At 37.9% G+C, this 121,959-nt stretch overlaps 1 long non-coding RNA gene across 2 annotated transcripts; it reads right to left on the bottom strand.

The window, feature by feature from the left end:
• Positions 1–7,763: 7,763 nt before the first annotated feature.
• Positions 7,764–121,095, bottom strand: LOC102153697. Of its 2 annotated transcripts, none has more exons than XR_005363138.1 (5): positions 119,898–121,095; positions 48,595–48,751; positions 35,907–35,943; positions 16,616–16,700; positions 7,764–7,936 (listed from the first exon to the last, which is right to left on the bottom strand). It is a non-coding gene; the product is annotated as an uncharacterized LOC102153697 (long non-coding RNA). The 2 variants fall into 2 exon arrangements; XR_005363139.1 differs by lacking the exon at positions 119,898–121,095 and adding an exon at positions 70,133–70,300.
• Positions 121,096–121,959: the final 864 nt, after the last annotated feature.

Here is a 121,959-nt window from a genome sequence, read left to right as displayed (position 1 = left end):
TATGTCTAATTCTGTTTCTGTCCCCTACCTCCTTTTCTGCTCTCCTTCTTCCTGTGTGCCTCTTTCCCTCTGTCTCTCTCTTTGTTCTTTTTCTCTTATACCTAATCATCTTTGTGTCTGCTTTATTTTCTCTCTCTGATTTCTCTGAAGGCCTTCTCATTACTGTTTCTCCATATGGGGTAACATGTTAACCCTGTCTCCATAGCTTTGGCATTCATGCCTTTGAGTTGCCATGGTACATACTCTGAACCCAACTCTATAGAACCTCACAACTCCACTGACTGCTACTTACCTCTTGGAATCTTTTAGTTCTGCTCCTGAGACTGAATCTCACTCAGTGTGATCAGTGGTCTTTGAGTTGTGGCCAGGACCTGCTCATAGAAATATGCAGTATGAACACAACCATTTGCGGAATCCTTGAAAGTGGAGCTACCTGGTAAAAAATGGAGCTTTGGAATCATTCCCAAGAAGAGGATGTGAACTACTAGGTTGATTCCACTAATATCTTACCACTCTTATTTCTTCTCTGCAAAGTGACCCCTCCTTCAAGATAGTTTTGCCTAACTGTGATCCAGTATTACAGGTACAGCTACAAATGACTGCTCCTCGGTCTCCATCTGGTTATTGTAATCACCACCCTGCCAGAATGACCTCTGGGTTTACTGGTACATTTTACTACCATCATGCCAAAAATACAATAGGAAAAACATTAATAAAAATGATCAATTAGAAAAAGAGGTTGACTTAGAGGTAGGGAAGAAACCTAGAAAACAATCATATACTGGTCACTAGTCTGCCCCTAAATAAATGTCCTGAGTCTGTTTCTTGACCCTCTTAGCAATAGAATAAGTTCTAAATCATGCCTGACAGTCCCAGAATCTGTTCATTAGAAGGATTTACTTTCCCCATTGTCCTTCAGGCCTTCTGAAGGACACTGGAGTCCATCATCTCTCCACTTTAGTAAGTATTGTCTGGGGCCAGCATCCTTTCTACTTGAGTCAGAACCTCCAGAAGAGACTAGGACTCAACACCATGTTGATATGAGTTGGTACAGGTACTTGTTCAAGACTAAGGTTCTGATGATAACTACCCCAGAATTTTAGTGAGCTTTCAATCATTGTCTTTCTGAAGTACATACTTGACTAAAAGGCAATGCCAGGAATTCCTGTAGGGGTTAGCTTCCTTAATTACCAGGCTACCTAATGACCATTCCCTCAGGATTTTTGTTAATTCAGCTCTTAGACCCATTGTTCTTAATGGCCCTGTCCTCAAGAGAACAAAGGAGGAAAAGTGGAAAAAGGTTTGTAGAACAGGAAGCATTTTTTCCACAGTCTACCCGTAAAAATCCCTTCCCTCCACAGATTACATTCCACTCTAAGAAGTGATTTACTAGGGGCTGGGAGTTAGTGTGGGTGATAGTAATTAACATGATAAAGTTTATCCTTCCGGAAAGGGCTAGTTTCCCAAACGATATCTAGTTACTGCTAGATATCTTCAATTTCTAGACTCCTGAGCCCTGAACTTTTCCAGATTCATAAATAGTATCTGCACTTCATTTTCAACAATCTCAGTAGAAAACACTTTCCTTTGTAAAATAGATACATAATTCCTACTATTCCCTGTTTTTAGCCAGACAACTTGGTATAGAAAACTTCACTTGGGCACTTGGGTGGCTCACTCATGTTTGCCCCGTCTCTGATATAAATAAATTTAAAAAAAAAAACTTTTCGCCATTGCATTTTAATTATGTCCACAGGAAATTAACACACTCCTACATTTTGACATTTGACTTTTTTTCTTTTTTTAAGATTTTATTTACTTGAGAGTGCGAGAGCATGAGCAGGGGAAGAGGGAGAAGCAGATTTCCTATAGAGCAGGGAGTCCGACATGGGATTCCATCCCAAGACTCTGAGATCATGACCTGACCCAAAGGCAGATGCTTAACTAAGTGAACTACCCAGGCTCCCTGACATTTGACAACTTTTAAATCTGAAGCTTTGCCTTTAGTGACATGTGATTTGGGTCCCAAGAGATTTTAGACAAGGGTTTAGCTATCTTGCTCTTACCTCCATACTACCGGTTTTCTAGGGAATCCTTTTTGTCACTCCTGCCTTTACCCCATCCCTCTGCCTTGACTCCATAGCTAGTTCTTCATTTTCTCTCAGAGTCTGTTACTTGCAATCCCATTGTTGCCACTAATTTCTGTTTCAGGGATTTGTGTTCAAGAAACAGAAACCCAACTCTAACTTCTGTAAAGGGGTGTTATAAAGAATTTAATTCAAATTGCGGTAAGTTCAGCCAGGTTTTGTCACTGTCTCCCCCTCAGTGGGTCATGTTGTCTGGATTCTAAATATCCACTTCATTCTGCTTATAGCTTGACTTCTCTGAAAATGTCTTCTTTTCTTCAATTTAGTCTTGCTTAAGACTTGGTGTCTATGGTATTGCTAGCTCTGACCCTAACTCTTTTGGCTCCAGTGCCCCATGTTTATTACGATTTAAAATCAGAAAAAAGAGAAATTTGTATTAAAAACTATCTGCCCCTAGACCAATTACCTGTGGCCGAGTGTCGGGATATTTGAGAATAAAAAGAGCCAGCTGCATGCACCCAATCCTTTGAGGAGTGAGGGACATTTCCAACAAAGAAAGCATGGGCCGAAACTCTGCCCCTGTGATCTACACTGATGAAAAGGCCTGTGGGATCTAGACCTTTATACAGTTTTTAGTTCTCTAAGAAATACTTTTTTTTCTATGACTATCCGAGATAATACATGGGTCCATTGAACAAAATTTTAGCTGTGTGTTTCATTTTTGAGTAGTTCTAACTTTATAAAGATTGATATTTCATGACTTTTAGTCTTAATATTCTCCAAGGGATAAAGAGAAAATGTGCTTTTTAAAAATAGAATAAAACTTTTATCTTTCAATTCCCATGCAGGCCCACTGGACCCTTTCATAATTCTAAGATACATTATGGGATCTCTATGATTTAATTCTTCCTACATCTTTTGAAATATTTCATCTCAGGAATTATTTAATTACTAATCAATTATTTCCAACTATACTTTAAAAAACTAAGTAGTAAGGAAATGGAACAATGATGGAATCACTGAGAAGAATGTTAATAGTATGTAATAGTAAAATAAATGATCATCCTTCAGTTTTCATATAGCATTGCCCAAAGTACCACATTATCTTTCGAGAAGATATAAAAGTTTGGAGGGACACCATCTTTAGAGTTTTTTTTTTTAAGGCTTTTGATGATTATAGTTGATAGTTCAGAATTCTTTGTTTTGACTACAATGGCAAGTGGAAGGAAATCAACAGAGGAAATTCCATAATTATTAAAGGAATCAGAAAGTAAATGCAAAGAGACAGAGGGCAGTACTCTGGACCCTAATGATATTGATGAGACTGAACGTATAAGCCAAATCTCGGACCACGAGTCTTCAGACTATATATTCTAAATCAGTTTTCTCAAACTTAAAAGTAGATGAGTGAACCATATGTCTTTTTTTTTTTTTTTTTTTTTAGATTTTATTTATTGGTGAGAGAGAACACACACAGAGGGAGAGGGAGAAAGATAGCAGACTCCCCACTGAGCAGGGAGTCCAGTGCAGGGCTCAATCCTAGAACCCTGGGATTATGACCTGAGCCAAAGGCAGAGGCTTAACTGACTAAGCCACCCACAAGCCATCCTGAACCATATATTTATTTATTTATTTATTTATTTTTTTTTTTTAAGATTTATTTATTCATTCATTCAGAGAGAGTGAGAGAGAGGCAGAGACACAGGCAGAGGGAGAAGCAGGCTCCATGCAGGAAGCCCGATGTGGGACTCGATCCTGGGTCTCCAGGATCACACCCCGGGCTGCAGGCAGCGCTAAACCGCTGCGCCACCAGGGCTACCCATATATTTATTTTTTAAGTTGGGTTTTTTTGTTTGTTTGTTTTTGTTTTTTATGAGAGACAGAGAGAGAGAGAGAGGCAGAGACACAGGCAGAGACAGAAGAAGGCTCCATGCAGGGAGCCCGACGTGGGACTTGACCTGGGTCTCCAGGATCACACCCTGGGCTGAGGGCAGGTGCCAAACCACTGAGCCACCCGCTGAGCTGCCCTGAACCATGTATTTCTAAGGACAATGAGAAAATCTGGTATTCTCATCTACTTATTCAACAGGATGGGCTTCATTGTGCAAATTTTACAAGGACCTAGACCATCTAATTTTGCTATATGGATGGTGTGGCTATAATTGTTTGACTTTTTATGATGTTTATGTACCAGAATTTACTTGATATAGTTCCTAAGTTGAAAAATGCTAAAGATGGCTATGTATACAAAGGTGACTGAAAGGAAATAAGTGATGAGGAAATGAAAATATTATTAGAGTGGTCATTGTAATTGCTTATAAATCTAAAAATTAAAATGTTTTCCAATAATTGCCATCCTTCTTCAAAATATCATGCCATTGGTTTTGCATTTTCACAATGCAAGTGTAAGAAGAACCAGAAGTAACAATAAGCTTGAACCTAATAGAAATGTATATGAAATGTGGAGTTACTATTTACATGATGAGCAGTTGGTCACATTCAACTGACATTGCCGATTTTATACACACACACACACACACATATATATATTTACACATACCACACACATATATGTATCTTTAAAGCCAATATATAAGAAATAAAGATTGAAAAAAAAAAAGAAATAAAGATTGTGTTTACAAAGCTTAAATTCTTTTTTTTTTTTTTTTTTTTTTAAGATTTTATTTATTTATTCATGAGAGACCCAGAGAGGCAGGCAGAGGGAGAAGCAGGCTCCATGCAGGGAGTCTGACACGGGACTTGATCCTGGGTCTCCAGGATCATGCCCTGGGCTGAAGGTGGTGCTAAACCGCTGGGCCACCGGGGCTGCCCACAAAGCTTAAATTCTTATTAAAGTTTCTAACTGAACAACAGCTTTATAGTTGGTAAATTATTCATGAAATGAAATTATTCATGAATGAATATATATATATATTCATATATATATGAATATATATATAATTATATATATATATATATATAATTTTAATTTTAAGATTCACTGGACCCAGATGGTAAATGGCAATGACTGTTTTTTCTGGTATATTTAAAGTTAAAGATGCATTTTTTAAATCTGAAGATCTTTGTAAAATTCATATATGCCTAACATTATTTATAATAGTACTAAAGTAAAAAAAAATCATATACATAGGCAGGCTAAAAGTACTTTCAAAGATTTAATTTTAAAAAATGGTTCCAAGAAATTTAAGACCTGTGAGATCACTTCCCCACGACTTCTAGGAAACTAGTCAAAAGGAATGAATAAAACTGTGAGAAAGTCCCTGGGTTGCAAAATGTTTGCATGCCTCTGCTTTTTAAAAAAGTATTAAGTAGCTGGCAAACTGCTTTCTCTCTGTAAAAAGTTGGGATCATTTCCAAAGCAACCCATCTTTATAGGACAAAATGCTTCCAATGTTCTTACTTACCTCATAACTTGCAGCTCTTGGTAAGCACAGAACCGTCAGAGGAATTTATTACTGAGTACTATTATCTTTAAATGGCCTTTCTAGGATTACCTTTACACTGCTATAAATCAATTTTTTCCAAGTTATCTTAAGAGCATGAATATTGATAAAAGTTTAGATATCAAACAGAAGGGGTTATAGATTTTTCCACTCTAGAATTGTGGAATTAGATTTTTTTTAAAAAGTATGAACTATTTCAAGCATACAGAAGAGTATAGATAATAATAAGTATCAGATAACCACCCAGTTTTAACAGATATTAACACTTGCCATATATATTTCAGGTTTCTATTTTTAAAGGAACAGACCAAGTAATTCTAGCAAAACCCAATTGTCCACCCCACCCCCGTGCCTCCTCCCTCTCCTCCCCCCCCTTCCCCCATCTCTTTTTATCAGAGGGAACCATAATCCTGAAGTTTGTACTCATCATTCATATGCATTTTTTTTTTACTATTCTGTTTTTAAAAGGTTACATTAATTGTGTCATGCTTGGTTCATCCTCCTTTTCACTGAACATTAGAGTTTTAACCACATTGATCCACATTGATTTTTGTAGCTATACTTTGCCTATTTTAACTACTATTTAACATTTCAAATGTATAAATAAATTGTGTCCTTCATTTGGGGGACCTCATGAGGGGACACCTAAATTGTGTCTTCTCTTTATTTCTTTGATGGCACCCTGAACTTTGTGAGGCAGCCTCTGAAGTAGCTTTTCATGCACATAGCTTCCAACCTTGGAAAACAAGCTACTCCAGAGATTTACTAGAATGTTATTTTTAAAAAGGGATGAAAGTTATTTATAAATAAAAATATTACAGATAGAACTAGACATATCTAGTGGTAGACAGGAAAGTATAACCAAGCATAAAATGTATATTCGTTTTTTAACAGTGACAATTCTGTTTTTTTCCTGTACCATCTCAGTTGATTTTAACATTTAGGGCTTAATAGCATGGGAAGTATGCTTTGAAATTCACTGTTGCTAAAGAACTTTAGCCTTCACGTGGCAGCCTATTAAACAGCTGCTATTCACTGCCTTTTTTTTTCCCTTGCTCTTGGAATCCTGATCTCAATAGAAAGACAAGCGTAGATGAACTCTCATGCCAATTAACAAATCTGGAGAAAAAAATATGACTGATACTTGAAAAGTCTTGGCCTCTGACCTTCATTTGCCTTTATAAGGTAAAGTTGGAAAAAGGGAATTGAAAGGGCATTCTGTTAACCTTAGTCTGTTGCCTGAGGTTGTCAGTCCACTGTACCAGGATGGCAAAAGCAACAACGAAAAATAAATTACAGAAAATTTATTTATTCATTTAACATTTATTGAATAAGAAGCACTATACACAGGGGCTGGGTATATACAAATACATAAAACAGATGGAATCTCTGCCCTCAAGCCTTAATCAATGTAGGCTGTTATCCATAGCATTGACATTAGCCTTAGTTGCTCCTTTTCAAGAAAACTAGGGGTATCTAGAAATGCCCAAGAAGTATAACTAACATAATCAAGAGAATCTTTTGTATACTGTGGGACCCAGGAAATTTAACAAAATCCCCTACCCTTGGACAAGCAGAGCAGGACTGACTCTATTTTGTGCTGTACCCGCCTTGTGCCGACCTGTTTAGGGCACTGCCCCACCCTAGTCAAGCCCAGGGCACACCCTAATCGGAAATCCGCTCGGTGATAGACCAGTTCAAATGGATACTTTAGGGTAAAATGTAACTCAATCGGCCACCTGCGAGTGTTGGGACCAGCATGACTGTGCACCTTTCTGCGTATCCCATTGGCCACTGGCCCCTATAAAGTTGCTAAGCGGGAACCCTGGGTGGCGCAGCGGTTTGGCGCCTGCCTTTGGCCCAGGGCGCGATCCTGGAGACCCGGGATCGAATCCCACGTCGGGCTCCCGGTGCATGGAGCCTGCTTCTCCCTCTGCCTATGTCTCTGCCTCTCTCTCTCTCTCTCTCTCTCTCTCTCTCTCTCTCTGTGACTATCATAAAAAAAAAAAAAATTATAAAGTTGCTAAGCCTCTTACCTCTTACTTAGTCTGGGGGCCAAGTCCCTGCTCCGCTGTGTCGGGTACACTTGGACCCAGGCTCGAGCTTGTAAATAAACCCTCGTGTGTTTGCATCGGTGTCGGCTCCTTGGTGGTTTCTCGGATTCGCAATCTTGGGCACAACATATACAAATAACAGAAAACTTCTACTCAACTGGCTTTACCAATGAGAGAGTTTATTATTACACACAAAGAAAAAAATCAAGGTTGGTTAATTCACTAGGTCGGTAACTGTCACTGAAGACCTAGATTCTTCCCATCTTTCTGCTGTTACTTCAAAGCCTTCATGGTGTCAAGATGACTGTCACAATTCCAGATGTCACATCTTCTGCGGCAGGACAGAGAAGAAGCATTGTGGGACAATGTCACCATTTCTTCTCAGGTGTCTCTTTTCTTAGGAGACAACCTCTTACATCTCATTGGCCAGAACTGTATCACGTGCCTTCCTAAACCGATCACTGGCAAAGGGAATTACATTTCCAGACCTGGCTTAGACTACTTTAGCTCAATTAAAAATATTGAGCATCCACATGCCAAATGTCCTCTACTTTTATTTTATTTTATTTTTTATCTTTTTAAAAAGATCTTATTTATTCATGAGAGACACAGAGAGAGAGGCAGAGACAGGGGCAGAGAGAGAAGCAGGCTCCATGCAGGGATCCTGACTGGGACTCGATCCTCAGACTCCAGGATCATGCCCTGGGCCAAAGGCAGGCGCTAAACTGCTGAGCCACCCAGGCATCCCTGTCCCCTACTTTTAACTGAAGAAACAAATACAAACCAAAGGACAAGTATCATGTAAGGCTCAAGAATATGCGGACAGTGATATAGATGTGAAATTTAAATCTGTGTTAATAAATTGATCAATAATTTTTTTTTTAGTATTTCCCTTTACCTATACTAGCTATCTGCTACTGGGAGACAAGACCAACATTGGGAGATGCCTATTCCCTCAGTAAAGTTTTCCAGATAATTTCTTGCTCTCAGCAAAATAACTATATATCTAAAATTTCAAATGGGAAATATAACAGAAATTAGCCATCATTCAATATTTAAACTCTTACTCATTTCATCAATGAAACACCATTACTGAAAGAATACTATTCTCTTTCAAGAAATACAAGTACATCCCTGCTTTATATTTTGCCAATAGCCAAATTTTATGTTTTATGTCAATGATTAGATGGAATTCTTCTTGGATTAAATAATACTGCTGACAATAGGGAAATAATCCCTTGAATTTGTAGAGTACTTTATGCTTTTAAAGTGCTTTCTCATATGTTAATCTGAATTATATCTCATTCTTACTCTAGGAAGGGGTAAACAGCTGCAAAATTAGTTCCTCATTTTTTAAATATGACATTTTTTATTATGCCAAAAGTTAAAGATTTGCCCAAAGACTTCAGAGCTAAGTAGTTAAATAATAATCAGGATTAAAACCAAATTACTTCAGTCCTAATCCAATGCTTTTGGAGCAATTTAACAAATTTTCATGTAACTTAAAATTGTTTGATATTGTAAAAACCTATTTTAAATACTGTAAAAAAAAAGTTGGAATCTATCTTGTGAAAAAATTAAAATATAACATCTTCTTTTAGGTCTTATTCTTCAACCTAGACCCAGTTGTTAGGTCCCTGAAGTCTCAGCACCTTAGATAGGTTCAAAATGTTCCTTTTTTCAAATGGTCCTATCACCTCTATTAGAAATTGCTACATATTTCATATAAACTCAGAATCCAGCAACCCTTGGCCCTAGACACTTGTGTGACTTTAAATTCTATTTATATCCTGATTCTGAAAGAGCTGAAATCAAATTGAAAAGAACAAGATTTTTTTTTAATTTTTTTATTTATTTATGATAGTCACAGAGAGAGAGAGAGAGAGAGAGAGGCAGAGACATAGGCAGAGGGAGAAGCAGGCTCCATGCACCGAGAGCCCGATGTGGGATTCGATCCCGGGTCTCCAGGATCGCGCCCTGGGCCAAAGGCAGGCGCTAAACCACTGCGCCACCCAGGGATCCCAAGAACAAGATTTTTTAAACAGAGAGAGAAAAAGTAAAGAAAAAAGAAAAAAAAAAAAAAGAACAGGATTATCTAGAATGAGACCCTCAATGACAAATTTGAGAAAAATCTCACTAAAAGGGACCTTGTATAAGAAAAACAACTCTTCCTACTTTCCTGGATTTCAGGAGGATTAAAAAAATGAAGAAATGTTTTAAATCTATCACTCTTGCCTCAATCTTTGAAAAGTGATAGATAGGTGATAAAAAAACTAAACAAAGCAACAGGTTCAAACAAAGATATTTTCTCATTAAAACTAGAAGGATCAAATACTTCCTGAGGAGGATTGTGACAAGCCATTTCTATTGTGAATGCTGATCTAAATGGAGTTTATGGAGAGCACAAAATTTACATCTCCTTCCCAGATCACACTTCTATATCTAGTGCTCTACTCAAAGGCACTGCACAGATATCTTGATTTTTATCAAATCTAGCACTTCCAAAAGTAGATTCCTGATATTTTCCTCTGACCTGCTCCACTCACATCTTTCCTATCCCAGTGGATAGCAGCTCCCTTCTTTTCAGGCTCTGAGATTTAAAAACTGCCTTTCATTCTTTAATTCCTATTTTTCAAACAGTTTGTTAGAAAATTATGTGGTCTCTTAAAAATATATTCAAAATCCAACTATTTCTCTTTGCTTCACTACTATTGATATGAGAAACAAAGGCAGGGATCCCTGGGTGGCGCAGCGGTTTGGCGCCTGCCTTTGGCCCAGGGCGCGATCCTGGAGACCCAGGATCGAATCCCACGTCGGGCTCTCGGTGCATGGAGCCTGCTTCTCTCTCTGCCTGTGTCTCTGCCTCTCTCTCTCTCCCTCTGTTACTATCATAAATAAATAAATAAATTTAAAAAAAAAAAAAAAAGAGAAACAAAGGCAAAAGAAAAAACTAAATTTCCTTACTACTTACCGCCCATTGACAAGTCCTTGAAACAAGCAAAGTGACCTTCCTCTGGGAACTTAGCTGCCTTAATGTTGATACTTTGCTAAAGGCAAAAGGCAATCTTAGCTTAACATTAGCCAGACCCCCTCAAGATCCTGTAAGTCTTCTTTAACATATAAAAATTCCTTTGGAAACTTCCTTTATCCCTACTTCCCAAGATGTCTCTTAGCAATCATCCTCCAACCGTATGACCCACTGATATACAACTGAAGAGTCTCATGACTAAGGTTTTACTACACAGTAATAAATGACCTTTTCCCAACAACAGCTAGCCCCCTTGAGGTCCTGGAAACCTTGCTTCCAAAATTCCTTGGAGACTTATGCTATCCCAAACCAATGAGTCACCCGTCACAACCCCTGGTGCAGTTCTTTGTGCCCATGAATCCTGTCCCAGTCCTTATTAAAGGACTTATCTTTTGCACAAAAGATGTTTCAAGAATTCTTTCTTGACCAGTTGCTCCCAAACTCAACATTTCAACAACACCATCACCTCAGTTTGAGCCACCATCACACTATTCTAGATTACACCAAAACCCCCTCCTTCTGTCCTTGCCCCTCTGTTCTATATTTTCAACACAGCAGCCAGAGTGATTTTTTTAAAAATAAGACATCAGTTCACAACATGTCTTTGCAGAAAACTCTACAGTGGATTTTTACTTAGTTCATTCAAGAAAGACAGCAAAATATTTCCAAAGGCCTGCAAGGTCCCATTATCTTCCCACTCCCTTCTTTCTCATTTCCTCATTATTCCTCAGTCCCTTGCTGCTGTACATGTACCCACCATAGTCCCATCTATCAACATGGAGCATTCTTTCCCTACACTGCTGTCCCATATCTCCTTCTATCTTTGCTCAAATCTCACTCTTAATGTGGTGGTGGTGGTTGGATCCCAGGACCCTGCAATCATGACCTGTGCTGAAAGCAGCTGCTCAACCAACTGAGCCACCCAGGCTCTAATTTTTATTTTCAGCGCATTTCTTTTCCACTGTGTTGAAGAATTGAAAGTTTTTCATGCAAACACTCGGGGAAAGTTAGGCACTTCTATCTCTCCACTCTTAATTATTCTTATACATCTAATGCATATACACATTTGTTAATATAATTGATTTCCATTTAAAGCTAACCATTTGCTATAAACTATAGAAGTCTGTCCTGCAGAAAATACACCAGACACATAACTGACAAGATAGAAAATTACCATGAGGGAAAATTACCTTAAAAAAAAAAATCAAACACTTTGGTGTTTCCCAGTTAGACCCTTTCTTTGAAAACAAAGTCAACTTTTTTCTGCAACAGCCAGAAGGCCATCTGTTGAAATCTCTACTTCACTAAAAGCTCTAGAATCTGTAACTGCCTTGTTCTTCGTTGATTCATTCGTTTACTTATTCATTCAACGCACTGTCCTTGTTCAGTCACTTTTTCGAAGAGCACTATGACAGGCATGGGGAGGGGAGGGTGGGAGAGATATCCTGGAGAGGGAAGAAGAGCCCAAGTCCAAAGGGCCTTGGAAATAAGTTTAAAGAGCCAGTAGGAGGAGCAGGGGGATGGCCCCATCAGACCTGCACATTTGAAAATTACTCTAGCTTCTGGCTACAGTGTGGAGAAGAGATTACTATGCTCAGGTACGTTACACTTGATTAAAAAGCTTTTATTATAAACAGGGTCTTGGGGGATCCCTGGGTGGCTCAGTGTTTTAGCGCCGCCTTCAGCCCAGGGCGTGATCCTGGAGACTTGGGATCAAGTCCCACATCGGGCTCCCTGCATGGGGCCTGCTTCTCCCTCTGCCTGTATCTCTGCCTCTCTGTCTCTAATGAATAAATAAATATTTTAAAACAAACAAACAAACAAACAAACAAACAAACACAGAGTCTTAACCTTAACCCCTGGGCCTCAAAGTACAAATTTCAGAAAAGGGGCCCACTAAAGAAACCACAGTAGATCTGTTTTAAATATCTTATTATGGTCTGTTTAAATGTAGTTTTTAAAGTTACTATATGTATAGCAAACATTGGCAATTTCATTCAACTCTGTGAATTTCTCCTAATGAATGGAGAAAAAGGAAGAGCTCGCATGAGTGAGTGAGTATGGTGATTACTTCCTCAAACCACACAAGGATGAAGGCATTCTTATGCATTATTTCATTTAACCTTTACAATAAGTTGAGAGGTTATTGTATTATTATCCCTATTTGCAGATAAGGGATTTGAGACTCAGGTCAGTCCTGCCCTCTGTAAAAGGCAGTTTTGATTAACCTGCCTCATGCTCTCTCAAGCCTACGTTCTTGCCTGTACAAAAAGTTGTACAAATATATTTACAGGGCAGCCCCGGTGGCGCAGCGGTTTAGCACTGCCTGCAGCCCAGGGCATGATCCTGGAGACCCTAGATCGAGTCCCACGTCGGGCTCTCTGCATGGAGCCTGCTTCTCCCTCTGCCTGTGTCTCTGCCTTTCTCTCTCTCTGCATCTCTATGAATAAATAAATAAATAAATATTAAAAAATATATATATATATAGTTAGGCAGTAGATGGGGAGGGGAAAGGTTGAGGTAACCTTGAACAAAGACAGAATAAAGAGAGAAAATGGTCAGCTAGAGCAAAGGCAAAAAATTAACTGGAAAAATAAAACTGAGGAATTAACCTTTTGATAAGAGCAAAAAAGGGCAATTTGCTTCCCAAATAGAGATAAAGCTATGAAGATTATCAACTTTGCATTTTTTTTGGAATACCACAAGTGTAACCACAAATATACTTCTTACTGAACTACAGAATCCAAGAGATGGCCTTCTTGCTGAGGTGCTAATATTAAAGATGAAATGCTACAGAAAAGAAATCCACTTATTAACTTACTTAATACAATCCCTCTCATTTAGCCTGGTATTTGCTTTTGGCCAAGAAAGCTTGATCAGCATGCAGATCCCTGAAAGCCAGCTACTTTTAGTAGAATATGGATGCCTGGCAAAGTAACACTCCTTGCTACAGGGAACGGGGTTCTCCTGTCCCCCAAAGAAACTTTTATCCAGGTTTACACCAAAAATTCTAGAATAGAAATTGTTTTTTTGAAGAGAGATCCAGTCATTCTGAGGCATTACTTCATGCCCTCTCAAAGTCACAGGGTAATCCAGGGCCAGTCAGGCAACCATATACTGAGTAGAGATCCTGGATTAATATGCATGGTTGTGTCATTACCCACTTACCTCATTAACTGCCCAATCACCTACCAAAACTACAGGTAATAGAACACAAATTTGGTACACTTTGACAGGGAAGGTGCAAGGGGAGAATGCTAGCCCAGGGTAATAAATCTCAAAGAGAAGGCTGGCTAGCCAGGAGGCAAGTGAATCTGTTGAGGTAAAGAGGATAGGATCTGTATATTCAACATACCATGGAGTGTTCCGTCCACAGTCACTACTCAGTGTTTCTTGAATAATTGTTGAAGTGTTATGAGAAGTAAGGGATTAGGGGACAGCCCTCACACTAATACATATTTAATAAGTTTTCCACTTGCTATATCTGAACAAGGAGAAAACTGTTTAGTTGAACAAATGCAGTGAAAGTTTTATATATATATGCCCTCTCCATGGGGCATGGTGTGAGCTATGTGTGAGCTTTTTTCCTTCTTAAAAAGAAACAACAGGTCCAAAATGAAATGGAGTCACTTGTGCTGAGCTCCACATCAGCAAACCAAGACTTAATACCTAACCTAATTGCAGTATCAGTCCTTCCCAGGAATGTAATCTTAACTGGTCCATCTGGAATTTCCTGGTCAGCCCTAGTGAGGTAATCTGCCTGAAAGACCCCTTTCATCTCCTAAAAGAAAATGACCTTGGGCAGCACCGGTGGCACAGCGGTTTAGTGCCACCTGCAGCCCAGGTGTGATCCTGGGGACCCGGGATCGAGTCCTGCGTCGGGCTCCCTGCATGGAGCCTGCTTCTCCCTCTGCCTGCGTCTCTGCCTCTCTCTCTCTCTCTGTGTCTCAATAAATAAATAAAATCTTAAAAAAAAAAAAAAAGAAAAAAAATGACCTTGCCTGAGACAATCCACTCTTTCCCCCCCTTCTGCCTATAAAAGCCTTCCATTTTGTACAGCTCCTCAGAGCTCCTTTCTCTTTGCCAGATGAGATGCTGCCCAATTCATGAATCACTGAATAAAGCCTATTAGATTTTTGAATTTATTCATTTGCATTTTTTAATACTCTTCTAAATATGGGTAGATGTTTTCGTATCTTTCTATTATTATTAGCAAAGAAGCAAAGAAAAAAGATGGAAGAGGAGGAAGGGGAGAGAGGCTAGACCAAATTTAGCAATTCTCTTAGCCCCTGTCTGGCCTCTTCTTTGGGCTTGTGGATAGAACCACTTAGCCAGGCAGATCAAGGGCAAATCCATATACCTTTGTCTCCAAGGTGGGCTTTATTGAGGAATATGTTTTTCTCTGAGAAACTTAAAGTCTAACTGGGATTAGCTACCTAGAAATGGAAGTGGAAAGTCTGAAAATTCTGATTCAATAAACCAACAGCCAGTACCCTGGATGAGAACAGAAGGGAAGAGAAACATTCCCACTGCCAGAGCATTTTACAGATAATTAAAGCAAAGACTGACTCACAACAGGATGATTTTAACATACCAAAAACAGGGCTTGACTAGAGCTCTTCCATGTCTCTTCCAGTGCAGTTATGCTATTAGCTTTCAGAATATCCTATGTGGGGAAAACACTTTTCCTGAACTATTCCGTTTTTCAATTACTAAAGAGCTTTGAGTTTAAAAGTTCACCAAAAAACCCACCATGTGGGGAATCCCTGGGTGGCTCAGGGGTTTAGCACCTTCCTTCGGCCCAGGGCGTGGTCCTGGAGTCCCGGGATCGAGTCCCACACCAGGCTCCCTGCATGGAGCCTGCTTCTCCCTCTGCCTGTGTCTCTGCCTCTCTCTCCCTCTCTGTGTGTATCTCATGAATAAATAAATAAATCTTAAAAAAAAAAAATCATGTTCCCATTTTGGACATACCCCTTGTCTAATGGGTAGTAACAAGATCACCCTTTCAGACACTATAGTTCATATTACTTAAACACCAGGCTGCCCTATCTCACACTTGGAATAGGCTACGCAATAAATCTATATGATCTTTTCTTTATTGTCTGTCTCAGGGATGGATGCAGGATTTTCTTCTTTGCTATAGGAACAGATTTCTCCTTTGCTGTGTAGGAAGTGATTCACCTCTAGGAGGCTAATTTCTTAGAGTTGAGTGCAGGATCTTAATAAATAAACCAAAAAGTGAAGTGCTATTTTGAACAGCCCTCACACCAGCAGGAAAAATCAGTGAATGAGGAACCATGGAAGACTGTTCACTACATACCCATTTACTCCAAAATATTATTTGGATCAGCATTGGATATTTTTTAATAAATTATAAGTGATTCTTCTTTCTGTATTAATTAAGAACGTACACTACTCCTCAAGTGTTTTAACTCCCCCAGTGCCGAGTTTAAATCCTCTGGATTTTTCCTGATGCATGAAGAGCTCTGAAAACATAACAATGGTAAGCAATAACCCAGGGTGATTAAGACATCAAGATGTGTGCTGATGCTAGTAAAAAAAAAAAATGCAGAAAGATGGCAAATGGAAATAAGAAAGATTGCCAAGACAAATTGTCAGAATACACTAAAGATTTAGGGCTCTGGATATGCTAGATTTATAGCACGTGTCACTTTAGAAGAAAGTGCAGGAAGGAGAAGGGTATGAAGCATATGAAAGATATAAAGCTCTTAGGACAGAGTAAATACTCAAAACAAGTTAGTATGAAACAAATGAAAAATGGTGACAAAAGACAGGGATGAAAAGAGAACAGTTTTCTGTGGTCATTTTAAGTACATGTGCAGCACAGAAAGGCATCTTTTGTCCACATCAGTAGCATCTGATGCGGTATCGTAGGCATGTGTATTAGCGTTCTCCAGAGAAACAGAGCCAATAGGAGAAATAGATAGACAGGTAGGGACGTATTAGGAGGGACTGGCTCACATGATTATGGAGATTGAAGTCCAATGATCTGACATCTGCAAGCTAGAGGCTTTAGTAAAGTCAGTGGTGTAGTTCCTCTCCAAACCTGAAAGACAGAACCAGGAGCACTGATGTCCAAGGGCAGAAGATGGATTTCCCAGCTCAACAGAACAGAGATTTGTCTTTCCTCTATCTTTTTGTTGTCTTTATCATCATGTATTGATGTTGTATCATCAATAGAATGGATGATATCACCAAGCAATGGTGAAGATGATCTTTACCGTCTACTGATTTAAATGCTAATCTCTTTCAGAAACACCCTCACAGATACCCCTAGGAATGTTTTCCTGGCTATCTGGGTATGCCTTAGCCCAGTAGAGTTGACACACAGAACTAACCATAACAGTATTACTATCAACTTACATAGCCTATTTCAGTTTAATCAGTCAAGTAGTCAAATCATTCTTCCTGTGCCAACATAATACTCTCTTTCTCTAAAACAATCCTATTTTTTTTTATGCATAGGCTTTTCTCAGTTGGGAGAACTTAGAGCCAATGGCTTCTTCCAAAGGCATTCTGGCCACTGGAATTTTCAGTCCAGATCCTGTAAATTGGAGGCTTCCCTGGCAGAGGAAGGGGCAGCCAACATGTAGTAAGTGATACTGAAATGTCTCATTACCAGAAAGAGAAAACCACGATCCAAAATCTGTCCCTCAGGGCTCCCTGGTAATGATCTCCTCATCAGTCTTAAGGCTAGAAAAGTAAGCTCAGTAAATTTTACTTGTATGGAAGAACAGCCTCAGAAACGCTAAAATTTTTCAGATTTTGCCTAACTTTATACCAATATGCAAGTTTTCTTCACTGACAGGTTTGTTGGAGAGGATGCGGAGAAAAGGGAACCCTCTTACACTGTTGGTGGGAATGTGAAATGGTGCAGCCACTCTGGGAAACTGTGTGGAGGTTCCTCAAAGAGTTAAAAATAGACCTGCCCTACGACCCAGCAATTGCACTCTTGGGGATTTACCCCAAAGATACAGATGCAATGAAACGCCGGGACACCTGCACCCCGATGTTTCTAGCAGCAATGGCCACGATAGCCAAACTGTGGAAGGAGCCTCGGTGTCCATCAAAAGATGAATGGATAAAGAAGATGTGGTTTATGTATACAATGGAATATTCCTCAGCCATTAGAAACGACAAATACCCACCATTTGCGTCAACGTGGATGGAACTGGAGGGTATTATGCCGAGTGAAATGAGTCAGTCGGAGAAGGACAAACATTATATGTTCTCATTCATTTGGGGAATATAAATAATAGTGAAAGGGAATAGAAGGGAAGGGAGAAGAAATGCATAGGAAATATCAGAAAGGGAGACAGAACACGAGAGACTCCTAACTCTGGGAAACGAACTAGGGGTGGTAGAAGGGGAGGAGGGCGGGGGGTGGGGGTGAGTGGGTGACGGGCACTGAGGGGGGCACTTGACGGGATGAGCACTGGGTGTTATTCTGTATATTGGCAAATTGAACACCAATAAAAAATAAATTTATTATTAAAAAAAATAACAGTGATAAATCCTTTAAGACTTTTTTGACCAATATTCAATAGAAAGCTTAAACAGTGTTTCCTTTGGCCTCTTTCAAGGTAAGCCCCTGCCCACAGGTTCAGTGTTGCTTTTTAAATCAATCTTTCTTTCTTTCTTTCTTTCTTTTTTTTTTTTTTACAGAGAAAGAAAGGTGGAGGTACAGTGGGAGAGGGAGAAAGAATCTTTTTTTTTTTTTTTAAGAGTTTATTTATTTATTCATGGCAGACACACACACACAGAGAGGCAGAGACACAGGCAGAGGGAGAAGCAGGCTCCATGCAGGGAGCCTGACATGGGACTTGATCCCGTGTCTCCAGGATCAAGCCCCAGGCTGAAGGTGGCACTAAACCGCTGCGCCACCAAAGCTGCCCCAGAGAAAGAATCTTAAGCAGGTTCCACACTTTAGTATGGAGCCGGACATGGGGCTCAATCTCATGACCCCGAGATCGTGACCTGAGCCGAAATCAAGAGTTGGATGCTTAACCAACTGAGCCACCCAGGTGCCCCAGTGCTGATTTCTTCATACTTTACTCCTTAGATAGCCAATGTTCTCCTTTATCTAAGTAATTGGATTTTTAGCTTGAGTTCTAAAGTGAAAAACAAATACAAGCTAATTTTATGGAACAATCTCTCTAGGAAGGAACAAACCATATTAGAACAATCCCCTTTGTAGACCTTCTATTAAACTATGCTGTGTCATAGACAAAATACTCATCATAACTGGAAATAGAAGGGTATTGTTTCAAACCTATTATGTACAAATCACCTAATTTTTCAAGGTTAATGAGTGTAATTTACCCATCTTTAGTTACTAAAGGGGTTATATATGATGAACAAAACTTAAGAGTTCATCCATTTTATTTTTGTGTTGATTTACCTACAGTTGTTTGGCTTTTATGTCCATGTAATTGATTTGTATAATTCGGTCCAAAGCAGATGGGCAACTGCTCATGACCACTTGCAAACCATTTAGATTAATTTTGTACTGATGTTTATTCAAGGCCAAATGGAGAGAACATAAAAGGTGTGATGTTCAACTTAGCATAACAATATCATGAAAAATCTATTTGGTCTCAGCAGTAAAATAGATTCTCTCTACCAATCAGTTTCCTAAGTGCAAGTGAATTACTTCTGTCTGTGTGCCTGGACTAGCTACCCAAATTAATTATGGCATAGTTTTCTAGTTCTACAATATACAGCAAAGTTTCCAAGAGCATAATAAAAGGTCATCTCCAATGCTACGTGATATTATATTTTACACTGACGATTTATACTTCTCCTCACACTTTTGAACTAGGGGATAAAAAATTATAATCATCTGTTAAAAATAAATAAAGAAATATACACTTGATAATCCAGAGAGCCACAGTCTACTCGAATAGTTCACAGATAGTGATTCTAATTTTTTTCAATGAATAGATTTTTACCTACCTTAGTAATGTTGAACCTCACACCTTTATAGTCTTGCTTTGAATTACAATTAGTACCACTGAAATATCAATGTCTATTTAGAACGTTTCACTGTTTTTTTCTAGGAATGGGCTATACAAACATATATAGATATTTTCTTCTGTGTTTAGACTTGTCATTTGGACAAATCTAAATAAATTTAAGAAACCAGAAAGCCTTGGAATCTTAAAGAATTAAAGTTGTTTAGGTCAGTCATAAAAACAATGAGCGTCACAATAAACTCTGTTTTTTTAAAAGATTATGTATCTTGAAAATTGAAAGTTCTACTTATAATGCATTACTGAATGTCAAGGATTCAGATACAATAATGTAAAGAGGTTTTTAAAAATTCTACCAGATGTAATGGGATCTTTTTTTTTGATGATTGCACAGACAAGTCAGAATTCTAAATGCTGTTCACCATTCTGAACATTAGCATTCTTTAAATAGTACAACTGATGCAAAAGGTAAGGGTGACTTGGAGCATCCCATGACATTTTCTAGGCTGTATTTTTAAACAAAACCCTGAAATGCAAGATTCTTTTTTTTTTTTTTTTTTTTGGCTTCTTTCTTTCTGCTACACTACCCAGACAAAAACACTTCAGTTATTTTAACTTTCTTATATATTGATTGCAGATGAATGGAATTTATTAGATATATATTAATTCAATTTATTCATAAAATCTATATTTATGCCTTTCTTGTGAACACCTGTAACAAGCCTCTTTCTCTAACTGAAGGATTATTTAGCTTTATGGCAATATAAACAATGCCATGTTCTGTATATATTAATATTTAAAACCTCAATTTGAAAGGCTACAAGTTTTACAAGGAAAGATAAGATGTTCAACAACTTCCTCTAAGGTGTACTTTAAGTCTCGCATTTAAATATAAAAACTTTTTTATTTTATTCACTTGAGTATTTATAAATGCAAATCCTCTGAAATGTTTTTCTTCTTGTTATTTAATATAGCTTCATCTTTTGCTTAGAAAATTAAATTGCAATACTCAATTGCAGTTGATGTGAAGTCCCAATACCTACCTTATAAAATGCTAAAACCATAGCATAATGCTAACTCTACAATGAAATTATGTATTTTTGTAATTGTTTTCCCTTACATGAATAATTATTGGTTAAAGAATAGCTTCTTCCTAAGGAGAGTTTTGAATGGTATGGTCCATAATGCCACACGATAACCTCAGAGAGTGAATGAGCTTGTCACTAAGGCATATAATCCTCTAGGCAAAGAAGAGGAAAATGTGTTAGGACATAATTAAATACTTACTTCTGGGGAAAATATAGGAAAAGAAACTTTATCTTTTGTCAAACACACTTTTGTTAACCCAGACTTTGCCAGATTTGCAGCATGTCAAAACTGGTCCTTTCCTTAGCCATTTAAGTACCAAGAATGCACACTCATTGTTCATGACTAGTTTCCGCTTGCTTGTGACAAAACAGCTAGTTGGAGAGTCAGCCTTGGTCAGTGTCTATTTAGGGCAAAATGTCAAAAAAGAATGTCCTGCATTTGGGGCTCAACAATAATGAACATGGCTAAATCTGAAAATTAACAAAAGAAAGTGAGCAGCTTTTTAAATTCTGAAGAACATTAGATTCTGGTGTCCTTTTTGTTCTGATTGTTGTGGCTTAACATTCTGAAAAGACCACCTGTTGGGCAGCCATTTTGTGATTGTATTAAATGCAGCGATTGCATAAAAGAACACTTTCCAAAATAACCTGGCATTATTATTCACTTATTTTATAGTAAATCTGCATTCAAAACCTGCATTAAAATATGAGGCTTTCCTCCTAAGTGAAATTTAAGCTGTAAGTTTGATATAAATGCATACTCAACTGCAAATGCATGATTTTATGGTCAAATGCATTATACTTAAAAATGAGTTCAAGTAAACCTTTGATATGGCAATTAGAGAGTATGCTGAATGAAGTGAAACAGTCAAAAGTGGTGCACAGTAGACAGGGAATCCCGGAGGAAATGACACAAAACTGATAGCATATAATTATTAGACTGACACAGAGAGACATAATGTAGATGGAGAAAATTACTGTTGCCTATTAAGAGAATATGATATCCTCAGCAATCCTGAAAGCATATTTTACTGGAACAATACCTCCGAATTCATGAATAAAAGAAAAGCCATGTCCCAAACTCACAGGCTTTGCAATTCATTAATACAAAAATCTTTCCCAGAACGTGGTGGAAATAAAAATATTATTGTTTAAGTCCAACTGATGATGCTTTAAGTGACATCTAAGAAAATACAGGAAGACAGTACTAAAATGAAAAAAGGAAACTGTTCCTAAGACAAAAAGATAATTTGCCATAACTTTCTAATAAGTTTTTAAAAATACATATTTTGATGTTAAATATGACAGTTCAATCAAAAAGTCATATGAGATGCATGAAAAATATTTTGGATCCATTTGGCTTTGTGAGTACTTCAGAGCAGTGTGATGGAGATCAATTCTGAATTTCATGATTTCTAAGGTTACATAAGCCTGCAGAGTTAATGCATTTTCTGAATTTGGAAAACATAACTTTCAAAATGTTTTTTAAAATATTACATTAAATAGTTTCTAGGATTTCCTAAATATTTCACATTTCAATTTAATTTGACTATAGTCTTCCTCAAGATGAATTACTTCATTTATGTTAAATTTGCTCTACTTAATGACCTAAAGTAAGTTGGGTGGAATTAATGACCGTATTGTCACAATAATAACATTCCTTTGCCACTGAGATACATCCAGAAAGTTTTCCCCTAAGTTTTTCAAAGTTTCCATTCACTGGAAAATTGAAATTTAAAAAAAAATAAAGATTCACTTCTATGTTGTATTAAAAGCAAGTCTTGCCTTGGAAGAGAAAAAAATAAAAGTACTTTCCTTAAGCCTTACTTCCAAGTGGAAAAGACCACCAAAAAGGAAATTTCTAAGTTGTTTGTAAAAAATTTCATTGTTGATCCATACAGAATATATCACCACATACATCAATGCTTCAATAAGCTCCTCAATTCACAGAGACTCTTGTGTTATATAAACTGTGAATATTAAGTCAAATTGTAAGTTAAAAAAAAAAAACCTCCTCTTTGGGTAGGTTTAAAGGAAAACTTTTTTTCTCATAAATAATCACATTGAGATTTTACATCTTCTCTATTTTACTCTTGTATATTTTAATATTTTTCTGACTTTATATTATTTTAAAAGTTTACAACTTCCATATCTACAAGCAAATATAATCCCTGGTTTTAAAGAACATTATTTTTTTTCTTATGTTTCAGAGTGTTGTGTAGAGAAACACTAAAATATAAATTTGCGGAAGAATACAACATAAAGCAAAGATTCACAAATAGGAAAGGTACTGTAATAACTCTCCTTCATAAATACGGGATTTTAATGGTGAGAAGCTATAAATGAACCCAAATATCATGCCATCTATGTTTCTGGAAGAAGAGCTTAAGATATTAAAATTATCTGGCAATTTAAAATTTTAGTTCATCTCTCGTAAGTTTCACTTCCTAAAGATGTCTTCCTGACATAAATGACACTCAATGGGATACTCATTACCTTCCCATAAGAAAAACCATATGAAAAAATGACAGAGGACATCATGTCATGTTCAAATCATGCCATAACCCAGTATTATTAGAAGTCAGTATAATTGGAAGTCAGTGACTTAGCAAGGTTATACAATATTTTGTGGAGCTGTTCTATGCCCAGACTATAATATGCTCTATTCTCCTAAGGAAAACAGTATCTTACAAATACATATTAATATATATATTAAATTAATGTACGAATTCCTTGTTTGCTAAAATGACTGAGTCCATGAATCTAGTTAATTAGAATCAAGGATAGAAACTTCAGTATATGTAGAAAAACAGGTTAAGCTTGGGGGGGGAAAAAGAGAGAAGTGTATCTTTACTAGAGCCACACTATAGCTGGAACTGCAAGAGTTAATAAGAGGTAAGGAGGAGGTGAAGGGAAAGGAGAGATGAGGGAAATAAGAAAAACTGAGCAGTGAAAGAAAAGATTCAATGGAAGGTATTATTGGTCACAGCCAGGTGTCAGAAACAAAACTAGAAAAATGAGAACTGCTTCAACACTGGAAGGGAGATAAAAAAAAAAATGAATGTATACCACATAGTAAAAGAAAAAGAAAATAAGAAATAATAAAAAGGCTTTCAGGTGTTCCACAGAGTATATCTGTGAAAAAAATAAAGCAAGCAAGCAAGAAAAGAAAGTGAAATTGAAATTTTCTCCAAAGGTATCTCATCTAGAAGGCTTCTTTGTGCCTTCCCTTTCACATCAAGAAATTAATTTTGCATTCCCTTTGTCTGTCTAGAGGCACATTTCTAGTTTATTCCATGGATTTCTTTTTCTTTAAAAAATTCACTTTATTGGCTGAAAAAAAAAAAAAAGGAATAAAAATCAGATCCTTGCCTAGTTTCTTTTGACCCAAGTTTTGGAAAGATGGGAATGTCTTAGTCCTCAACTTCTGTATTGGCTCATTTTCTCTGCTGCACCATTTTCATTAAGACACTTTCCTTATGATGCTACTACTAACAGACACTCTCTTATGAATTTACCATTAATCAAGAAAGCTCCTTCTATATGTTTATGTAATCATTTCAATTTAGAGTTGTGGTCCTAATCTGAGGACACATTATATTTCTGGCCCTTTGGGGTCAATCAAGTCTGCTGTGGGAAGTTCCCAACCATCAGGAGGGGTGATTTATTCGAGCTACCTAAACCTCTTCTCTTCTTGAATATAAACTCAAATTCCAGATCTTGACTCTGGAAGAATCTAAATCCTTCCCTGAATCTTCTACTGGTTTTCCCCAGGCTTATCAAATTCGGTCCATATTTACAGCATGGGGTTAATTCTGACCTGAGCTAATCTGCAATCAGGAAGAAGATCTGGCCAGTCACTTCCCTAAACTATAGCACCTGGGGGCAGAACTAAGACCTGAGCAACTGAATCGGATCACCAAGTAATTTTGGTATTACCTGACCAAGAGACCTGGTCAGTCTCTCTCTTTCTCAAGGGCATCAGTTATTTCTCATTTGACAAGCATATTACAAGCATATGGGTCCATTCCCTTCCACTGACTAAAAGTACACAGCATTTGTTGAGGCCCCATGGAATGAACAAACTACCATTCAGCTGATGATGCCAGACTCCATATATCCTGCCTCTTGCATATGCCCATCCCCCTCAAGTAACCTCAGGCAGCAGTCCTGATCCTGAGCTTCTCTCTGGTGCCCATGGCAACCCCATCTATTAATGCTGAAATGTTACCGCAGGGTGGTTTTTTTTGTTTTGTTTTGTTTTGTTTTTTTTTCTAGAACAGTTTTGAAATGAACTGTTGATGCTGCAGTTTTTGTACATTCTTCAACTTATGCAGAATTCACAGCCGGAACTTACCAGCCTGAATCCAATCAAGTTCTCTAAGACACACCATCTAAAAGCTGACTTATGCATTCTTACTGATTAAACCTGCCATTTAACAAAAACGTTTTTGTATTACAAAATTCATTTTCCTCCTTTCACTGTTTTTTCTTAATTGCTATAGTAGAAAACTACTTTTGGGAGCAAACTCTTTCAACCTCTTGCCTCAGATTTATGCGAACACACACACACTATGTAAGCACACACATACATGCAATACTTGGAAGGAATATATGCATTTTAAAGCTCACACATTCTACGTCTAGAAAGTTCTATGGAGTTTCTTTTCAATTTATCATTTCTTTGGTCTATCATATTAACCAACTGATATTGGTTAAAGACAGAACCTTAAACCGCCCCCCCTGCGCCAAATATTTTATACATCACTTATTTGCAAATTCTTTATTACTAGTATCTGAAAAAAAAATGGCACATCAGTTTCTGCGAAGAAATTTGCTAGTGCCCAAGTAACATTTGATATACTTGATAACATTTGCTGCTTTTCTTTCCTCCTGTAGCACCTTGCTTTAGGGTACTCTCACTTTCACTGGAATTATCTATTGTTTTTCCATTCTTGCTTTTCTAACACAATTACTATTGTTTTAGTTTTTTTTTTTCCTTTAAGATTTTATTTATTTATTTATGAGAGACAGAGAGAGGCAGAGACATAGACAGAGACAAAAGCAGGTGTGCAAAGTCAGCAAGGCTGTGCTGCTCCTCGCTCTATCCAGGGACTCCAGGATCACGCCCTGGGCCGAAGGCAGGCGCCCAACCACAGAAGGCAAGCATTGGGCCGAAGGCAGGCATCTCCTTTATTCCTTTTAGCTTTTAAGAACCTTATTTTAAAATTATATTTGGGGCAGCCCCGGTGGCTCAGCAGTTTAGCGCCGCTGTCGGCCCCGGGGTGTGATCCTGGAGACCCAGGATAGAGTCCCATGTCAGGCTCCCTGCATGGAGCCTGCTTCTCCCTCTGCCTGTGTCTCTGCCTCTCTCTCTCTCTCTCCGCCTCTCCCTCTGTCTGTCATGAATAAATAAATAAAATCTTAAAAATAAAATAAAATTGTATTCATTAGGGACCCCTGGTTGGGTGGCTGCCTTTGGCTCAGGGCGTGATCCCAGGACCCCAGGATGGAGTCCCACAACCCTTGCCTGTGTCTCTGCTTATCTCTCTCTGTGTCTCTCATGAATAAATAAATAACATCTTAAAAAATAAAATAAAATTGTATTAATTTAATGTGCTTGTCTTTAAGAGTTTAAAAATCCTAAACTCTTTTATTTGTATGTCACCTGTTAAGGGAGTATCTTTTATAAACTGCAATAGAATGCCAAGTTAGTTAGAAAAGCCAGAGCTCTATCCTGGAATCACCCACCTCTGAAATTTAGCCACTCCTTGGATAAATAGCAGCAGCTGTGAGAAAGCACAGCCTTGCTGACTTTGCACACCTGGGTAAGGCAGGCAATAAATGGAAATTCTCTACCTGAATTTGCAGGGCAGGATGGGGGAAGGGATGTTTAAAAGCTGGAATGCAATGACCCTACATGGGAATTTGACCAAAAACTCAGGGTTAAATCTTGCTTTATAATAAAAGATGGATAAGACCATTCATTATCAGAGGGTCTGCCAAGCACCAGGCTAGAGCATGTCCTTCGGGTGGAGAAAAGGCTGCCTCCTACAGCATTATTGAGGGTACCAGCTGCAAGGTAATTACATTCTCTCTGTGCAGCCCCAAGCAGAACACACCAGGCATATAGGCAAGAGCTGGTGGGCTGCAGCAGTTGTAGGGAATCGGTTAGTCATTCCAAATGAATGACTTTCTGGATGCTTCTAGGAAGGACTGGCATGGGCAGGAAGAAGTGAAACCTGACAGATTTGCTAAGCAAGAGCCAGGTAGTTTCAGTAAGAGATGGTCTTTTTCTGTGAAGTGTTCTATTAATTATCCATGTGGGCAGGAATTGTTTCTCTTGAGCAGTTACTGATACAGATATTCCAACAGTTAATGAAACTCCATCTGTATAGGAGCTTGCAAGTGAGAGTGCAGGCTGAGTTCATTAATTTCAGATGGGAGGCTTCCCCCCCCTTTTTTTTAAGCAAGGAGAAAACCCGCAGTTTGAACAAACAGTATTTATAAAGTTCTGAAAAGACACTGCTACTGGAAATGGGGACAAAAAAAATGCTTTTGAGAAAACTCTACTGTGTTCAAAATGAAAAACAATGGTAAAGGTTTCCATATGTAATTAAAATCTCATTCTGAAGTTGCCACTGCCACTGGCTTCCAAAGGACTCAATTAACAGGGAACTGCAAAGAATATGATTTCTTCTTTGAGATGCTTTAAAGAAATGCTTCTACATAGACAAGAGGTTGGACAGTAGTTTTTACCTCCAAATGATAAGCGATTGTGTTCATTCCAGAGTAGAAGAAAAAGCTAAGAAAAATAGGTTTATAATATGACAGTTACATTTTGTAGTGTGTATATTTATCATTAGACCTATGCTAAAATTCAGACTGAAAATGAGATCTAACTTTACTTACCTACGAAAATTATTTCTTTAAAAATAAATACAACCACCCCTGCTTTCACCTGAGAGAACAGAGATGCTCACTCTACAAACACTTGACCAAGGTCTCCTTTCCCAGGTAGAGGCTTTCTTACAATTAAAGACTAAATGCACAGTCCTGGGGATCATCTAACCCTCTAAGAGTTGGGTTTCCCAGGTGCCTGGGACACTGTTAGAGTTTCATTTCAAAGTACTGAATGAGGCCTCCATCGGTGTGTGGAGATGGTAGCAAGATGGGACAACTTAGGTCACTCTGCACAACCAAGCCAGTCAGCCATGGGTGATTTGATTAAGCACTGTTTCAGGTGTCTGCCTCTTCTAGTTGCTGGAAATTGGATCTGAGGAATTCAGCATCTGAAACGACCCCCTGCATTACCCAGGCACTGACAGATTAGGGCTCACTGGCCCTGAAGAAAGTAGACCATGATGACACTTGGAAAAGGCAACTGCACAGCACACTCTTAGAGCTAATGTGCCAAAGCAGGGGCACCTGGGATGTAACAATAATTGTTATAAATTCCAGCAAGCTCTCTGTTAGTCTTTACCTGTGAGGACTAGGAAAACTAAACATTTTAATTTCTGGGCTTTCCCTTTGATCACAGAAGCAGACCCTGGGAATTCTTTGATTCCTTCTTTTCTTACAGACTTTTTTTTTTTGGGGGGGGTGTCCTTAATGGAGATCTTGAACTGCAGAGCTGCCGTGTCAGAACTCAGATGGTTAACATTCACTTCTTGCTGTTTTATTGCATATTACTGTGCGCGCCTGAGCAGCGGGAGCAGATTCGGGCAATTACAATCAAGTCAGGGCACACGCCGCGGCGGAGCAACACGAGCATGATGAGGATACTGATGAGGCACTTATCGAAAACCCCACATCATCCACACTCATCAGCCACAACATGTCACCCCAAATGAGGCATCAGCTGCCTTCAAAAGGCTCATTGCACAGTGTTTACCGCTTCCCTCGGACCCACTTTTGATTTTACGGTCAGAGCTGGGTTCAAACAGCAGCTGTCTGGCAAAGACAGGTCTGTGGCTTCTAGCAGCTTCCTTCAGAATTCTGGGGCTTTGTCTGGGGAGCTTTGGGGAGCAGGGTCTGGCAAGGAGAGAGGATGCGGGAAGGCAGAGAAGTGTCCAGTTCCGTTTCTCTCAAAGAGGAATCTCTTTCCCAGAAGGGGCCCTTGATTAATTTCAAGCACTAGCACACAGTGGTGGCATAATGGGGGGTGGGGGTAGGGACGCAAAAGAAGGAGGCTTTCACAGATCTCCTTAAAATAGTAACAGGGTAGGTGGGACCTCTCAGGAAGGCAGTAGTCCTAGAAAGGTCAATCCCTTTGGAAAAGACAGATCCAACCAGGAGAGAGCCATTCAAGCGGTAATTTTTAATTCTCTGATCATCAACTCATTCTTGGATGGTTGGGGGTGGCATTTATTAGCAATTTAAAGGAAGACTTTATTTCAAAAACTCAGTTTTTCTGCTATAGAAGGAAGTAGATATATTCCTAGTAATACTCCTTCAAACTATGCTGCTTTGGGTTAGTGCATCTTGCAGCTGAACACCTGAGGGAATCTATTTGTTTGCTTTAAAAAAAAAACTATGAAAAATCACTGCCCTCTATTTTGCAATCTGCCATTCCTGGTGGGAAGAGGGTATCAGACTAATATTTCTTTGCACATTTTTTTATGGTTGGATTAGTCAATGCCATTTATTTTAAAGCTAAATGCTCTTAATTTTGTAAAAACATCCTACAGTAAAACACTTTCCAGTTAGATATAGACTACTTGATCCAATACCAATAAAAGCCACACAGACTTTAAATTTTCCCCTCTTTTCAGCAACACCACCCCTCCAACCAAGCCCTAGTGAGTGCCATCTTAACCATACAAAGTAGTCAGAATGAATGGTGCCGTGTGACATCAAGCCTCACATGAAGCAAGCATGGAATAAAAGTGGGATTCCTCTCCCCATACAAATTATCTTAGAGATAGTGACACATCCAGAACACTGTTCGGCAAGAGGCTAGGGGTAATTAGATAGGTTCAAACAGTGTGGGCATGGGACAGACCACCAGGCAGAGCCATAGACCCTGATAAAGGTCGAGGATCCTGGGAGTTAGGAACAATCCCAAAGTACCTATCAGTCTGAGGTGCTCTTTTCCATACCAGCTACCGAGGCTCATGAACTCTCTTCCTTTTCAGTTTAAGCACAACCATTTCTAGTTTATTTGCACTATTTTTTTTTTTAAAGTAAACACTATGCCCAATGTGGGGCTCAAACTCATCATCCTAAGATTAGGAGTTTCATGCCAACTAAAGAGTCATATTGACTGAGCCAACCAGGCACTCCTATTTGCACTATTTTTATATGTGATTCTAAAGTAATTGGCATGAGGTACTTTAAGATCTTCAAAAAAGTGTGAAACCAAATTAAATACTTTGGTAGACTACTGGGTTTGAAAAACTGATAATTATGAAAAATTAATTTACTTTTTCTGGTAAGTCATTTTACTCTTCAAAGTTAACTTAAACCAGAAGTTGCCCGAAATTTCAGGAAAGGGGCTCCTTTACCTCCCTTCTGTCTCAGAGGTTGTGTTGGTTTTCTTTCTTTCTAGGTCCCTTTCTCTTCTAAACCTTCTTAAACTCCTTTCATGTCCCTTAAATGATGATATTCCAGATTGGCTCTTTCTGCCCAAATTCTACTATAGTTTGAGCCCACAGGTTTGTATTACATGTTTGGATTCAAGGGAAAACCCAACGACATGATCTAGGATGGTGGCCACAAAGCTCAGAGTGGCACTAGGCTTCGTCAGCTCCGGAGGAGCTAAGGCAAGCCTCTGCCTACATTGCCCTTTGTCATCTTAGATGCCTCAGTGTTCCAGTAAGAAAGAGGAGGCTTGAAGCCCCAAGACCCTGTGTTGATTGGATTATGGCAAGTGAATACAAAAAGCATATGAAATATAAATGCAGAAAAGAAAATGGGTGGGTACCATGGGATGGTGAAGAATTTTGGAAGGTTAGGTTAAAATTAACTCAATCTGAAATTCATCTTGGTCCTTCCAAGTTTTGCCTATGACTGATTTTCACTAAGTCATGTCTTATCAACCTTTCACTTAGAATGTCTTCTTGGAGCTCTTCAAGTAGGTGGCATCTATGGATGAAATATAGGGAGAAAATGGGTATTTAGAGTTCAGCAGCAGTTATAGAGAATTCATTAAGCAATCAGATGCATTTGCATGGATATTAGCAACCTTCTAACCATCAACAACGCCTGCCTTGGGTACTGGTTCTAGGAGTTGCCAACATACAATTCTTTAGCAGATTTTATTATCATTGGTTGTGTGTGTGTGTGTGTGTGTGGTGTTTAAAATTTCTACATATTGGATAACCTTCTATGTCTTGCTGCTGAGAGAAGGGGTGGGGGAAAGGCAAGAGAAGGACTACAAATTAAAATGCAGCATGATAAATTCTAGGCAATTATCTAAACCAAATGAAAAGGAATTATTTCTGTATTCAGAGGAACTCATTGGTCAGATGGCTACTGAGTCTCCTAGTTTTCAACCTGGTTTAGCAATCTACAGAAAATCCTGCAGGACCCTTGCTGGGAGCTTCCAAGAAGATCCAGGCAAGAGAGAGGCAGTTTGCATGTGTGTATTCACATGAGGCATGCACGTCTGAAGTGTGTGTGTGTGTGTGTGTGTGTGTGTGTTCTCTCTTTGTGGGGTCATCATCTAACGCTCTTTGTGATGCACATTCTAAATTAGGCAAAAGGGATGAATCTTTCAAATGCAGATCATGTTTGCATTAGAAGAGCAATGAGAACACTTGTCAGTTTCAGAACATTTATGTGCTAGAAGTACTGTTAGCAGAAGAGCAGTTTAGATAAATTCAAGACTTTTTTTGCTGATCACAAACATTAAGCTTCACACCTGAAGCCCTCAGCCCCCCGCTGTGCTCTAATCCTGGCACCATTCACCCTTAGAGACTCAGAGTGCTGTGCCTCAGCTCTCAAACCTTTGATTGCCCTTACTTTGAATGCCACCACCTGCAAAAATGCCTTTTTATTCCCTTTGAGCCTCTTGAGAAGGAAGTAAAAATGATAATTCATGACAAACATTAATTAATTGTTTACAAGATGATCTTTTCTTTTTCCAACTTCTGTTCAGCAGACATGTTGAACTGCAAGATTCCACTCGCAACGCCAGCATTCGTCAAGAGGCCTGCATTGTTGTTTCTCACTGAGGCATAAGACCGACTGCAGGCCATTGTTTCTAAAGCTCAAGTGGGCCTGTCTGGTTCATGTTGGAAGAATAGGGGTGATATGCGTGAGTTCCCCAGTATAAAAGAACTACCAGTTCTAGAAGGGAACAGGAGTTTAGCCACTAATGCAGAGTAAATAAACATTTTTCACCACCTCTTGCTCCGTGTGATTTTTTTTAAAGGTCAAGAGCTGCCATTACAATATTTTAAAAGCTTCAAATTATGCTTAAAGAATGTATCACGAAACTCACAGAAACCTTATCAGAATTGAGGAACCTACTGTGATTGGTCCTTGAGTTCATCACTGGGAGGGGGATTGTAAAAGGAATGCAGATGCCCATTGTTTCTGATACCCTGCAATGTGCTCAAAGTGGATGTTGTCCAACTTCTTCCAAATTTTCTTCAAACTATGGAGATTGTTGAGACACTTCAGTTTCAAAATTTCATACGGTCCACACTGCAGGTCACACTTTCTGGACAGACAAGATTCAAGTTCAGGGACCTTTCACAGAAGCATGTTCAAAATGCGGAGAATGGGTCATGTTCCTGTGAAACCTCCAAATGTGTGTAAAAGAAACAGAAGTAAAAGGCACAGGGAGATTTCTTGTTTTAAATTAAAGAATAAAAAGCTTACTTCAAGGAAGTGTAGAGTAACAGCAGAAAGACTTCCTCAGCAACTGAGGTTTTCAGATTTCAAATTAGGAGCCCTTAGATCACAGCTGCTAGGCTAAAAATCAATTCTATATTTTCTGAGTTAATACTAAGGATTGCACTTAACAGACATGGAGACTAATAAGGTATGCAGAAGGAGTAAAAGCAGCACACACACACACAAATTCAGGCCTTAGTTTTGGCCATGATCCAGCACAATGATGTTTCAACCAGATTTGAAAAAAAAAAAATCAATAACATCTGTGGTATAATGGTTAATTAAAGCAGCTCTTCAGCAGAGCTCAGGAGGAGAGGCTCGGTCTGAAATTCAGACAGCTGAAGCTTGATTATCAGGAAAGAATGCTTTTTTAGCTACGAGTGGTTAGGCCAAAAGCTGCAATGTGCTGAAATGGGGAGAAAAATTGCTTTTAACTTTCTTTTGGTAATCAATACATGCTTTTCACCTGTAGTAGGACACTGCTCCAATCCAAAGCCTGTTACTCCACTTCAGCATAAATTCTGGCTACTGTCTTTTGAAACTTAGGTTTGAAAAGGAGCCCCCATCCCCTGCAAAGCAAAGAAACAAACATGCAGGTGTGGATGCATGTTAAAGATCAGGCTCTGGACAGTCTGAAGGCTTTAAGTAATAAGCTATAAGCAGAGCTGACCTGACCTTGGGGTATACAGAAATCAAAGTCAAAGTACTAAAGCGGCACAATAAAACTACTAAAAATTCTCAAGGAAACTGGAGAGCAGCGTCAAATTTCCCCCGAGTACCCATGCTAGGGAAGTTTTCCTCACCTTTTTAAGGACAAAGTTCAAAGAATCAACACTAATGTCTCCTGGCTATAAACAGCAAGCTCAGCAGGTGACCTCTCTAAAGAAAAAACTGTTGGTAACAACCCATCTGACTATTGGCACCTTGCTTTAGCTTCCATCTTGACTAGAAGTATCTAGTCTAGAGGGCTACAAATTTCAAAATTCCCTCTAGTCAATTGTGCTCAGAAAAGGGGCAGGGTGAGGGTTCAAGAGCTTCGTGGCAGAGTGACACTGGAATGGAATCTTAAAGGATACAGATGAATTTCCATACAGATAAGGGAGAGAGAAAGGTATTCAGCATTTATGTATACTTGTGTAAATTATAAAAACTGTTCAGAAGAATATGTATAAAAGAAGTGATACAAACATTTTATAAAATCTTCAAAATCTATCTTTTTATATCAGCTCTCCTTATTTTAAAAATTATCAGAATCAGAGATTCCAATGCCAATTCCTTCCTTTATAGCTATCACAATCAACTAGCTGTTTCCTTCTTCCATTTGGCTATACTCTCATTGGTGTTTGGAAAATTTATTGGTGTTTTCTCTAAATTAAATGCATTCAACATCTTTGGCTCTTAAGCAGGGGTCCAGAATTTATTTATTTGCCAGAATTTAGTCACATACCTAGCAACATGAAAGGCTGAGAGATGCAGACTTTATTCTAGAGTCACTTGTTCAGCCAAAAAGTCATGTTAAAGTGATTATATTAGTCCCAAGCTGTAGTTGCTTATAGTAAGTTCAATGTTAGCAAATCAAAACTTCACTCAGTTTCTATGCTTGGCTCTCCCAAAGAGGAAGGCTTAGGTCAACCAATTAGTGCTAGCCTCTCAGTGTAAGTTAATATTATGAAAATAGTAATTCTATGTCTTTCTAAAGACTTTATAAATCATGAATTGACTAGAATTTTTAAAAAAGATTTCATTTATTTGAGAGAGAGAGAGAGAGACAGTGAGAGAGCACAAGCAGGGGAAAGAGGGAGAAGCAGGCTCCTGGCTGAGCAGAGAGCCTGACTTGGGGCTCCATCTCAGGATCCTAGGATCGTAACTGAGTCAAAGGCACACGCTTTGACTGAACCACCCAGGTGCCCTAGAATTTTTTCATTTGGCAAGGAAAAATGCTATGAATATATATGATTCAGGTATTTTTATAGGAAAAATACACACACAAATGAAGATCAAATGAACAGATATGAAAAATGCTTTGAAGATGGTGTTAAGTATCATGTGAACATAAAAAAACCCATAAAGGGTTGTATTATGTTTGTTATATTAACATTTTCATTAGTATTTCCAAAGAAAGTAAAGGGAGCACCTTCTATTCTTGTAGTTAGGGAGGAAACATACACACGTACGAAACCACTGGGGAAAATTTTAATGCAGATTGGCATGACAAAAAGATTTATATTGTGTAGAGAGACAGCTCATAAATGCTGAGGAAGCATTTTAGTTGAGAAATGAAGTAATATATATGATGGTGTATAACTCATTCATTTAGCAATGGTTATCTGCAGGAAATGACAGGAAAACAATAAGAAAGAATATTAAGCTAGAATGAATTGAATAATACACCAAATGAGATACTCACATGACATAAAACCTTGCTGTTTGAATATTCGAAGCCTGTAGGTCAATTAAACTCCAAATTCTGTTTCTAAGTGAGGCTCATTTAATTTTTATTTTCTAGAATTACACTTGGGAGAATACTAAAATGACTCCTAACCATTTAGCCAGTAACATCAGCACCTACGTATTACAGAGAATTTCAACCTTTTATCAGGGTTTTTTCTTTCTTTTTTTTTTTAAGATTTTATTTATTTATTCATAGAGAAACAGAGAGAGAGGGGCAGAGGCACAGGCAGAAGGAGAAGCAGGCCCCATGCAGGGAGCCCGACGTGGGACTTGATCCAGGGTCCCCAGGATCAAACCCCGGGCTGCAGGCGGGGGCTAACCCGCTGCGCCACCGGGGCTGCCCTCAGGGTTTTTTCTTTGTTTTGTTTGAGTAGCCATTGTGCACTAAATACACCATTAGAAGAACTAATATTAATGCCTAGAACTTTTCATCTTAAGCCTTTTATGCATTATCACCAAATTAATTCAAAAAGCATTAGCAAGGTAGGTACTACATAAAGTAATGCCCATTATACAGATAGAATACGGCAAAATTGCTTAACTGAAAGCAACATTGACATCAGAGAAAGGTGACGTTCCTGGATGTGTCGGGACAATGTGTCTTTTATTTCTAAAATGATCTTTTATCATTAGATTATATATTGGAACCAAACTCAATAGAAGTATGTGTCTGATCTGTAACTGTACTACGGTGCCATATCTAGCTCAATAGTTAATTATCCTTGAATGTAAAAATGTTCTGACTTATGAACACTTGTCTTCTTTATCTCTTCAGCTCCCAGTGTCATTATATGCAAAATTTGCAAATAGTTTCAAACTTATTTATTAACCATACATACTTATTTCACATACTTATAAGAAATAAAGGTGGTGAATGTTTGAAAACTGAAAACTCACTGTCAGTTGTCTTCTGCTTAGCATACTCCAAAGTCCCCTAAACACAAAAAAAGGAAAACTTACAATGACTAAACAACTAACTACTCACTCCTAGCATCTTGGAGAAACTTTTTACTAAGATTGAGAAAGCTATAATGACATAAATCATAATCAGCCTATGACATGTGTCAACAAATTGAACAGCCCCTTCTCACCTAGGGCCAACATTTCTGACTGGCTTATCCAACACTCTTCCCAAGCCCCTTCTCCCCTGTCCCAGAAAGACTTGCTTTGCAGACATGCCAATGCAGCCTCTTCCTCCTTCCTTGTGCCTTGAATGTAAAAAGGGAGAGTGGCCATCTTAATACCATGTGGGTTCATGCATGTAGATAAAAAGCCAATACTTTAGGATCACAGAGGAGAAAGAAGGTTGGTAATAAACTTCCAGGCCAATCCTGAAATTGCCTACCTCCAGACATAATGCGTAAACAAATGTTACCGTCTGTTAGATTTTCTGTTACTTGTAGCTGAAAACATTTCTGACTGAAATACCACACAGAAAATGGTGGGGAGGAACATGGCCTGACCACAGCTATATTCTCTCTCTGGCTCAGGACAGATATAACTGGGCAGCTTTCCACTACTGTGCAGATACTACGTTTTTAAATAAATCATTTTTATTTCTCTAATAACACAAAAGTAATGAGTATGTATTGTAGAAAATACATGAAGTCTAGATATACACAAAGGAAAAAGAAAATCACCCATAATCTTACTACTTAGAGGTGATAACTATTAATATTTCCTTTCTAAATTGTTAAAAGTCAGAAGCATACATTTCTAGTTTCCCTCTGTGAGACTACAGGTATATAAACTATGCATAAATATGTACACACATTATTTCACAAAATGAAATCATTACAATCCATGAAACTATTTTTTTCTTCCAATATAGGTTGAAGATATTTCCATGTTTATAAACATCTATTTGCATGGATATACATTTGACTGTGTAGAATTTCACTGTATGGTGATACCAAAATTTTATCATCTAAAAATTTTAGATATAAAAAATTTAGATATTAATTTTAGATATTAAAAAGATACATTTGATTACATACATAAAATATACATATTTTTCCCTTAGTACAAAACATAAATATATACTTCTATGTATAAAAACAATGTTTAAAATTTAAACAAATTTTACATAATGCTGTACTTGTAGGTTTGTATATTTTTGTACTGTATAATTAATATTTTATAGTTACTTAACATTTATTGCATTATTTTTTAAGGATTAGGTTCCTCACAGAAAAAAAAAAGGATTAGGTTCCAAAATTGGTATTTTAGGATGTGAGGGCGATCTGGCTGCGACATCTGTCACCCCATTGATCGCCAGCGTTGATTCGGCTGATCTGGCTGGCTAAGCGGGTGTCCCCTTCCTCCCTCACCGCTCCATGTGCATCCCTCCCGAAGCTGCGTGCTCGGTGGAAGAGGACGACCATCCCTGATAGAGGAGGACCGTTCTTCGGTCAAGGGTATACAAGTAGCTGCGCTCCCCTGCTAGAACCTCCAAACAAGCTCTCAAAATTGGTACTTTAAAAAAATTTTTATTTTAATTAAATTCAATTAATTAACATACAGTGTATTATTAGTTTCATAGGTAGAATTCAGTGATTCATCAGGTGCATATAATACCCAGTGCTCATTACATTATTTATTTATTATTATTTTTTAAAGACTTTATTCATGAGAGAGAGAGAGAGAGAGAGACAGAGAGAGGCAGAGACACAGGCAGAGGGAGAAGCAGGCTCCATGCAGGGAGCCTGATGTGGGACTCGATTCCGGGTCTCCAGGATCATGCCCTGGGCTGAAAGCAGCATTAAACCGCTGAACCACCCGGGCTGCCCTCATTACGTTATTTTAATGGCTTTATGATACTTCACTATCTAGGAATATTAGCATTTACTTGGTTATCTGTTAGTCACATAGACTATTTCCAACTTTTGTTACAAAAAGTCACCAACTTAAAACAAAATTATGTGCCTATGTCCAAGATACTTTTCTTAAGCTATATTTCTAAAATAGAACTACTGGGGCCAAAAAGAACATTCACATTTTTTAAAAAGATTTTATTTATTTATTCATGAGGGACACAGAGGAAGAGGGAGAGACACAGGCAGAGGGAGAAGCAGGCTCCCTGTGGGGAGCTTGATGTGGGACTTGATCCCAGGACCCTAGGATCACGACCTGAGCCAAAGGCAGATGCTAAACCACTGAGTCACTCAGGTGCCCAACATTTACATTTTTTTAAAATTTTAATTCCAGTATTGTTAACATATAATGCTATGGTAGTTTCAGGTGTACAATATAGTGATTCAACAAGTCTATACATTACCCAGTGCTCATCATGATACGTGTACACTTTGAGCATTCACATTTTTATTTTTATTTATTTATTTTTTTTTAAATTTTTATTTATTTATGATAGTCACAGAGAGAGAGAGAGGCAGAGACACAGGCAGAGGGAGAAGCAGGCTCCATGCACCGGGAGCCCGATGTGGGATTCGATCCCGGGTCTCCAGGATCGCGCCCTGGGCCAAAGGCAGGCGCCAAACCGCTGCTCCACCCAGGGATCCCAGCATTCACATTTTTAAAGCTTTTAATGTGCTTTTTGAAATGGTTTTCCAAAACCATTGTAATAACTTGCACTCTTGCTAACCCTATAAGAAACTGGAATGCATTTGGAGGAAGCCAAAATATTGTCCCCCCCTGACCCCATATTTCCTCAACTATTCAACATTTACAAAATGCCTTTTCAAGAGACCTCTAAGAAAGAAACAAAGTTGAAGGTGTTGGAAATTTGCATGAGCAGTGGTAGGCAGTTCTGACAAGGGCACTTCCTACCAATAAATAGTCTACACTAGGGTACAGCAGGGAAAGTGTGAGTAACAGAACTTGAGGCAGAGGATATAGGTCTGTTGGTTTCACAAGTTTGGACTGCCGGAAAACAGTGCTGCAGGGTGGTATAAGATCCCATCTAAGTGTAACACAGCCAAAAAAAGACCATTGCACTTTGAATGAAGAATGATATCCAAAACATTCTCCCCCTCACACTCTTTCAAATAAAGACAGAATTTTCTACAGAGAAGAAAAAAGAGCAGCCTCAGATTTCCACTCTTCAACGTAAATACCCAAATTATACAGAGAAGGGACAGTAGGTTATGGTCCAAGTAGATTATATTTAATGAGAACCAAATTGTCTTTCATATGTGAAGCTGAATGAATCTCAGATCAAAAGTATAATATGGTGCTGCGCTAGCAGTGATAGATCCCAAATTATATAAGCAGGAGATATACATTGTATGCCTAGAGTCCTCTTTGTCAATGAGAAATTCCAATATGAATTCCATCAATGATTTCTACTATCAAATAGATTTTTAAAAAACAATAAAATTATAAAATTGTAACTTAAAAAAAAGTCTAGGCATACCTGGGTGGCTCAGTCAGTTAAGCATCTGACTCTTGATTTCAGCTCAGGTCATGATCTCAGGATTGTGAAATCAAGCCCTGCATCAGGCTCCACACACCTGCTTAAGAGTCTCTCTCTCTTCCCCTCCTCCCTCTCTCTCCCTCAATAGAATAGAATAGAAGAATAGAATAGAATAGAATAGAATAGAATAGAATAGAATAGAATAGAAAAATGTCTATTGAGTAGCTCAGCTAGACATGATACCAGAAGTGGGAAACATCAATTTGGTTCACAGGTGCAAGGTGCCACTGGAGGAACTGGAGCTGGAGTCCTTAGGGGGCAGCTTGTAATTCTCCTTATAAATCAGAACTTCATGGGAGGGGTTTAGACTGAGTCCACAGGTACTGGATCCATGTTTCTGAGCTCTCCCCTGGCTGGTAGGGGTCCCATTCCATCAGATTTTATAGCTTCTAGCCAAGGCTGACATATCCAGTAAACATAGTAGGCACAGAGCCTCTGGCCCACAATACTTTTAAGGATCCATAAAAATATTACTTTCTAATTTCTTTGAAATCAGGAAAAAATAGATACAGTAATAAAGAACCCACACTGATTTATATTCATATTTATTTACACCAACACAGTCACAACATTTTAAATTTATATTATTTTGTTATGGAGGAAGGCACCCACAAAGGTGAAAGCATATAAGGCCCATAATAGTCCTAACATGGCCCTGCACCTAGAGCTGAAGAAACAAGTCCTAGATAGCTGGGCAAACGCTATAGCTCCTCAGGTGCAGCCTAGTTCTCAACCTCAGCAATCCTCTTCCATTTAACTGGAGCTCTGGGGCTGACAGCTGCAGTTTCTGTCCTAGTCTCTCTCTCTCTCTCTCTCTCTCTCTCTTTTTAAGATTTTACTTATTGATTCATGAAAGACACACACACACACACAGAGAGAGAGAGAGAGGCAGAGACACAGGCAGAGGGAGAAGCAGGCTCCATGCAGGGAGCCCGACGTGGGACTCGATCCTGGGTCTCCAGGATCACACCCTGGGCCGAAGGCGGCACTAAACCACTGAGCCACCTGGGCTGCCCTGTCCTATTCTCATTTCAGGGATTGCCCTCTTCAGCCACAGGGAAGGCTAAGCCTTGAGACAGAGAACTCTAATGCGAAGGAAGCTAAGAATACTGAAAATTCAGCCCTCCACTACCCTTTGAAGTATTTTAATGCTCCAACTAAATGCCAAATTCTTTCAAGAGGAGATTGTGCCGCTATGTAATACTGGTACTGAGGGGGGAATTAGGTCTTGGGACTCATTATAGCTTCATATAGTATATACTTGATAAATACTAGTTGGCTGGATAAATGACTGGATATATTGATAGATGGACAAATGGATGGATGGATGGATGGATGGATGGGAATGCTAGGGATCAGAAACTACCTTTAGGTGCCTGAACTCTGAAAGACTTAAGACAGGGGTCAGAAGAATGTTTGAATCACATAAATATTTTAGGTTTTATGGGCCATTCTTTGCTACAATGACTTAACTCTGCTATCGTAGCATGAAAGCAACCATAGATAATATGTAAAGGATGTGGATATGTTCTAATGCAACTTTATGGACACTGAAATTTGAATTTTATCATTTTCATGTGTCATGAAACGTTATTATGCTTTTGGTGTTTTTCAACCATTTACATATGGAAGAAACATTTTTAGCAAATAGGCTATACAAAGATAGGGGATGGGCCAGAATTGGCCACAGGCTGTAGTTTGCAGTCCTTTGACCTAACCTACTAAATGGGGCTGATCATGAAAGACTTGCTCCAAATAAAAAGGCCACAGTTGCTGGTAAGGAAACAGTGAAGGTGTCCTGCCCACCACTCTAACTGAGCTTTGGCATATCATCCAAACCTCCACACTGCCTAGGTCACTGAATCAAGCTTGAAACTTCATTACTAAAATTAAAACTTGTTTTGTCCATCCTTCTGCAGAGATTGCTGCCCTTTTCACAAAATTTCTGGCCTTTATTATTCCAAGAATCTTGATCTGACCAGGCCAAACAGATGTGATGCTCTGCAATCAGATCAAACTCAACAGGTTTATTTATTATTTTTTAAAAAGATTTTATTTATTTATTCATGAGAGACACAGAGAGAGAGAGGCAGAGACATAGGCAGAGGGAGAAGCAGGCTCCACACAGGAAGCCCGACGTGGGACTCGATTCTGGGACTCCAGGATCTTGCCCTGAGCCAAAGGCAGATGCTCAACCTCTGAGCCACCCAGGGATCCCCCGATCTCAACATATTTAAAATAAAACCCACACCTTTTCTTCAATACGAGCTTCCCAATTTTGTAAGCCACCTAGGCCAAGCCCTTAGACAGCTTTGGATCTTCCTTTTTCATCCTTGAGATCTGGTTTTCCCTCCACGCAACAAATTCAACCACTCCTACCCCAGGACTAAGACAGGGTCTGGCAGAAAAAGAAAGGGAACTATCTATGCCAACTCTTCCATGAATTGGCCAGATGATCCTGAGTTCAGGATCACTTTAAAGATGCTTTAAGAATTCAGAGAAGAACTGTATCCTTGTGAACTAAGAATGTTCAAGAAACATGATATGCACTTGCACAGACTTTGAAGAAATGCTAGTGTCTAAATTGGTAGCTGCTGAATGGCATGTGTCTACAGAATAGTCAGCCTTCTAATCATCTGATTTATTGTTCCTACTTATCTTTAGTGCCTTTTGTCAATTCCTAGTCTCCCTATGTTAGATTTGACGTTATGTGTGTATTCTAAGCAGGAAGCACTTTAAAAATGAAGCCATGCCTTTTAGTACCAGTTATTCACTAGAGTTTAAGAATTTCTCCTTTTCATTGAAAAGGAACATACAGTTCTCTTGATACTGTATAGCCTAAAGGAAAATGGGCTGTCGGCAAAAAGAGGTAATTTAGCCAGAATTCCTGTGCTCTGTACTTGAGCTATAAACAGGGTCTTCATAAGGGCCTTGTGCACTTTTAAACTTTAATAACTCAGGTTGTGCGTGTTAGAGACACAATCTGTAAACGGTACTCAAAAGTAAATGTATTAAAGTTTAGGACAACTACATTACACAATTGCACACAATATGTACTCATTTCAGATCCTGTGACAAATGAAATATGGCCAGCAGAATTGAAGTTCATGACAGCTCTAAGAAGAAAATTGAATTTGCCTTTAAATTCCATTTACAGTATACTATCACGTCTACCTCGTATGCTTTTGAAGTTAAAAGTTTAATAATGGCACAGAGACTTTATAAAGATCCTGTACTTGAATTCAGTGATAAGTATAGTTTGAGAGAACATCACACCATCTCTTAGCAAAAATAATATACCTGCTTACTTTGGCTGCTTTTAAAACAGCTTCAGAAACAGAAAGTATAGTAAGTCTCCACAGTTAGTACAACTCAGTAAACAACAATAAAGCAGAATATCTGAAACCTGAGTCTAGTTCCAAGCTTTGCCAATAGCTTGGCTGTGTGATTCAGGAAAATCAATTCCCTCTCCTGTCCCTCAGGTTTTTTCATTCCATGTAAAAACAGAGTTACATCGGCCACCAATTCTTTGTCACATGGTGTATGTGTGTGTCTGTGTGTCCAAAGAAAGGAGTTACCGTCTACATTTTCCTAGTCAAAAGTCTATTCCAGTGTATCTCAATATGAAGACAAAACACTAGGAAGAAGCACAAAATAAATGGAGTGTTACTATTTTCTTCCTTGTTTCCCAAACTGGAGGTGGCAAATGTACCAAAAAAATCTGGGTGTGTGCATTTCAGAGGGAGAACAAGAATGAGGTTCTCTTAAAGTCCTTGCTGAATACATAGAGCAGAGAGCTGGGACAGAGTTACACAATTTGCAGATTGCTTTGGCTGGTCTCCGTGTGCTTTGCAAAGTGATTCATTTCCTTTATTTGGTCAAGATAGAGAAATATTGGGCACAAATTTGATGTGGTTTTTGATTGAAATAGTTTATCAGATAAGTAGGTAAGATTTCAAGATAGAGGTGGAGAGCATTTTAACTTTTAAGACCAGGGCAGCTGGAGAAAATCGTGTAATCCAAAGGTGTCCATATTCGAAGCTTCCCCTTCAGGAAATCTTTTCCCCTCTTTCCTGCTTTCCTGGAGGGGCACAAATACTGTTCCATCACAACTTTCTTCCTAAGGTATCTGATAAACATCTTCACACTAAGTTGCAAGTTGCTATTAACTCCTCCAGTAGTATTGTATTTTAACAGAAGCAAGTTCTGATTTAATGATTTCAGGCAACCCTGGAGTTGGAGAAATATTTAGGGGAAGTGAATGCAAAGAGGCAGGCATTCACTTCTTGCTGAAGGCCCTGAAATTCTAGAGTGGGCAGTCTTCTTCCCAGTCAACTCTGCCCTCAGCAGTTACCTAGGCTTTACCTAAAGCCAGCCATGGGTTGCATGTGGAGTTTTGGAGAGAGTCTGGAAATGCAGATTTTTGGGTGACCTGATGGACTTCAATATTTGGAAAAATGAAGATAACATTGTTCTTCTGGAGTTTTTCTCTTTGAAGTCCTTAGATAAGGCTGTGGCAACCCGGAAAGTGGCAGAAGCAGCTAACACACCAGTTGAAGTTAACTGACGCACAGGCATTGGGTTTGGCCCCTTAGTTCTAGGGTTGCAGTATGAGGGGCCCTTGGCTCAGTAAAGACAGGATTTACTACACTTAATAGAACTTAGTCAAACAAAGAAGCACTCTATTCTGGACTGTTTATATTTGCAACCTTGAAGGCATGAATTAGAAAAAATCATCTATGCTGGTCTTGCTTGAAAAAGATTTTGTTGAAGGTTCTCCAAGCTTTGGAGTTGAATCTCTTTTCATAGTAATGATTTTGGACTACTGAAATATGTTTGTTGCCTTCATCCCATTCCAGTTTTTCATTAGGAGCTTTCCAAAAATGTTACACTATTTATTGCATTGTTATTTGCTTTGTGGTAATGTATTTGCACACTCACTCCAAACTCTCTTCCTTGGCCTATCTTTGATGCAATTGCCCTGTCTTTATGAATAGGGCAAGCAGCCAGAATGTCTCGGACAAAGAAATGTCCCAGTTTAAATGGAGCATCAATCAAAAGTACACAAGGCAAAGCTCTTTCTTCAAGTTCTCTGCTATCATTTGGGAAAAAGAGAACACCCAATGTTTCATCTTGGATACATATGGTCTTGCCCACAAAGGATAAAGCTTTTAGAATGCTCAGGGCAGCATTTACAGCATTCAGACATTTTTCAAACTTGAATTCAAGGTGTGAATTAGCATTCTTTTGGTTTGTTTCTCATATCTGCTGGCAAGCCTAAAGGATTTTACAGGTTTTACTGGGAAGTCATTTGAGCAATGCTTGGAAAAATTTGTTCTCATTTATGTTCCACCAATAGCACTAGTATCATTCTTCTAGTCCTGGTTCTTCTATCTAATCTCTCTGAATTTCAATTTCCTTGTCTACAAAAAAAATAAAGACAGAAAAATAGAGACAATATCAACTTGCATCACTAGCTGACAGGAAAAGCCCTTATACACCAAAACCCGTAACTGTAAGATACTCTCACAGAGAGCAGGAGAGAAGGAAGTACACCTCTGTTCAGCTTTTCCTTTATTCCTGGGTTCCTCGTGGGGCATTTAGCTAATACTGACATTCCTTCCAGACAGGCTGCTAAAAGGATTAAAGAAAAAAAAAACACATTTTTATTATACGAAGTCAGAAAAACATACTTGGATAAACTTTGTGCATCTCTTTAAGAAAATGTTTACAAATACCAGGATTTCTTAGTCACACTGAAGCACATGTAGTTACCACCAAGGACCATTCCCACATGACAGAAGGAAAGAGAGTCAGTGCTCAGGTGTCCCTGAACAATCTTGCTGCCTTCGGCATTGGAAATCACATTTCCCCATAACGTGTCTCAGGGTCGTCATAGACTTAGATGAGGTAATGTTACAGTGAAGTGCTCTGCTCTCTCGAAAACACTCTGCAATAGGAAACACTGTTAGGACTCTACCACCCCTACAGCACAGCTAAGATGTTAAAGTGACTCTGACTTGGTGCCTAGGATGACTTTTCAGTTATATATTGACTCAGGCCGTATGTATGCTGGCACAGGAAGTCTTGACTAGCATTTTTGTTTGCATGAAGTAGTTCTGAGTTTGGAATAGGTTAGGAAAGCTTAAGAGGTCTTTTCATTTCTTTTTTTAAGATTTTATTTATTTATTCATGAGACACAGAGAGAGAGAGAGAGAGAGAGAGAGGCAGAGACAAAGGCAGAGGGAGAAGCAGGCTCCATGCAGGGAGCCCGATGTGGGACTCGATCCCAGGACTCCAGGATCAGGCCCTGGGCCAAAGGCAGGTGCTAAACTGCTGAGCCACCCAGAGATCCCCCGGTCTTTTCATTTCTATAGCACTTTGTTTCACATATGGGTCTCAGGATTTGAGGCTATCTTAAAATCCCCCAAACCTTGCTAAATTCTCTTTCAAGATCTGTTCCATCTGTATCCAGTTCTGATCATCGGAAAGTGTACCTCTGGGCTCTAAATTACAATCTGCTTCCTTGAAACTGCTTTTTAAGAGTGTTAGGTGAACAGTACTTTTCTTCTGATAATAGTCATTCACACTTATTATAGAAAGTTCTGAAAATGTGAAGAAAATATTTTAAAAATTAAACTTATCTATTGTCATAAAACCCCAAAATAACCACTTTTCTTTTAGTGCTTCCATACTCTCTAAACTATATCATATTACATATGCAACATTCTTTTCTGCTTTAAAAAAATTATGGTGAGATGTTTGAATTTGTCTGAAAACATAATTTTTTCCAACATGTTATGATAAAGACTTTCAACCTACAGAAAAGTTGGAAGAATTTTATGGTGAATGGCCATAAACCCACCACTGAGATTCGACCACTAACACTTTACTATGTTTGCGTTATCACACGTTTAGTCATCTATTCACCTCATTACCCATTTTATCTTTTTGATGCATTGTAGACATTGCAGACTTCACTATACTTCCTTCTAAATACTTCAGCATTTATATTTTTAACTACAGTCCAATCTTACTGCTTTTCTTTCAACATAAAGTTTACATACAGTGAAATACACAGATCTTAAGTATATATGCACAAAGTTTTGACAAATGCATACCTGTGTAACCTAAGCTCATATCAAGATATAGAACATTATCCTTATCCTAGAGAGTCCCCTTATGTCCAATTAATCCCTGCCTGCAACACCAAACCCTAGTTTTGCCAAGTCTTGAATTTCCTATCATTGTCTAGTCTGAAATTCATATGGTTGGGATAATACAGTATGTGCTCTTCTGTGTGAGGCCTCTGTCTTTCAGCATTTTTTTTTGAGATTTATCTATTTGCTATATTTATACACAAACAAGCAGCTATTTGTTCCTTTTTACTGCTAGTTACTATTTCATTATATGAATATACCAATTTATCCATTTTTCTACTGGATACCTAGGCTGAGCCCAGTTTTTGACCATTATGAATAAATCTGCTATAAATATTCTTAGACAAGTTATTTTGTGAATGCCAGTTTTTCTTTCATGTGAGTAAATATTTAAGAGTGGAATTTCTGGAGCTAGGGTGAGTGTATGTTTAGTTTTTAAGAAACTGTGAAACTTTACGTAAACTGGTTGTACCTATCATTTTACACTCCCAGTAGTAATGTATGAGAGTTCCAATTGGTATTTAAACCTGTCAACATTTTATGTTGTAGTCTTTTTGATACTGGTGAGTATAAAGTGAGTGAGAATAAAGTGGTATTTTATTATGCTTTTAATTTTCATTTGCATTCCTCTGATCACTAATGAGCATTTTCTCATGTGTTTGCTATTCACATTGTTCTTTTTCTAACATGTCTTCTAAAATCTTTTGCCTATTTTTAATTGGATAATTTGTCTTTTTATTATTGAGTTTAGGAGTTCATTATATATCCTGATTACCAGTCCTTTGTTTGATAATGTTTTGTGACTATTTTCTCCTGGCCTGTTCTTCATTTTCCTTTTTTTTTTTTTTTTAAAGATTTTATTTATTTATTAATGAGAGACAGAGAGAGACAGACAGACAGATAGAGGCACAGGGAGAGGGAGAAGCAGTCTCCATGCAGGGAGCCTGATGTGGGACTCGATCCTAGGTCTCCAGGATCACGCCCTGGGCTGAAGGCGGTGCTAAACCGCTGAGCCACCCGGGCTGCCCCTGTTCTTCATTTTCTTAATGGATTTTAAAACATAATTGTTTAATAATTGCAAGAAATTCAACTTTATGAATTTGTATAGTTCATTTCACCACTTCTCTACTGCTGGATACTTAAGAGTTTTTGTTTTATCTACAAATAACATTGTGATGAACATTCTTGTACATCCTTATATATGTTAAACACTCATCTGTTGTCACATGTTGAGACTCTTTTCCCATAGTTTGCCAACAGTACTTCAAATTTTTTAGAGTTTTAACTCTAAATACTTATGAGCAGAGGCTTTGCATTTAGACAGCCTAGATCCAATAAATTAGCTACAGATTTGAGCAAAATAACTTCTCTAAACCTCAATTCCCCAACTTTGTGGATTGCTGTGACAATAAAATGAGTTACAGAATTGTAGTGATTGATACAATGTCTAGCATATAGTAAGTATGTGCTTAAGAAATGTTAGATATCTTGATGATTTTTAGTATTGCTTTTATAGTTTTTAATGCTTTTTATTTTGCTAATTTAAAGATCACTGAAATATTCACTTATATTTTCTTCTAGTTTTTGACTTCTTTTTTTTTTTAAAGATTTTTATTTATTTATTCATAGAGATGCAGAGAAAGAGAGAGAGAGAGAGAGAGAGAGAGAGAAGCAGGCTCCATGCAGAGAGCCTGACGTGGGACTCGATCCAGGGTCTCCAGGATCACGCCCTGGGCTGCAGGCGGTGCCAAACCGCTGCACCACCGAGGCTGCCCTAGTTTTTGACTTCTTAAAAAATTTTCACTCAATTCATATAATCTTCAGAAATCGTTGTTTTTGTCTCCTTCATTCCCACAGTCATAGCACATTTTATGAATTATGTAACTGATTTGATATTGAATAGAACTGTCTAAGCAAGGGTATATTGTTCAACATTGCTGTGTAACAAATTTACTCCTAAACTTAGCAACTTAAAACAATAAACATTTATTACCTTAGTTTTTGAGGGTCAGGAATCCAGGAGCAGGTTATTTGGGTAGTTCTGACCCAAGCGTTTCATGGGATGCTGTTGAGATGTCAGCCAGGATTACAAGTCATTTGAAACCTTGACTGAGTTGGGGAATCTGCTTTCAAGATAAGATTCAAAGAATCTGTGGACATATTTAAAACCATCAAAAATGGTGAATAGTGTTAGTAGTTAGCATTCTTTTTGTCCCTCATCTTTTATAAAATACCTCTAGAATTTCTTTTAAATACCTCTAGAGTTTTGGGACACCTGGGTGGCTAAGTGGTTGAGCATCTGTCTTTGGCTCAAGGCATGATCCCGGGGTCCTGGGATCGAGTCCCAAGTCCTGCATCGGACTCTTCTCCTCCCTCTGCCTATGTCTCTGCCTCTGTCTCTGTGTCTCTCATGAATAAATAAATAAAATCTTAAAAAAAATACCTCTAGAGTTTTTATTATGACTTAGTTTTGACAGAGACATTCTTCATCATATTAGGTACAAAATCTTTAATGCCTGTGTTTCTAATAATTTCTTATATTGAATAGCTTTATCAGGTTCCTCCTGACACAGAGTATTTTCTTCCTTTAACCTGTTCATGTAAGAAATAGCACTGATCAATTTCCTAATGTTAGACCATTCTCGTAATCTCAGAGTAAATAGTACCTGATTTGTTGATATTTTTAGACAGGATTTTTTTTCAGGAATTTTGTTTTGATATTTATGTGTGAATCCATCCTCTTATGGGTCCCTATTCTGCTTCATATACATGTCTTTTAAGCAACATGCAATTAGAATCTGATATCTGATACACAACACAAAATATGCTTTAGTTATTAACATTTTTGTGGCTTTAGACAGACTTTACATTAAAAATTATTTTTGCAATATTTTTCTTTCAAAAAATGTTTTTCATTGTTTTGTTCTGTTAGCTGTACTCCTACTCCTCTACACCTCCACTCCCTCCCTGCATGTACTCACCCTTCTCCTCAAAAAATACTTCATATATTGCATTTATTTCAAGGATCACATTTTCATTGATTATTTAAGCTTAATTCTTTAAATGGGTCATATGTTAACTGCTAGTCCTTCCATAGCACAATTTCTCCTATTTTTGATCTGTGTTTAATTTACATTTTGTTAGAGTTCATTTTCATGTTAACTGTTCAAAACGATGGGACGCCTGGGTGGCTCAGTGGTTGAGCATCTGCCTTTGGCCCAGGGCATGATCCTAGAGTCCTGGGATCAAGTCCCACATCGGGCTCCCTGCATGGAGCCTGCTTCTCCCTCTGCCGGTGTCTCTGCCTCTCTCTCTCTCTCTGTGTCTCTCATGAATAAATAAATAAAATCTTAAAAAAGAAATGGATGCTACACGTCTAGATAACTTTGCTCAACAACACAAGGAGGAGTCTCTGAGTCAGAGAGACCCAGGGTTATGGCAATTTGGGAGTCTTAAAATCCCAAGGCTATATCTTATCAATGGGTAACAACTGTCCAGTAAGGTTTTACAGGGAATGTAAAGCAGGCAGGTTCTCTAAATGGTTTAAAATTTCGCTTGTTTGGACTATTTCTAAAATGAATGGATATGTAAAACCTGAGTGTGGTGCCATTGGGCTTTTGAACTAACAAATCTCAGCCTACAGTGAAGAAATAAACAACCTAGGGACCAATGTACAGAGGCCATATTTGGCCCTTGTCTCTTTTGGTGACTATTTTTCACATCTCTAATCTCTAAATATCCAAGCATGGGAGGGCTCAGTCCTTGGACTTCCTCTCTATCTACACTCACTTTGTAAGTGGTATTGAGTATTACAACTTCCCAATTTATATCTCCAGCCTAGATCTCCCCTCAATTTGACACTGGTATATCCAGTTGTCTATCTGACATGTCCATCTAGATATCTAATAAGTAACTCATATTTAACATGTATGTTCAAAACCAAATCCTCACGTGCAGCCATATTTGTTTTCACACAGTCTTCCCCAATGCAGTGAATGTCAACTCTATTCTTCCAGTTTCTCAGACCAAAAATCTAAAGTTGTCCTTGGCTCCTCTTTCTTTTGTATCATATTTAATCTGTTAGCAATCATGTGGCTGTATCTTCAGGATTTATTCAGGATACTGTCACTTTTCACTACCTCCATTGCTATTTCCCTGGTCAAAACCACTAGTATTTTTTGTCTTGACTATTTCAATAGTCTTTTAACTGATCTCCCTGACCCTACCATTGCTTTTTCCCTCCAAAGTCTATTTTCACTAAAACTGCCAGAGTGATCCTTTAAAAATCATATCAATTTACTTCTCTGTCCCAAGCCCTTCAATAGTTTCATTCGTCTCAGTAAAAGCCCAAATTCTTTGAATGCTTTACAAGGTCTAAGTAGTCTAGTATCTCATTATACCACTAACCTCATTTCCCAAAACCTCCTTCTTCACACTCTGTTTCATCCAGACTTGCCTCCTGGCTAGTTCACACTCTGCTTCATCCAGACTTGCCTCCTGGCTAGTTCAACATTCTAGGCATGCTTGAACTTGATGGTTCCTCTACCTAGAACTCTTGTGCCAGATTCATCAAGGCTATTTTGGGTCTTAGCTTAATATAACCTTATCAGTGACATTTCCCTAGCCATCATTTTAGAAAGTGACCTCCCTATTCCTATTCCAGACACTCTTTATCTCCCTTCTCTATTTTTCTTTTGGTTTACGTGTTTATTCTTAATCTCCTCCAGTCTAAAATATAAGCTCCAAGAGAACAAGGATAGAACAGTGCTTGGCATATTGTAGGTACTTAAAAATATTTGTTTTTAAAACTGGCTTCAACGTATGTATGCAAGAAACTTGGATTTTAGAAAATAAGACATCCAATTCAACCCTAACCTGTGCCAGGCAGTGGTCTCTCTTCAGCTTGCCAGGCAACATAACTTGATCAACACGTGCAAGTTCTTGATTTCAGCTAAGAGGAGGTGTCCAGCCTCTGTATTGCCTGGTCTCTATGGCAAGGATGTATTTAGATAGCTTTAAGACAGTGCTCTTTGTTCATATACATCTATTCATATCATTCCTTTAAGCTCACTGGCACTCACTTCCTACCTTTTGAATAACACCTTAAGATAGTTTTCTTTTCTTTTTATTTTTTTAAATTTTATTTACTTATTCATGAGAGACACAGAGAGAGACAGAGAGGCAGAGACACAGGCAGAGAAAGAAGCAGACTCCATGCAGGGAGCCCGACGTGGACTCAATCCCAGGTCTTCAGGATCACGCCCTGGGCTGAAGGCAGCGCTAAATCGCTGAGCCACCTGGGCTGCCCAATAGTTTTCTTTTAAAGTAAACTAATAAACATTTATTTTAGAAAATTTTGAAAATCAAAGAAAATATGAGAAAAAAATCACGGTCTCCCTATGCCATCATTATTAGCATTTTATATTTCTTTATAGTGTTTATTATTACAATCATTATTAGCATTTTATATTTCTTTATAGTCTTGTTTACTCAAAAAATTTATATTGTTCACATAATCATAACTATACTGATTCTTATATTTTTCATTTGAATATATCACAAGTGAATAAAGTTTTCAAGTACTCTAAGGAGCTACAATGATTTTGGGAGACTTAAACACTGAATTGGTAAACATTCAGCTAACCATTCTTTTGAAGGAAATCTGGATTGAGCAAATTGCTTTCCCAGAGGCAGTCTCTCTAGGACAGCTGCTTAAACCAAAGAGGCTAATAATTATATTGAAACTGGATGGTCTTGTAAAAGGGTATCTGGTTTGCCATTAAAAATTATAATTGCATTAACCTCAGGCTTCTGGCAGATGAAGCACTAAGGCTGACCTTTCTGCATTCCTTACTCATGTCTACCTGTAACTGTGACTTTGTAGGAAGGGGGCCTATCTCTTGGAGGTGAGGTAAGAGGGGACCCTCCAGCTGTCATGAGTGAAATGATCACTTTAATTTAATTACAGGTTTTCTTCAATGGGCTGGATGTTGTTAAAGTGATTTTGTCTGTCATTTCTCCTGAAAGTTTGTGATCAGTTTGGTTAGTCCTTTGATATTAATAGTCTCTTTCTTGATTCCAATTAAGTTACCAGTACCTAAGCAAAATAGCCATTAAGAGCTATGGAAATGTAATTGCTCCACCAACTGGTCAGCTATAATATTTTATTACAGCAACAGAAATAAAAACAATACTGTTTACCTATAGGAGAACTTCTTCAAAAGTAAGTACATGTAAAAATAGGAATAAGTTTTTAAGAAAAGGTTATTCTTTGAAACCTGTAATTGTGAAGTCCATTGTTTTTCCTTCTTGTTGAATATTCTTTTCAAAACTTCTTTTTCTAAGTTATATTCCAAATTCCAATGTGTTTATTAAATTAATGTTCTTGTTCCTTATGTGAGCTAGTGAGTGAAATAGACTTAAGGTGGGACATTTCCCAAGAGTATTTAATATTAAAAGGGAACCCTGGGGATCCCTGGGTGGCTCAGCAGTTCAGCGCCTGCCTTTGGCCCAGGGCATGATCCTGGAGTCCTGGGATCGAGTCCCGCATTGGGGTCCCAGCATGGAGCCTGCTTCTCCCTCTGCCTGTATCTCTGCCTCTCTCTCTCTCTCTCTCTCTCTGTGTCTATCATGAATAAATAAATAAAATCTTTAAAAAAATTTTTAAAAAGGGAACCCTTAGTTAACCCCAAAGCATACCAAATTAGTTAATCTAAAAAACAAAGTAAAACATCACCTAACTATTTAGGTATGTGGAGTTTTTACAGATATTGCTCTGTTCGTGGCAATTTAAAAGAAAGAATATTTCTAACAATTGTTTTTTTTAATCTTTTTATTTATTCTTCCCACCCATTAAGTCACTAAGCCCTCTTTGTGAAAAGAAAATAGTCTATTATGTTTTTGCTTCTTAGAGCTTTTCCCAAGACAGACTACTTCTCTCAGCACCGTGACAATCCTCCATAAGAAAGAGGCTGCTGAGACATGGCCGAAGAGGCGGCGGAAACCTGGGAGTCTGGTTTCTCCTTTGCCATCAGCCTCCTGTGTCGATTCGGGAGCCTATGGAACTTTTCTGGCTGAGTCTCCTTATCCATTACTCGAGGCCTACTTCTAGCACTAAGGATTCTATGACTTCACCTTGTCCATGAGTTGCAATGACACATATGAATAAAAAGGCATAAGATTCTTCATGAAATGTGGATACTTTAGAGCTTTGTATTGAGTATTGATTATAAAAGAATTTCTGCCAAATACCATGTGATGAATGTGAGGAATGGTTAGATTTATGTGTGTTTATATGGTGGGATATATACAGACACATACACATTTATTTACAGACACCATCCTTCTTATCCAACTCACCTCACATGATGCTGACAATGGACTACAGTATCCCTTTTTTCACTCAAAGTTCTCTAAAGGAATGTCTTTAAATGCTCAAAGCCTACCAACTAAATGGACTCAACAAAGTCATCTGTCTCCATGCCTCTAGAAAACATGGTGGTTAAACCACCTCATAAAGATTTGTGTTATCAAGTGACAATTCATTCATTTATTCATTCATGATATATTTATCGAGCATTTAATGTCTGCCAGCTCCTGTGAAAGGAACCACATTTCTTAAAGAAAGAGGGAAAGAATGAGGAGGAGAATTCCTTAGGAAATGGTGACAGAATAGGGCAAATTATTTGGGAGTTCATCCACTAAAACTGTGGTACTTTAAAATGACTAACTCTAAATGCTGAACCTGCAAAGAAGAAAAAATCGAGCATGAGAATACCTTTTGCAAATTTTTGGTTACAAGAGGGTGTGGTGGTAAACAGGAGGTGGTGGTGTTTCAAGGTATCAAGGACAACATAATATCTGTCTAGAAAATAGACGGTGGTAAGACGTCACTTAAACATGAAGCACTAAGTAAACTGCTATGCCTTAGGAATTGGATGGGAAATGTCACTCAAAGGAGAAGAAAAAATCTGGATAAGCCAAAAATCAGAATAAATGTAAATGCCCAAGCACAAAACAATTATACTGAAAAATGTTATTTCCTGACAAAAGTGTGTCAGAGGCAGCAGGGGAGAATTCATGAAGGCTCAAGGCCCCTGATTTTCTTCTACACTTTTGTGACTTGCTGCCCACCAACGCGAACTCCACCCCTCTCGCCCACACCAGCCAATGCACCCTCTTGCATTCTCCAAGTGCTGGCTATCCATGACTCGTCCTATACCTCATCTTGTTCTCAAGCCTCCCGGAAAACACACTCCCACCAGCACTTCAGGGTTCAGGTTAGCATACAAGACTCAGGCTGCTTCCATCTTCTGTGTTTCTCTTTCACCACCTGAGGACCATCACCTGCCTGCTCTTCTGCAGCAGCCAAATCTGGGTGAATACCAGAACCTGAGGGTGAATGACAGCTTTCTCTTTCTTGCTAAATTTTGGGGGCATTTCTTTTTTTCTTTTTTTTAAGATTTTATTTATTTATTCATGAGACACACACACACACACACACACACACACACACAGATGCAGAGACACAGGCAGAGGGAGAAGCAGGCTCCATGCAGGGAGCCCGACATAGGACTTGATCCTGGGACTCCAGGATCACGCCCCTGGGCTACAGGAGGCGCTAAACCGTTGGGCCACCGGGGATGCCCTTTGGGGGCATTTCTAAAGCTCCTGGGGTGTTCAGCCTGCCTCCCCCCAGTGCTTTTCCACAAAGCAAAATGTTAAGCAGCCTATTTCCAGAACTGCTTCTGTAGAATCAGGCCCTGAGGAAGGCATTGAACTGCCTGCAAACTGCCTCAGAAGCCCGTGCTTTTCAGGAGCCAGGTGAAGTGTAGGTATAGTTGCCACTGGTTCCATCTGAGCAGCACTGGTCAGTGGGAATGTGTGCTTATGCTTCCCAGGCTTCTAGGTGTGACTGTATTATTTTTTTTCCCTAAGCTTCACCTTGCAAAGCAGTCACTGCAGGAGGTTATGCATGTATTCTGATGACGCTAAGCACAGCTTTGAAATTCTTCTTTGGTAATTTAAGAATGAATTTATATCAAGAAAATCAGGGTCAATTTACAGCCGCACCCCTTTCCAAAACCAGTTCTACTCAATTCAGCTGGCCTCTGCATGAATTTCTTACCTCAGAAATCAAATCTATTTTCTCTGAAGATATTCAAAAGAAAGTGCCATAGGCTTTGAATACCACTCCAAGAAGGGGGCTCCAAAAGTTTGCCAAGAATTGTAACACCTACGTCTCCCAGGGATACCATTTTGATTTATTTGGGTGGATTAAGTCTGTAATATTTATTTTAAGAAAATCAAGCACACCACACAATATTTGGTTCCCTGGCAGAGGATCTCATTTCTCCAAGGAGGGTCACATATCTTGGAAAAACCTTTAAGTTTCTCATTGTCTCAGAATTCCTTACACTGATATTTGATCACTAAGTAAAATAACAGTTTATTTTTAATCAAGTTGGTTCATTTCCAATATGTTTAGGAACTTGACCTCTGAACTTCTACAACTCGGACTAAACATTCATCCTAGTGCTTACTCTACTAGGTACTATGGAAGATCTAAAAATTGATCCTCCAAGACCCAGTTTGACATCCCAAGACACTAAACTGACATCTGACCCCAAAGTTTTACATATTACTCCCTGTATAATTTCCACATGAACTAGCACTGAGATTGTTGAATTGAGGTGTCACTGAGAGACAATACACTGTAATATGTTTTATATCTAAAATTACTTGACATCTAAAATTATTTGACATCTGATTTCTAGGAAGGATTCCCTCTTTTCTTTTAAACAAAATACAAATATGACAAAACAAAGCAAAAATAGAGAACTCTATATTGTCACCTCCTTTGAATTTTTTCATATTATATGAGAAAAATCACAGAAATACCTTAAATAGATAAAATTAACATCTGATTAATATAGCAGTGATTACAGAAAAACATATGAAAGTATTGTGGGTGATTAAATGCTGCTTCCTCCCATCTCAAAACTAGTGTTCTCTATCAATGTGTGTACAATAGAATAAAGGCATCATTTCCATAAAGATTTTTTTATCCAGAGTCTTCACAGGGACAGGTGATATTTCTTCAATACAACATTTAAAATATTGTTTAAATAAAACATTAATGAGTTAGATAATAATGTTACTTTTGTTCATTAGCCAGAATAAATGGGATATTCCAAAATGACAGCAGTTGGCTGATGGATGATATTAAATTCCCTTAACAATAACTTTTTCCAACATTATTAAAATTTTCAAACATAAATCAAAGTTCTAAAACTTTTTACAATGAGTTTACCCACCATCTAGATATTACCCACTTACCCACCATCTATATATTACCATTAACATATTTCTATTTTTGCCTTATCACATATTACCCATTCCTCAGTCTGTCTTATCTTTTCTTATTTTACTTTTTTTAAGCTTTTCAAAGTAAACTATAGCACATGTCTTCCTAAATACTTCACACATATCATTAACTGGAGTTCAATATTTATGGATTTTTTCTTTTGAAGTAAAATTTATACATGATGAAATGCACAAATCTTAAATGTACATGCACTGAGTTTTGACAAATGCAGACACCTGTGTAACACAAACTTCTATCAAAATATAAAACATTACCCTTACTGCAGAAAGTTCCCTCATGTTCTTTCTAGTTAATTCCTGCCCCAATCCCCACAGATTAGCTTTTAACATGAAGGTTTTGAAAAATTTGATGAAATTTTAATATCTTCCTCTCCTCATAATAATAATGTACCTAAAATATTTACATCAAATATGATGGGGCATGCTTGGAATTTATTAACATAAGAGACTTAAGTTTTACTTTGTATTGTTAGTGGTGTACATCAAGAAGGAACAAGGTTAGCTTAGTGGTTAAAATAATTTTCTTTGCAAAATTACCAAGTAAAACATGTTGTCCCCACACCACATCATGCCTATGCATCTTATATGTAAAAACAATTGACCCTGGGTCTTTGTGGAATAGGTTGTTTGCCTTCCCCATTGCTTGGGGGCCACAAAGAGAAAATAAGGCTGTCAGTCACATCCTTTAGCCTATTCCTCCCAAGATCTATCTTGCCTCTGTCAGCATGAGACTTTTTGCCTTCTTCCATCAGTTTGGAAGGAAAGGACAGGACAACTCCAAGAGAACTGCCTTTCAGTTGGGTTTAATATGGGGTTCTAGGAAAGGGAAGTGTTAATGTTGAGAAAGCTCCTCTAGCTGAAATGGAATGACGGAAGAAGCCATAAGTGTGTGCTTTGGCATAGTTTTAGGCCAGAGAAACAAAGGCAAAGAAGGTGAAGCTGACGGGGGAGAAAAAAAGGAAAGGAAAGAAAAAGATGAACACTGAGAAAACATTTGGGAGAGATTCCCTAGTTCTTTCTTTATAAAGTTATCTTCCAGCAGCTAATGTTCAGCCCTGAGGGCTGCTGACTACTAGGCTCTAACTCCTAAGACATCTGCCAGTGATCTCTGTGTTTGTCCCCTTCATGCAGGACAAACCCACCAAAGCATAAGAACTCTGCACCCTTTTTGAGAGTGATAGGATGACCTGATGGTTCCAGCCACAGAGCAAGACAGGGTAACAAAGGAGTTGAAACTGTCTGGCAGTAATTGTTGGCACTTTACTACTGGGATGGTTTGTCTTTATGGCTGTCAAAAAAACTGTTTAGAATAAACAAAAATATAAAATATTGTTATGCCTCCATTTTCTTTATCTTAGCTTTGACATATATAATAGTTCTAATGTACATTAAATAAAATTAAAAAAATTTGTTGTTTATTTAAGATTTAGAGTAATGTCTAGCCCCAAGGGGGGCCTGAACCTACAACTCCAAGATCAAGAGTTGTATGTATGTTCCACTGACTGAGCCAGCCAGGTGCCCCTATATAACGGTTCCTGAGCTTTGAATTGTTTGCTTTTGTAACTGTTGGATATAGAAAATGTTACATACATAGACAATCATAGACAATGTCAATGCCTGTATATACAATGTTATAATGACTCAAGGAACTTACTTTTAATTTATAACTTGCTCAGGTTCATTAATGTGCCAATTCTTTTTTTTTTTTTAAGTAAGCTCTACATCCAAAGTGGGACTTGAACTCATAACCCTGAGATCAAGAGTCACATGCTCTACCAACTGAGCCAGTGATGCACCTCAATGTGCTAATTCTAACAACTACTTTTTAAAAGATGAGAGAGACTCAGGAATACAGATACTACTCGAAGTCATTACACTCCCAAGTCAGATGTATTCAGAAAGCCACTCTCTTTGGATTTTTATTATTTAGCCTCTGCCTCTTGAAAATATAAGGTATCTGTCCCTGCCTTAGTCAAAGCTGTTGACAATAACTTTTTCTTTCATTTGACAAAAGGATCTGTATTAGGAAATGCTATGCAGATCAACTCAACTTCCTAAAAAGACTTCCCTTACCCCTCACCCTCTCCAACCCAGTCTCCCACCACAAAAACACTCTGACTTTCCAACAAGCCTCCTCTGATCTCTTTTCCTGCACTATATATCAGACTTCCCCAAAAAGAAATTGGAAGGAATTCACAACTACCCACCACATCCAAGTCCAAAGCTCTAGATTAGAGAGCTCCTGGGAAGTACAGGGTTTATGAAAACAATCAAGCCTCTCCTGAAAGCAATAGGATGAGCCCACTGTCTGGAATATATGAAGTACTTAATGAAAATATGAGGAATGAATGAATGAATGAATGAGGTCCAGTAGGCACTTAACAAAAGAAATGAAGACAATCTCTGCTCTCAAAGGGCCTACAGTCTGTTTGGAAAGATAGAAAACACTATCAAATGCCTGAAGAGTACTTATAGAAATAGCCTTTGAACACTCAAACTAATTTTACTAATTTTGTGCCAACTTGGTCCATTAAGACCAATGAGCAATACCTGAGTTAGATGAAGCCAGTCCTGAAAGAATGCCTAAGGAAGGGGATTTTGAATGGGATTTGAGGTTAATGAATCATGGTAACTGGTGAGCATGGGGACGGGAGGAGAGGCAGCAGGAATATAATGTGTAAAGGCTTAGAAAAGGGGATTTGCTCTCTGGAGCAGAAATTTCATTAAGAAATAAAAGTGAGGTTGGTGAGATAAAGGACAGAAAGAAAAAGGTATATGTCTTTTTTATTTTTTGTGTATGTTTTGATGAATTTTGAATATAATGCATCTATAAGCTTGCAAGTTGGGAAGAATCCTGTAAAAACACTGGTTAAAGAAAGATAAAGTTGTTACTCTGCTGGTTATCATTAGGGAGGCAAGTCTAGGACTGGAAAACCAGGCTAACTTTGGGATAAAGTTAGCACCAGGGGCGAGGTCCAGAGGAAGGAAATGGGAGATGGGAATGGAAAGGAGGATCCGCTTCTAGTAAGTGAATACTGAAGCAAGACCTGAAAATTACTCCTGACCTACAGTATCTATCACTTCAAAACTTCAAGCTTCTAGGTATAGATTTGCATAGAGAATGAACATAGTGAGGTTATGTTTTCCTCTCTGCTTGCTAGACCTTTCTTATACCTATCAAGAAAAGAACTTGCTTAGACTTGTATCTGATCTTGCCAATCTATTTTCATCTTCTCTAAGAAGTGAATGAGAGGGATGCCTGGGTGGCTCAGCAGTTGAACACCTCTCTTTGGCCCAGGGTGTGATCCTGGAGTCCCGGGATCGAGGCCCACATCGGGCTCCCTGCATGGAGCCTGCTTCTCTCTCTGCCTCTCTCTCTGTGTCTCTCATAAATAAATAAATAAAATCTTAAAAAAAAAAAAAAAGAGAAGTGAATGAGAGATTTTCTTCTGGAGTCAACCTATTCAAATTATTTTTGGATTCCTCTGTTTCTTAAAATTTTCGAGCTGTCAACTCTTTTCAGACTTCAAACTTAATGACAGACTTCAGACTGAAACTTAATGACATAACCATTTAAGACTATATGAGTAGTTACTTCAACCAAATCAATGTGATCAAGAATGTTTGAATTTATCTGAAGATTGATTTATCCTAACATTTCTGGACCTTTGGTTAGGAATTTAGAAGAATGTTTGATTCTGGCAGTGATACCTAGTGGTTTGGGGCCACCCAACAAGGATTTGAATCCTGGCTGTGCAACTTATTGGCCGTGTAACTTTATCTACTTCTGTAAGCCTCAGTTTCTTTATCAGTAAAATGGGGAATGATAATACCTCATAGAACAGCAGTTCTTAAGGTGTGACCCCAGATTAGCCTCATCATAACTATATCTAAGAACTTGTTAGAAATGTAAATTCTCAGGCCCCACACCAAATTTACTGAATCAGAAACTGCTGGCAGGGTCCAGTATCCTCTAGCTGATTCTGATGTTAGTCACAATTTGAGAACCACTCTTATAAGGTAGGCATTTCATACTAACAGGGATTGTAATAAGTAAACAAGATACCACACCTAAAGTATTTGGTGCAGACTTGGAACAGATTAACTGTTCTGTAATTGACAGAGATAATCATGGAGGCAGTAGTGGTAGCCACCTTCATGAAGCAGAAGAGGAAGATCCTACAAACCTGGGCCACAAATAGAACAGGGAAAGCAAAGGGAAAGAAAGCTCATTCCAGGTACCACACAGGTAACCAAACAAATGTCTGTTTTCTAAAATTGTTCAAACATGAATCTGGCCATAATTCCCATATTAACCTACATCTGTCAATGGCTTAGCACAGATCCCCTGAACATAAGCTTATCTGAAATTCCAGAAAACAAGATAAAAATTAATTAGTTATAATAAATTTTATTGGTGATTCCAGGTTACTACTCCTTCCCTGACTTCTGCTAACATTTATCGTCAATTTGGGATGTTTATTGTGGTTACAAGTTTGAAAAAACCTGATTTGCCTGTTTTCTTTTTTAAAGATATTATTTATCCATTCACTAGAGACACAGAGAGAAAGGCAGAGAAATAGGCAGAGGGAGAAGCAGGCTCCTTGCAGGGACACCGGGGTCACACCCTGAGCCAAAGGTAGACGTTCAACCACTGAGCCACCTAGGCGTCCCTGCCTGTTTTCATTATGGTGGATAAAAACTTAGTTTCCTTTCCTCTCTCCTCCTCTCTCCTTTTCTTTCTTTTTAAAAAAGATTTAAAGGGAAAACAGAGAGAGAGTGAGAGAGCAAGAGAGTGCAAGCTGGGGGAGACAGAGGGACAAGCAGAGTCCGTGTTGAGTGTAGAGCCTGACATGGAGCTTGATCTCATGACCCTGAGATCATGACCTGAGCCAAAATGAAGAGTGGGACACTCAACTGACTGAGCCACCCAGACGCCCCCCACTCCTGTATTCAATAAAACTTCCATTGATCCACTACAGACATCATTCTTGCAGCAGAGTGAGAAGCAACGTATTAAGCAAGCAGCCTACAAGTGAGACTTCTCAGATTTCTAAAGGAGGAATCAAGACAACAAAATATAGACAGATTCCATGACTCTTCTGTCCACTTATTCAACAGTTTTGAGCTTCTACAATGTTCTACTCCTAGTGCTACAATGAACAAAACTGCCCCTCAGGAAACTGGTAAGTGGGGGAGGCAGAGAGTACTCCAACAGTCATTCAACTAAGTTAAAATTACAATTGTGGTAAATGCTACAAAGAAGTACATGGTACTATGAGAACTTGTTAAGAATGGGATTAGACCCAATTCTGGGTTGGAGGAGGTTTTCCTAAAGAAGTGATTTGGAGCTGAGATCTATGATAGGCAGAATTCTCAGATGGCCCTGTGACCTGGGCTACCTGCTGTTGTGCCTCTTCCTCTTTAGTGTGAACAGGACCTGAGATTTGTCTCTAACCAACATAATATGGCAAAAGTAATGGAAGTCACTCTTGTGATTAGGCTGTAACACACATTAGAGAAGTGACAGTGGAAATGAAGAGAAAGTTGAACTTGAGAAAAATCCAGAAAGTAAAACCAATAGGACTCTGTGGTGGTTTAGAGATAAGGATATGGAAGAGGGAAGTATCAAAGCTAACTCTTTGGCTTCTGTCTTGGTCATTCTCTGGCATGGAGAACACTGAAAAATGGACAGACCTGAAGGAGGCATCGATGCTAAGGAGTTTTGTTTGGGCATGCTAAGTGCTAGGTTACCTTTGAGACATACAAGAGATATGAAGTAATTGTATGCAGCAGTCCAGAGCTGTGAGAAAAGCTCTGGGCAGAAGATCTGTATCTGAGGATCTTGGTAGCAACTGAAGCATTAGTGGGTATGGACTTTCTTTTCCAGGGAGAGATAAAGAGAGAAGAAAAGAGACCTCTACTCAAATCTTGTAGGATTCCTCCAATTAATGGATAGTAGGGGAGGTGGTGGTCTGGTAATATACCAAGAAGGAGCTGCCAAAGAAAAGAAGAAAATCAGCAGTGCAGGGACACTTGCTTGCATGTCTCTCCAAGTATCTCTCTCAGGTAGTACAAGTGTCTCTGATGCAAGGATTATTTCGTTCTCCCTCCTAGATTAACCTGGAAGCACCCATAATCCTTGCCTTTCACATTTATTGTAACTCACCAGTTCTAATAGTGTCCAGGGCACATACTAGGCACTGGCTAAATATTTCTTGAATTGAATCATTTCTTTGTTGTTCAAGAAAGGGTGGAATGAATAGATGTAGAAGCCCAGTTCCTTCAAGCACATAAACAAATGAGCAGAGTACAGGATATTGTTTCATTGCATAGATGGTAAATATACAGCTACGTGACTAAAATGGTTCAAAAGCCATTTCAGTAGTTTCTGTTGCTGAAATATGTTTAATCAAATGTTTAATCTCTTAGAGATTCAAAGAACTGATAACAAAACAGGACTTTTTGGCTGTACATTGCAATCAAAAGTTAATTATTGTTCACACCTTTGGTGTTCCTCAGGTTCTTCAAGAAGGCAAACTCCCAGTGGAAAATGTGTTAGGAACTATTTGTTTACTTACCCAAAGAATGCATAAAGAACTTATTGCATTCATAATCAGTCCTTTACCAAAAACTGCTAGCTAGTGTCCTGGATTTGGGGTCTTTTCCAGGGTGAGTTAAAATATGCTGATGTCTCATCAGGTGCCAACAGAATATGACATAACTCTAACCAACCAACTTAATCCAGACCTCTCAGAAAACGATGCTAAGTAATGCACATTCCCAAATCATTCTGCCACCCTAGGGACACTTAGGGTTATGGACCTCAAGGAATGTGTTTGTATTAGTTTTCCTGGGCTACTAAAACAAATTACCCCAAATGCCTATCTTAAAACTGCAGAAATTTATTTATTCAATGATGCTGGAGACCAGAAGTGTGAAATCAAGATATGAGCAGGACTGAGCTTCCTCTGAAGGAACTAGGAGAGAATCCTTCCTTACCTTTTCCAATTTCTAGTGGCTCTAAGGCATTCCTTGGCTTGTGGCAGCAAAACTCCAATCTCTGTCTTCATATGACATTCTCCTGTTTCCATGCCCTCTTCATTTCTGTCTTTTATTAGGACATTTATCATTGGGTGTAGAGCCAAACTGGTAATCCAGGATGATCTCATTTTGAGATCTCTACCTTAATTATATCTGCAAAGACCTTTATTTCAAGTAAGGTCACATTCTGAGCTTCTGCGTGCGCACAAACTTTGAGGGGTTACCATTCAACTGGCTACACCACTACAACTTCCTAAAAGCCAATTAAGTTAAGCAAGCTCAATTATTCCCATATTAAAAGAAAAAACAGACTTTACAGGGTGTATTTTAAAATTATCTAAAGTAACAAGGGGCTTCTAGGAGAAGGGTCCCTTCTAGGAGAGCACTTGGTGCCTCTCAAAGTGTCTTCTGACAAAAGATGTCTTCAGGAACTTGGAAGCCTACCATTAGCATCACCCCTGGAGGGTCCCTCAGAAACAGAGGCAAGTTAACTAAGCAAAAGGATGTGCCTGGGGAACATAATACATTAGCTAGCTAAAGCATTAGCAGAGATTAAATTTATTTAACTTATCTCTCCAAATTGCCTAAATTACTACCAAATAATAAACTATGTGTTCAGGAGAATCTGGCTTATGCTACCACTAATAAATTTTTTAAAGAGATATAAAATCTAGTCAAGACTAACTCAGTTTACAAATTCCTCATGCCCATGAGACCCACTCACTTCTTCCTAATCTGGGGTGTTGTATTCCCACCAATTAGTTCTTGCCAGAGAAAAAAGCTTATCATGGCCTGATAGGGTAAGCCTGTGCCTGTGATTCCCAAGAAGTCAAATAATTTACCAGCCTGACACTGAACCTTTACTAGAAGACACAGCTGTCACCCTGTGTAGACCCAAATAACAGCATGACGATTCGGCATGAATTTTTCAAAGAACCTGTGAGATTACAGCAGCAAAGGATTGGCTGGAACTATGCCTCAGTGAGTCATAACCTTTATAGCAGTATCACAGCCTAGTTTGGAAGCAACAGAGTTCAGAGTCTACAAAACACACCTTCATGTTCTATTGATCGTGAAGATGAGGTAAGAGCGTGTCAATCACTGCTGAAAACAACCAGTTATGAGAGTTAGTTGCAGCAGAGGAAAGGAGAAAGAATGAAACTTCCTCAATCCATTAAGAAATGACATTGCTTATAAATGAAATAAAATTAGACATCCTGGCTCCTGCCGATTGCTCCTATCAGTAAGCATTGGCACTGGGGAGAAGGGACTGAGACACTGCTCTGAGTTATGGTATACAATATGAGATTATAGGAGAGCAGAATGTGGGACCTTAAACTTGGGCCAAAGGCATAATCTTTCTGGCCCCTACTCAATGGGATTAGGTCATTCCAGCCCCTCAGTGGAAGGCTGAATGCAATATGGGCTTCAGAGGCAAGAGCTCCATAAAGGAGTGACATAATTTGAACTCCAAAGGCATATTAACCATGGTCTGCTCAGTATACCAGGGGAGAAGGCAAGGACAATTCTGCACTCCAACCATCACTTTTAATTTGTCGAGGATCCAGCTCCCATCATGTCACTCTTTGGTCTAGAAATACCAAACTCTTCCAACTCACACATCAAGTTTAGAAATCTTTTCTCAATAAAATCAATTTCTGTTAATGTTATTAATCTGCCAAATTCTAAAAGCACAAAGACAAAACATCATTTCCAAATCCCAGCACATGGAGAAAACCAGTGTTCCACACAACAATTGTTTAAAGATTTTATTTATTTATTCATGAGAGACACACACAGAGAGCGAGAGAGAGGGGCAGAGACACAGGCAGAGGGAGAAGCAGGCTCCATGCAGGGAGCCCAATGTGGGATCATGCCCTGAGCTGAAGGCAGATGCTTAACCACTGAGCCACCCAGGCATCCCACCACACAACATTTTGGTACGTTTCTCCATCTTTGTTCCCATAGATCCCTATTGTGAACAGTAAAATCATGGCAAGTGTCACCTTATAGGTCAGAGCAAAAACTCTGACAGGCCATAAGGCAAAGCCAGCCAGGGAAGGAAGGAAAGAGACTTTAATTCTAGTAAAAACAAACAGCTCCAGAGGCCCCTCAGTGTAAGATAAAACCATAATGAAGATGATGATAATCATATTTTACATTTATTAAGCATTTTATGTGCTCAGCATAATGCTAAGCTTTTTATATACAATCTCACTTAAGCCTAAGAATAAAGTTATGGGGTAGGTATTAGCATTCTTGTCTTATAGATAAAATCATTAAGACTAGAGAGGTTAAATAATTTTCCTAAGGTCATCCAGTTAAATGTGGCAAATTTTGCCTTGAGCCCCAAATCAATGCTCTTAACCTCAGAAAATCACAAATCAGAAGATAGGGGTTAGTGAAGAAAACCAGCAGTGTGGAGGAGGAACTGGCATGAGCTTCAGAATTATGAAATGGCTTCATATTCTAATTCTATACTTTCCGTAGTGAGGTCCCTTAATTTTTTTTGCTGGTTAGCTTTCCCAATTCTTTGCAGTGAGCCATATCTCATTTGTCACTTCATCCTCAACATATATGACTATGTCTACTGGTCCATAGCATAGGTTCTCCAAAACTGTATTGAATGAATGGCAGATTAACACATGAATCAGACAGAAGAATACCTATTTCTGTAAGGCTGCAGAGAGGGTTGTCAGTGAAATGTTGTTAGCGAAATGACTCAGCTGGTACCTGCACAGTGTAGACACCCGCTAGATGTTGCCTCAGAATCCTATAATGAAAACACCATGTGCAGGAAGGTAAACTGAACCAGTGGGCTACTTTTTCTCTTAGTCTGAAACCTCAGTGGATGCCTCACGTTAAGATATATTCCAGGACGTATAAGGCCACTGAAGGGAAATAAAAAGAGGGTGAACTAGACAGGAATGAACTCCATTTGGGATCCCCACACAAACTGTTGTACGACAATACATTTCCCAGGATATAAAGTCTCTTGCCTTGATGCACAAGCACAGCACCACTGGTTCCCTAAAGCATTTTCTGAGCTTAATGCAATGCCAGGCTCAGTGTCTGCATGCCTGTATTGTTCTTCTGAGGCAGAGCAAAAGTCCTTTTTGATTCCTGCTTCATCCATAGGAAAAAAAAAAAATACATACTAGAGAAGTCCTGAGTGGAAACGGCATTGTCACCAAGCATAATAGAAACATTTTAAAGATAAATTTCTTCCGATTGCTGTGGCCTTTTATCTGGCAACTCAGAGAAGGGTGTTAAAACTGATAAGCAGATTTTCTTTGCAGTACAGTAAAATATTGGGGACTGTGTAGAAAGAATGATCACGCTTATGTTGTCTAAAATAAGATCTGGCTTTTGTAAAGTGTGGTCTACTCAAGATATCACTGTTTATCTCCTACAAAGCCCATTTAGTTGTTTTCTCACCTTCTCACAATAATCTCACAAAAAACCCTCATTTTTCATTCGAATGTGACATGAAATCTGGCAGCAGCTCAACTGGTCTTTTTCTGGGAGGAGGCCCACCACAGCTGATGAGCCCTTTCCAACTACCCAGTCATCAGTTGCTCCACCTTTTAAGAAGCTCTTTGATTTTTTTTTTTTTAGGTTTTATTTATTCATGAGAGAGAGAGAGAGAGAGAGAGGGGCACAGACACCAGCAGAGGGAGAAGCAGGCTCCATGCAGGGAGCCCAACATGGGACTCAATCCCAGGTCTCCAGGATCACACCCCAGGCTGAAGGCAGCGCTAAACCTTCGAGCCACCTGGGTTGCCCAAGAAGCTCTTTGATATAAAAAGCAAAAACAAAAAACCACTTTGGTCAAATTCAAGTTCTCTTCTATATGTTGGTTTCCAAACAAGCTGTTATAACTCGCTTTCAGGGGATGTGGACTCTTCTTTATGACCAGAGAGTGAAGTTCTTTTTCTCTTTCCTCATCTCTACACCATCACAAAGAGCAGAAGAATGACTCTACTTTGCTCCTGGATCAGAATGCACATCAGAAAGATGCAAAGTCAGAAAGACTAATCCACGGGGGGGGGGGGGGGGGGGGGGGGGGGGGCCTGCTGAAAGCCAACTTCTTGTGAAAACTCACTGGCTGCCTCTCATACACCAGGACGAATTCCAGCTGGAGGAGTTCAGAGAACAGAAAAAGAAAAAAAAAAAAAAAAAAAGGTTGTCTCTCTTAAAGAACTAACATGATTTTTGTGATAAGCTGAGAAGTGCTCTGTAACTCACAGAGTTTCTCTCTATGCTTGGCTGCTAGAAAGCTTAGAGCCAGAAACTGTTCTCTTTTTTGGCCAGCATTTCATGATATCCAGTGAAAACTTATTTTAAAAATATTTAAAAATATTCAGCTATCACTTCATGTTTGTTTGCTTCCCTTTAGCTTCTATTAATGAGTTTCTGTTTTATTAGAATTCAATTTCTTGTATAACTTGCCTCAATCTCTTTTTGAGAAGTAGGTATACAAAGAGTAAAGAAAGATTTTTTTTTTAAGATTTTATTTATTTATTCATGAGAGACACAGAGAGGCAGACATAGGCAGAGAGAGAAGCAGGCTCCTCACAGGGACCCTGGTGTGGGACTCGATCCTTGAACTGGGATCACACCCTGAGCCAAAGGCATACGCTCAACCGCTGAGCTCAACCAGGCGTCCCAAGTAAAGGAACATTTTTAAAGTGGCTAGCATTATTCTAATTGTGTTCTTTTTACCTGAGCAATAGGAAAATTAACCCAGAAAAGACAATCTAAAATCATCTTTCCCAATGAGTGATTTCTAGATGGTAACTTTTGCCCTAACCAACATCAAAATGAAGAGCATAACTCATTCATGTAGAAAAAGTTCTCATCGTTAATAAACATTTACTTATATGCTCAAAGTAAACCCATAAAGCTGCCTCCTCTCCTTCCCTACTGGCCATTTAAAAAAAATAGCATAGAATAAAAAAGCAGCCCATTTTAGAGAGGTATACTGAGTCACAGAAGTCAAAATAATCAGATTAAGAAAATATACTAAGTTCTAGAACAGGTAACAACTGGAGATGTTGTAGTCTATGAAGTCTGTGGAGAGAGAACTAGCTCAAAGTATATTGACTGGAGCCTTAACAACCCCACTGCAACACAAACAATTTAAACTGGGCATTATGAAAAGTTAGGTCTCATTCCTCTTACCTCCAATTTCTCTGTGAAAATGACAGTATTTCAAACTGTTTGCTTTTTTTTTTTTCTGAGAGGAGGTTATCAGTTTCTGTTTATGACTTAATGAAATAATCCTAATTAGAACTGTTCTACTTAGGGGAGGGGAAGAAAAATTTATCTTTGATAAATCAAAACCAGATAATGTGATTCATTAAAAACATCACCAAATTGATTAAACATGGCACCTAGAAAAGTACAAAAATGGTGGGAAGAATTTAATTAGAAAAATCATGGCCAAGGTCAGTGTACAGAAAATTTATTTACAACCCACCACTATGTCTGCAATCAAGAAGTAATGCCAATATGAATGCTATTTAAAAGAAAGAGACATATCCATTATGTTGCTCTCTTCAGGAGTGGCAAGAATTAGATCAGAAGTAAACCAAGGCAGTTACAGAGGCAGGAGATGAATAGAACATGTAACGATACTCCCATACTCCTGTTATCCAACCCACTAAACTGTCATGCCCCTTTAAGCTTCTTTCTCCAGACATTAGAACGGACACTACTGAAATCATGCTTGATTTTGTTAAAAGAATCAATATACTCCCAGAAACATGTTAAGAGAAGTGAGTCATGTATGTTCTTGACAAGAAGGTAGATTTAAGACAGCACCAGCCACTAACTCAACAGCATTCTCCCTTTATTTGTGCCTATATATTTGAAAAAAGGGGTGTGGATGGGGGGAAACATACCCAAGTTTACTTTTTTAAAACTAAATAACGTTGCCTTGTGGCACTCATATTGTATCTATTACACATTTCACTTCAAAACCTCATCTCCCCTAAACCCTCTTCAATGCGCTTGAAGTAGCACAGCCAAAGGAAAGGAATTTTCTATTTAACTAGAGCACTGACATTCTGTTACACAATTCGATCTTGTCTATTTACCTGCTCTCAAAAACACAAGACACTAAACACAAAATGCTGAATGCGTGGAGTCTGCAGTGCCATAGGTGTCTGAATGCATCTGCAGCTTCCCTCTCACTCATCAGGGTAATTGTTGCCATGTTATTCCATTTTTTGATTAGTCTAGTCCCTCAAGCTCAATGCTTTTTTCTGGCCCAACGTTCTTCTGCTGGTTGTCATGGTGATTGAATTGTTAGAGAGGAGAAAGGCTCTGTTGTCTGTCATTGTTCTGTTGTGGTTTAGGTAACGCAGGAGGCAACACAAGTGAAGTGGATGGACCTTTTTTGCTCTGCATCATTTCGTAGTATTGAAAAATCTCACATAAAAAAGGAGCAAATAGGCCCAACCAAAGAAATAACCAAGCTCTTTCTAAAGGAAAGTGCACATTATTATAAAGAGGCAAATGGCACTAATGATGAACTGAGTAATCTATGAAAAATGCTGCTGAATATTACATTTATTACTAGAACAATTGCTGCAACTTAAACATCACATACAATACCTACCATTTTGCAATTTAGAGTAAATATAGTTTTTAACTATACAATTGTAGCATCAACTCTTTGATTCTCGAGGCTCTGCTACTTTAACCTATGTTCTGTTTAACCCAAAGATAGCAAGTTGGAAGTTAGGAATTAAGCAGAATTAAGAGTTGGGTAAATTTTCTTTTGGTGGAACGATAGTGTTAGGGTCAATTTCTACTTTGAGAATGTAGAAATTATTTTTTAAAGATTAGAGCTGACTACAAAGGAGAACTTTTTATTCAAAAGGTAACAAATGTTTTTGAAGCCAATCAAAATAAATATAATCATTCTTCAGTTTTTGAATTTTCTAGATTTTTTAACTGGAAAATGGAGAGACATAGCATAGATATATGATAAATGGAGGGATGTATCATAGGCAGGGACCAAATTAATAATAGTTCCTATGAAAAACTGCTCTTAATCTTTCATCATTGCATTGGTAGACATATACCTGCCTTAATCAGCAATTACTTTCATTAGTATTGGTATGATTTTTGTCATTACAAACTTTTTCAATTGTTTGTTTGATTTGGGGATGATTTAACTCAACTTTTATTTAACTGTTTCATTATTTTAATGATTCAAATATTTAAGCAGGTAACATTTATTTATTTTATTATTTTTAAAGCTTTTATTTATTTATTCATGATAGACACAGAGAGAGAGGCAGAGACATAGGCAGAGGGAGAAGCAGGCTCCATGCAGGGAGCCCTATGTGGGACTCGATCCCAGGGCTCCAGGATCACACCCTGGGCGGAAGGTGGCGATAAACTGCTGAGCCACCCAGGCATCCCAAGTAGGTAACATTTAGTAAGATATGATTAAAACATTTAAAAACATGAAATGGTTTACTCTGACAAGTTTCCCTCCTACCCCCTGAAATCTATCTAGCTCTCTTATCCTCCACATACAATCACTGTTGTTAGATTCTTTTGTAGTCTTCCAGAATTTCCTTATGCAAATATTAGGATGCAAAATCCTAAGAGAGATTCTTATTCTACTTCTTCCATCATGGTGGTATGCTATTTGATGGGTTTTTTTTTTGTTGTTGTTGTTGTTGTTTTTATTCATAGACACACAGAGAGAGAGGCAGAGACACAGGCAGAGGGAGAAGCAGGCTCCATGCAGGGAGCCCGACTTGGGACTTGATCCTGGGTCTCCAGGATCATACCCCAGGCTTCAGGCGGCGCCAAACCGCTGCACCACCGGGGCTGCCCGCTATTTGATGTTCTACATGTTTCACTTAATAGTACCTTAAGGACCAGTGGTCGGGTCCTTCCATATCAGATCACAGAGATCTTCCCTCTTCTCCTTTTTTCTTCCTTTTACCACAGCATATAGCTGTACTATAATTTATTTAAGCAACCTCTATTAAAGAACATTTAGCCTGTTCTGAATATTTTACTTTTATAACAAATCATCTTAAACATTTGTTAATTTTATGTGCGTAAATATATGTAAAAGAATCCCAGAAGTGACATTTCTAGGTTAAAAATATATATGGGGACGCCTGGGTGGCTCAGTGGTTGAGCGTCTGCCTTCAGCTCAGGGCGTAAGCCTGGGATCCAGGATCAAGTCCCACGTCAGGCTCCCTGCATGGAGCCTGCTTCTCCCTCTGCCTGTGTCTCTGCCTCTCTTGCTGCGTCAATCATGAATAAATAAATAGAATCTTAAAAAAAAAAAAGAATATATATGCATTTGTAAATGTGATGAAAATTGTCAAATGGTCCTCTAAAGTTCCAATCTACACTCCCTTAATAGTGTACAAAAATACCTGTTTCTGCATGCTTTGCCAACATAAGATAATATTAAACTCTTGAAATTCTACCAACCCAATAGGTAAAAAATAGTAACATTCTACAGTTTTAATTTAAATTTCTGTTATGAGTGAGGTCATATATCTTTTCATATATTTTAAAGCCTGCTATATTTCTTTTCCTGTTAATCCTCTCTTTAAATACTTTGCCCATATTTCTTTTAGGGTGCTGATATTTTTCTTATTGATTTCTGGGAGCTCTTTATGTTTTTGGAAATGTACCCTGTTATGTTGAGTTGGTAAATATTTTTTTCCCAACTTCTCATCTGTCTTTTGACTTTGCATATAAAGGTTTCTTCCCATAGAGAAATTTTGATGTTTATGTAGCCATACAAATCTTTTGTGGTCCTGTCTTTTTTCTCTATCCTCACTTCAAAACTATAAAGAAACCCCTCCATGCATTTCTGTAGTACTTGTATGGTTTCTTACTTTTTTTTTTTTTAAAGATTTTATTCATTTATGAGAGAGAGAGAGAGAGAGAGAAAGTGAGCGAGAGTGCACAAACAGGGGGAGCAGCAGAGGAAGAGGGAGAAGCAGACTCCCCACTAAGCAGGGAGCCTGACACAGGGCTTGATCCCAGGACCCTGGAGATCATGACCTGAGCCGAAGGCAGTCACTTAACCGACTGAGCCACCCAGGTGCCTTTTTTAAAAACGAAAAAAAAATTTTTTTAAAAATTTTTTTCCTTTTTAAACTTTATCCTTGCAGAGGGTATAAGACACAGATCCAACTTTAGACTTTTCCTGATGGCTTATCCAGTCATCCTATCTCCAGTTCTGGAATAATGCATCTTTTCTCCCCGCTGACTTGATAATACTCCCTTTACCAGATGCTAACGTCTATGTTTTTGGTCTATTTCTGGACTTCCTGTTCAGTTACCTTGACCTGTGTGTCTGTTCATACATGGAGTACTAGTACATCTAACATAACAAATACAAACACAATCAAGAGTATACTACAAGAACTGTACTTAGTCTTAAATGCTCTTAATGATATCTATATTTTCACACTACAAGTATTTTGCTGTATTTAGCCACTGTTCACTCCAACTCACCATCCAAACATATATTCCTTCCTTAATTGCCCCAGGAAGTATATACATTATTATGTTGAAGCAGACATGGATTGTCACTCAAGTTCTGGGAAAATACAGCTGAGACATCATCAATTTTTCAATTAAAACTACAAATTCAAGAATATGTATGGCAGAGAGCTGTTTTCTCTTTCTGAATATGCCTTTAAAGGGTACAGAGTGTGGGGTGTTCATACATCTCAGCGTGGTTTCATTCAGCATCTCATAGTGGTTTACAGCCACAGAAATCTGGGAAACACGCTGCTCTCCCTTTCTGAGGGTACTCCACGATGACTTTAAAGCCTAGCCATTAAAGGCATTTGAAAGGGCACTTACTATTTAGTACCCCGTAAACATATATTTTGATTTTCTTTCATACTGTTTAATGGCATAATATTCAGCAAGGATCTGTGGAAACCAGCTAGCAATCACAACAGACACACTCCAAGGAGGAGTACCAGCACTTCCTAGATTGTGTTTCTCTCCCTTCCCACAGCAGAAGGGCCGCAGCCGATTTCATCACTGTGCCAAATATTCATAAGCTTGTTGTCTGTTATTGGTTTAATGTAGTACATTCACACAGATTGAAGTTGATTTTCAGTAAAGGTCTATAAATAACACTCTTCGGCTGTGATCTTGAGGCTTTTGAGATCAGTTTTCCCGCTTCCACCCCTCCTCCTTACCAAGCATTTCAACACTGGGGAGAAGATTAATGTCCTCACAACAAAAGATGACTTTTGGAGCAGAACCTACCCAATAATCAGAAGTGGCAAGTAAAAGAGGGAAGGTGGTGACCTCTCTCAGTGACACGAACAAGAAGAAACTGGAGGAGCCTTTCCTTTTGCTTAGAAAGTGCCCAAACCACTCATTGCAGGAAGCGTTTGGCTACCAATCACTTCTCTGAGACCCATTACAAAAGGTGAGCAAATCTGAAAGCTCTCCCCCCTCCCTCCCCAATTAGTTCAGATTGCAGTCGACCTTCAAAGAATCCATTGCAGGGGTGTTTTTCTGGTGATGATGCTTTGAAAATAATTTTCTTTTTGAAGGGCTTTCTTTCTATTCTCTCCCCATGGCAACTTTTGACAATTTGTTAAAACGCACACGCACACAAACCTCTTAGGCTATCTACAAGCTCTCTAGGTGAGTGGGAACAAATGGCAGCCTTACAAAGAAGTGCACCCAGCACAACTGTACAATTCTGATCATTTGGGGATCTGTCTCACACAGACTCCCCTTGCGGCCCCCAATGCAGCGTTAGGAATTTTTTTCAAGTACACAATGTGATAAGTTAGGTTGAGACCAAGTTGTTTGTTTGCTTGTTTAAGTACAAAGTAGTTTTGTGAACTGCTCTTCCAGATTGACAAGACAGATTGCTTGCTGCACTGATATCTATATACAGCAATGGAAAAAAAGAAGCTAGAGCACTTATATCTTCAGGGCATACTGACACTAGAAACTACGGAGAGGGAATCTGTGGAAAAGGTAGTCTCAAGGGACTTTTAAGGGAACCATGGATTATTCAGAACTGTTGGGGTATACTGGCATTAGTCCTAGCACCCAAGTCATAGTAAGATTCATTACACCAACAGAAACCTCCCCCAAATAGATGCACCTCTAACTGACTCCACATGGTGAAAGAAATCATGCACACCTCACAGTTTTTGGTAAGTATTTGCCTCATTTCAAGCATCATGACTTTCCACTGATGTCTCTTTTCTAGGGGCCCTTATTTAAAAATGCTCTTTAAATTAGGTATAAATAGGGAAGAAAGCAAAAGCTACATCACACTTCAGCATGGTATAATTTCTAGGAGCAGAAAGAAATGGCTGTTTCTATTTTATCTTTTCTGCCTCAACACAGAGTATCATGCCGAGAATTACACTAGGGCTAGGATTTAATGGCCATGCCAGGAATTGGAAGCAGCACCTGTGGACCAGAATTTAAATCCCATGGACTATTTTTCTTGATGCTTTTATAGAGCATGAATGAGGATGTAATTTAAAAATAAGCCCTGCATCCTATTTAAAAAGATAAGAAGGAGCTGGATGTGTGTAAATGTTTGGATTAAATATGACCAAAGACTGCACTGTATTTAAATGGCTTGGCACTTTAAACATGATGGAATCAGGCTTCATAATGGTGCAAGCATCTACCTAATGGAACTAAATTTGCAATATAGGTGCATAGTGGAAAAGAAGGACAGACAAGTGGCACTGAGAATCTAAGTGAGACGGCATCAAAGAATGAGACATATTGAGTTTAATGATTGACCTTATCGGAGGCTTTCTGCTCTGACAATGAAGATGTGAATTATCCTATTATTATAAGCAGATGGATCATCTTATTAATGCACCCTAGCCTTTCACATTTTTATTTAACTTTAAATTAAATTGAACAATTTCAGTAACATCCCTTCAAGGAAACAGAAGCTGATTCTAGACATATTTTCTGTGGAGCTTTAATATATTTTTTTCTTTCCAGAGACACAGTTTCAGCTCTGCCACACTATAATGCTTTGGCTTTCATTTGGATATAACTGAGGTGTCCTGGAAGTTTCTCTGTAAATTCCTTCAAATCCAGAGGAGCTGAAAGAGATTCTAGGAGCCTGTACTTCTTTTAATGACTCCACATGGAACAGCATCTTTGGAATTCTGATTTTGACATTGTCAGCCACTTGATAGCCCCTGCTACAAGGAGGAGCACATGAGCCATAATCAAATGTTTTCTGAATTCATCCTCAGTACAATTCTCCCCCTTAAACCAAAATTAGGCAGTAAAGTAATATTTGTTTAGAAACACTTATTAGGTACCTGCTTAATACTATAAACGCTATCCTGGCAAAACCTTTACACACAAAAGAAATATTTTACTGGAAGGTCAACATCTGCAACTGCTGAAAGGAAAGGAGCTGTTTCAAACTCACCGACAAAGGCTTCTGTCTTAGCCCCCATTCCACTTTTTTTTCCCCCTTTGGTTTTGTTTCCTTTCAGCATATTTTAAGAACTAATCAGCTTTATAAAAGGTACCACTGTTAATCTACTGTTTGTCTTGGTCTTCACTGCAGCTCCTTAAAAGATAGAGTGCAAACAAAGCAAGAATTAAGGTCATTCCATTTAAATCCTTCAGAGAGGAAGACAAGGGCTAAGTTATTGCTGAGGACTACAGAGAGGAGGGCTGGAGGAATCCAGGATGAAAAACCTCCTCATTGTTTATTATTTGCCAGCCTCAGAGCAGTCCCCATTCCCATATTTGTGAAGGGATTACCCTCCCACCTTCAGAGATTAATGGGAAGCCCAGACAAGCCCCTGGCCCACAGTCTACCCAGCTCCAAAGCACATTCTCCAGGAAGGTAGACCTTGGAGTGCACTCACTGGGGAGACCCAGAGTGAGACACCCTGCAGCCTCAGGAAGAAGGGTGCTAGAGGTACACAAGCAAACATAACCATCAAGGGGATTCCATGCTTGTACAGAGGCAAAACCACATCTTTGCAGGTAGTAGCTATATGTATGTGAAAATCTTAGCATGTATCAGATTTAAAAAGTGGAGGGGAGCAAAAATAATAAAAATCCACATGAAAGCATCGCAGTGGCATGTAATAGTGGGCTGGTATTTCTGCAATCCTGATTGCAACCCTAATACCAATATTTTATTTGAAACAGAAGTCAGTTGAAGTGTACTTTTATTTGTTCCTGCTATAGTTGTTCATTAAATATCACTAAAATTTTAGTGATAAAATTTTTTTAAAGTTTTAAAAATTAAAAAATTTAATTTAATTTAAAAATTAAAAAAATTTTAATGTAGTAATGGGTTGATCTGTTTAAGTGAATGATTCACTATAAGGTTTTGTCTTTAAAGAATTAAGGTCAGGTGGCAGAAAGCACTGTCTGTAACCAACAGAGATGCAGATTCTTAATTTCCAGTATTTAGTAAGGCTTGACACATAGTAAATGCACAATAAGAATTTGTTACATGAGGAAAAGCTGGAGTATTTTTGACTGCTTTAATAATAACAGCAATAAAATTAATACTAATTATTGTTTACTGAATACTTACAATATAAATATGTGCTAAGTACTTCACTTTTGATTACCTTACTTAATCTAACAACAACATCATGTGGTTATTATTCCCATTTTACAGATGAGAAAAATCAAAGCTCAGTGGAGTTAAGTCACTTGCCCAAGGCCACATAAGTAATCAGTAGCAAAGCCAGCATACAGGGCCATACTGTCTTACTCAGGACTCTCTGTTCTTAATGCTATACTGCTGCCCTTTTGGTATTTCTTACCTTGAGTTTAGAAAACACTTAGTGACTGCTGCTGATTCAATGACATTCTATTAGATGAACAAACTACCTTTAGAGAGAATATGGGTTCCATCTTGAACCAAGGTACGAGATGAAAAAAGACTGCTTTCATAGTGACTTCAAATTTTGTCCTCATCTCCCAGAAGAATTTAACTACTCACAAAATGCAGTGACAATTTTGGTGCTTTGTTAAAAGTCATATGAACAAATTTCCTGAAAGGGGTAATGCTCCTTAAGAGGTATCTTACATCCCCCAGTTACCACCACACACACACACACACACACACACACACACACACACACACACACAGAGTGTGTCAAGTTTTCCCAGACAGGATATCTGTTTGCAAAACCCTTGGCATATGGTGGATCTGCCTGGCTGCCTACAATGTTTGATTATGACTGGCCTAGCTAATTCATTTCATTGTATATTCACCCCTCTTTGGAAACTGAACAGGATTAAATTGCATTTTTGAAGCTTTAGCAAATCACCATGTGATTTAAATTAGGATAAAGACAAACACTGAGATAATTTTTCCTTCAGAAAATTATGACAGCATATCTGGCCCAGCAGGAATGTTTGTCCAGAGACTCTTACAGTCTCTCTTGGCCATTTGGATGCCCAGTTCTACATATATTAACCATTCAGTAATGTAGAATCTATAACCAAAGACTAAGCAGAATGAAAAGCTGTAACACAAAATTAATGTTTCCTCTTGAAAAATCCTAAAACCTCATTTTTAATAACAGTCCAATTTATTCTCCCTCCAAATTTTATTAGCTTACAAACTAAGCCAAAGAGGACTGAGTTATAACCATGTATTTAATAACTTCTCCCCTTCTGAGGAAAGTGCTAAAAATACGTTTTTTTTTTTTTTTAAGATTTTATTTATTTATTCATGACACAGACAGAGAGAGGCAGAGACATAGGCAGAGGGAGAAGCAAGCTCCCTGCAAGGAGCCTGATGTGGGACTGGATCCCAGGACCCCAGGATCACAACCTGAGCCAAAGGTGCTCAACCCCTGAGGCAGCAAGGTGCCGCGAGATATGGATTTTTAAGTCACTAATAATAAAGTAATAGTTCCTGAAAGTAAAAGCTAAGGGATACTTGCTATTGTCTTTATTTTATTAATTGTATTTATTTATGTAACATTATTTATTGTCTATTTTATTGAGCTATCCAATAATTAATTTCTAGCATGATTATTTACTCAGTCCCATCTGCACCACTGGTTGTAATACTACTGGCCCTTCCAAATAAAATGAGTCAATAAAATAAAAAGCAAGAATTAAGACAGCGTTCTCATTTGTGGAATCATCTCCAGCAGTTCTGTAACAGAAAGGCTTTAAATTATAGGGGTCACTTAATTTTCCTAATTTAAGGACATGGTGTTTTGCTTAGAATCTTTAGATGTTTGTTTCATGTGACACAATTTTTGTAGCATTTTATTATGATGAGCATCAAGCTTTTGAGGATGAGAAACCAGAGCCCACCATTAAAACAAGCAAGTTTCAATTCCTTTTCATTTTCCAATATAAGTCTACAGATTCTGCCATGAGTTTATGGTGATGCTGACTTGGTCCTATATTCCATAGGCAGCCCAAGACGGGCTTCATTGTGCAGTGAAATTCATCAGGCTAGTCATTAGATGAGCTTCCAAGGTTTTCCTGCTGGACAGGAAGTCACCCCTAAAGGTGAGCTGAATATAAAATATGTTGCTATGGTAATGTAACAAATTAATGGACATTTCATTTTAAAGAAAACAAGAAAAGATTCTTCTACCCTTTTTCCCTGTCCAAAATAAAGGAAAAGAATAAGAAATACAGCAAATTGAACTTCCGTTTTATAATTCCTAGGCATTAGTATTAAATATCACATTTAGGAAATTTTGTATTGTCCCAAAACAACTAATTAAAAAAGAAAATTTATTTTCAAAGAAATTGTCTCCAAGGTAAGAAAAGCACACAGAGTGCCGAAAAACACCAATTTTGGGGGAAAACTGTTTGAGAGATACTAAATTAGTACTTCAGGATATCGATATTCATTTCTTTAAAATAAGGCCTACAAATGAATAGTATTTTTACTACTGAAAGATTTTAAAGGGCGCCTGGGTGGCTTAGTCAGTTAAGTATCTGCCTTTGGCTCAGGTCATGATTCCAGGGTCCTGAGATCCAATCCTGTGTCAGGCTCTCTGCTCAGTGGGGAGTCAGCTTCTTCCTCTCACTCTCCTTCTGTACTCTCCCTCCCTCTCTCAAATGAATAAAATCTTAATAAAAAAAAAAAGATTTCCAGAGGACAGAATGACAATTCATCAATCCACAGCTGTATTTTGTTTGCCTTATGAAGGACAACTAATTGGCCATATGTAAATAATTTTTCAAGTATCCCTCTAAGGGAAGTGTGGATCAAGAAGGCAGACCAAACACATGCATGTGCATGTACTCCTACCCACACCCCCCTGAAAACACAGATATTTTAAAAGAATAGATTCATGAGTATACTAAAAAATAAAGGAAATTTTCATCAGCAGAGAAAAAATTCTAAAGAACCTAGAAGACAGAAAAACAAAGGGGACGGCACTGACTGAGAACAAACCAGAGAGAAACACAGCCCACAGAGCAGAGAAGTACAGATTCAAAGAAGTCTTACTCTTAAGAGTAGGTCCTAAAGGGGTCTTGAAGGTTCACTAAAGAGCTGCTGTGGGAACAACAAAGGCTAGTAGGTGTCCCCTTTCCCCTTGTTTATACAGAGCTACTGGCAGGAGCTGCTTTTAACCCCTGGCTAAACCCTCAGAACACTTTCTCAAGAAATATCTTGCCTATGGGCTCCCCATGTGGATGTAAGGCTCTGAAACAAGAGGAAGGTAGAATGTAAGTAACTCTTGACCTTTACAACAGAGAAGGAGGTGTGATAAGGAAGCACCTCTGCCCAGAAAGAAAATGCACTACCTGCCTCAGCATCAGAATTAAGCCTTCCTTTTTTTGGCATTGGGGAGGGGGTGAATGGACTAGTCTATAACCTGTGGCTCCATGCATGCCCAGGTACCACAAAAGAAGGTTGCCAGTTTCAGTCAGCCCTCCTGGTCAAAACAGAGGCTTATTTGTATGACAAATCAATAAACATCGCTTCAGAGGACACCTGTATTGGCTGTCTGCATTAATGAACCTAGTCTTTCATCACTAATTATGTTAAATGAACAAATGAAGTTTACCAGATATTGAAGGAAAACAGCATTTAACAACAACAGGGATAATGATGAAAAGCTTCCTTGAAGATTAAGGATAATTAAAGGAATAAAAGAAAATGGAAAAAAATAAATTCTAGTATCTTCAAAAAGACATAAGAGGCTATTGCCTCCATTAGACAAAAATAGAATGCTACTAGTGCAATAAGACCACAAAAGAAAACTGTTTAAAAAAAGAGAGAGAGAAAGAAATGAAGTGCATCTACCTGAAAGGAAGAGACAGGCTATTATTACTTGTAGACATACAATCTTCTACTTAGATAATACAATGGAGTCAACTGAAACACTACTAAATTAATAAGAGTAAAGTAAGCCAGCTGATACAAGATCAATAGACACAAATCGATATTTTACTATAAGCCAAGTGGGGAGACACCGTGCTGTGGCTAACCTAACTTTCATTCTCCTTCTTTTCCCTTGCTGCCTCCTTTGCCACTTGGAGGTAGTGACAGTGACACAGTTCTGGTTAGTGAGGAGTGGGCCCAGTCTCCTGAGGAACTGCATTCCTGATATAGGAATCACAACTTTCTCATCTCCTTCTCCTTGTTCAAATGCTGCCATAGGGCCAGGTCTGCACTGAGCATCTTTTGAAGATAAGGCCACAAGAGACAAAAGAAGAGACACATCCCCACTTTAACCAAGTTCCTAAACCAACACGGGCAGCTGCTTACCTTTGGAGTTTTTGTGATGTGAGTAAAATAAGCTCCTGTTTCTTTAAGCCACTTTTGGGTTTTCTGTCATTTGCTGCCACACTCCTAATACATATGTAATAACCAGCGGAATGGAAAAAGTGTTTCATGCACAAAGAAAGTAAAAACTGTAACACTGGGCAGCCCCCGTGGCGCAGCGGTTTAGCGCCGCCTGCAGCCTGGGGTGTGATCCTGGAGACACTGGATCAAGTCCCACGTCAGGCTCCCTGCATGGAGCCTGCTTTTCTCTCTGCCTGTGTCTCTGCCTCTCTCTCTCTCTCTATGGATAAATAAATAAAATCTTAAAAAAAAAAAAACTGTAACACTAGAACAAAATACAACAAGAAATATGCAAGACCAGAAGAAGAAAATGAAAACCAAAAAAGGCTTCAGGAAAATGGTTGGACCAGTTTCTGAATGGGAAGACTTCCTATGAGAAAGATTTTAATTTAAAAGCTAATGTAGTATCAATAAAAATGCTAATAGTATCTTTAATGGAGCTTGACCAGCTGATACTAAAATTTACCTGAAAAGGAAAATGAGCAAAAATAAAGTTTTAGAAAAAAAGGAAAAATGACTATTTATTCTATCAGCTATTAAACATACTATGGAATTCCAATATTTAAAACAGTGTAATCTTAGTGCAGAAATATGCAAATGTACTAATGGAACAAATAGAAAATCTGAAAACAGACTCTTGAAAATATGGAATTTGGGATCCCTGGGTGGCGCAGCGGTTTGGCGCCTGCCTTTGGCCCAGGGCGCGATCCTGGAGATCCAGGATCGAATCCCACGTCGGGCTCCCGGTGCATGGAGCCTGCTTCTCCCTCTGCCTGTGTCTCTGCCTCTCTCTCTCTCTCTCTCTGTGTGACTATCATAAATAAATAAATAAAAATTTAAAAAAATATAGAATTTTGTATATAATAAAGGTGGCATCTCAAACCATCAGGAAAGAATGAATATATAATATGGTGCTGGGAAAGTAAAGTATCCATTTTATATGGATAAAATTTGTTCATTATGTCACACATATAAATTCTAGATACAATAAAGACTCATATATAATAAAATTTAAAGTACTGGAATAAAATAAATGAGATTTTTTTATTTTATAAAGGTAAAGCTTGACAAATATGATTCCCCTTATGGCACCACAAAGTTAAAACACAAACTATAGCTTGAAAGAAGTGCTTTCAAATACTTTCAATATGTACAGCAGAAAAAAATATCAGTATCGGTAATTACAAAGAGTTCATACACATCAACAGGCTGACAAACTTAATAGGAAAATGGACAAAGATTTTAAACAAGAGTGAATAAATATAGAAAGCTAAAAAAATACAAAATACAAAAAATACATTTAATCTCATTAATAAACATAAAATTGCAAATTAAACAGAGTTTTTGCCATCAGACTAGCAGAAATTAGAAAGCATATTAATATACAGTTTTCAGTGGGTAGAAAATTGTATACTCTCATACACAACTGTAGAAGTGAATGGATATAACCATTTTGGGGGAAGGCAATCAAATATTTCTTCCCATGTTGAAAATGCACATGCATTTTGACCCAGCAACACCATGATTCTCTTTTAGCTCTATCTTACTATCACAGTCAATGTTCCTGGAGGAATATTCTGTATGCACTTTGAATAGTATAGCTTTCACCTTTACCCACCTCCAATTCCATTGGAGCACTTTTTTTTTTTTAAGATTTTATTTATTCATGAGAGACACACAGAGAGAGGCAGAGACATAGGCAGAGGGAGAAGCAGCCTCCCTGAGGGGAGCCTGATGCGGGAATCAATCCCAGGATCCTGGGATCACAACCTGAGCCAAAAGCAGACACTCAACCACTGAGCCACCAAGCTGCCCCAAAGAGAAATAGGCTCCCCACTGAGCCTGACGGCAGGGGGGGGGGGGGGCTCTCAATCCCAGGACCCTGGGATTATGACCTGAGCCAAAGGCAGATGCCGAGCCCATGCTGGGTGTGGAGCCCAACTGAGACGCGCAGGTGCCCCCTATTGGAACACTTCTGGTGGAAGTCATAAATAACTACATAATTGTCATACACAATGACATTTTTAAGTACTTGTCCTATTCATCCTTGAAATATTTGATGCTGTGGACCATTCTTTCCTTGATATTATTTCTTCCTTAACTTCTAATACTCTTTACTCTTGTTTTTTCCTTCTAACTCTCAATCTCTTCTCCTCACTCCTCTTTCTTTGATCCTTCAAAGTTACTGTTCCCCAAGGACTGTTGCCTGGCTTTCTCTTTCTTACTCTACCTCCTTGGTTGAGCTCAACCTCTGGGTTTAATTTATCTTTACAGGTTTGAGATTCTAAAATAACCAATATCTTTAGTCCAAACCCCCTGCTGAACTCTAGATCCTTATTTACACTTCCCTTCCAACATTTCCACCAGGCTATTCCACAGGTATTCCAACAATCTCAATAAGATGTTTCTTTTTATATGTTCTTAGTTTTGGTTGAAGCTCTACTGTCCACCCATTTACAATAGCTAGAATCCTGGGAGTCATCTGAGACACTTTACCATCCCTCACTCTCACATTCAGTCTGTCAAACAAGTCTTACAGCATCTTAGTTATACCTCTCATATCCACCTATTTCTCTCTATCCTCATAGCTACTGCATTAGTTTGTACCCATATCATCTATTCACATTCTTAACATGGAATTCATGGGCTCACATGAATCCATGGATGGACTTCGAGAGATCTGTGAGCCACCTATATTATATGTGAGCCACTTAAGTTTTTTTTTAAAGATTTTATTTATTTATTCATGAAAGACACACACAGAGAGAAGCAGAGACATAGGCAGAGGGAGAGGCAGGCTCCATGCAGGAAGCTCAATGTGGGACTCGATCCCAGATCACATCCTGAGCCAACGGCAGACGCTCAACCACTGAGCCACCCAGGCGTCCTGTCACTTAAGTTTTATATGTAAGTCTGTATATTATATGTTTCTAAGAAGGGATCTGAGGTCCCCAACAGGGTAAGAACAATTAGTTTGGTCTAATCATTGTTATAATCTACTAATTATTCCTCCTGCTTCTAGTCTCATCTTTCTGACCTATTCTCCATCCTACAGTCATAAAGTCTTTCCAAAATATAAATCCAACCATGGCCCTCCTATTCAAAACTGACACAGTATCTTACCATTTTAAGAACCCAAATTCATTTGTAAGGCTGTCTGTGATCTGGCTTCTGTTAACTTCTGGAACTTTGTGTATCTCAAGGTTCTTTCTTCCTTACATCCCATCTCCAACCCAATTTATTAAATTAAAATTTTAATACTTAAATTGTCCCTAATAACCTGGTTGTCCCATACCCCTTTACCTTTGCTCATATTGCTCTCTTTGCCTGGATGCCTATCTTCACAAAGCCCTTCCTATGTTCCCTTTGCATCTAATTCCATCAGACCTTCCATCCCAGGTAGAACTGTCCACTTCTTCCTTTATAACCAGAGTATATTATTACATAGTGTATTATACAAAGTTCTACTAAAATCCCTATATTCCTTCATGCCACCTACTTGAGGTTACAGGTCAACTGAACTTTATACGCTCTGAAGGCAGGGACAAGGTCTTGTTTTTGTTCTCTATAGCAAACAACACGGTGTGCCCTGTAAGGCCTACTCTATAAATGTTAATGACTTGAAAGGTGATACCAGATTGGTTGTGTTATTACCATCAATTCCCTTTCATACATTATAAAGAGAAGAAGTAGAAAAGGGATGAAGAGGAAAAAGCATCTTAGATAATAGAATGTGACTGAAAAACTTTGCTAGGTATTAAACAGTATCTTATGACTATCATAACTTCATTGCAAAGACCAAGAATTCTTAAATATGAAACAAGGAAGGTAGTGGAGAAGTTTTCAACCTTTTTTTTTCAAGTAGGGTCCATGCTGGGGGTAGAGCCCAATGCAGAGCTTGAACTCACAACCCTCAGATCAAGACCTGAGCTGAGATCAAGAGCCACACAGTTAATCGACTGAGCTCCCCAGGCACCCCAAGACATTTTTAACTTTTACTAGGAGCTCAACATAGCTTTCTATTTCCTTCACTGAAATATTAATTTTTTATTAGATTCATTTCTCATAACTCTTCAGTAACATTAAAAGATGCACAGTTCAAGGTCTATAGTAGAAAGTAGAATTAAGACATCAGTGTTTTGAGTTTACAAATCAACTAGTAAAGTTTAGAGAATAGAAAATACGACCACAACAGGCAGCTTTTCATTTAAGGTATAAAAATAAAACAGCTCATTCTGATTCTAGGATTTTGACATGCTGCATGCAAGATTACAAATATATCAAAATTCCTTTGCATATAAATCTTGAAAAATAATGCAGACTCCTGAAGAATATGTATCATACTGCATTTATGGGTGGTCAAATGATAAAGGCAGGAAGGGAAATGGAAAGAGATGAAAGAAAATATGCTACCTCAGGGTGGAGAGGAAGAATTTCTAAAAAAAATTCCAAGTTCTTGAAAAGGAAGTTTCCTACTTGCTTCAGTGAAATAATGATCTAATATAAAGAAGGCATTATCATTGCATCATGCAAATATTGACTGACTTGGCTAATCAGGGCTATATATCCACAGCCTTTTTTCCCTTGGAGTCTGCAGCGACAGCTTTGTGTACTCTGCAGTCTCTTGTGCCTGAGCCAACAACTGATAGAGTATTAGATCAAAGCCTTGATACACAGATGCCAGGCAATTTGGTATTAAACAAGCGATAAGAATACAAAAGAAGTCTCAATGTACTTTCACCACAATTTGAACAGCAAATAGTTAATTAGGTTGATAATAGATGTTAACATTTCATATGATGTCATAGTTCTAGAAGGTATAAACTTTTCCCATCTCAGATGAAAAAACTCAATTATTTTTTTAAAAGAATCAAAGATGAATGCTATTTCATTATTTATGATTTTTCTCATCTGAAGCATTTAGTTCAACACAGTTTTAATTTTCCTCAAGGTTTTTTTCTATAAAGGGACACTTACACGCATAATTTAAGTGAGGTATTTAAAAGGTGACATGATGAGCCAGTAAAGTTTGCATTCAATGCAAATAATCAAGGTTTGAATTCATTAAGAATTATGGAGATGCTGCTATTCCCAGGGTTTTTTTGAGATTTCTTTTGTGTGTGATTTATAAAATATCTTACCCACTTGTTCCAAAAAAAAAAAAAAAAAAAAAAACACAAAAATGATGTCATGAAATAAGAAACACTTCTATCCTCCTGATATTTTTTCTAAATGAAAATAATCAACTATCTAGTTATTCTAAACAACTAAATTAAACATCAGAAAATTGAATGCCTTAAAAAATTTTCTATGCAAGCATAGAATTATATTAAGAGGTCAAAAGTAAGAAATACTCTCAAGTATATTTTTCAGCTAAAAAATATATAAAGGTTATTAGAGAGATCATATATCTTCCCAAATCTCCAGTATCAAGCATGGGTAAATAAATGCTTTCTGATACTAAATGAATTACCAAACTCTTGGAGTAAAGTTTACAAACTGTATCAATTGTATATGCCAAAAAAAAACCCAAAACACAAAAACAACCCAAAACTTCCATAGCCAGATCATGTTAGGGGAAATGAAAATAAACATCACAGAGATCAAAGAGTTGATAGGACTTTATCAAGTAAGTGAAGTGTCACTAACTTCAGGTGGAACAACCACATAGTAAATCTTTGGAATACTACTTCCCTTTTCCAGATTTTATGATAAAATCAATGTATATGAACAGTGCCATCTACTGCTTACTAGTAACACTACACTGCCCCAAAGTGGCCCACTGACTCCAAGATGGTTATTTTTATTTTCATGAGGGGCATCATCATGAGAACTAGTCCACAGTGCTATTCTGAGGGCCGTATAAAATATGATAAATGTATACAGTCATTGACTAATTGCTTTATTTTTTTTAAAACCAGTTTTGCTTTCAAATCGTGATTCACAGGAACGACAATGTAGGGGAAAAGTACTAGAGTACAAGTCGGATAGGGGCTAGGTTCTTGGTCTTTTTCTGATTCCACCATTGTTTGATCTCATTTTCTGGTTAGCCATTATAATCCTTCCCAGCAGTATGTTAATGCGGTAGTCTTTAGAATTTATTTCTTTCAGGAAAAAAAATACATCATGTGGCCTGCAGAAAGAAGGCAATCTAAATCTTCTTCAAAATTCTTTCCAAATGCTTTTCAAACCTAACTGAGATTTCTTTAGTTGAGAGAAGGAATAGTTACTTTAAGACTCCCTAACATGCAAATAAAATTACTTAGATCAAAACTAAAATATACAGGCAATCAGTTCATTTAATATAGAGAATTCCAGTATCTGGGTAATTTAGTAAATATTTTTATTTGTTTATAGTCTTGTAGATAAAGCCCAAATCCAGTGAGAATGGAGAAACTTCCTCCTATGAAATTCATATCTTAAAAATGTTCTAACTTTATGGTATCCTGTACCTCTTGCTGTTATGCACTGAGAGGAACACAGTATTACTGAATGTAATATTCCTGCCAAAACTACAGAATCTGAATCGAATAATGAGGAAACATCAGGCAAACCCAAATTAAAAAAAACTGGCCTATAATCTTTTAAAATGTCAAAGTTATACAGAACATAGAAGACTGTTCCAGATTCTAGAAGGCTAAAGAGTAATGACAACTACATGCAGTATTTGATCCTGGATCGTGTCCTGGAACAGGGGAAAAAAACATAGAAAATATTATTGGGACAACTGACAAAATTTAAGTATGGACTATTTATTAGATAATAGTATTGAATCAAAGATAATTTTCTGAATTTGATAAATGAATCATGGTTATGTAAGAAAACATCATTACACTTAGGAAAGACATTTTGAACTATATGGAGGTAAAGGAGCAATGTCTATAACTAACTCTCAAATGTTTCAAAACAATAATTATATATATATATATATATATATATATATATAAATGATAAAGCAAATGGTAAAGCACATGAGGCAAAATGTTAATAATTGGTGAATCTAAGTGAAGGGTAATCAGGAGTCGTTTTGTACCGTTCTTAAAACTTTTCTGTAAGTTTAAAATTATTTCAAAATAAAAAAAGTAAAACAAAATAATGGTAGATACCTTGCCTTCCATTTTAAGACATAAATTTTAAAGCTGGAAGAGACTGAAAAAAACAAAACAAAACAAAACAAAACAAAACATGCAGCTCAAGCGTTTTATTTTATCCAAGAGGAAATTGTAGCCTAAAGCACTAAAGAAAGGCTTCCTAGGGTTGCAGAAGCAACGAAAAAACTCCTATCTCCTGAGTCCCCACCAAGTATCCTTGCAAACCACACTGACTTATAAAAAAATAATACATCACAGATGCCAACATAACATTTCACTGGCTAAGTCATTCCTTCCAAAACCTCCCAAGTTCCCCATAGTACAAGCAATTCATCTGCAAATAGTCTGTGCCAGCAGCTTGCTGGGCATGAGGATAGATAATGGAAGGACCTGGGAACTCAGGGACAGTGGAGGAGGGGCTGTCCCAGTGCACACATAACCTCAGCTGTGGCTTTTGATCTTATTTTAAACCTGAAATTACATGTAAAGGGATCAACTCTTGGGTTAAAAAGGCATTTTCTATAGATAGTACATTTTGTTGGTTTTTATGTCTTTTGTTACATGATAAAAGATGATAGAATCAAAAGTACAAATGCTGGGATTCTTAGAATCCAAAATTAACATGCTTTTCCATACTATAGGTTTTCTTACACTGTACAATCAAAGCTCATTAGAAGGTAGGATGGATAAGCCTATTTTCTACATTAAAGAAACTGTCATCAGTTACAGAGACAGTAAAGAGAGGGGAGAAAGAGGAAAAAGCACATCAAGAAATAAGGGAGGAAGAAGCATTCCTTTAAGTAATCCACATACTTGAATTTTTTTAATTTACTGATCAGTGAATTGTAAAGAAATTAATAAAATATCTCTTTATGTGTAAATCAGCCTTTCTTTTTGTCTGCATCATAATATATGTATTTATGTTAGATATCACAGTCTCTAGTAAAGTATCAATAATTACTTTTATATTAGTTTATCCACTTAAAAGGCAATAAATTGAGCATTAAAGGAAAATACTGTTTTCATAATGCTCAAATGTCTGACTAGTCAAAATTCTGTCAATCAACCAAAGTTTCATCTGTATTTGCTTCAGCAGTACTGATGTTTGGAGCCACCTAATACCAAAAAATTCTAATAAAACCTCCCTCCCCAAGTAATTTTCTTCCTCCCGAATTGGCTAAATTTTAATCAATATATAAATCAAAGAATGTAAAGTGTGGGACTAGATAAGATCCTCCATTTCAGCCTGCTGGCAGTGAACCTACAACTAAGAAGTAGGTAATGTGTTGTGGACATGTCTGTTGGTGCCTTGCAGGGCCCCCACACCCCAACTTTGTTTCCCATTCATTGAAGACATTCTGTCTTAACTGTATTTAAACCTCTGTAATAACAGAAATAACAGTGCTGGACAGAGTTCCCAGAAGCATCAAGTTCTCACCCTGGAGTACCTACTGAAAGTAGAGTAGTAATGGGAGAGGCACGATAACATGTGGTCAAGAGAATGGACTATGGGTCAAGCCAACAAGTGTTGAGTTCTGGCAGTGCTATCTACTATTCTCTTTACACCTCAGTTTCCCCATTTAGAAAATGGGTTAATAAGGTAACGTAGACCATAAGTCTGGGACACAAAATCTGCTAAATGACTGTTAGTTATAACTATGCAGTTTACTAACAATTTAGCACTTTCTTTTGCACATATTTTAGAAGACCTTTTTCATGAACACCAATGTTTTTTTTTTTTTAACACCAATGCTTTTTATAAAAAAAAAAAAAAGATTTTATTTTTAAGTAATCTCTACCCCCAACAGAGGGCTCAAGTTCACAACCCCAAGATCAAGAGCTGCATGCTTTACTAAGTGAGCCAGCCAGGTGTGCCACCTATCCCCCTCACCCTCTCCCATGCCCCCGCAAATGCTTCTTAAAGTAAGATCTGATGGACCTTCCACATCTGGACCTGAATTTATTAAAATGCAGATTCCAGCCTTAATGGAATTCTACAAGGCTGGAGGGAAGGAATAGGGCCCTAGATACTGCATTTAACATTTCACCTAGGAGTTTGAGAACCCAGATGTTATTCACTTACAGACATCCATTTACTTTGCTCATTTCTAATTTAAATTCACTGTCTCTCAAACCATAATGCATTATGATAAGAAGACAAAATGTAAATAAATCATCCTTGCCAAGGAATAAAAATATTTCTAAAAATACTGCTCTGGCTAGCAAACATCTAGATGGTTGACTGATTAAAAGAACGTCAGTTAAATCTGTTCCCTAGGTTTCTGAGAAGCTCTACATTTGCCTATATTAATAGCTGGTGTTTATTGTCATAAATGGCATGACTCCTCAATTAAGTTATGTTCTGTCCACAAAGTAGCAGAGCTAGTATAAGAAATGCAGGGTTGCCAGTTCCCACCAGAAAGTAACACAGTAACATATGCTACAAAAGTCCAGAAGTCTAGTCTCTGGCTCCTCTAGGGCACTTCTCAACTATCTTGCATTTTAGGGTTCATGCATTCATGCATGCATTCATTCACTCAAAAAGTGTTTAAGCACCCCCTATATGTGAGGCACTAGTATTATGGATGGTGGATGCTCTAAATTTGTTGATCCAGCTCTTTTGCCACCACATTTGTAAACTGAACTTCAGTTTTATATGAGAATTTGGGGGGGGGGGGGCAGTGGTGAGTAGAAAAGTAGAATATTTAAAAAGAAAGCATTTGCAGAACTAAAATAAACTGACATTAAGATGTGTTGTATCTTCAACAGCATGCAAAAGAATGAAACTGGACCACTTCCTTATATCATACACAAAAAATAATTCAAAATGGACTAAAGAACTAAATGTGAGATAGGAAACCATCAAAATCCTAGAGAACACAAGCAGCAACCTCTGACCTTGGCCACAGCAACTTCTTACTAGACACGTCACCAGAGGCAAGGGAAACAAAAGCAAAAATGAACCACTGGGACTTCAACAAGTTTAAAACCTTCTGCACAGTGAAGGAAACAATAAGCAAAACTAAAAGGCAATCTACAGAATGGGAGAAGATATTTGCAAATGACAAAGTTGATCCAAGGGTTAGTTAGTATCCAAAATCAATAAACAACTTACCAAACTCAACATCCAAAAAACAAACTATCCAGTTAAGAAATGGGCAGAAGACATGAATATACATTTTTCCAAAGACAACATTCAGATGGCTAATAGACACATGAAAAAATGCTCAAAATCACTCATTATCAGGGGAATACAAATCAAAATCACCTCACACTGGTCAGAATGGCTAAAATTAACAAGCCAGGAAATGACAGATGTCGATGACCATGTGAAGAAAGGGGAACTCTCTTACACTATTGGTGAGGATGCAAACTGGTGGAGCAACTCTGGAAAACAGTATGGAGGTTACTCAACAAGTTAAAATTAGAACTACCCTATGTTCCAGCAATTACACTACTAGGTGTTTACCCAAAGGATACAAAAATACAGATTCAAAGGAGTACATGCACCCCAATGTTTATAGCCGCTTTGTCAACAATAGCCAAACTCCAGAAAGAGCCCAAGTGTCCATCAACTGATGAATGGATAAAGAAGATGTGGTATATACATACAATGGAACATTACTCAGCCATCAAAAAGAATGAAACCTTGCCCTTTGCAACAATGTAGATGGAGCTAGAGTCTATTATGCTAAGTCAGTCAGAGAAAGACAAATACCATATGATTTCACTCATGTGTAGAATTTAGGAAACAAAATAAATGAACATATGGGAAGGGGGAAAAAAGATGGAAACAAACAATAAGAGACTCTTAGAACAAATGGAAACAAACAATAAGAGACTCTTAGAACAAATGGAGACTCTTAGAACAAACAATAAGAGACTCTTAGAACAAATGGAGGAGGTAGATGGGGGGATGTGCTAGATGGGTGATGGGTATTAAGGAGGGCATTTGTTATGATGAACACTGGGCATTATACATAAGTGATGAATCACTAATCTATTCCTGAAACCAATGATACACTGTATGGTAATTAACTACAATTTAAATAAAAATTTAGAAGGAAAAAAAAAGATCTGTTGTAATAATATGTACTCTGGTAGATTCTCATCCTTTCTCTCTAATCATAAAACAAACAAAACAGATACCCAGTGCTGTATGGAGGAGTACACACTTATGACTTCAGAGGCCATGGTGGAATTCTGCTAATAGCATGCTTGGGCAGGAAAGAAGAAGAGAGAACTCCAAAGGAAATATGCCATTATGTCTACCCCTCCCAACTTTTGACCATATTCTGCTTGATTTCCCTCATTCAGAACAAGAACTCATGAGGTCATCCTTATTAGTAAAATCAATCATCTATCCAACCCCAAATTCTGACCCTGACAGTGGCTCCAAGGGATATTTGGAGGGACACCTGATGTTGACCTCAAATGTGAGGAATAGACCTCAATCTAAATATTTTTAAGGGAAGTTTAAGTTGTTTTTAGAGGACAGTTTGCTCAGTCTACAAGAAATAAACATATCAAGCTTTTACTGTTTGGTTGGATTTTCCCTAGGTAAATTCATTTATCTGAGCTTAGAGTGCATTGTGTTTGTTCCTTCAAAAACATGAAATTGTGCTAGTTTTATTGAAAGGACAATTTAGATTCCATTTACCACAAACATTAAGTACTTTTCCTATTTATTTTTTTCAGCTGTATTTTTAGCTGTTACTGCAAATCCCCAGTATCACCAGATAGACTGACCACGCATCACAATAAAAAAACAGAAACCACAGTTCAAATAACATAAGGTCCAATGAATTTCAGAAAACACACTGGAGAGGCCCCATTTCCCTTCTATCTCAATTTCTGAAATCTTTTGACAAATTTATTTTAGAATAGCAAAATCCAGAAGGGTATGTTGGAATTAAAATTACTAACTCTTGTTGGAAATAAAATTATGTAAGACAAGCCAGTTTCAGGATTTAGTTACCAAATAATGTCAGGTGGTATTTATAATTCAGACCACCCTTGTTCTCTGAATAAGTTTTTTTTAGCCCTTCCAAATTCATAGTCAATTTTTATCTAACATCAATTTCACGCTTTCTTCTATAAAACTTGGCAGTCAGTTCTTACTCTCAGCACCACATGGTGTATCACAAAATCATTCCTCGACATACAAAAGCTTCTGCTATGTTTGTTTTCCCTGGTTTCTTTATTTTTTTAGGGGCTATATTCCACCTCCATATCATCTCAGTTTGCTCATTTCTTTATTAAGGACTCCAAGGTACTTAGCAGCATTTTCATTTGTACATAATAAGCGTACTATCTGGTTTCATGAAAAAAGTAAAGGAAAAAAGTAGAATTTTTATTACATAAAGCCAATAAAATTATGGAATTGTGTAGCCACATTTGAAAAGTTTTTCTCTTCATATTAACAAAATGAGATTTTCTAAGAATTGTATTTGAAAAATAAAAAAATTGGGGATCCCTGGGTGGCGCAGCGGTTTGGCGCCTGCCTTTGGCCCAGGGCGCGATCCTGGAGACCCGGGATCGAATCCCACGTCAGGCTCCCGGTGCATGGAGCCTGCTTCTCCCTCTGCCTATGTCTCTGCCTCTCTCTCTCTCTCTCTCTCTCTCTCTCTCTGTGTGACTATCATAAAAAAAAAAAAGAGAGAGAAAAAAATTGACAATTTAATTAACATATTAAAGATGACAGGGACCCATTTCACCAACAAACCTAGTGGAGTCTTCTCCTACATAACTGAGAAGACATGAACTGGAGACTGCTTATTAGCTGATCATTGCCACTATAGAGCATATGGTTCTTCTCCAGTATTCACCAGTCAAATCATACCCATTTGCTTACAGCTCAATTCAATCCTTCTTTTCCACGAAACCTTGCTTGATTATCCCAAGCATCCATTCTTTGCACTCAATTATACTAGCACCTACTTATGAAGGGTTCATATACTTAGGCCAGCCTAAAAAAGACCAACATCAAAGAATGTCTGAGGAATCATGCTAAAAAGAAAGATGGCTATATACAGGTCCTCACTGTCAGCAAAACTGCTTCAAAACTGCCATCACTTTTAGTCTTAGGAATTAGGTCTCCATTGCGGAAAACAGAAAACTTTGGTAATGTAATGGTAATGGACATGTTTACAATTTCTGAACCCAAAATAATCATAGTCTGGCTATGGGTCTACATAGCTTACTTGATGTATTTTCCTCTCCTCTATCCTGTCAAACATAGCTCTTTTGCTGGTTGATCTGGAAATCTTACTTCCTCTCTTATGATATCCTTCATCAGTATTTCATCTCCAAGGAAGAAGGCAAAGAAGAGACTACTAGCACCTGTTCTTTCTCTCCTCATCCACAGAGAGTTCAGGATTATTTTGTCATGTCCTCATAGAGCACTGACTGATAGAAAGAACCTGGTCTTTCATAACTTCATGTATTTCTCTGTTAAGGACAAAGTACAACAGAGGTATGCCTCGGAGACTATGAAAGAAATGGGAGGAAAATGTGAAAAGACTTCAAATGGAAACTGACATTTCTTAATCTGGAATATGGAATATCAAAAGGTAATTCAATAATACATTTTAAATATTAAGATTAGGCCCAAAAGAAATAAGTTGAAACAGCAGAATAAGAAATGAAAGTGAAAGAAGTAATTTTCATAGATGGAAGAGAAATAAATTACCCAAGAGGGCAGACTATTCTTCATTGCTGTGTTCAATGAGAGGAGGAGGGGGGTGTCCATCTGCTAGAAATAGCTTAAACAGAGCAGAATATTGTGCAAGACAAAATTTTAAGATTAAAATCTATGATTCTCTAATGACAGATTAATCAGAACTTTTAGTATCTAGTTTAACACCTCATAATTACAACATGAATTCTAAAGCTAAAATTAGGAATAAAAGCATAATTATTTTCTTCCCAAATGGAGTTAGTCTGTATCCCAAGACTACAGCTTTGATGTAACTGGGAGTGTCAACTGATTCTGTCTTTAATAAGTTGAACCCTATTACTTTTTATTACCTATTACCTCTATTTTTTTATTCTTTATATAAGATAGAAAGCAAAAGAGAATGATTTGAATATATTGATGTGAAATTCTTTTGGACATCAACCAAATACCTATTTTCAAGTAACAATGAAATAAATATATTGTGGCACGGTCTTAGTAATAAGCACATTTTGTGAAATACAACACGTAAATCAGTATAGAAAATAAATGATGTTTGCTATAAGACTAGTGAACAAAAAGCTCCAAGTGATGGCTTTTGAATAATATTAGCTAACAATCTGATCAACTTTTTTAAAGATTTTATTTATTTATTCATGAGAGACAGAGAGAGAGAGAGAGAGAGAGGCAGAGACACAGGCAGAGGGAGAAGCAGGCTCCACGCAAGGAGCCCGATGCGGGACTCGATCCTGGGACTCCAGGATCACGTCCTGGGCTGAAGGCAGCGCTAAACTGCTGAGCCACCCAGGGACCCCCAAATTTGATCAACATTTTTAAAAATTTACATTATTATGAGTTAGCAAATAGTTTGTCTAAAAAATCCCTGCCATTTGTTATTTTTATTTCCTTCTGGTCACACAAGTAATAATGTTTACTTTTTAAACATGGAGATTGGGGTGCCTGAGTGGCTCAGTGGTTGAGCGTCTCCCTTTGGCTCAGGGTGTGATCCCGGGGTCCTGGGATCGAGTTCCGCATTGGGCTCCCTGCATGGAGCCTGCTTCTCCCTCTGCCTATGTCTCTGCCTCTCTCTCTCTCTGTGTGTGTCTCTCGTGAATAAATAAAATCTTTTTAAAAAATTAAAAATAAACATGGAGATTAAAATAAAGTATAGCAAATAAAATAAAAATCATTCATATTCCTACTACCCAAAGGTAATTACAGTTAACATTTTGGACTCCGTATCTTCCCAATCTTTGAGATCATGTTTTTTGTTTGTTTTATTAGGTTTTTTTTCTTTTAAAATTTCTCTCCTCTCTTTTTTCCCCCATGAGATAAACATCTATATCATTACATCTTCCTTCCTTTAGAACATTATTTATGTCTGCAAGATAACCCATCAAGGGGACACACTACAAGTTATTTAACCTTTCATTATTACAGGAGATTTTAGCCAATCCTAATGAAGAGTCAGGAGACAGAAACTCTCTACTTATCTTAGGCAGAAGTGCATTTAATACAGAGAATTAGAACTATAGGCTGAGTCCTGGGAATGATCCCTAGAACACCATGACAGAACTGAGGCATCTGGAGACCCCTCTTGGGTTGCTGACTTCAGGAACATACTGCCATAGCTCTGGTCTAAGAAGCTGTGATCTAAGGACCACTGCCACAGCCTATCTTGATATTTCCCAAATGAGTGATGGACACTGGAATGCTTCTTCAGGAAAACTGAGTGTGTCTACCATGTTTGCCAACAGAAAAGAAAAAAAATAAATATTTAAGTTAACAGGAAGATGTCACCTGCTTCATTTACACTCTATGCATCATATGGGTGCAACTACTTAGGGGAACCTAATTTGCATATCAATCCTGTTGGTAAGGGATATTGGGTTGTATAGGTTTTAGCTTTCCAGTCTCTGCAGAGCAGGGGGGTTGACAAGAACAAGATTGGAAAGATGTTAAGCCTTAATCCATGTCTACGACAACTATTGTCAATAAGGCTATAGGAAAACTCTTTAACATGAATCTTTATCACATTGCTGTTTACTTCCTGAGGGCCAACTCCTAGAAGGAAAGACTGGGTGTAATCTGAGTTATCAGAGGCAGAGACACAGGCAAAGGGAAAGCCAAAGAATAGAAACTGTTTAGACTCTTGATGTATAATTATTGCCAAACTGCTTTCCAGAAAAGCTGCATCACTATATACATATAAAGCAAGACATGAAAGTGCCCATCTCACCATACACTTGCCAGTATTGACTACTGAATCTTTTTTTAAAAAATCTTCAAGATCACCATCAATGGTGGAAATCTGATTCTAATAGTCTGATTATCCTTATATTAATAAAATAAATAAAGAATTTCTCTAGGATATCCAAGGGACTTCTTAGATTATATATAATCCTAAAGATCCATTACAAATGAACTCCCCAACAACATAGCCAACCATATTATTTGCCTTCAGAAAAGGCATTTCACAGAGAGCTGGTGCAGGACCTCTGACAGAAAAGAACTCTGGTACAGGATGCAGGTAGAGACTGCAATAATAGTCATCACTGAGGTAAAAGGCAAGGGATGGGACAGGATATTTGAGGCTGTTTTTCTTACTAGAAACCAAGAGCAGTGTTGAGGTGTCAACTGGGGCTTCTTTATCCACCCATGTGTAATTTTCATCAACATTTCAAGTCACACCTATTAGACAAACAATCTAAGTCAAAACAGTCTCTTGGTAGGCAAATACAACTTCACAGCAAGTCCTTCTGGTTGTCTCAGCTCTATTCAGACTAAAGCCCTTCAGTCCTTCCTATATACAAATCCGGTAATGCATTCCTGGCATCTATATTACCACTTCTACCCCTCTCACAGGAAGAGGAGAGTGTAAAAAATGCTTTGAAGAACCTTTATCTCCACCCTTTGAGTAGGTTCTAATAGCTCCAACGATACACAACACATAGAACTAGCACCACTGTCCTAAAAAATGACCATAATCATCATTGCTCTGTATAGTAGGTTCATTTGTTCCATGAAAGCCCCTCAGGCGTGGTCGCTTCGTCTCACACCCTGTCTTCTTCTTTCTCAATCTTACTGTATGTTTCTAAACACATCCTCCTCTTGTTAATCACTAGCTAACCTCCTCAGATGTCCTCTGGACCAAGGAGTGACCACTCCTTCCCAAAGAAAGGTCTACCACTGCTTCTGATCTGAGGGCTAGCAGGCTGTTTTGGTAGAACAGTTGTTCTCAAAATGTAGCACTGGACAAGCAGCAGCAGTATCTGGGAACTTTTTTAGAAGTAAATTTTCAGGCTCTGCAAAACCCTACTGGATCAAAACTAGTTGAGGCCCAGCCATCTGTGTTTAATAAGCCATCTAAGTGGTTCTTATGCACATTAAATTTGAGAACTACTGGGCTAAAGGATATAGGTATAGATGGCAGTATGACAGGTGCACATAGTATGGTATCCTAAGGGAAATAATTTGGCTTGGATTATATGATCAGGGGAGTGGATCCAGGGCAAAGTCATTTTATAAGAGAAGAACAACATGCAGCAATTTATGTGACTCCGAGTACTTTGGTTAACACATCCTTCTCACAAAAGAGAAAAAAGATTTGACGTTCAGTGACAATGCCTGTAGCAGTGCAAAACAGGAAACAGAATTCAGGATAAAATGTTAATGTGGAGTTCCATTTTTAAAATTTGTAAAAGAAAGGACCTGGGTGGCTCAGCGGTTTCAGCACCTTCCTTCGGCCCAGGGCAAGATCCTGGGGTCCCGGGATCGAGTCCAACATCAGGCTCCCTGCATGGAGGCTGCCTCTCCCTCTGCCTGTGTCTCTGCCTCTCTGTGTGTCTCTCACGAATAGATAAGTAAAATCTTTTAAAAAAATAAAATTTGTAAAAGAAGATGGTAGTGGGATTTTTCAAGGGAAGATAGCAGTGGTCTTTAACATTTTAACTACTGTCTGACATGGTACAACCCTAAACTGGAAGTCACAGGGCCTGGGCTCCAGTCTTAGCTCTTCTGTTCAGTTATTTTATCATCTTGAGCAAATCAGGACCTCAGTTTCTTCACTTGTAAAATAAGTGTTGACTAAGGTCACATTTAGCTATAGAATTACTTTATCTTCCTATGGGACTCTTTTTTTTTTTTTAAAGATTTTATTCATCCACTCATGAAAGACACAGAGAGAGAGAGACAGAGACAGAGGCAGAGACACAGGCAAAGGGAAAACAGACTCCATGCAGGGAGCCTGACATGGGACTTGATCCCAGGGGTCCAGGATCATGCCCCGGGTTGAAGGCAGCACTAAACCACTGAGCTACCTAGGCTGCCTCTCCTATGGGGTCTTTGAGACAGATCTAAAACTTAGCCTGACAGTTGTCTTTACCCTGGAGATTTTGTGGTTCTAGGTAGAGGATGGAGTTCTTCAAGTGGACATCAGGGAGGGCATGGATTGTCAAGAGTTCCTTATGTGTGATGTCATGACTATAAGGAAGGATGCTGAAAGAAGGCAGAACACAGTGGTATCAGGAAAGGAAAGACTGGGTGTAATCTGAGTTATCAGGGAAGTCCAGGCAGGGCCCAGAGAAAAGAGAAAAAAAGAAATTACAGGCATAAGGAATTCCAGTCTAGGCTTCACAGCTAGAGCTTCAACTCACTAGTAAGCCTGGTTGAAGATTGCCATGGGCAAAGTCTGAAGGCACCAACAGAAGATGGAGGGAGCAGGAGAGAAGCAACATAATTAAAAGAAAAAACAGAAATAGTCAAGTATTGGCTTTCTACTAAGGAACTCTGAATAATTCATAAGTTCTGTGAGCCTGTGTTTCCTCCTCTCAAAAAATAGAAAGTCAAGTTAAAAAGAAGTAACACAAGTGAAGTTTTTAGCATGTTCTTGGCACAAAGTATCTCTTTTCTCTGCTTCCCATCCAACCCCACAAAAAAATGACTTCTCCAAGGCTACATGGAAGAACCAGAACCCAATGCCAGCTTCACGACTCATAAAACTCCTTTCCAACAGCACCAGTCTACACCCATCTCACATTCCACCCTATTATCTACTTGGCTCAAAACATCAACTTTATTTGATCTCTGTTTTGGTTTAGAAACAAAATGTACACACATAAATTCAACCTTATGGGTACCATACAAAGCTGTAATGCATACACTGATTTCTCCCAGCACCAACCTGATTTCCTAAGGAAAAAAAAAATCATATGTCTATCCCATTCTCACCATTGCCCATTGTAGGAGAAAGTAAATTTTATTAGTGTTTATTATTTGTGTCAAGGTTTGAGATGACTTTTTCAAAGGCTAAATTTTCTCAGAGAAGTTTGCCTGGATTAGCAATTCTAAAAAGTTGTTATACATTATTTTAATCTCTTGCCTGACAGAATAATTTCTGCACAGATAAAAGCATAAGTGAAAGGCAGCTATTGTGTATGCACAGTAGCATATTTTTAAACCCTATCCTATTAAGAAAGACAGAATAACAACAAAATGTGCCCTAAGAATCAAGGTCCATACTTTACATTCCTGGGAGTTATGCCATTAAATCAATGCATGCTGGGTGGAAACTTTTCCCCTAATGTGTGTACAATTTTATAGGTTCTTCAACTACAGAAGAAAATGCACAGGTACTGTGAGCCTTCTTAAGTCTATAATTCTTTAATAGCTTTTGCTTTTAGAGTTTCCCTCCCCACCTGTTCAGCAAATGGTTCGTTTTATATTGAAAGTCAAAGATAATTGAGCACGGAAGTGTTGACTTGGTATTCTTCCTTAATAGGCAACAAGTTGAAATTAAGGTAGGTGAGAGGAGGAGGAGGTGCTGGGCTGTACCTTAAAAACTGTTTAATTTGGGGGGAGATTGACTGTATCTGGTGATCTCTGAACCAAAATCAATGCTGATATATGACATCAGAAACCAGACTATGACAAAGGTGGTATAATTATAATCTCTTTAGTCTCTATCTTACAGTAGACAGAGGGAACTGGGAAAGGTTCAACAGTGAGCAACAGAGACGATTACAGAATACTGAAAAAGGAAGGGCCCCAAAAGGCTTTATAAAGAAGATAAAGACCCAATATTCATAATTCTACTTAAGAAGAGGAAATAGCATGGCCCAGAGCTAACTTATTTCCTAAACTTAGTTGGAAAAACTGGCTAAATTGAAAGACTAGGTATGGGACGCCTGAGTGGCTCAGTGGTTGAGCATCTGCCTTTGGTTCAGAGTGTGATCCTGGGGTCCTGGGATCAAGTCTCACATCAGGCTCCCTGCATGGAGCCTGCCTATATCTCAGCCTCCTTCTCCCTCTCTCTCTCTCTCTCTCTCTGTCTCTCATGAATAAATAAAATCTTAAAAAAATAAATTAAAGACTAGGTAGGTATAAATTTGATATATAAGGAAGAGTAGTCAAGGCAGCAAAAATTATAGAGGTGAGGAAAGAAAAACAAGAGCTAGAGTATCCTAGTGGATGAAAAGGAGATATCAAGGTTTTCAAGTGGGAGAGAACACATTCATCTTAACCTCCACACGTTTCCCTACTTGCCAAACAGAATTTACAGAATGATTGCAAACATTTCTACAGATGCCAGCAAATACCACAAAGCTGGAAAGTGACCTCCTGTCCAAACCAAACACCTAAAGGGGGTTCTCTTCTCAGAGATATAGAAATAATTCTTCTCCACGGAATGTCTAGTTACAACCAGTCCAGAGCTGCAGATGTCTGAGCGCTGAAGAGGCTCCAAAGAGCAAGCGGAGTGCCTTACAAAGGCAGCTGTGATGACTTTCAGCCTCAGCAGTCAGGTTACCCACGAGGCCAGACAAATCCTTAAAGAGACACACATGTTCACTGCAGGAGGAAAGGAAGAAATCACTCAAGCAGAAATGGGGATTTTGAGCTTTGTGCTTAATTAAGACACTTACCTGTAATGCTCTGAGAACCGAAATGAGGTTGCTTTTGCTTTACTCTCCCTTAAACAGTAGTTTTTACGCTTTAGTCACAGTTTACTTAAAAAGAAATATGAACTAGGTAATTCAAAAGGAATTCTGTCAACATCCTTCAAATGCAGACCAGCGCTACTGTTCACCTATACGAGCCGAATCTAAGAATCTCATCTGCTTGCTCAACATGGTACATATTTTACAACCCAAAATGTGTTCCGGGAATGAGTGAATTTACCAAGCAGCAGTTGGGAACTGGAACACACAAAAGGAAGTTACAAATTCTGGGGTCATCTTGTCTTTGGTTCTTTCTTTTATATCTCTTTTTATTACAGGTTCTAGCGCTTAATTTCTTTGCTAGAAAAAAAATGGTGTAATTCCCTTCCCTGCCTAACTTCAAGAGATGCTGTGAGATTTAATGAGCCATCATTCATGAAAGCCTTTAAGCTCTTGATAAAAAAGTACTGGATAAATTCAAGATTACTGTTCTTATTATTTTCAACATGCACACCCTTCCTTTGGCCTCGGCCAAAGGAAACATGTATAACATATTATTATTGTCCCTTTAGGTTAATAGCAGCTTTGTCCTTTTTTCTCCCTCACAGTTAGCACCCAATGCATCATAATAAAATACTCGTGCATTTCCAACACTTTTCCTAGGCTATTTAATGCCTCATTCAATATAGCACACACAACAATATTAGTATAACAAAGAACTAGCAAATACATTTATCTACTAATGAACATAAAACCTATCCATTTTCTCCATCTCTGATCCATAAGGTAATCTTTGAGAATACTATGATGATATATATATACCTGAAAGTATGAGTTTATTTTTCTTTTTGAGCTTAGTTTTTAAAAGCATCTTTTTAAAATTTGGTTCAGATAATCTAGATTCTCTCATTCTACATAAGACACATAATGTGTTCATTACTGAGCTCTCAATTCTTTAAGATGAAAACTTCAGTAATAAGAATAAATGTTTTGTTAAGGATAAACACTTTCACTGGAAGGAATTAAACCAATTCTAGTTGCCAGGGAGAAGTGAACACACAATGATATCAGATATCAAATATCAGCTTTGCAAATACCAGAGGGCCAGTTTCTCTGAGCTGGTCTATGAACCACGCTCACCAGAATCTCCAGAGAATTTGTTAAGAGGATACCTGGGCCCCACGCCAGACCTACTAAATTCAAAACCATGTGGGGCTTCAGTTGCCAGATTTAACTGAACAAAACAAACACAAAACAAAAATACACATAAAACATGCTCTAGGTGGGGCCCAGGAGTCTATAGTTTAATAAGCACTCCAGATGTATCTTAAGCACATTTAAGCTTGGAAACCACTGGCCTAGGCAATGTGGATTAAAAATCACAATGAAATAACATTAAAAACCCTCCAGGGGCTGCCTGGGTGGCTCAGTGGTTGAGCATCTGCCTTTGGCTTAGGGCATGACCCTGAGGTCTTGGGATAGAGTCCCACACTGGATTCCATGAGGGGAACCTGCTTCTCCCTCTGCCTATGTCTCTGCCTCTGTCTGTGTGTCTCTCATGAATAAATAAAATCTTAAAAAAAAAAAAACCAAAAACCCAAACCTCCGTAATGGCTAAAATCAAAAAGACTCACAGCACTAAAAGTTGCTTGGGGATGTAGAGCAACTGGAATTCTCATACACTGGTTGTGAGAGTATAGAATGGTATAAGCACTTTGTAAAAAGGTCTGACAGTTGCTCATAAAACTAAAAACATCCCTACTCAACCACTTAGCAATTCCATTCTTAAGTAATCACTCAATAGAAATGAATACATTATGTTTACACAAAGACTTGGTCAGGAATGTTTGCAGCAACTTTGTTCACAATAGCCAACACTGAAAACAGCCCAGGTATTTGTCAATAGCAGAATGGACCAACAAAATGTCACATATTTATCAATGGCAATAAGACTTAGCAATAAAAGTGAACCAAGTATTGATATATGCTACAATAGGGATGAATCTCAAAAATATGCTAAGACAAAGAAACCTTATACAAGTGTATATACTGTATGATTTCATTTATTTGATGTTCTAGAACAAGTAGAACTGTTCTATGATAGAAAAAAACTTAAAAGGTGGTTTTTTCTGGTGGAGAGGAGGTGGGGGTTAACTGGAAAGGGGTATAAGAGAACTTTCTGAAGTGATGGTAATGTTCTGTATCTTGCTAAGCATTTGAATTAAAAAGATGTATGCAGTTGTCAAAATTAACTGAACAGTACACTTAAGAGCCCTGCATTTCATTTTTGGTAAATGTTACCTCAAAAGCAAAACTGAAAACCAAAATCCAATTCTAGTTTATGATGTATATGCTGAAGTATATAAGGAGAAGTATACTGATGTCTGAAACTTACTTTGAAATGCATCAAAAAATTTAAGATGAATAGAAGGTGGGGTACACATACACGCACAAACACTATAAAAAATCAGACTAAAATGTTAATAATACGGCCTAGGTGGTGGAAATATGAGTTTACTATAAAATTATTTTACCTTCTCTGTTTAGAATTTTTCAAAATTAAATACTGGAGAAAAAAATTCACTGACCTAGAAGAACAACAGTTTTCTGACTGAGGACACCAATTTTAAAGAGACGTCTTCTATTTCCATCTTTAGGCACCTCTCCCCTCAGCACCTCAGGAAAGCCCACTGGGAAGAACCTGTCCTTGCTGTCACAGTCCTTCCTTCACCCCCTCTCAACACAATTTGATTATCTTTTTCCTTATTGACTTGAATTTTGCACTTGTCTTTGTTTTCTGAGGAATTTTTTTTTTAAACTTGTCTAAGTTCTGACCTAGAAAGTTGTTCTTCAAACACTTGAACCTTCACCTTTAGCATGGTGACCAACTTGCACTTAACACACATGAATGGTGCTCTCTTCAAGAGAGAGAGCAAATAGCCAACAGTGTAGCTTTTGGCTCCCATGGCTCTTAGCTCTGGGTTTTCAAGTAGCATCAGCGTCTTGGAGGTAGTTCCATAACTCTCTCAGTTAATCACTCAAGGAAGGGCTTTGGTGAACAATCCTTTGTACTGGCCATACTCTGATGAACACAGGAGATGAGTTTGCTTTTTAAGTTCTATTTGTAATTTATCTTACCTGGTTTCTCTCTTTCAGATCAGGCATAATTAGCTTGCAATTGACAGTAAAGTGCTGGCAATTATCAGTCTGCTATCTGCCACTCTTTAAGAGCAACACTGTGGTGATCCATTAAGCAAAAAGGGTTCCTGAATTCTTAAAAGAATCATTTCTTCCTGAATCAAGACCCAGTTAGATTTTGTTTACTTGAGATTCTGGTCTATCATTTTGGACTAAAAGATCATTTTAGTGGATGGGAGCCAAAAAAAGTATAACTGTACAACAAGGACTGCTGAAGGTCAAGTTAATGCTTTTATATCTTTGGAGGACACATTCTTGGTTTAAGAGAGATCAGCACACAGAGAAGCGCAGTCTTATTTGAAAGCTTTCTCATTTTCTGATTACATTTGCAACATTGACACTTTAGTTTTCTACTTAATTACAAAAGTATTATATGCTTAAAGCAGAACATATGGAAAACACTGAAAAGCACAAAGTAAAAATTACAAAATTTATCTATCATTTCACCACTCAAGATTAGCACTATTGTCCTTTTGATAAATGTCATGTTTTGTTTTGTTTCAATTACTGCCCTCCAGTAATTACTGACTTCTACACGTCAGAATTATTAACAATTTGTTTTAATTATTTCCTACTCCAGGAAGCATTCAAGGCAATCTAAGTCACTAAACTATGTGCACAATTTTTAAATTGAGTATTATTTTTTATTGATTATAAATGTAATTAAGAAATTCTGAGAAACATTCAAATTTTTGAAAAATATACTTAGCAGGAAAAGTACATCTCCCACTGCCCCATACTCTATATAGCAATAACATTAGCAAATGGGCATCTTTTCAACTACCTCTGCTAATGAAACCATACATATATAATTTACACAAAAAATAAGATTATGCTTGGGGCAACTGGGTGGTTCAGTTGGTTAAGTGTCTGACTCTTGATTTTGGTTTAGGTCATGATCTCAGGGTCATGAGATTGAGCACCAAGTCAGGCTCCACACTGGGCATTGAGTCTGCTTATGATTTTCTCTCTGCCTCTCCCTCTGCCCCCTTTACCCTGTCCAACTCTCAAAAAAATGATATTATCTTCTACACGTCATTCTATAATTAACTTATTAGTGGACATTTAGATAATTTTTAATTCCTATTACAAATAATGCTGTAACAGCTATTTTTCAACAGAATTAAATTGTATATGTCAGTCTGAGTAGGGTTTTATACTATGATAATCAACCTCAACATCTCAGCTTCTTAAGACAAAATAACTTATTCCCTGTGTGCATCACAGCTTAATATAGGTTGGTGAACAATAGTGGTAATGGGCTCTGGTCCACATAGTCATTCAGGAACTCAGCCTCTTTCATCTTACAACTCCACTCTTCTTTTGGACCTTCCCTCCTCTGCATGCTGCCTATGGTTGAAGTAATCAAGCAAGAATAGAGAATATGCTCCACCTCAGCCTGGAGGTGACCTATATCACTTCATTCATATTCCACTGGAATAAGCAGCCACATGGCTCTATCTATATGGAACTTCAGGTACATGCTAGCAAAGAAGGAGTATAAATAGTGAATAATACTACCAGCTCTCATAACATGTTTACTGGACTTTCCCCACAGGAAAAATTCATAAATTGAGTCAAAGGTCATGAACACTTTAATTTTGATAATATCAAACTATGCTCTATGAAAATTGAACCAATTTATATTCTGCCAATAATGTGTTAAGAGTACCTCTTGGGCAGCCCGGGTGGCTCAGCGGTTTAGCACCGCCTTCAGCCCAGGGTGTGATCCTGGAGACCTGAGATCGAGTTCCACGTCAGGCTCCCTGCATGGAGCCTGCTTATCCTTCTACCTATGTCTGTGCCCCCCTCTCTCTCTCTGTTTTTCATGAATAAATAAATAAAATATAAAAAAAAAAAAGAGTACATCTTACCCCACATTTTGTCAACACATTTTCATTGTTTTAAGTATCTGTGAATTTGAAAGATAAAAAGTACTATCCTTGGAGTTTCATTTTCCTTTTATTTATTTATAAGTGAGAGTATATATATCTTTTCATACATTTTAGTAATTTACATGAGTCTACTGGCATTTTCTTTTGAGATGTTCATATTATTTGTTGATTTATAGTAGATATTTATGAATTACATTAACTTCTATCATATATTTTACAAATATTCTCACAGCAGTTATTATGTTAAATTATAAGATCATTTATCATACTGAATTTTAACAGCGTAGATGTGTTTTACACATGAGTTTTTCCATTCATGTTTTCCAACTTTAGTGTCATACTTAGACCTTCCCAAACAACAAATTATAAAAATACTCACTAATGTTTTCTTATAGTACTTTTATAGCTTTATTTTCTACACTTGAACCAATGTTATAAACTTGGAAAGCAAGTAAGGACAATGGAAAAAAAAATCACTGTCAGGGGCATCTGGGTGGCTCAGTCAGTTATGCAACTGCCTTCAACTCAGTTCATGATCCTGAGTCCTGGGATCGAGCCCTACATTGGGCTCCCTACTCATGGGGAAGCCTCCTTCTCTCCCTCTGCTGCTCCCCTTGCTTGTGCTCTCTTTCTCTCTGTCAAATAAATAAACTCTTTTTTAAAAAAGGAAAAGAAAAGAAAAGAAAAGAGAAAAGAAAAAAAATCACTGCCCATCCACTACCTAAAGATAAATACTATAAACATTTAAGGTATGTCTCTTCACCTGGCTTTACAATGATGCAAGATCACCCAGCTGAAAAGACAATAACCATATACCATTTTATACTGTGATATATTCCAGAAAAGGCAACTAGGTTAAGCATATGCTATAAACAGACCTTTTAAAATGTTTTAAGAGTCTTGCTTGGCTTTTATAAAACATTAAAAAAATTTATCACATTTAAGAGATATATTAGAAAAATAATTCAGCTGATGATGTGTATGAAAGTGAAGTTGTAAACAGAAAGTTTTGTTACCAGGGAGGTAAAAGGTGACAAAATAAATTCAAAACAAGAACCATGCATCTGACTTTACTGTTTTTGAATAGCTATCCTCACTAGGAAGAAAGTCTTCCTATTCTGATTCCAAAAATTTTTTGCAAACCTTTTGTTATGTATTCTCTTTCATATCATTTGTAAATGAGGCAATGAATGCAAAATATAAATTACTAAGACAACGCTGGCATGCATGGGGAGGTTATAACTAAAAGTAATCATACATTCTTTTTTTAAAAAAAGATTTTATTTATTTATTTCACAGAGAGAGAGAGAGCACAAGCAGGTGGAGCAGGAGTGGGAGCAGGAGGGGGAGAAGCAGATTCCCAGTTAAGCAGTGAGCCTGATGTCAAAGTTGATGTCAGCTCAACCTCAGGACGCTGGGATCATGGTCTAAGCATAAGGCAGATGCTTAACCGACTGAGCCACTCAAGCACCCAAGGTCATACATTCTTTACATATGTGTAATAATTATACGCCTTGTATAAGCTTCCTTGAAAATCTTTATACTTTTATATCTCCAGCCAATTATCTAATGGAATATTGCCATAAAATAAACTTTCCTTTCCCAACATTCCCAGAAATCCCTGAAATACACAAGTACTCCAGACAAAGTTATTTTAATTGAAGTAATAAAGAGAATTATCATCTTCTAGAATAACGATGAGGATGCAGATGACATGCAGGCAAACCCCAGTCCACAAAACCTACTCCCCTGCACCCCTAGGGCCATGTGAGTCCTAAGGTGACAAGGGAGTGAAACTGCCTCTGAGAGCATTTTTCAGCTCCCTAGGCCTCAACCACATTATTGCAATATGAAAAGTTACCAGGAATTCCTGCTCGCGCTCCCCAGCCTCAAATGAACTTTCATCTCTTCTTTGTGGACACTGGTTCCACAGTGATTTAACTTTAGATTGCTTTGTTTTTCAGGTTGTGAGAACCTGTACACAGTTTGGACAACTATTGCTGCCAGTCTACTATCCTCTTCTACACATGGCTGAGGTCATTGGAAGAAAGAGAGTAATCACAAACTCTTCCCCTTTTTCTACATAGGACTTTTCCTGCCACAGCCAGAAACATGTTCCTTGACAACCGGGCCCTCCACCCTTATTTATCACTTTATTAAGTCTTCTGTCAAGTCACTCTATTTAAAATATTATATAAACTTGTTTTTAGAAAAATGATGGCAATAACTTTTAAAAAGTGGGGTTTTCGTTCTTTTTTTAAAAGCTGACAGCCATTTTTGTTGGTTGCTCTAAGAAAGCAGCAGAATTCTTGAAGAAAAAACTGCTCTTTTGTTTAGGAGGGCATCCAATGGGTTTTTTTAAGTGAGTGAAGATGGACCCCAGGAGAGTCTGGACAGGAGAGGGTGAGCCTAAGAGAAAGCCAAATTTCTCTGCATCATAAAGTTACAGGAATTTTGGAGTGGGTTCCTCTCACCATTGCAAGGCTGAGGAGGATCAGACCACAAAAGAGGGACTGAAAACAAAAAGCCTTCTTAGAGTCCAAAGAGCAGAGCGCAGGCCCCAGAAATGCATAGTGAAAGGGCTGCTAAGAAGGAGTCCTTGAGGTACAGATTTCAGATAACTTTAGCAGTAGTGTTGCCCAGTATTCGTGTTAAGTGGTTCTCTGTTTTGTACCGTAATTCCTCTGCATTGTGCATATAACACAAAAAATGTTAATAAAACACTGCTACTCCCAAGAGCATTATCATGAAGGGGAGAGTAGTGAGTCTGTATCTTGAAGCAAAGCAGACTTGAAAGACTTAGAGCATGGATGCCTGGGTGGCTCAGCAGTTGAGCATCTGCACTGGGCTAAGAGTGTGATTCCGGGGTCCCGGGATCATCTTGCGTTGGGCTACCCTTCGAGGAGCCTCCTTCTCCCTCTGCCTATGTCTCTGCCTCTGTGTGTTTCTCATGAATAAATAAAATCTTAAAAAAAAAAAAGACCTAGGGCAGCCTGTAGAAGCCATGGACAGATGGAGAGAAGAAATCACAAAAAATCAGAAGCAAGAATTTGAAGCAAGAAAAACTAGGTAGACTAAATTTCAACTGCAGAATCAGCAGAGGAATTATAAAACACATTGGACTTCGAACAACATATAGTATGATTATTAAAAGATTTAGGATTGAGGAGTAAGGACTTTGAATATATGAATAATGTTTATATGGAATTTTATGTTTTCCCACACCTTATAAAACAATAGGTTTGAGCAGCTACTGGCAGTGACCTACACCATGGGCACAAAAAAACTGAGGAAGGGCTGTGTCCCTGTAATTCATCCAATTAAACTAAAGTAGTAAAGGCAGGAAGCCTCACATATGATCACATATAATAATGATGAGGAAAAGCTCAACAGAAAGTATTCATACAATATTCTGAATTTATGCAACTTAACTGCTGAGCCACCCAGGCATCCCTCAGCATCAATCTAAAACAGCCTTGCAAGTAGTACTAGTCTTAGTTCCAGAAATTACTCTGCAAAATCTATAAAATACATTTACCTTCAAGCATGAAGGAATAATTTTTTTCAGCATAAATGTCAGAGGCCAGGGAGCTTATACAAACTCCCTCTTCAAGTATCTCAGTACCTAAGACATCTTACATTTTTGAGAACTGAAGTATAAAATACCAAGGGGCAGAGTGAATTAGTGATAGCCCAGGAAAAAAACACGGGGGGGTACATTTTTTCTCTAAAGCAAAATAGGATTCGTAACTTAAAGAGGAATGGAAAAAAAAGTGATCTGAGACCTAAGGTATTTTTCATCCTACTACTACTACTCCATGTGTGGGAGAAGACTTTCTAGAAAAGTCAACTAGAGGCACCAGGTAAAAGGCTGAATAGAACAAGTGTCAAGCCTAAGACTTTGAACTGAGAGGGAACACTCAATCATGTTGATAAGCACTCTTCCTATAATCTGTTTCTTTAAACAATGACACTTCCGCTTGTATTGTGACCTCCTGGTTATCAGCCCATGGTTATTGCATCTTTGATGTTTCAACCAAAGGTATAATTATACCATATCAGTATACCATTTTGGTCCACTGAAACCTTAATACTGTCCTCTAGAAAAAAATGAGAAGCTAATCACTCATGACATTATGTATATGTATTTATATCATTTTCTTAACTGAAAAGCCTCCTTCCACCTCTTTGAGTCTATCAAACTACTATTCGCTGAGCAGATTTTCCTTCTGTCGTTGTTGTTTTTCTTTTCTTTCTAGACAAATTCAATATAATTATGGGAGTAAAGCTCTTTTGGAAATTAGGAGACCTCTCCAAAGTTATCATTCCAGTTGTCAAACTGGAAACCTGTTTAATTTTGTCACAGAACTGTAATGATGTTTAATTTCAGAAAGTATCTTTCAGAATATACAGTCAAGGCAGGTTATAAATATAAATTTAGAACTAGATTTCCTGAGTTTTCAATGTGGTTTCTCTAGTGATCCCAAAGACATGTTAAAAATAGCTGTAGGCCAAAGATCTTAAAGGAGAAGTCATAACTCTAAAGATTAGGTTCTTCTTCCCATTTTCTTTCCGATCTATACAGCAAACATATAATAAATCATAAAAGAACATATTTGTGCCAGGCACTTTGCTGGGGTTGGCTATGTAATTTTGAGTTTGAAATAATTTAACAGGAATTTTTACTTGAGTTTTTATAACTGGAGTGTGAATTATTTAATGACAAATAAACAGAAAATGCCATGGTGTCTGTGTTTCTGCCCAGAGTAGAATATGATTTCAGGTAGGACTGAACAAAAGAAATCACTCTCAAATTTCTACTTCCAACCATGATAGGGGGTGACTGATGCTGGATGAAACTGAACAATTCCCAAACTAGATAAAATATATGAGTCAGCTGATTTCAGACACTGCCTAACAAGCAATGTATATTGTGATTCTTGAGAGAGGGGATATGCATGTGGTAAGCAGCACAACTGCCCCAGCTCTCTGCCTGGAGACAATATCCTGCCCATGGTGTAGATATCTGAGTGGAACGTGGTGGTCCTGTTGAGCTGAGGAGGCAGTTATCAGAGTTCACAGTAGCTAAAGCAGTTAAAACCTATGGAGGAGTGAGCAATACAGAGAAAGGATCTCAGAAGCCTATTAGGGATCTCTGAAAATCTATGGCTGAGAGCTGGATTGTACATGTGCAGGGTAAGGCAACCTGAGCCTTTAGTATCTGCTGCTACAGAGTTGCAAGTAAAACCAAGATACTAGAGGTTAAGTACTGCCTGGGGAAGAATAGTAGCAGGGGATACAAGAGTCCTTGCCCTGCCAGAGGAAAGAGATTATTGACACCTCATTAAAACCGCTGACATTCAGCTAATACACTGAAAAGTCTACATTTTAGGAATAAGGGATATGCCCCAGAGAGACCTACTCTACACCCACTCTAATAAACTCTAAAACCAAACCTCAAAAAGATTTGTGGAGAAGACCCAGTTTGAAGAGTGAGTACTGCCAAGTTAGAGAAATTTGGGAAACGCCTGGGGCTTCCCACAGATCAACACTAATAATGCAAAACACCAAGGTCATAGAAGTTAAAGTGATCAGCCAGTAAATGAACTGCCTGCTTAAACTCAAATCAGCTTTCTTCAGAGGAAGATTACAGAATCTAGAACCACTGGAATCTGTTATCCACAAAGTCCATCATGTAATAAAAAAAAAATCACTAGACATACAAATAATTAAAGGAGAATGGGGTTAAAAGACTCAAAGGAAAAGTCTATTTTAATTGAGAAACCAAACCAGAAATCTCAACAGGAAATGGAGATTATAAATACAATCAATCAAGCAAAAATTCTAGAACTAAAAAATATAGTAACTGAAATAAAAAATTGATAGGCTCAACAGCAAGTCAAGATTAGTAGAACAAAGAGTGAACTCAGATACAAGCCAACAGAAATATAAAGAAAAAAGATGAGCAGCCCAGGTAGCTCAGTGGTTTAACGCTGCCTTCAGCCCTGCGCACGATCCTGGAGACACAGGATCAAGTCCCATGTCGGGCTCCCTGAGCCTGCTTCTCTCTCTGCCTATGTCTTTGCCTCTTTCTTCCTTTTCTTTCTTTTCTTTTCTTTTCTTTCTTTCTTTCTTTCTTTCTTTCTTTCTTTCTTTCTTTCTTTCTTTCCTTCTTTCTTTCTTTTCTTTTCTTTTCTTTTCTTTTCTTTCTTTTCTTTCTTTCTTTCTTTCTCTGTGTCTCTCATGAATAAATAGATGATATCTTTAAAAAAAAAAGACTGTAGAAAAATAAACATTAAACAATAATGAGATACCACTACATACCTATTATTAGAATGGCCAAATTCTAGAACACTCTCAACACCAAATGCTGACAAGGATGTAGAGCAACAGGAATTCTTATTCACTGATGGAAGGAATGCAAAATGGTATAATAATTTTGGAAGACACTTTGGCAGTTTCTTACAAATGAAACATATTCTTGAGATGCCTGGGTGACTCAGTCAGTTAAGCGTCCGACTCCTGATTTCAGCTCAGGTCATGATCACAGGGTCATGATCATGAGACAACCTTGCCCTGGGGTCTGCACTGGGCATGGAACCTGGTTAAGATTCTCTCCCTCTGGGACACCTGTGTGGCTCAGCGGTTAAACATCTGCCTTTGACTCAGCCATGATCCTGGAGTCCTGGGATTGAGTCCCACATTGGGCTCTCTGCATGGAGCCTGCTTCTCCCTCTGCCTATGTCTCTGCCACTCTCTCTGTGTCTCTCATGAATAAATAAATAAAATCTTAAAAAAAAAAAGACTCTCTATCCCTCTGCCCCTCACCTGCTTGCATATGGGCACATGTGCATGCTTACTCACTCTCTCTGGAAAGAAGGAATGAACGAACGAATGAATGAAAGAAAAAGAAAGAAAGATTAATTCTTATCATATGATCCAGCATTTGTACTCCTTGGTAATTATCCAAAGGAGTTGAAAACATGTTTCAACAAAGCTGCACATGGATGTTTACATCACCTTTATTCATAATTACCATAACTTGGAAGGAACCAAGATGTCTTTCAGTAGGTGGATGAATATAAATATACTGTGATATATCCAGACAATAGAAAATAATCCAATGCTAAAAGGATATGAGCTATCAAGCCATGAAAAGACATGAAGAAAACTTAAATGTATATTACTAAGTGAAAGAAACTAATCTGAAAAGGCTACATTTAAGTATGATTCCAACTAAAATGACATTCTGGATAAGGCATAACTATACAGACAGTAAGAAGATCAGTGCTTACCATGGAGGGCCTGGGATAGAAACAGGGATGAAGAAGCAGAGCACAGCAAATCTGGGGGACATGAAATGGCTCTATATGATACTATAACCATGGATATGTGTCAGTATAAATTTTTTCAAATCTACAAAAGCTATAACACAAGAGTGAATCATATGTAAACTATGGACCTTGGGGATAATGATGTGTCAATATGGGTTCATCAATTGTAACAAATGTACTACTCCAGTGGGGAGATGTTGATAATGTGAGAGCAGAGAGTATATGAGAAGTCTTTGCACTTACTGGTCAATTTTGCTGTGAACCTAAAACTGCTCTAAAAAATAAAGTCTATTTAGAAAATTGACATAATGGGACACCTGGGTGGCTCAGGAGTTGAGCATTTGCCTTCAGCTCAGGTTGTGATCCTGGAGTCCCGGGATCGAGTCCCACATCAGGCTCCCTGCATGGAATCTGCTTCTCCATCTGCCTATGTCTCTGCCTTTCTCCCTCTGTTTCTCATGAATAAATAAAATCTTTAAAAGAAAAGAAAATTAACATAAATTTTTAAAGGCTGGGGGGAAAAAAGAAAGAAAGAAAGAAAGAAAAGAAAAGAAAAGAAAAGAAAAGAAAAGAAAAGAAAGAAGAAAGAAAGAAAGAAAGAAAGAAAGAAAGAAAGAAAGAAAGAAAGAGAGAAAGAAAGAAAGAAAGGCTGGGGGGTTGCGCTGGGAGGCTCAGTCCGTTGGATGTCTGCCTTCAGCTAGGGTCATGATCTTCAGGGTCCTGGGATGAAGCCTTGTGTCAGGCTCCCTGCTCTGTGGGAAGTCTGCTTCTCCCTCTTTCTCTGCCCCTCCCCCCTGCTCATGTTCTCTCTCTCTCAAATAAATAAAATCTTTTAAAAAAATGAATAAATAGCCTCAGGGACCTGTGAGAGTATCAGTCAGCCCAGCAAGAAAGTAACTGAGTACCAGAAGAAGAGAGTAATATAGGGACAAAAATAATTGAAAAAATAATGCCCCCAAACTCCCAGGAGTCAGAAAAACACTGACTTATTAATACAAGAATTTTAATGAATCCACATAGGAAAAATAGAAGGAAAACCAGACCAAAGCTCATCATAGTCAAACTGCTGAAAACCAAAAATGAAGATAAAATCTTGAAAGCACACAGAGAGAAAAGAAGGCACTTTTTATACAGGAGAACAAGAAAAACAATTATGACTGACTTCTCATCACAATGGAGGCCAAAGGCAATGAAATAACTTCTTTAAAGTGCTGTAAGAAAAAAAAATCCCATCAACCCAGAATTTTATATCCAACAAAAATAGCTTTAAGCAAGAATTAATTTAAGCAAGAATTAAATAAAAACATTTGCTGAAGAATGGAAGCTGAGAAGATTTGTTTCCAGCCTCTCTGCACTATCTGAAGGATATCTTTTAGGTCAAAGAGAAACTTGGATCTATAAGAGAAAGGAAGAACAACAGAAATAGTAAATGAAATGATGGGTAGCTGAAATATGAGGAACTGGCCAAAGTTCCTCAGGATCATGGTAAAGACAGAGCTCCTGACACAACTGAAGTTCCCACAGGCTTAATTTCAAGTTACCTCTACCTAAAATTAACTGTCTTAATATCTAGCCCCTGTAATCAGGATGATACTGAACAGTAGCTGGGAAGTTTTTAAAATTAAGGAATTCTTTTCTAATCTTGTCTGGGAATTTACCACTTAATTTAACATTGAATACGGAGTTCAGAGTCTAGTTTCATAGTACTCATCTACTTCCTTTGGCTGATAGAACAGGATTATAATTCCACAAATACTTAATAAAAGAGTGACTGTCTAATGTGTGTGGAGTTTCACACTTTTCATTTCAGTACATTTTAAAAAATTCTTCTATAACCCTGAAATAGGAGTTAACTCATAAAAAGAAACATAGGAACTAGTACAGAAACAAATTTTCCTCTCATGTATAGTTATCCCTTTTAAATATCTAAATTTGCTTTAAAGAGAAAGCACACAATTCATCAAAGTTTATCTGCAGAATCTAATAAAAGGGCCCACACCACAAGAGTTTAATGCTTCTATTCCATTTTTTTAAAGCACCCACTATTTTCTGTTTCCTTTACTCATCCTGGTAACTCCAGAATATTTCTTCTGTTCTGGCAAAAAGATACATGGAATCCTAAGAACTACTTTCATACTCATTTAATACTCTAGCAGTCATACTCAAGGCAAATCTTAAGCTTTTTTTACATTAATGAGAGTCAATTATTTTATGATGAACATAGAAGTATTTTGCTGCTCAGACATAACAAGGAGGCTCTTTGGGATGGGAGAGCATAAGAACTGACTGGACTCCTAAGTTATTACGTTATTGTGCTATTGGGGATAGGGAGGAGACTGCATTAGACCAATCAGATACTGAGGTATATAAAACTAAGCATCAGAAAAGAACGGACTACAGATGTCATAAATAAAGAAATCAAAATACATACTTTATGAGACACTATAAATGCAGTTCTTAAAATGTAGTACTTAAAAACATAGTTAGAAGGCTATGGGGGAGATCATCTGAAAACAAGGAACATTAAGCAAATGTTCAGAATTGGTGGGGGGAGTGAGAAACCTCTTCAGATATTACCATAATTTTCTATAAATTTCTAGTGGCTCTGGTAGTTACAGAGTTATTTACATATTTTTATGCCTGGAAATTAAATGATACCATTTTTTTTATTTTCCTGTTAATTTAAGAAAAGAATTAATCAAAGATCATTAGAAATTTTTGAGCTAGACTGTGATACAAATTTTTAAAATTCTAATTACTAAAGATCAAAATCAAAATCCTCTATATTTTTAGTTGTCAGAGTAGATGAGCACAATAAATAGCTTATACATTTTCATGGGTTAGTACATTAACTAAAAATACTGAAAAAAAATCTAACCAACTATAGTTTTAAATATATTTACATGTCCAATCCAACCCTGGAAACCCACTAAAACACAAATTCAGATTGCAATCCAGTTACAATGCAAGCCAGGCACAAAAGCCTTCTAATGATCTTTGATTAGTTCTTTATTAAATTCATCAAGGGAGCAAAGAAAATTTAATAATCTTCACCAGTTGTCATCTTTCTGATTAGAGTTTTGATTAGAACTTTCAGCTTTTATTTTTCTCCTTGCTAGCCTCTGCCAGAGCTTTACTATTGCTTCTAGTTGGAAAAGAAGAACAAGGCAGATGGAACATGTTAAACACCTCACATTTGTTAATATTCCCTAGGTATGCATGTCAGGAGTTTACTGACGGAGAAAGTACTCTTGTAGCATTCTCTGTATATCCTCTCCCCACCACCTACCCACTTTGAATAGTGAACTTTCTGCTTTCACCAGCTTTTTGTCTGGGAATGCATTTTGCTTGCTGCTGACAGTTATTTCCCCCAGGAATTGAAACTGATTTTTTTCATCCTGTTAAGTTTACAAATAAAAATCATATTGTGAGTTGGTTAGTGATACTATACACATTTCATGAGTGAAAGCAGTGGCATTATAGGAGCAACCTTCCATAGGTATTTGAGAAATGTCCATTAGAATGTTCAGAATAAAGGACTCTGAAAGGTCACTCGGGCTGGCATAAAAGGAGTAAGATGAACAATAATGATGTTTACATTTTTCTTCCTCATACAGCATGTGGGAGAATAATGACATTCAGATTTCTATATAGCACATTTCTTCCTAGTATTCACAAATATCGCCTCAATTATTTTTCTATCATTGCTGAAAAGTAGGAAATGTGTAGCTATTATCATCTCTGTTTCCTATTATAGTCTATCATGCTATTTTAGTACCTGCTACCTGAAGAGAAGGGCAGCTAGGCAGTGTGTTTATAATCACACTCTATCACCATTAGACCTCACCATTGGAAAGAGATAACAGGAAGAGAGTAAAAAAGAAATAATGAAAATGCAAACATAGGAAATCCTTAACCTACAACAAGGTTGTATTCCAAAAGTTCATTTATTAAGCTATTTTGTGTGGAACTCAAAAATCTGTATTTCCATAGAAACAATATTATACCCAGTGGTTAGGTTCCTAAGCTAGCCTGTCACAGCCCATTTATTTATGTAGTTGAAAATACAATTATTACAAAGATTATAGTAGCAGAAAATTGTTCAGTTGGAAATATACGGTATTTTAACTACACAGAAGGTTAAACAAACTTTTAGAGAATAACATAATTAATCCAAATGTCTCTTCGTACCCAACTCAGTGCTTTGGACATTGGCAACAGTCAAGGATGCTGTGATAACCTAAAGATCTAGTAAACTCACAACCACAAACACAACCACAGGACCTGCAGAAAAAACAGCCTGACAACCCATCAAACAGGTGATCTTGCCCTTTATTTCCCAAAGCCACAACAAATAGTGGGCAACCCAGGAAAAGGTACCTGGTGTCAAAATTTCAATCTACGATCCCAAGGGAAGTTCTCCTCCTCACTTCAAATATGGTACAGGTTTCTGATTCCAATGGATTTCTTTCTAGTTGATCAAACTTGGAGTTATTATCAAAATAAACTAGTTGCATACAACATGCCAGGCACCACAGTATGACTAGAACACTAAAATATTAATTTTGAGACCTAATAACTTATCATTTAAATCCAAAAGAATGTTTGAAAATATAATACATAATATTTTAGGATTAGGGTGTATTTAAAAGGTGTTAAAATTAATGTCCAGTTTCATCAACTCCAATGAGCAAATGAAAATCTAACTAAAAAGAACTGGTTGAATCAATTATTACACTAATTAGTGTTTTTGTTCAGAATACTAAACTGAGGCTATTTTTTCCTTGTTGCTACTGAGAAATTGGTTTGAACACATACTGTTAGTCATTCAATATGTATTACATATCTCTGTTTGCAAACAACAAAGATACACATTTCCAAAATGAAATAAGCATAAATAATACCCTCTCCAGCATCATAAAGCTCTAACATTTGAAGACATAAAGCTGAACATCTCAAAAGACATGTCCTATTCCCCAGCATACACAGTATCATTTCCAAACACAGTTCAACATTCTAGACCTTATGGTTCTAGATTTCTGGTGTATCTCTATGACAGCAGTTAATATATTACACCATAAGTGTCTGTTATAAATGTAATTCATTCACTTGTCTAGGAGCTCTTAAAGGGCAAGGACTAATGCTTTACTTATGGTTGTATATTCCGTGCCTTGCACAATGCTTGGACCATAGTAGGAGGTCACTACTTGGAGAAGAAGTGGGAAAACTTCCCAATGCTTTATGTTGCCTTTATGGGCTTAGAGCTCTGCCAGATATAATGGTCCTGCCCAATTTTTCTTTCCTATCTGGCTATTCTGTTTTATTTATTTTGTATGGAACCTACAAGGGCATAGAGGTGCTATTTATTGCTCCCCTAACCCCAACCAGATCTATAGGTGGAAAGATGATAGGACAAATAAATTAACCTGTCTTCCATTCTTACCTCACTTTAAATTGTCATTGAATATATAATCACCAACTAGAAAAAGAGAGCAAACGCTTCTAAACTTCAAAAAGCTATTCTGGTCAAAGCAGATGCCAGAAATAGAAAAAAGAGTTTAAGAGATTCTTCTGATTGTACCTGAATCCATTTGCTCCTTTTTCTCACAAAGGAATTTGTGTACACACACACACACACACACACACACACACACACACACACAGTACTCATTAGAGATCTAAGACACCATTAATAATGGTAATACATATTCATAAATGTTTTTTAAAATGTAACATTGATGCAATCGACATAAATAGATCTTTGAGTGCTATTTTAATCTTATATTACAATTATATATTTAGGACACATTACCCATAGATTTAAAAATTAAATAAAAAAATTTTAAGGTACTATGTTTGCCTCACAGCTGATTTTAAAATGGTGCATTCCAGATTCTACATGTAAAATTGGAAGATCTCTGACTGAATGACAGATTCAGTCCCCTCTACTACTGATCCAGTTATATAATTTGGGGCAGACTTCTTATTTCTCTGTGCCTCATGTTTCTTAATGTATAAAATTAGGGGTCAACTAGATAGTCTCATAGATCCCTGTTTTAGCTCTCAAGTTTTATCATTCTAATATAATTATGATACTTGGATTTTTTTTTTACTACAGTCCTAAGCTATTCTTAAAACTTTCTTTCTTCTTTCTTTCTTTCTTTCTTTCTTTCTTTCTTTCTTTCTTTCTTTCTTTCTTTCTTTCTTTCTTTCTCTTTCTTTCTTTCTTTCTTTCTTTCTTTCTTTCTTTCTTTCTTTCTTTCTTCTTTTTTTTTCGAAATCTCTGAGTTTCTAACATTATTTCACTCCAGTGAACAGTACTCTAGTTATCTATAGAGTTTTGGGAAGATCTAATTCCAACATATAAGTAGGATAATAACAAAGAATTTCTGCAGCCATGTAAAAAGTAGAAATTAATTAAATATTAGAATCAGTAGCTTAATTAAACTACTAATAGTAGGTTACAATGGAAGGACTGTAAGAACATGATGGTTTATTAAAGAGCGGCCATCCTTTTGTACAGATAAGGATAATAGAAATGGAACCAACAGGCATTTAATTCTTCCAGAACACAGACAATGTACATGAAACTGGCCTGACAAAAATGTGGTCTATTCAGCTTAAGTCATACAGAGAAAAATACCATGATAGAAAATAAGCCATTCAGCAGTAACAGTTCTGAGCATCATGTACAACAATATTATTGGCATGAGCTTTACCTTCAAGCTACCAGCCTTACTGGAACTTCAAAATTATACAATTCACATGCATGGGAACATGCCAGCCATCAGCAGGGGAGGGAGGTGGTGTCATTTTGTAAGAAAGCTTGAAATTTTTTTAAGGTACATTTTGAAATGGCTTGCCAGAAGCTTGGCATGTAAATAACCAAGGTTAGCATATTCTTTGTTGTAGCTCTACAGAATGTTAAGCACTGTATTTTAAAAATCTTAACATTTTAGAGTGTTT

The sequence above is a fragment of the Canis lupus genome, chromosome 8, assembly GCF_011100685.1.
Source record: "Canis lupus familiaris isolate Mischka breed German Shepherd chromosome 8, alternate assembly UU_Cfam_GSD_1.0, whole genome shotgun sequence".
Taxonomy (NCBI): domain Eukaryota; kingdom Metazoa; phylum Chordata; class Mammalia; order Carnivora; family Canidae; genus Canis; species Canis lupus.
Note: the sequence above shows the minus strand (reverse complement) of the source record. Positions and strands in the feature narration are given on the sequence as shown.